The 137,964-nt window shown below is 52.5% G+C and overlaps 7 protein-coding genes and 2 non-coding genes across 17 annotated transcripts; 5 read left to right on the forward strand and 4 right to left on the reverse strand.

Annotated features, from left to right (window-relative positions):
- The first annotated feature begins 5,990 nt into the window (after positions 1-5,990).
- On the forward strand, positions 5,991-10,869 carry SHFL (shiftless antiviral inhibitor of ribosomal frameshifting). Its single transcript, XM_045992103.1, has 8 exons — positions 5,991-6,436; positions 6,907-7,030; positions 7,223-7,272; positions 8,641-8,679; positions 8,856-9,005; positions 9,408-9,511; positions 9,641-9,795; positions 10,355-10,869. Exons 1-8 carry the CDS (start codon positions 6,416-6,418, stop codon positions 10,585-10,587), a joined length of 876 nt encoding a protein of 291 aa, XP_045848059.1. The 5' UTR covers positions 5,991-6,415; the 3' UTR covers positions 10,588-10,869.
- Positions 10,870-17,064, reverse strand: ANGPTL6 (angiopoietin like 6). 4 transcript variants are annotated; one of them, XM_045992102.1, is made up of 6 exons: positions 16,950-17,064; positions 13,586-14,168; positions 12,728-12,905; positions 11,962-12,149; positions 11,610-11,880; positions 10,870-11,065 (listed from the first exon to the last, which is right to left on the reverse strand). In XM_045992102.1, the coding sequence occupies exons 2-6, from the start codon at positions 14,159-14,161 to the stop codon at positions 10,875-10,877; spliced, it is 1,404 nt and encodes a 467-aa protein (XP_045848058.1). In that variant the 5' UTR covers positions 14,162-14,168; positions 16,950-17,064; the 3' UTR covers positions 10,870-10,874. The 4 variants fall into 4 exon arrangements, with proteins under 4 accessions (XP_045848058.1, XP_045848054.1, XP_045848056.1 ...); XM_045992098.1 differs by having other exon boundaries at positions 16,943-16,964; XM_045992100.1 differs by lacking the exon at positions 16,950-17,064 and adding an exon at positions 15,267-15,285.
- A 2,368-nt stretch (positions 17,065-19,432) lies between these two features.
- On the forward strand, positions 19,433-26,694 carry P2RY11 (purinergic receptor P2Y11). The gene is given in 13 exon segments (XM_045991730.1): positions 19,433-19,474; positions 19,563-19,733; positions 20,210-20,311; positions 20,501-20,551; positions 20,658-20,828; positions 21,991-22,067; positions 22,260-22,367; positions 22,469-22,592; positions 22,691-22,769; positions 22,881-23,010; positions 23,085-23,251; positions 23,335-23,415; positions 25,340-26,694. Coding segments are annotated over 13 exon segments (2,388 nt in total). The 5' UTR covers positions 19,433-19,456; the 3' UTR covers positions 26,449-26,694.
- Positions 20,356-20,441, forward strand: LOC123933304. The gene has a single exon (XR_006816552.1). It is a non-coding gene; the product is annotated as a small nucleolar RNA SNORD105 (small nucleolar RNA).
- On the forward strand, positions 22,100-22,179 carry LOC123933306. Its single transcript, XR_006816554.1, has one exon. It is a non-coding gene; the product is annotated as a small nucleolar RNA U105B (small nucleolar RNA).
- A 1-nt stretch (position 26,695) lies between the features above and the next one.
- Positions 26,696-30,982, reverse strand: EIF3G (eukaryotic translation initiation factor 3 subunit G). The gene is made up of 11 exons (XM_045991729.1): positions 30,871-30,982; positions 30,685-30,731; positions 30,107-30,190; positions 29,919-30,007; positions 29,722-29,781; positions 28,759-28,863; positions 28,476-28,665; positions 27,531-27,638; positions 27,301-27,437; positions 27,108-27,214; positions 26,696-26,826 (listed from the first exon to the last, which is right to left on the reverse strand). Exons 1-11 carry the CDS (start codon positions 30,888-30,890, stop codon positions 26,811-26,813), a joined length of 963 nt encoding a protein of 320 aa, XP_045847685.1. The 5' UTR covers positions 30,891-30,982; the 3' UTR covers positions 26,696-26,810.
- A 13,932-nt stretch (positions 30,983-44,914) lies between these two features.
- Positions 44,915-89,595, reverse strand: DNMT1 (DNA methyltransferase 1). 3 transcript variants are annotated; one of them, XM_045990803.1, is made up of 40 exons: positions 89,443-89,595; positions 81,091-81,127; positions 80,296-80,403; positions 79,884-80,103; positions 79,184-79,262; positions 77,608-77,683; positions 75,133-75,167; positions 74,673-74,757; positions 72,377-72,411; positions 71,290-71,374; positions 69,346-69,380; positions 68,556-68,637; positions 66,014-66,048; positions 65,619-65,664; positions 65,442-65,522; positions 65,263-65,372; positions 62,067-62,185; positions 61,701-61,793; positions 60,759-60,910; positions 60,412-60,599; positions 60,124-60,307; positions 58,430-58,527; positions 58,070-58,217; positions 56,934-57,049; positions 56,550-56,754; positions 56,338-56,471; positions 55,210-55,383; positions 53,343-53,564; positions 52,066-52,258; positions 51,031-51,115; positions 50,726-50,854; positions 50,296-50,578; positions 49,934-50,075; positions 48,878-49,044; positions 48,302-48,479; positions 47,485-47,680; positions 47,020-47,186; positions 46,694-46,810; positions 45,551-45,641; positions 44,915-45,264 (listed from the first exon to the last, which is right to left on the reverse strand). In XM_045990803.1, the coding sequence occupies exons 1-40, from the start codon at positions 89,520-89,522 to the stop codon at positions 45,230-45,232; spliced, it is 4,845 nt and encodes a 1,614-aa protein (XP_045846759.1). In that variant the 5' UTR covers positions 89,523-89,595; the 3' UTR covers positions 44,915-45,229. The 3 variants fall into 3 exon arrangements, with proteins under 3 accessions (XP_045846759.1, XP_045846760.1, XP_045846761.1); XM_045990804.1 differs by lacking the exon at positions 89,443-89,595 and adding an exon at positions 88,852-89,241; XM_045990805.1 differs by lacking the exons at positions 74,673-74,757; positions 75,133-75,167; positions 77,608-77,683; ... (3 more) ...; positions 81,091-81,127; positions 89,443-89,595 and adding an exon at positions 73,572-73,976.
- Positions 89,596-106,652: 17,057 nt separating this feature from the next.
- S1PR2 (sphingosine-1-phosphate receptor 2) lies at positions 106,653-114,205 on the reverse strand. Of its 4 annotated transcripts, XM_045989656.1 has the most exons (4): positions 114,017-114,205; positions 111,917-111,994; positions 111,462-111,502; positions 106,653-109,178 (listed from the first exon to the last, which is right to left on the reverse strand). In XM_045989656.1, exon 4 carries the CDS (start codon positions 109,134-109,136, stop codon positions 108,078-108,080), a length of 1,059 nt encoding a protein of 352 aa, XP_045845612.1. In that variant the 5' UTR covers positions 109,137-109,178; positions 111,462-111,502; positions 111,917-111,994; positions 114,017-114,205; the 3' UTR covers positions 106,653-108,077. The 4 variants fall into 4 exon arrangements, with proteins under 4 accessions (XP_045845612.1, XP_045845608.1, XP_045845611.1 ...); XM_045989652.1 differs by lacking the exon at positions 111,462-111,502; XM_045989655.1 differs by lacking the exons at positions 111,462-111,502; positions 111,917-111,994.
- Positions 114,206-126,606: 12,401 nt separating this feature from the next.
- MRPL4 (mitochondrial ribosomal protein L4) lies at positions 126,607-134,354 on the forward strand. The gene is made up of 9 exons (XM_045992178.1): positions 126,607-126,936; positions 127,022-127,088; positions 127,175-127,325; positions 128,966-129,017; positions 130,011-130,128; positions 131,053-131,159; positions 131,281-131,390; positions 131,470-131,546; positions 132,603-134,354. The coding sequence occupies exons 1-9, from the start codon at positions 126,880-126,882 to the stop codon at positions 132,746-132,748; spliced, it is 885 nt and encodes a 294-aa protein (XP_045848134.1). The 5' UTR covers positions 126,607-126,879; the 3' UTR covers positions 132,749-134,354.
- Positions 134,355-137,964: the final 3,610 nt, after the last annotated feature.

Below are 137,964 nucleotides of genomic sequence, written 5' to 3' on the forward strand. Positions count from 1 at the left end.
ACATTTTCAAGTTGTCGCATGAATGAGGCAAAAAAAAAAACAAAAAAAAACTGGTGAGGCGTGCCTGGGTGGCTCAGGGGGTTAAGCGTCTGATTTCCACTCAGGTCAGGATCTCAGGGTCCTGGGATCAAGCCCGGCATCTAGCTCTGCACTCCGTGGGGCGTCTGCTTCCCCCTTTCCCTCGGCCCCTCCCTTCCCCCCTTCCCTCCCTATCCTCTCCCTTTCTCTCTGTGTCTCAAATTAAAAAAAGAAACCAGTGACATTAATTATGATCATTTTATTTAGCCCAGTATATCCAAAATATTATCATCTCGACATGTAATAATATAAAAAAGCCAGTGATGTGTTATTTTACCTACATTTTCAAAATCCGGGAGTGTTTGACACTGACATCACATCTGAATTAGGACCTGTCACATTTCAAGAGCTCTAATGCCTCATGTGGCCAGTGGCTGGCTTCCCCGTCAGCACAGGTCGACATGGCTTATCTTTATTAACTCAGGGAAACTGCACAACTCTATTCCCATTTCAGAGATGGGAAAACTGAGGCCCAGGAAGTTGAAGCAAGAGTTAGCAATTGACTCAAACCCAGACTGGTTCTGAAGCATACCCCCCATGACCTGTACCCTTCCCATCCTCCATTCTAGCTTGACGAGTGGTGTGATCGCAGGCCTGCATTCGAGTCCCAACTACATTGCTTATAAGCGGGGTGCCCTGCGTTCTTCGCTTAATCACTCTGAAACCCAGATTCGTCATCTGAAAAAGGGACAGTGACATGGAAGCCAGAAGGCAGAGGAATGAATGAATGACCCCAAAGCCCCGAGGACACCCCACACAGCGAGTCCTGGATACACTCCAGGTATTGTAGCCACTATAATTTTTCCACTTACTGCATTTATTTAAGCAGAGCCCCAAACATGTTACCCAACCTTTGCACATAATGCATTCCTGGAAATGTGTTTGAAGCTGATTTCGCAAAACTCAAACAATAGATTTCTGTGCTGTGAAGAACATTCCATTTACTAAGGACTACGCCAAGTATGAAACCCCAAGCTACTTTTCATCTCTTAGGTGTCATGCTCCAAGACATATTTCCAGGATTTCATACATATTATTTTTTAAAGTAATTGGGTTTATCTTACTGTGTATTTTTTGGTCCCACTGACATTTTTTGTTGCGACAAAAAAATTCAATAGTTAGGGGCGCCTGGGTGGCTCAGTGGGTTAAAGCCTCTGCCTTCGGCTCAGGTCATGATCCCAGGGTCCTGGGATCAAGCCCCACATCCGGCTCTCTGCTCAGCAGGGAGCCTGTTTCCCTTCCTGTCTCTCTGCCTATCTCTCTGCCTGCCTCTCTGCCTACTTGTGATCTCTGTCTGTCAAATAAATAAATAAAATATATTTTTTAAAAAATTCAATTGTTAGGGCGCCTGGGTGGCTCAGTGGGTTAAGCCGCTGCCTTCGGCTCAGGTCATGATCTCAGGGTCCTGGGATTGAGTCCTGCATCGGGCTCTCTGCTCAGCAGAGAGCCTGCTTCCCTCTCTCTCTCTCTGCCTGCCTCTCTCTCTACTTGTGATCTCTCTCCGTCAAATAAATAAATAAAATCTTAAAAAAAAAATTCAATTGTTAGAGAAATATGCAGTGCAGAAAGTAAAGGTAATATGGAGATCCCAGGCAGAAACACACACAAATGGTTGGTGTGTGTGCCCAAGGAGGGGCCGTCCGGCCAAGATGTCAAAGCATCAGAATCCAGAACATGAAAGAAATGGTTAAAATACCACGCAGATTGCTTTTCTAGGTTTTGCCAGGTTGCCCTCCCCAACCGTTCTACCAAGAGATGCCCTCACTAACTGTTTGGAGATTTCCTGCTTCCCCAAACCTCCAACTCGGGGCATTCCCAAGTTTTCTTCATTTGGTTAAATTGAGGGGAAACTGACGAAATTGTGAGAGGCACACACATGCTCCAATTCTGTCCACTGCCTCTGCAATTAAACCCGTCACCCAGCTTAAGCCTCCAAGGATCCGGCTGAAAGATTGGCTTCTTTCGACCTGAGCTTCCCTTCCCTCCACTTGCCCCCACCCCCAGTGGCCTTTAGCTTCCTGTAATGGACCAAACCGCTTCCCACCTCAAGTGCACAGGCCGCGCCTCTTCAACTGGGAAACCTGAATTCAACTTTCAGAGAGACCTAGAGTAAGTTCCCGAACCTGTTTTCCCATTTGTAATAACCTCACCACCTTTGTGGGGGTGCTATGAGGATCATACAAAATACAGAGCTTCAACCACTTGGCACAGTGTTTCGCAGTGTTAGGATTTCAGCTCGAGGGGCACCTCCTCCAGGAAGCCCTCCTTGGCCACCCTGCCCAGGTCAGGATTCCCACGTGTTATCCTTTCTCATGGATTCCTCAATGACTTTTATTGGGGTATATATCATAAACTCGACGTGAGAAACAGATGCAGAAGGAAAATAATTAAATGTCCTTACTACCTACAAGGCATTGACAAGTCCTTCAAACAGGCAAAGTGACCTTCCTCTCTGGACTTAACTGCCTCGATGTTGAACTTTGCTAAAGGCAAAAGGCAATCTTAGCCCAACCCCCAACCCCCATCCTGTAAGCCTACTTTAATAAAAATTCTTTTGGAAGCTTCTTCCTTTATCTCTAAACCCCCCAAGATAGTACATGTTGGCAATCATCGCCCAAGCATATGGCCCACCGATGGATATCTGAAGAGTCTCGGGACCAAGGTTTTATTACACGGTAATAAATGACCTTCTCCCAGCAACAGCTAGCCCCCTCAAGGTTCCGGAAACCTTGCTCCCAAAATCCTTTAGGGACTTATGCTATCACCAAACCCCTCCCAACTTGAATGTGGATAATGGGCCACTCCTCCTGACCCCAGTACAGCTCTTTCTGCTCACGGGTCCTGTCCTCGTGCTTGAATAAAACCACCTTTTTGCACCAAAGACGTATCAAGAATTCTTTCTTAGTCCTTGGCTTCGAATCCTAGCGTTCTTTCCTACATCGAATATAATAATTACTCGTGATATCATCTGCTTTGTGCTTCTCTTTACCATTAAGACCATGAGCGCGAGAAGGGCAGAAATGGTACCCAGCTCCACACCTGCTACCATAGAATGCACTTGACGCCTGTCCATCAAATTAACGGATGTGATGAGGGAGCAGAAGCCTGGCTGAGGACCAAGCACAAGCGGACACTCGCAATCCCCCCTCCCCCATATGTGTGACCTTCCTCCGGGAAAGTCACAGGTCCTCCAGGACCTTCCGGTTACCGCTCTGCTAGAGGGGAAAACTTACTTAGCTTGATAATAGCAAGGCCTCCAGGAGCCTGAGGATCTTCTTTAGCATATGAAGGACATTTTGGACACCTCCCTTTGTCCTGACCTCCCTCATCAGCAGGGTATATAATCAATACCTCCTCACAACCCCCACGCCACTCTTTCTGCCCACAGGTCCTGTCCCCGTGGTTAATAAAACCACCATTTTCACCAGATGTTTCAAGAATTCTTTCTTGGCCATCGGCTCTGGACTTCACACCCTCCCCCAAACCTCACGTACATTCCAAAACCACATCAAATGGATAGATCAGTAAGGGTTCAGTCTTTGACTCAATGAGCCAACATGTCAGAGGCTATACTTCTTTTAAGACTTATTTTAGTGGGGGAAGGGCAGAGGGAGAAGAAGAGGGAGCATGTCAAGCAGACACCCCGCTGGGCGCACTGCCCACCTTGGGGCTCCATCTTGCAATCCTGAGACCAGGACCTGAGCCGCAGCCAGGACCGGGATGCTTATCCCACTGAGCCACCTGGACACGCAGGGTCGAGTTCTTATCCCTGTTATCAGCACATCTCTTTTCTCCCTAGCCACACCTTTCCATAAAGACAAAAGATTAAATGCCATAAGACTCCCACCGGCGCACCTACAAGCCACACTGGGCCAGGCCAAGATGGCCACAAAGTCAGAAAACTGTTGGTGGGTAGGCAGCGCCCCCATGTGATCGCGGGAAATGTTTGTTTCTCTGTCCATCCAGAGTGGCCAAAATGCAATACTCTGGTTCCATCTTCTGTTTGTCCTTCCGAAGCCACAGGCTGACCGGGGGGCTGGCTCCCTGGCTCTCCCTGCCATCTCGTGCAGCCAGTGAGACGCTCCAGCAGGAGATGGGAAGATGGGAGCCGGCAGAAGGAGGGGTCTTGCTTCTCCTCTCCCTGAACACAACTCGATTTTAACATACAAAAGGTCTTGGCGGAAGTGATGCTGTGTGACTTCCAACACTAGTTATAAAAGATGCAACTCTCACATGGCATTTCTTCTCTTGTTGGATCTCCTGCTCTAGGGAGGCCAACTGCCAAGCTGGGGTGGGGGGGTACACTCAAGCACCCAAGGAGGGAGGAATTGAGCCATCCCACCAACAACAAGCACCTGCCCATCACGTTGAATGAACCATCTTGGAATGGACCCTCCCGCCCCAGTCAAACATTCAGGTGACTGCAGCTCCCCGCTACATCGTGACCAATATTTATGAGAGACCCTGAGCCAGAAAGTCCGGCAAAACCATTCCTGGAGGGGCGCCTGCGTGGCTCAGTGGTTTAAGCCTCTGCCTTCGGCTCAGGTCATGATCTCAGGGTCCTGGGATGGAGCCCCACATCGGGCTCTCTGCTCAGTGGAGAGCCTGTTTCTCCCTCTCTCTCTGCCTGCCTCTCTGCCTACTTGTGACCTCTCTCTGTCAAATAAATAAATAAAATAAAATAAAAAATCATTCCTGGATTCCTGATGCACAAAAATTCTATGAGACTGTTCCATGCTTAGTGCCTGACAGTGCCTGGTGCAGAGTAAGAGCTCGATATGATGGCCGTTATTATGAGAACCTAGCAGATCTGGGGGCGCCTGGGTAGCTCAGTCAGTTAGGCGTCCAACTCTTGGTTTCCTCTTAGGACATGATCTCAGGGTTATGAGATCGAGCCCTGCGTCGGGCTCATATTGGACACAGAATTTGCTTAAGATTCTCTCTTTCCGCCCCTCCCTGTGTCCCACCCTTCCCCCCCCTCCCCCCCACCCAGGCGGCGGTCTCTCTCTCTCTCTTAAAAAAAAAAAAAAAGGAATCTAGCAGACCTGGTTCAAGTTAGAGCTGGATCGGTCTCCCACCTGTTCCCTGCCTGCTTGTCACCCACCCTGGCCGCAGCCTCCTTCTCCACTGGATAGTAGTAATTACATAGTATATATTATATATCCTGTATCTGTATAACAAGAGATTCCCCTCCACACCTCCCCCCTTCCTTCAGGATAAAATCCCAGGTACTCTGTGCAGCCTCCACACTCCCCTCCCTGCTGGAAATTCCACATTCAGCCACAAAGAGCCGTGAACTGTTTTCTGTTCACTAATTGGCTCCAGATGAGGTGCACAGACCCACAAACAAGGCTTTGGAGGTCAAGGAGAAAACATTAGAACACCTATATTTTTTTTAAATCTCCATTTTTGGTGCGTTTGTTAAAGAATATCTTTATGTAATAGAGGCCCTTGGCTGGCTCAGTGGGTGGAGCATGTGACTCCTGCTCTCAGGGTCACGAGTTCAAGCCCCACCTTGGGTGTGGAGCCTACTTGAGGGGGGAAAAAAAGAAGTGCTAGCTGAAAGGAGTCTCCACCTTCCACTTTACGGTGCAGAATCCCAGGAACACCTAGAGTACAGGCTGCTGCTGCCAGACTGTTAGGGACCGGTAACCTGTTTTTAACAAGCATCTTCTCGGTCCACAGTAGGTGGCCCAGTGACGAGTTAGCCTACCCCAGGTGGTACTACGCGCTCCACCCCGGGTCTCGAATCCTGGCAGACACACACAACCAAGATGTAGCCACTGTATCATCCCCATTTTACAGAGGAGTAAACTGAGGTTCGGAAAGAAGACACGGCCGCGTTTAAGGGACTCAGAGCGAGCACGGGGCCCAGGTCCTCATTCCTGAGGGAGGGGAGGAGAGCGAGCGATGAAGTGGGGGAGCGCGGGCAGAGGGGGACACGGAAATTCGCGGCGGCCTTCCGAGGCGGCCCCGCCCCCACGAGGGACGTGAAGACGCGGACCCCGCGCAGCGTGGGGACATGTGACCGATTGCAGAGGCCGCGCCGCCTCCACCGCCCGAGGTCCGCGCGCTCCGCCGCAGGGTGCAGACCCCTGGCGCCCGCCCGGGTCTGGGGCGCAAGAGCAGAGGCGGAGCCGGGGCGGAGCCAGAGCGCCCCGTCTACCCTGTCATCCCCAGTAATCGAAAGCGAAAGAGGGGGCCGGGGAGGAAGGGCGGGGCCGCCCGGAGGCCCCGCCCCCTGCCCTGCGCGGCTGCTGGACCCGCGGGCGCGCCCAGGTAGGGGGGCTCCGAGCGCGCATTACAGACCCTCGCGGGAACCTGCGCCGCCGCCACCATGTCTCAAGAAGGTGTGGAGGTAGGAGATGGCTACGGCTGGGCCGGGGAGCTCGCGAGAGGCGCCGGGGAGGGGCCGGGGGCGCGGAGGAGGCTTCGCAGTTTCTGGGGACTCCATCCGAAGCCCAGACCTACCCCCTGGCTGGCACTCGTCCCCTCTCCCCCGGAAAGGAGAATGACCGCCACATCCCCCGGGTTAGATGAGGCCTCCTCAAGGAAAAGCGGGGGCTGCAGAGTCAAGGGTCAGAGGCCAGGGGTTACCTGGCCAGCCTCCTCCCTTATCTTGGGACGCTGGCCCCGGTCCGCTCCCTCCCCCAGTGCCCTGTGGGGACTTTGGCTTTTTCCAGGAAATGCCGTAGAGGGATGGCGGGGGCGGGGGGGGGAGACCAAAACCAAGGGTCAAGTTCGGGCTGGAAGAAGGATGCCTAGAGATGGAGGAGGGGCAGTCGCTCCTCTCCTTACGCGATCGGAACCCCCCTTTGCCCCCCCAAGCTGGAGAAAAGCGTCCGGCGCCTCCGGGAGAAGTTTCATGGGAAGGTATCCTCCAGGAAGGCGGGGACTCTGATGAGGAGATTTGCCAGCGACCACACGGGAGTGGGGCGCTCCATCGTGTACGGTGAGCCGGTTGGGGTCCGGGACCTGGTAGGGGTTGGGAGCCGGGAGAGCGCAAAGGAGGTGTGATCTGGGTTAAGGGTAGGAAGAGGCGCTGAGATGATCTTCTGAGAAGGGTCTGTACTGGGACCCTGGGGGACCCTGAAACTCCAAGATCCTTCAAGGACCTTTTACTTACACTTACTCTTGCCACCAGGGGTAAAGCAGCAAGATGGACAGGAACTGAGTAATGACCTGGATGCCCAGGTAAACTGCCCCCCCAATCAAAGGATGGGATATCTGAGGAGGGGGAACCAAAGGAACCTGGCGTATCCGTGATGAGCCCCTCTGTGCACCACCAGTCCCCAATTCATGGTCCACATAGACTTACCTTTCCAGCCGCAGGTCCAACCAGGGAGTGTGCATACTAGGCGCTCGTTACACAGTGATGGCATTGAGTGGGAGAGAGAGAACGAAACTAGGCAGTGAGGCAAATCAGGATTAGTGTCATTGTAGAGGACCCTGGAGGTCAGAAAAGGCTTTCTGTAAGGGGTGTAAGGAATAGTGATCCTGGTAAGTGGGGTGGTTGGAAAGGGTCTTCCTGGAAGAGGCAACAGAATGAACAACAGGCGGACAGGCTAGGATAAACAGAAATGGGGGAGGAGAGAGGGGCAGGGGACCCCATGTGATGAATGAATGAATGAATGAAAGGCTTTGAGGCACAGGTGCAGTGTGGCTCCTTTACCCCTTAAATGACTTTGGTGGCCAGAGCACTATGGATCTCACCTGCCTGAAAGCACCCCCCTAGTTGTTAGCGTGTAATAAAGTTTGTATTGTATTCTTTACATTTACTCATGTAAAGGGTATGATAAAAATAATGAGAGGGGCACCTGGCTAACTCAGTGCGGGGGAGGGGAGTATACGGACTCTTTCTCAGGGTCACGAGTTCAAGCCCCACACTGGGCATGAAGCCTACTTCAAATAAAGAAAAAATGATAATAGGAAAGTGAGCGCTCCTTCTGCAGTAGGGTTTCCTTGAATGTCATCCCCATACTGATCCACTGAGACGGTCCCGTTATCACGTCTGTGCTACACACGACAGAACCGAGATGGAGAGTGATGGAGTCCCTTGCCAGGTTCACACAGCAAGCAGGTGGCGGTTGGGATGTTAGCCATGGGGCTTTGAGATGCCCCTCGTTAGTGGTTTGGCTCCACTCCCACAGCTGGAAACGCTGGAGTCAGGATTGGAACCTGCATCTCTCTGAATCCAGAGCTCAAGCACTTAGCCTAGAGCCACATGGACTCAAAAAGGCGATGGGTCACAGCGCCACCAAGTGTGGAGCATGGGGTCCGGGCCTGCTGGGCCCTGCGCACTCAGGGTGAACTCAGGCAGCCCCTCTCCCAGCTCAGAGCCTCTGTTTCTTTATCTCAGCAGTGGGGGTAATAGGTGTGTCCCCAGTCAAGGCGACTATGAGGATAACTGAGGTCATGCACCTGACCTTCTCTTAAGCTCCTCCCGAGTTAGGGACTCCCTACTCATACAGGGCCAGGACCTGGCCACTCCGCCCCAACAAATAATGGTCAAAAGAGGTCCAAGCTACATCCCCATTTTCTGCCCCTGATGTCTCCACCCAGGACCCACCGGAGGACATGAAGCAGGACCAGGACATCCAGGTGAGTCCAGGGTATGGGACAGCAGTAGGTAGAGTGGAGGAGGTCATCCTCCACGGGCGGGGAGAGTGGAGGACATCCGTGGATGAGAGAGGGAGACATGTATGTAGAGGGAAGAAGGCTGATGTGTGTTTAGGTTCACAGGGAGGCGTGACCTCCCTTTTGTCCCCGTCCTGCAGGCTGTGGCAACCTCCCTCCTGCCCCTGACAGAAGCCAACCTCCGCATGTTCCAGCGAGCCCAGGAAGACCTCATTCCCGCCGTGGATCGGCAGTTCGCCTGCTCCTCCTGCGACCACGTTTGGTGGCGGCGCGTACCGCAGCGGAAGGAGGTGATGACCCAATCCCCCTTCTCGGTACCCATACTTCTGGCTTGAGAATATCAACCCCAAGAGCCCAATCCCTCACCCACAATCTCGGAGCTCGGCCTCCATCTCAGACCCCATCGCTCCGGCCCTCCAGCTCAACCCCTACGGCAAAGCCCGACCTCTGGCTCCACAGCTCTGACAGCTGCCACTGAAATCAAACCTGACCCCAAAACCACAATCCCAGGTCTGGGTTTGGAACCCCTGATCAGTTGTGTGCTTCTGGTAAATGCTTAGTAGCCCAGCTAGTGCAGGGAGGTGGGGGGAGAACCCCAGATTTGTAGCATTTGTCAGTTTCCATGGGGTACGTTCCCACTGCGGCCAGTATCAAGCTCTGACGAGAGCCTGCTCCCCACTCTACATGCCCAGGTGTCCCGGTGCAGGAAGTGTCGAAAGCGCTATGAGCCGGTGCCCGGTGACAAGATGTGGGGTGTGGCTGAGTTCCACTGCCCGAGGTGTCGGCACAACTTCCGGTGAGGGTGCTGACCCCCCACCCAACCCCCACCCCCACCCCTCCCTGCCCCCCCCCCCAGCCCTGCCCTGGTCCCACCCTGCCCTCCGGCCTTACCTTTGCCTCACGACCCTGCCCGCCCGCCCCCCAGGGGCTGGGCACAGATGGGGTCCTCATCCCCCTGCTATGGGTGCGGCTTCCCCGTGTATCCAACACGGATCCTCCCTCCACGCTGGGACCGGGACACCGATCGCCGCAGCACCCACACCCACTCCTGCTCGGCGGCCGATTGCTACAACCGGCGAGGTGAGCGCCCGGCATGTCGCCCATGACCTCCCTCCACTCGGGGCAGTCTGCTTGACCTTGACTCCTGGGACATCCACCTCTGGGGCCTTAGTACCAAGGTGCCTGCCTGCTACTTCCACATGCCTCCTAAGGCCTCCGTCCCCAGAGCCACTTAGCTCATCCCGTGGCATCGGCCCCTCCTTTCACATCTCCCAGGGCCACCCCCAGTCTCCGTGGCCTCCCAAAACCAGGCCACCCAAGACCCTGATCCTCTTAATAGCCATCAGCCACATTCTGTGGTCTTGCCCCTGAGGCTTGGTGGTTTCACCCTGTTCATGGCCTCAGCCTCTGCCCCTGTGGTCTGTGTTCTTGGTTCCTGTTTTGTGTCCTGTAGTCTCAGGTGATGCCCATGTCCCTGGGTCTGTTGTGGCTTCAACACCTGTGCCTTTCATTTCTGAGTTTCCTGTGGCTCTGGCCCAGGCCCCTCCCCTGTCCTGAGCGCCCCATGGCTAGAGCCCCTTTTCCCCCAGACTCTTGGGTGGCCTCAGGCTCCATGGCCTCAGAACCTCTCCCTCCCCAGAGCCCCACATGCCTGGGACGTCCTGCGCGCACCCCAAGAGCCGGAAGCAGAACCACCTCCCCAAGGTCCTGCACCCCAGCAACCCCCACATCAGCAGTGGTTCCACTGTGGCCACCTGCCTGAGCCAGGGGGGCCTCCTAGAAGACCTGGACAACCTCATCCTGGAGGACCTAAAGGAGGAGCTGGAAGAAGAGGAGGAGGACGAGGAGGAGGAGGGCGGGCCCAGGGAATGACCCCAGACAAGGGGCAGATGCGAACCAGACACGCTCTATGGAGATTTTGTGTTGTTATAAAATATGAGCTCAAACTGAGATCGAAACGCCCTCGGGGAGCCATTTGGGTCTGAGAGATGGGCAGGGGGATTCCTGGGTCCCGTTTTCAGGGCCCTGGGGAGCAAATCCACACCAGGACGGGCTATGGGATGTGGCCCACGCCAAGTCACAAAGCAAGTGTGGCCAGGACAACGTGGGCTCCTGCTGACAGACGTTCCCTGGGACCCAGGGGACAGATGGACAGATGGTCACAGCCTCAGGGGCCGGATCAGCATGGCAGCCTTCTTGAGAGAGTAAGCCCCACCACGGAACTCAGCCCAGTAGACACCATCTTGGTAGCGGCTGCGGTAATGGCCACCGCGGTGCCACACGCCATTGAGGTTCGAGTGGGCACAGGCGTGGTACCACCAGCCTCCCCGCTGGTACAGGGCACAGTTACCTGAGAAGAGAGAAACCCCATATCCTGTCACCAAAATAAAAGCCTCTTCCACTATCTCACTAGTGCAAGGTTTTCATCAGGCGTCCCCGGCCCTTCTCTCTCTTACTGAATACAACCCTGAAGTCCTCTCCTCCCCCGAGTAAGAGCCCTGGCCCCCATTTTCTTTTTTAGAGCAATAGCTTTAATTCCTTCCCTATCGCCCTACCAAAGTACAAGTTACACCTTTTCCACCCTTTTCTGGAAACCAGGAGCTCTACCTTTATTGGGGGGAAAAAATCACCTACTTCCTTTCTAGAGTAAGATTTCTAGCTCTCACTCCCTGCCTTTCACCAGAACAGGAATCTTGACTCTATTAGCAAAGAATTTGCCTCATCAAAGAAGGAATCTAGGCTTTCCATCCCCTCACCAGAATAAAAGTGCTCTCTATTCTCTTGTTTACACTGATGCTTATCAGAGGGAAGTTTCACCCCACTTTTCATTCATTTCCTACCTAGGAGTACCACCTCCCGTCCCCACTCCCCACCAGAATAAGAGCTCTCCTTACCAGAATAGGAGTCTCGGTCCCTATCCACGGTGCTGAAAGGCTTGTCATTGTGCCAGGAAAGAGAGTCTCCAGCATCCCCATAGTACTGGCCAAGCCGAAGGCGATAGTGGTCACTCTCAGGCTCCAAGGAGAAACCATCATAACGGGCTCGTGCCCCACGCCCTCCCCAGTCCTCCAGAAGCACCAGCAACTCGTGGTCCCCACGGCTGGTCAGCTGATGCACAGGTTCCAGGCCCAGCCAGTACTCCCCATCCGGCTGCCCAAAGCCCACCTGGCAGGACAGGGAAGTCAGAAGGTCAGAAACAGGTCCCCCACCCTCTGCCCAGCCTTCCCCCTAGCTGCCTGCGCCCACCTTGTAGTGCTGCCAGGTGGTGAAGAAATTGACAGAGCCGTCTTGCCGCCTTTGGATCACCGTCCAGCCTCCACCCTCCAGCTGTTGCTCACACCACACTGACACTACATGCCGGCCCAGTCGCAGCTCATACACGCCACTCTGCCTGTGGCCTGCTTGGTGGGCCTCTGCACAATCCTGCCACGGACCTGTGGGTACAGAGATGGGGGAAGGCAGAGCCCGGACCAACCACCCCCTTATTGGGATAATAGCAGAATAGCAGTCCTGCCTCTCCCATTCCGTAACCAAAATAAAAGCCCCAATATCCGTTTCCTTGCCTGAGTTAAAACTCTAATTCATTCTTCTCTCACTACAGCAAATACAGAGCCTGGGGTACTTAAATCCTGCTTCTACAATCTCACCAGAATAGAAATCCTGAACACGACACTCAGAACTAGCTTAAATGCTCACCAACAGGCAGTCCTAAATTCCCTGTCCTCTCATCAAAGGAAGACTACCTCCTTCCCTGTTTTCATACCACAGTAAGAATTTTGGTCTTTATCAGAATGAGAGTCATAGTTCCTTGTTCCATCACCAGAATAAAAGCATCACCGTGCTCGCTTCGGCAGCACATATACTAAAATCAGAATAAAAGCATCATTTCTTCTGGTCTCCTTACCATGAGAGAAATCAGCCATTAAAATTCTGGCTCCTATTTCCCTCTATCCATACTGCACTGGGAATTCCCTACCTCCTCACACCCTCAACAGCCCTGTCCTCATCTTACCTGTTGGCTTGGTGGGAACAGCAGGGTGCCCTGCGGGCATGGGAGAGGCCAAGGGGCCCTGCTGTCTCAGGGTCTGGTCTCTCTGGGGCTCTGGAGCTGGGTCTAGCCTTCTGCTGGTGTCGTTAGTACCACCCACCAGACTGACAGGAACCACAGGCACCAGGGGTGGTGGCAGGACCTGGGATGACCAAGAGACTCAGATGTGACTGCAGTAGCTTCAGTTGAAAAGACCCTGGGCCCCCTAAATCCCCCAACACCCAGATAGGTGGGAGATCAGGCAGGGGCATGTCTCAGCCCTAGAACTGATACTCCCCAAAGCCTAACTCTAGCTGCCAAGAGTAGAGCTGGGCCTAAATTCACAGCTGAACTGATCTGTGCCTCTGATGCTCCTTTTCTGTAGAGATAATGAGTTGAGTACCTCCAATAATGAGTATTAACTCGGAATCCTCCCAACAGCCCTGTAAGGTGTGGGTTGTCACAGAGCAACAATCTTACTCAAAATTGGGACCAGCCATATTCCAGAATTAAGGATAATATGGCAGCATTTAGAAAGAGTAACACAGGACAGACATTTAATCGCATAACACCTCCACAACATGGGTCTTTGGTCTTTACATAATAATATGCTTGATTACAGGCTCTATGAATATTTATATTAAGTGGATAAGTAACGATATTAAGTGGCCACAGTCGCGTTCTGACCCAAATGAGCTGTGGGAGGGGAGGTCGGAATCCGGTCTGGGGAGCTTTTCGGATTTCAAAACTGCGGATCAGAGATCCCGCGTGGGGTCACAAGAGCCCCGTCTTAAATGTTGCACACAGGAAGTGGCTACGACTCCTGGCGAGCTTAGAGGTTACCTGCTGCTGCCCGCCCGTGCCCCCCGGGCACAGGCGCTCGAGGCGGGCGATGAGGCCACTCTGCTGGGTGACCAGCTGCGCCAGCTCCCGGAACTTGACATCCAGCTGATGGAAGCGGGCGGCGGCGCGCTGCGCCTCTGCTGACACATTGAGCACGCGCTCCCCAAGCAGCGCCAGCAGCGCAGCGGGCTCCGCCCCCGGGCCTGGCCCCGCCCCCGGGCCCGCCTCGTGCTGCAGCTGCGCGCGCAACTGGCCCAGGCGCGCGCTCAGGCCGCGGCTTTCTTTGCGGAGCGCGCGCACCTCTCCCACCACGGCGCCATCGGCCGCGGCCAGTCGCTGAAGTTCGCGCAGCAGTTCCTCGTGGCGGCCCACGCGCATGCGCAGCGCCGCCACCTCGCTGGCGTTCACGGCCTCCGCGGCCGGGCGCGCGGCAGACGGCCCACTCCAGCACACGGCGCCCGTGAACTTCTGCTGGGGCAGCACGAAGGTGTAGGTGCAGCGCGGGGCGCCTGCCCGCGCCCACGTCGCACCCAGCAGGAGCAGCAGCTGCAGCGTGCGCAACGGAGGCGTCGACATGGCAGACCTGCAGGCAGAGGACGAACAAGAAGGAGGGCAGCCCTCGGAGCCTAGCTTGGGCCCCCAGCTCTCCGGCTGGGCCGAACCTGCTTTGCTCCAGGTCCACGCAGGCTCGCCTCCCCGCCGAGCCCCTCCGCCCTCCTCCTTACCCCCCCCCCCCCCCCGCCTGGCTGGAAATGCCCAAATGGGGTCCCACCCCGGCCTCTCCATTGAGTTCCAGGCGGCCTGCGGGACAGCATGTCGTGCATTCATTCAACAAGCGTTCACTGAGTGCGTGCTGTGTGCCAGCCTCAGTTCTAAGGAATACGGTAGGGAACAAAACACAAAAATTCTTGCCCTCTTAGGCAAAAAACAAGGTCAGTAAACTGTAGGAATTAATATAGTGTTTTAGGTGCTAAGATAGCAGTAAATAGCGGAGAGATGTGGGGATCCGGCCCGGCACTTTGAAAGGAGGGAAGACCTCCTGGAGGAGGTGACATTTGAACAAACACTGAAGGAAGTGAGGGAGAAAGTGATGAGGATGTCTGAGGATGAAGAGCATCCCTGCCAGGGGGAACAGCAATGCAAAGGCCCTGAGGCTAGACGGTTCCTGGGAGGCTGGAGCAGAAGCAGAGGGAGAATGGGTGGGAAGAGGTGAGGTGAGGTGAGGGGTTAAGTCTCACTACCTCAGACTAGTGGCAGACACCCGTCTCCCACGTCCTCAGACCAAAACCCCAGAATCATCCCTGTCTCCTCTTTCTTCACAGCAGATCCAACCTATCCGCCAGGCCTGTCCGCTCTTCTGTTTAGGCCCTGAATTCCTCCACGTCGCGCACAGTCATCACCCTCCAACATGATCCCAGCTCAAGACTCCATCTGGATTTCCTTAGAGCAGCTGCCCCCCAGGCAGTTGTCTGTCATCAACCTCTGGTCTGTTTCTCCCACAGCTGCCAGAGTCAGGCCATGTGTCTCCCTTTCCTAGAACCCCTCGTGGCCCCCAGCTCACTCAGAGCAAAAGCCCAGGTGTTCCTGTGCCCCACAAGGCCCTGCACCCTCTTCCCATCCGGTCCCCACCCTCTTCTCCCTCCCCCTCACCCCTCACTCACTCTGTTCCAGGCCCACTGACCTTGCTGCTTCTGAAACACACCGAGGATGGTTCTGCCTCAGGGTCTTTGCTATTTCCTCCCTCTAGAACATTCTTCCTAGAATTTTCACATGGCTCCTCCTCTCTCCTTATTTGGGTCTTAGCTCACATGTCCCCTCCTCAGAAGCCCTCCCTGACAACCCCATTTAGCATTGCTCCTCTTGGGTGCTCCCTGTCACACTCCAACTTTTTCATTTCAGCATTTGTCACTCTGAAATTGCCTCATTCGTTTGCCATTGTTTGTGATCTGAATTCCTCCACCAAAACATCAGCTCTCAGAGGCTGAAGTCTGGGTTTTGTCCTGTGCCTTGTGTCACCCACACACGCCTCAGCACCCACAAGCCCCAGGTCAGCTACACCCTCCCACGTGTTACCTGGCTCACATAGGTGAGCTCCTGTAAGTCTTCCCTTGAGGGCATGCACGGAGGCCTCCTAGCTTGGCCCCCATGGCCTTCATTCTTGGGATTCACCTATCTACAGCCTCTCAGACTAAGGACATACGTGCCTCCCGCATGCACTTGCCCACACTCAGAACATGTCACAGGTGTCCACACATCACCCCTGTATTTCCCAAGTCCCACTATGTCCAAAGCCAGACATCCTGGCGGTCACACAGGCTCGTGCCCTGGAGTCTTCATTGTCAGGCACATTACCTTGTTCACACATTGACCAAGCACTCCTTTAATGCCTGCTCTGTGCTGAGAGCTCTTCCAGGCAATGGGGACAGAGCCATGACCAATACAGACACACAAAAAAATCCCTGCCTTCATGGAGCCAACATCGCGGTGGGGAAAGCAGACGGGGGGTAGGGCAGAGGGTGATAAGTGTTTAGGAGAACACTCAAGGAAGGGGGTGGGAGTCCCCGGATAAGGGGCCATTTTAAACGGGGTCAGGACTCACTAAAAATATGCCACTTGAGGGGCGCCTGGGTGGCTCAGTGGTTTAAAGCCTCTGCCTTCGGCTCAGGTCTGATCCCAGGGTCCTGGGATGGAGCCCCACATCGGGCTCTCTGCTTAGCGGGGAGCCTGCTTCCTCTCTCTCTCCTTCCTTCTCTCTCTGCCTGCTGCTCTGCCTACTTGTGATCTCTGTCTGTCAAATAAATAAATAAATGATCTTAAAAAAGAAAAAAGGAAGAAAATGCCACTTGAGCAAAGACCTGTAGAAAGAGAGAAGGGTAAGAGCATTCCTGGCAGAGGGAACAGCAAGTGCAAAGGCCCTGAGCTAGGACCTTGCTTGATGTGCCCAAGGAACATCAGGGAGGCCTGTAAGACTGGAACAGAGTGAGCAAGGGGTAGAACAGGAGAAGGTGAGGGCAGGGAGGGAACGGGGCAAAATGGGCAGGGCTTTGTGGGCCTCAAAGAGGACCTGGGCTTTTACCCTGAATGAGGTGGGAATCCCAGAGGGTTCTGAGCTGGAGAAAGGCTTGCTCACCCTCATAGTCGCACACCAAGCAGGAGCTCTCCTTGCCCCCTCCTTGAAGACACCAGGCCCCCCACAACAGGGATGGACCCCCCCCGCCTTGGAGCCAAATTGTATATGTGCAACATCCCCCCCTTTCCAGGATCTCAACCGGGGTAAGAGGGAGGCCTAGGGAAGCCCAGGTCTCCCAACAGACAAAATCAGCTTCCACCTGCCCTCCTGCCCTCCCGCCCTCTCACCTCTCACCTCTCAGGACCAAGACCCTGCGTCTGGCAAGGCTCGAAGCAGGCACAAGGAGACCCAGGAGCAGCTGAGGGTCCAACAGGAGCGCCTAAGTGAGGATGGGGAGAGGCTGGTGGGAGAGCGGGAGGGAGGAGGCTGGTCCCCCCCCCAGAGCCTGGGATGAGGGCTGTGGTGCTGAGCCCGGGAGTTCCAACTGTAAATATTTAGCATTTCCCGCATGAGAACCGAGGCAGAACTGCCAGATCCCCCTGCCCAGGCCACCAGAGCCTGATAACACAGGTCAGCGTTCCGGACGTTCCCCCACAGCAGAGCACAGAGCGTGGGAGGCCGCAGGCCCCGGGAGGCTAGCGGAATTCCAACCTCCGACAGGCGCACACCACAGAGAAAGACGACAGCAGACATCAGATCAGCAGCACCTGCTGCATCAGACACGACTCTCGACTCCACACCTTTAATCTCAGTCTTCGAAACCAGCGCTGGTCTCTTCTGTAGGCAGCCGCATTTTACAACAGGGAAAACTAAGTGTGCGTGCGAGAGGGTGAGTGACTTGTCTGCAGCCACGGGGCTGGAGAATGGTGGGACTCAGCCCCAGTAACTTGGCTCCAGCATTCACTCACGAATAACCATAACCCTCACACACACCCAGGCGCCTGAAACAGTGCAGACACAAAGACACACGGATATCCAACGAGACATGAGGACCCCTGCACAGAGCCACAAAGATAGATGGAAACTGAGTGTGTGTGTGTGTGTGTGTGTGTGTGTCTGCGGATTTGCCTGGTGTGTGTGTGTGTGTGTGTGTGTGTGTGTGTGTGTGTGTGTGTATCTGTGGATTTGCCTGGCATGGGCACATAGAAAGACACACCTGGAAACACAGCACAGATTCCAGCAGCAACTGTGTGTCCAAAATATAGTCACAAACACACACACACACCACAACTTAAAGGAAAATACCCTGTGGGTGGAGTCCATCTGTTCTGTGTCAGACACATACACACCCAAGCACACAGGGTCTCACGCTGGCAAGCACAGAGGTGCTAACTAGGTGTACAGTGAACCCCTGGCACCCGCCCACCTGCCCGCCACAGTGAACATGTTTCCATTTGTCTCCCACACACAGCATCACATCCTCAGGCCAAATCATGCAGGGACAAAACAGAGGTACAAAGAGACTCACGTGTAGCCCCCCAGAGCCTGGACTAGGGTCTCCCACCTGCACAAAGGCCTCACCGACCTGCAGACACAGTCTCAGGAAGAAGTCCTCTTCGCCCAGTTCCTACCGTCCTGAACTCGTAACCCGAGTGGACTCCCGGGCTGAAAGAGGAAATGGTCGTCCCAGATCTGAGAGAGGCTGCCAGGCTGGGCTCCAGGCCTGGGCTCGCCCCCCCCCCCACTGGGGCCCATGGCCCCCCACCCGCAGTCCCCTCCAGCTTCCTCCATTGGCGGCGGAGAAGAAACCTCATAAGTCATAGAGAGGGACTGACAGAAAGGAGAGAGAGTCCAAGAGACAGAGGAGGGGAGAGTCATGGGGGAGATGCACAGAGATGGGGGGAGTCAGGAAGGGGGATGTGAAGAGAGAAAAGGGGGTAGAGACAGAGACAGGAGAGATCAAAACTTGAAGGCAATGAGAGACAACTGATGCCAGAGACAAAGCTAGGGCAGAGGGGGATGGAGATAGGAAGAAGACAGGGATGGGAAGGGAAAGACAGGAGAGAAGAGGGGAAAGAATTGGGGAGGAGAACCAGGATAGGGGAAGCAAATGGGGGAGGGGAGACAGCCGAGGGAGGGGAAGCTTATGGGGGAAGGAAACCAATGGGACAGGGAAAGAGACGTTGGGGGCGTCCCTTTCCCCCACCCCCAAGGTTCTGGGGTAGAAGCCAGAGGCCTGAGGCCAAGACTGGGGCTTTGAGCGGAAACCAGGAGGAGGTGAGTTATTCACAAAGCTCCCGCCTTGCCCTAAGTTTCCAGAAGGTGATGTGGAGTTTCCATCTCTTAGCCACAGACAGGGCCTCCGGGGAAGACAGCTGGCCCTCAAGAACTGAGGCTCACAGGTCTAACTGCCACGCTCTACCCATTTCTCTGGTTGTTCCCCAAGGGCCTGGTGCTGGCGTGCCAAGCACTGTGCATACATCATCTTTTTAAACGGGTCAGAGGAGAAATGATTACCATCCTCACTTTAGGACACTTGTGGGAGCCTTGGAGTGGATAAATTGGCTCTCAAATTCACCCAGCTGGTGTAAATGGGCCGAGGAAGGATTCGAACCCACGGTTCATTTCTCTGCAGCGCAAGCTGCTTCCCCGAGACGCTAGCCCCGCCCGGTTTCCGTAGAAACAAGCACCAGGTGTCTCCATAGCAACCCCTCCGCGGATTCCTGCCTGCCGCTACCTGGTGCGCATGCCCGTCTTGCACCGCGCGTGCCGCCCCACGTGATCACCACGCCAGCGGCGGAAGTAAGCGGCGCAGCGCCGGAAGCACAAGGCAGAAGGACCCTGCTGGAGGAGTTGGCGGCATGGGACAGTCGGGGCGGGTGAGAAGCTGCGGCCGGGGGAGCGGGTGGGGCTGGGGGGGTCCCCCCGGCGGCCGTGGCGTTGACCGCTCGCCTTTCACCCCCGCAGTCTCGGCACCAGAAGCGTGCGCGCGCCCAGGCGCAGCTCCGCAACCTCGAGGCCTACGCCGCGCAGCCACACTCGTTCGTGTTCGCGCGGGGTCGCGCGGGCCGCGGCGTCCGGCAGCTCAGCCTGGACCTGCGTAGGGTCATGGAGCCCCTGACCGCCACCCGCCTGCAGGTCTGCACCACCCACCCCGCCTACATCAGCCACGGGCCGGGTCTTCGCGGCTGCGGAGGTGGCTTCAACCGCGGAACCCCGCGTGGCTTCAGTCTCGGGTGGAGAAAGGGAGCGCTATGGGGAGCATCGTCTCAGCCACTTAGGGATGTGTGGGGCAGCCGATGAACGTGCTCAGCTGGGGCTTGCCTGAATGCCTAAGGCTGGTGGTTTAGGGACTCGGATGGAAACGGCCTCTCTTAAAGGTCTGAGGAAGTTAACGTCGCACGGCCCAGTTGGATCATCTGCGGACTGGGCGGTGCACAGTCTGTAAGGGACGAGTTCAAGTCTGATTAGTTCTAGAGGTCGAGCGCATTCCACTCCTTTCTTCTCTTCCTCGGAAAAATGAAATGCGAGGAAGGGCATAACAGCTTCAGCTCACAGTCTTTGCTCCAAAAGAGAGATTTATGATGCTTCCATTTTGTTTTTGCAATTCTCAGATACGAAAGAAAAACACTCTGAAGGATTGTGTGGCCGTGGCTGGGCCCCTTGGGGTCACACACTTCCTGATCTTGAGTAAAACGGAGACCAACATCTACTTTGTGAGTTAATACCCACAGCCCTTATCTTCTCCCTGCCCTGTTCCTCCCCAACTCTCATGATGAACCCATACGCCTCTGAGTTGCCATGATTCTGGCTTCAAAGTAAACGCTCTGAAGAGTTAAGCAGAGGTTCCCACTCCCTGCTCCCTAGTTGAACGCCTCGACTCTCACCAACTGTTTTTTCTGTAGAAGCTGATGCGGCTCCCGGGAGGCCCCACCTTGACCTTCCGGATCAACAAGGTAAGGTTTGGAGGTGGTAGGAGGGCCATGTTGGGTAGAGGATGGGTTTGGGGTGGTGCCAGCCACATGTGGTCGGCAGGCACCCACTCCTCGCCCTGTCCTGCAGTACGCGTTAGTGCGAGACGTCGTCTCCTCCTTGCGCCGACACCGCATGCACGAGCAGCAGTTTGCCCACCCGCCCCTCCTGGTCCTCAACAGTTTCGGTCCCCATGGCATGCACGTGAAGCTCATGGCCACCATGTTCCAGAACCTGTTCCCCTCCATCAATGTGCACAAGGTGAGCAGATCCTGGGGTGGTGGCAGGTAACAGTGGATGGGCAGACAGTACAGTAGGTACCACACATAGGCCCTGGGGTTTTTGCTCAGTCTTCACCTCCCAGCATTGAGGCTGAGAGCTCCAGCTCCTGAGGTCCAGTCTCACCCTTGTGTTCTGTGACACCGGGGGAAGAGGCTCCCTCATGAGCTGCCTTACTCTCCGGAAGATGGAAAATGAAGCTGGCCATCTTCATTTCTCGGTTATGTATTGAGTGTTGGGCTGAGCAGTGTGGTAGGTGTTGTGACTCCATCTTAAGATAGAAAAATAGTTTGAGGGGCGCCTGGGTGGCTCAGTGGGTTAAGCCTCTGCCTTCGACTCAGGTCATGATCTCAGGGTCCTGGGATCAAGCCCTGCATCGGGCTCTGCTCAGCAGGGAGCCTGCTTTCCCTTCTTTCTGTCTGCCTCTCTGCCTACTTGTGATGTTTCTCTTTGTTAAATAAATAAATAAAATCTTTTTTTAAAAAAAAAGTGAAATGCCTTATTTTTTAAATAAGATTTTTTTTAAGTATTTATTTATTTGACAGAGATCGCAAATAGAGAGGCAGGCAGAGAGAAGGGGGGATGCAAACTCCCTTCTGAGCAGAGAGCCGGATGCGGGACTCGATCCCAGGACCCTGAGATCATGACCTGAGCCGAAGACAGAGGCTTAACCCACTGAGCCACCCAGGTGCCCCTTAAATAAGATTTTTAAAATTTATTTAACAGAGTAGGAGCCAGGGGAGAGGCAAAAGGGGGAGGGATAAGCAGGCTCCCCACTGAGCGGGGAGCCTGGGATCATGACCTGAGCCAGAGGCAGACGTTTGGACACCCAGGCACCCAGGACTGGATTTTTTTAACTTGTTTTGTTCCGGGGCCCCAGCTCCTAATCTCTGGCACCAGCAGGTTTCAGGCTGGGCTGTTAGCTGCTGATCATCAGGGAGTCTGGTGTGGACAGCTTAAGTGGGCCTCAGAACCAGGATCTCAAGCCGGCAGCCCAGCCAGTCCGTTAGGCCCCCCAGCGCTAGCAGCACCCCACGCACCCTTGCTGGGGATTTCTGGAGTGTGGCCATGGCCTGGGCTTGGTGTGCCATGCAGGGAAGCCTGTGGATGGTTCACGTGGTTTCATGTGCCCCATCCCCCGCAGGTGAACCTAAACACCATCAAGCGCTGCCTTCTCATCAATTACAACTCTGACTCCCAGGAGCTGGATTTCCGTCATTAGTGAGTACCTACCGCGCTGGGTGGGCGGGGCCCCACGTGCGGCTGATGACCACGCTGCGGCTGAGGCGCTGTGACTGCTCAGTCTCAAAGTAAACGCTCTGACGCACTGTGGAAAGGGTAGGCGGGTGGAGCCGACCTCCAGTCTCTTGATCTGACACCCCCCCCCCCCACCTCACACCCTGGCTCCTGCAGTAGCATCAAGGTCGTTCCTGTGGGCGCAAGTCGTGGGATGAAGAAGCTTCTACAGGAGAAGTTCCCCAACATGAGCCGCCTGCAGGACATCAGCGAGCTGTTGGCCACGTGAGGAGGGCGCTGGGTGGGAGATAGTTCAGTCCTGGGGACCCTGGAGCTGTCCCGAGGGCCTGCCGTCCCCTGCTGACCTTGGCGTGTCCTTTGCACAGGGGCGCGGGGCTGTCGGAGAGCGAGGCGGAGCCGGATGGCGAGCACAACATCACAGAGCTGCCCCAGGCCGTGGCGGGCCGCGGCAACATGCGGGCCCAGCAGAGCGCTGTGAGGCTCACCGAGGTGAGGCCCGGCCCCAGGGCAGGCCTAGGGGCAGAGGTAACTTCACTGGCGGCCCCTAGCCCTGGGGGAGAACTGACTCTTCCCCCTTGTCTCTCCAGATCGGGCCTCGGATGACGCTGCAGCTCATCAAAATCCAGGAGGGTGTGGGGGAGGGGAACGTGCTGTTCCACAGTTTCGGTGAGAACGGGGCTGGCCGACCACGGGGCTGGGAGTCTGAGGCCCTCCAAGGTGGGTCACGGGGTGCGCCGGACACACTTGGATCATGGTGACCTGTCTCTTCCTGCGCAGTGCACAAGACCGAGGAGGAGCTACAGGCCATCCTGGCAGCCAAGGAGGAGAAGCTGCGGCTCAAGGCCCAGAGGCAGGACGAGCAGGCCCAGAACGTCCAGCGCAAGCGGGAGCAGCGGGAGGCGCACAGGTGTGTGGCAGTGGGCTGCTGGGGAGGCGGGGTCCCGGGTGCCGATTGCCACCCTCAGTACCACCCCTTTGCAGGAAGAAGAGCCTGGCGGGCATGAAGCGGGCACGAGCAGGGGCCGATGGGGATAGCGATGCTGAGGACCCCGGTGTCCCCCCCGAGACAGAGGGGGCTGGCCAGCCGGAGGAAGAGGAGGACGAAGCCGAGTATTTCCGCCAGGCAGTGGGAGAGGAGCCCGATGAGGGTATGTGGCTGGGGTCGCCACGGCTGGGCACCTTGGGCTTGTCCCTGTGCTGTGGTGGCCTTGACGCTGTTTTCTTCCCACAGACATGTTCCCAAAGGCAGCCAAACGAAGACGGCCTGCTGGGCCCCCAGGCAGGAAGCAGCAAGGGAAGGAGCGGAGGCCTGGTCAAGGCACTGACTCCAGGCCTCCAAAGGCCAAGGGCAGCGGGCCCCAGCGGGGCCAGACCAAGCTGGGACGCAGAGGAGCTGCCTGGGACCGCAGGCGAGGCCAAGCACGGCCACCTAAGAAAGCAGTCTGAGGCCAGACCGGAGCGCAGAATGGAATGCCCCAAATTGGGGCCCACAAGACTCTTGCCTCGGGCTGGTGTAGCCCTGGCTTTCCTTTCATAAAGGAGCCATTTCCCCAACCTCCCGCTGTGGCAGATGACTGATTTCCCATAAGTCTGAGTGTGCATTTGCAATGGGGAAACTTGGGAGTTTTGTGTATAAAGCCAAGAGGCTCACGGCCAGGAGTCTGGGAATTGGACGGGATTCTGCCCCAAACCTGCGTTTTCCCCCATGCTGAGCAGCGGGAGTGCAGGGCGGCTTCTACAGGTGAAGCGGACGGGCCTCTGGCCGCCTCCCCACGCCCCACTCCCCGCAGCACCCCCAGGATTACTTGCAAGCTTGCAAGGGCGCGCTCTGGAGGGCAGGGGGTGAAGAGGAAGGAAACCAGGGGGCGGAGGAAGGGCTGGAACTGGCTGTGGGTGGGGCTGCAGGGAAGGGAGGGGCCGGCCGCGGCGCTGCCAGCTCGGACTGGGGACCAGCATGGCGAGGGCTGCCGGCACGCAGGCCATGGCTGCCGCCACCGCAGGTGAGGAGCAGACACTGCTGGGTTGGTTGAGCCCAGCAGAGGTCCTGGGTCCTGCCCGCTGCGTGTCAGCCCAGGATGGAGGGTGGGGGCAGCTGGCTCTTAGGAGGTGTAGGGCGCTGAGTCAATCACGTCTGGAAAGGGACTTCCTCCTCGAGCAGAGATTGGACCGGGAGGCAGACATGTGGCTGGGCCAGCAGCCGGGCAAGGGAGGGGCGCATGCAGTGGGCAAGGAGCCAGGGGCACGGAGTCGGCTGGAGACACCAGGAACAGGGTGTTTGCCCACCCCAGAGGCGGACTTGGTACGTGGAAGAGAATCCTTCCCTGCACTGCTGAGTCCCACGCCTTGTTCTGGGCACTGGGAAGCCAGGGGCAGGGCACACTCCCTGGCCTCAGGAGATGTTCTCGTGGGAACTTTCTTAACAGTGGTCAGGTGGACGTATGGGCTTTACAGAAACCAGGGGAACAGGATGCCTTTGCAATGTTAAGAGGAGTCAGAACGGGCCTCTCGGGGTTAGAGACCTGGAGACAAGTGGGGGCGGGTGAGTCCGGCAAAAAGACTCCATGCAAGGGCCCCGAGGTGGAATGTGCCTTATGGAAGAGCCTGAAAGGTGGTGTGGGAAGGACTGTCGGGAGTGAGTCACCGAGAGCCTGAGAGGAGAGCAAGCTGGTGAGAGGGAGCCTTTGCTCCTGGGGCCCTTCAGTGGAAGAAGTGAGCACTGCGTTTTCCTGCCAGTGAGAAGGAAGCCACGAGGGTGCTGAGCAGAGGAATGTGACCTGACCCAGGTGTCCACAGGCACCCTCGGGAGGCTGTGGGGAGAACGGGTTGGGATGAGGTCAGGAACTGGGAGGCTGGGCCAGAATCTGAAGATGGCGGCAGTGAGACTTGCTGATGCACCAAGTCTTAGAGGAAGCATTGGGGCACCCCCCTCCCCCAGCCTGGTGGTTCTGAGTTATCACTCCTGGCTTACACGTGTCCTGCGAAGGCAGTGACGCCCCTTCTTGAGAGTTTAGGACCCAGAACAAACTTAATCACCATCACAGGAGAGGACTTCGGCTTTCTGAACTTCCTGGGCGGGTTTCCTCTCTAAACTGGCAGGTGGCTCCTGGGCAGGGAAAGGACTGAGAAAGCGTGTCCCCAGGGGGCTTACATGACCAGGCACAAGGCAGAGGCTCTGGAGGCATCGAGAGCCACACCAGGAGAGACAGTGCTCACGGGGTGACCCCATCCGCCCACAGGTGCGCGGCCCTGCCCAGCCAACTTCTCAGCTGCCATTGACCACGTTCTCAGCGGCTTCCAGGAAGACTTTCTGTGGCCCCTGCTGGTGGGTGAGTTCCTGGTGGCCGTGGCCAGCAACGGCCTGGCCCTCTACCGCTTCAGCACACAGGAGCAGCGCCCCTGGCACCCCGCCGTGGTCTTTTCAGCCCAGCTGGCCATCAGCGACCTGCTCTACGCCCTGACGCTGCTCCCGCTGGCCGCTTACTTCTACCCACCCAAAAACTGGCAATACGGGGAGCTGGCCTGCCGCCTGGAGCGCTTCCTCTTCACCTGCAACCTGCTGGGCAGCGTCCTCTTCCTCGCCTGCATCAGCCTGAACCGCTACCTGGGCATCGTCCACCCCTTCTTCGTCCGCAGCAGCTTGCGGCCCAAGCACGCCTGGGCAGTCAGTGCCGCAGGCTGGGCCCTGGCAGCCTTGCTGGCCGCACCGACGCTCGGCTTCTCCCACCTGAAGCGGCCGCTGGAGGCAGGCAGCTGCACAGCGGCCCAGCCCACGGCCTGCACCAGGTGCATGGGGACAGCAGGTGACCACCACCTGGAGGCCTACGCGGCCTACAGCACGGCCCTGGCGGTGCTGGGCTGCGGCCTGCCCCTGCTGCTCACCCTGGCAGCCTACGGTGCCCTCGGGCGGGCGGTGCTGCGCAGCCACGGCATGACAGCGGCCGAGAAGCTGCGTGTGGTGGTGCTGGTGGCCAGCGGCCTGGCCCTCTATGCCAGCTCCTACGTGCCCTACTACACCACACAGGTGCTCAACGTGCACGCGCGGCAGCGCTGGAGGGCCCGCTGCCCGGCCTTTGCCGACGAGGCTGAGGCCCGGGCAGCACTGGACTGGAGGACCTACGTGAGCCACCAGGTCACGCGGGGCCTTGTGCCCTTGGCCATCTGCCTCCACCCACTGCTCTACATGGCCGTGGCACCCAGCCTGGGCTGCTGCCCCCAGAGCTGCCTCGGCTGCATGGGGAGCCGAACCCCAGAGGAGGATGCTGGGAGCTCTGGCCAAGTCCTGCCCCTCAAGATCACAGCCACTCCCCACACCTTGGGGCCCTAATCCCCTGAGCTTGGCCCATGACCTATTTTGAGCTGCCACCTTCTCGCTACAAGGCACTGAGACTAGCAGCAGAATGGGAGCCGAGAGCCTGGGAGGCCCCCAGCCCCAAGCTGCCCCAAACCACCGCTTCCTCCCCTACAGAAAGACCCGCTGGGGGACCAGCGAGCGCTCAGGCCAGAGTGGGAGATTTCTGCTACAGACTGATCTTAGGGAGGGTTGGCCCTGCTAGCCACAGAGCAGGTGACAGCTGTGAATAAACGAGATAGAATGGGACAACAAGAGCCTTTTTATTGCCAGGAGCCCCGGGCTCTCGCAGGCTACCTTCTAGGGCCATGGGGTCCTGGGGCCGGGGCTGAGAAGCAGCAGCGAAGGTGGCAACTGGCTTAGTTGGTTGATGGCCTAGAGAGAGAGAGAGAGAGAGAGAGACCAGTGGTGAAGACAGCGAGTGGGAGGGCTCCAGGCCCTGAAAGGAATTCCAAGACCCCTTGCCACACACACGTGGAGCCTCCGTGACAGTGTGGTTGGGGGTGGGGGTGGGGACGACACAGTCAGATGAGCAGTGGGCCCCTCAAGAAGGAAAAGACAGTAAACCTGTAGCTCAGAACAGGCTTGGGGACTATGTGGGGCCCACAGTCAACCCGAGTACTGGCTGGGAGGCAGGGGTGTGGCCGAAGTCTTACTTGGCCCACTCAACATTGAGGATGAGGTGGTCGTATCCAAAGCCGGACACCCCAGCAATGGCTCGTGCGGCATCCTCACGGCGGTGGAAGCTGATGAAGGCAAAGCCCTGGGGGAGGGGTACGGAGTCAGGGACGCTCAGGGAACAACCAGGACAGGTGACCCCTTCCCCAGCCCCCGTAGCCACCAGCCCACCTTGGACTGGCCAGTGGTCTTGTCCTTGGCCAAGTAGATGCGAGAGATGGAGCCAAAGGGCCGGAAGAGCTCCTGGAGGTCAGTCTCACGAGTGTCCTCTGACAGGTTGGTGACACGGATAGTGGCATTGTCGTCGGCTAGACAGGCAAGGGGCAGCAACTTGTAAACAACTGACCAGGCCCTGAACGAAGGACGATCACGGGACTAAGAGGGGCCCAACTGCCACTCACCTCTGCGGTTGGGCTGCATGGACTCCCCACGGCGGCTGGCCCCATCCCGCAGGCTCGGCGGCACGTACTTCCCTGTCTTGTTCTGGGCAGCCTGCACGGGCTCCAGCTCTGGAGACCAAAGCAGCTGGGTCAGGCCTCACCCTGGCACAGAGGAGGCACACATCCCCCCCAGGATGCTGGCCGCTCTGACCCTGAGTCAGCCCCGGCACCATCGATCAAGCCACCGACACCTGGTGGTTCCGAGGACCGCTGTCCACAGTGACATGAAGGTCACATCCAGAAAGTCAGGGCAAGAACCCACAGGAGTTGATGCCATCCGAAGCAACACAGGACTGCGGTCTGCTCAGCTTCACGACACACAGGAACACAGCAGGGACAGAAGACAGGTGTGCTGCACACCCAGTCACAGTGTAGAACCGTCCAGACTCAACCCACCACCCGGGTTGACTGTGGGCCCCACATAGTCCCCAAGTCCGCACCAAACGACTTGGACCCCAGTCACGCGTCAGTCTGCACAGGTACACACACATGCCCCCCTCCCTTCGCCTCCCCAACACACACACACATCCACGTAGACGGATGTGTGGGCACATCCGTGGCAGATGGACACGGCACGCTCAAGTCTGGTCACAGTCTCAGCACAGTCACACCTGGCAAGTCTCAAGTGCACGCGGTGTAGGCACAGGCATGCAGGCATGGTCCACCAGACCCCAACAAGGAAGGATGGGCGACACTACCAGCAGTCACAGCACCAGCCCGGCCCGTCTCTCTCTCACACACACACAGGCCACAGCCACAGACCTACACTGCTGGTGCCGACGCGAGAGATGACAACTTCCCAACAGGGACAGCCCCAGTCACAGCACAAGACCAAGGTCTCTCCCAGGGGTGCCCATGACTCTCCCCACCCCACGGCCTGCCAAGCCGCATCCCAGGCCCGGGCACCTCCAGGCAGCTTCTCCTTCTCCCCGGTGGACAGGCCCAGCTGCTCAGCCAACTCCTTCTGCATGGGCCCCAGCGTGTCCTTGTAGGGGCAGCGGGTCGTCCAGTGGTCGCCCTTGCAGATGCGGCAGGACACGATCTTCTGGCCCTTGAGCTTGTTCATCGGGTCCTCCTCTTCCTGGCAGTTCAGATCCTGGCCGGGCAGTCAACGGGGGCTCAGAGCGAGGCTGCCACACCCCGGCCACCACCATCATGGCCACCAGGCCTGCCCTGTTGCCCCACTCACCTCTTTGCTCGTGATGAACGTCATGGATACATCGTCGCTGACCGTAGTGGTGGCCACGTTGGGCCCTGGTGGGTCAAACTCTGAGTTCCCAAACTTCTTCCAGTTCTGGGCTCAGGGCAGGATGGGGGACAGGTAAGGGCAAGTGGGACCCCCTCCACTGGCACCCCAGACCTACAGTAGCCTCCTTCAGGGTGCCTGGCCCTTGAAGCACATTCTTCACCCTCCTGAAAAGCCCCCCATTATGTGACAATGACAGTTCCTGTTTCCTAGTGGGTCCCACTTCTAGCATGTGCCGGCTCCTAGCTTCATACCAGCTCAGGAGGTAGGGACAGCTTTTGGCCCCAAGTTCCAGAAGAGAGAACCAAGGCCCAGGGGGAAACAGCCCCACAGCTAATCATTCCTGGGGGACCCGTGACAGCAGGTGGGCCAGCTCCCACAAGGAAGGCATGTCCAGGGGTGCACAGAGATCACTCAGACTGTGAGGGCCATCAGCTAAACAACCAAAGCCTCAGCTCCCTCCTCTATAAAGTGAGGGCCACAAATGCTCCCCACCTCCCAGGACAGCTAGGGGGATGGATGAGAGAACACCTCCTGCAAAGCACTTGGCACTGCGGGCTGGCACAGAGGAAGTGCACAGAAAATGTATGACTCTCCTTTCTTCCTAAGCACACAGCCCAGTTAAATGGGAGCTGCTACGACCACATGAGGGGAGGACTTGCCTCTGTTCCTCCTGGTCAACGGGCCGAAAGGAGTTAAGAATCTAAGCCCACCCACCTTCTGCACCCTGGACCTCTCAGTACCCCCAAGAGAGCACAAACACCCCTCGACCTCAGCTCTGCTCCAACACAGTACGGACAAAGAACTAAACCCCCCGTCTAAAAATAAAGGTGTCAGAAAAAAGGATTCCTAATTCCTCTGAGTCAGCTCTGGGACAGCCCCAAGACAAGGGGAGAAGGGTCTCACCTTTCTCCTTGCGACAGCCTTTGAGGCCTTCCGCGTCTCAATTCTGAATGTGCGGACAATCTGTGCATGGGAGGGGAGAGGCTGGGACGTTCTCTGTCTCAGGGCTCCTGGGGCCAACCAACCCAACCCACACGCCATCCCCTCCCGGCCCAAATGTCCCCAAGCCCAGAGGCACCCACCTCCTCCCCCAGCCTCACCTTGAACTTCTTGCCATCCTCATCTATCTTGTACTCTGTCACCGTCTTGATGTTTCCATTGATGACCTCCTTGGGAGGGGGCAGTGGCGCTGGGAGAGAGAAGAGGTGAGGAACTGAGCGCTGGGGACCAGGAGGGAATATGCCGCTGAGAAGAGGCAGCCCCGAATGGAGCAGATGTCCTCACTCACCTCCCGGCAGTAACTCAGGTTCTGGGCTGGTGTCGCCAGTGGCCAGAGGGATCCCCTTGAGGAGCTCGCTGGTGACACATTTGTCTAGGAAAGGGAGTGTGGGGAGGAGGGCTGAGCTGGAGGAGTGGGAACTCCCAAGCTACAAATGAAGGGACCTCTGGGATGATGCCCACATCAGAGGCGGAGAGGGCGGGACCAAGGGTTGAGGACTGGCAAAGAAGTGCCCTGGGATAGCCGTGCCACGACGTGGAGCCGTGGTAACCTCGAGCAGTGGCAAGGATGAAAGCGAGGGGCAGCCCATAAAGATACCCGGCGCCAGTATAAAGGCAGGAGGCAGGCTGTTACAACGTCCTCCCCGGAACAGGTCTGAGCACTGGGCGGTGGCATGCGAGGTGGAGGGAATGGCCAGCGACTATCTGGAATCGACGACAGGCCGGCCCGGAGGGAGGAAAGCGCGGGGCAGAGGGTGGCCGTGAAGGGGGATGTGGGATGGGACGGCGGTGCCAGGGCTGGAGCAGGCGGCAGTGACGGGCCTGGGGAACTGGCTGCGGTGACCTGGGACGACCCGGCATACTCACCGTCCTCGCCCTCCTCCTCCACCTGGTCGGCCCAGCTGGGCTTCGAACTGCAAAGACAAGTTTGCGGAGGGGAAGGCTGACTCAGCGAGGCCAGGTCCCCGCCGGCCCGACGCACCATGCCCCACGATACTCCCCCGGGGCCCCCAAGCCACCCCCCCAGGATCCGCTCCGCGACCCCCGACTCACTCAAAATCTCCAGTCGGCATTTCCAAACCTTCCCCACGCAGCACAAGCCCGGGCCAGAGAGCGGAAGTGAGGGGAGGATGAGACTTCCTGTGCCGCCGCCTAGAGCAGCCCGGCACCAGCGCCCACAGCGCCCCCTGCGGACGGAGGTGGAGGTGCCGGCTGGGGGGGCGGCCGCGCGCCGGTACTCACGCTGAACAGAGGCGTAATTCCATTTACCTTTTAGAAAAATTTAAAATGTACTAATAACAATAAAGCTCACGTATTGAGAGCTTGCTGTATGCCAGGCGCTGTGAGGAGGAAATTATCATTTTCGTTTTGCAGCTGAAGAAATCAAGGCAGGTCTTCCTAGTCTGGGAAGAGTTTTCCTTTTTTTTTTTTTTTTTTAAGGTTTTATTTATTTATTTGACAGACAAAGAGAGGGAAAGAGCACAAGCAGGGGGAGAGACAGGCAAAGGGAAAGGGAGGAGCAGGCAGAGGATGAGAGAGGAGCCGGCTGCCCGCTGAGGAGGGAACCCGACATGGGACTCAATCCCAGCCAACTGCGATTAACCGACTGAGCCACTCAGGCACTCCTCTCTGATATAATCTTTTCCACTTACTTGTTTATTGTCCAGCTCTCCCTTAAGAGGATTATTCTCGGGGCGTCTGGGTGGCTCAGTGGGTTAAGCCTCTGCCTTCGGCTCAGGTCAGGATCTCAGGGTCCTGGGATCGAACCCCGCATCGGGCTCTCTGCTTGGCAGGGAGCCTGCTTCCTCCTCTCTCTCTCTGCCTGCCTCTGCCCACTTGTGATCTCTCTCATCCTGTCAAATAAATAAATAAAATCTTAAAAAAAAAAAAAAGTATTATTCTCAGGGAGACACAAGGAGGCCAGAATGAATTCTTGGATAGCAAAACACCTTGGATATTACCATGGCTTGTGACCCTCCAAAATCTTACTCCTACATATTTAATTTATATCGTTAGGGAGAAATTAGAACTAATTAGGTTGAAATTAAATTACATTGAAAGATAATCCCACTTTTTTCCTTTAGAAGGGCGATAACGTAAAAAGGTTGAGAAACCCTGTATAGAAGTTCATCTGCAGAAAGCAGACATTTCCCAGCTTTGTTTGCCTCCTGGGTGCCCAGCACCCACGGGCGGGGCTGGTCTGCCCATACTAAGTGCTCCATTAATGGGCATTTCAGGCAAGGTGGGAACTGGATCATAAAGGGCTTTTTAGGGGCGCCTGGGTGGCTCAGTGGATTAAGCCGCTGCCTTCGGCTCGGGTCATGATCTCAGGGTCCTCGGATGGAGCCCCGCATCAGGCTCTCTGCTCTTCAGGGAGGCTGCTTCCTCCTCTCTCTCTGCCTCTCTCTCTGCCTGCCTCTCTGCCTACTTGTGATCTCTGTCTGTCAAATAAATAAATAAAATCTTTAAAAAAAAAAGGGGGGGGCTTTTTAAACCAGGCTAAGGAGTGTAGCTCTTTATCCTGTAGGCTGTGAGTATGGCTGAGGTCATGGACGTGTTTTGAATGGTGACCCATTGTGACCATATTTTCTTGCGAGAAAGATTGTTCTGGAAGCCTGTAGAGGGTAGAGTGGTAAGAAATGAATTAGCAGATGAGAAAGGAGCCTGGGGAAAATGAGCAAAGAAGGGTGTTTTGGCAGTAAGAACGAAAATACAAAGTTTGTGCAAAGGGCCAATAAACACTTGGGCAAACTTACTCAAATTTACTCCAAGAAATGCAAAATCTTAGCAACATAGCAGATGGGCAAAACTTTAAAATTTGGTATTACCCAACGGTAGCAAAGATGTAGAAAAAGAGGCTCTCATACACGCATTAATGCATGAGATTACGCAGACACTTTGGATGGAAATTTGACATTCAGTAAAACTTAAAATGAACATATGAATTTTGTTTTATGGTGGCACAGGCTTACGATAGATCAGTTTCCGGTGCACAACACAGTGATTCGACCCTTCTGTACATCGTGTGGCATTCAATGTCGTCACCACCTGCCACCATACAAAGTTATTATAATATTTTTAAGATTTTATTTATTTGAGAGGGAACACAAGCAGGGGGAGCGGGAGAGGGAGAAGCAGGCTCCCCGCTGAGCAGGGAGCCCGACGCGGGGCTCGATCCCAGGACCTGGGATCATGACCTGAGCCAAAGGCAGACGCTTAACAGAATGAGCCACCCAGGCGCCCCCCACAATATTATTGACTAGAATCCCTACGTGGTACTCTTGCCCACCATGATTTGTTGTTGTTGTTTTTTTATAACTGGGAGTTTGTACCTCTTAATTCCCTTCATCTGATTCACCCGTATCTGTTTTCCTTTGAGCAAGCCAGTAGTTCCACCTGTGAGAAAAGTGTGTACCTGTATGTGAAGATACAAGAATCATTGTGCAGTATTGTTCATGAGAGCAAACACTGGACAGGCCTAGCTGTCTGTTATAGGTTCAGTAGATTACGGTATGCTACGCCACAATCTATGTGATTAAGGAAATAGATAGATCTCCATTTGTGGTTATGTTAAAAAAAATATCTCCAAGATACTAGGAGGAAGCAAGATGTAAAAATGGCATGGATTATAGGGACCGATCCGTGGAAATATTTAATAGCACACACATGGGGGCACCTGGGTGGCTTGGTTGGTTAAATGGCTGCTTTTGGCTCAGGTCATGATCTTAGGGTCCTGGGATTGAGCCTTACCTCGGGCTCCCTGGTCGGCAGGGAGCCTGCTTCCTCCTCTCTCTCTCTCTCTGCCTGATTCTCTGCCCACTTGTCATCTCTGTCAAATAAATAAATAAAATCTTTTTTTAAAAAGCACATATATGTAGATATATGCAAACTATTATCTGAAAAGAAATATCAAACTGGGGGCACCTAGGTGGCTCAGTCTGTTGAGTGTCTGCCTTCAGCTCTTGTCATGATCCTGGGATTCTGGGATTGAGCCCCACGTCAGGCTCCCTGCTCAGGGAGGAGTCTGTTTCTCCTTCTGCCCCTTCCCCCTGCTCATTCTCTCTCTCAAATAAATAAAATCTTTAAAAAATATATATCAAACTTTCTTTTTTCTTTAAGATTTTTATTTTATTTATTTGACAGACAGAGATCACAAGTAGGCAGAAAGGCAGGCAGAGAGAGAGGAGGAAGCAGGCTCCCTGCTGAGCAGAGAGCCCAATGCGGGGCTCGATCCCAGAACCCTGAGATCATGACCTGAGCCAAAGGCAGAGGCTTTAACCAACTGAGCCACCCAGGCACCCTTATATCAAACTTTCTGAGGGATGTTTCAAGAGGAAGACATCAGGAGAGGAAAACTTGTTTTTGGAGTTTTCTGCTATATTTAAAAATTTTTACTATGTCTATACTATGTCTATACATTATTTTGGTTTAAATATAAGTATACATATACATATAACATTATGCACTTAATTTTTTTTTAAGATTTTATTTACTTGTCAGAGAGAGAGAGACCACAAGCCGGGGGAGCAGCAGGCAGAGGGAGAAGCAGGCTTCCTGCTGAGCATGGAGCCTGATTCGGGGCTCAATCCCACGATGCTGGGATCATGACCCAAGCCGAAGGCAGACACTTAACGACTGAGCCACCCAGGCGTCCCAATTATGCACTTTATATATAAATCTGCAGTGTGTAATTTACGTGAGATGCAACATATAAATGTATTTTCGTGTGTTTTGCACACCCACTACCCTGCATTCCCTCTTCTAGGCTTGGCCTAAGGAAGTTCATGTCCAAGTGTATTAAATTGTCTGTAAAAAGAGTCCAGCACAGTGTGGCTTAAGGGATTGGAAAGCTGAAAACAGCGCAAGCATCCCGAACAATAGATTAGCTACCTGTCTCTCCACCTGTGTGACCACAATCCCTGGAGAGAAACTGCACGTCTGTGGGTGCCTACAGCACGCTAACCACCAAAGATGGATGCTTCTGGGCCTTTCCATCTGGCTTCATCTTTACTTCCTTTCTGGCATTTTTCCCTATGGAATACTTTTTTGTCTTTAAACATCAGGCACATATCATTTTTACAAAAAGTCAGGTATTTCCCAGGGAAAACGAAGAGGTCCCAGGGGAGCACAGGATGTGGGGAGAAGTTGGAGTCCAAGGGTGGATGGAAAAAAAAAAAAAAAAAAGCCCTTGAGTCCCTCTCCTCCAGGTCTTCTTCGTAGCACGAACAGAACATTCTTCCCACATCCGGAATCTCTACAGGACAGCCGCCAGGACAAGAGCCCAACCAGCTGGGCCCAGCACACGAGGAGGGCCTCGGGGACATGTACGGTAGGCCAGTAGGCCGTCCCCTCAGAAACTCTGGCAGCTCTAGGGCCGTTCGCCAGATCTCACGGTGTAGAATTCTACTTCCTGGTATTTTCCGGAAGAAACGAATTTTCCTGTCTACAAAAACCCAGGTGTTAGAATATGGACACAGGGGGTGCCTGGGTGGCTCAGTGGATTAAGCCGCTGCCTTCGGCTCAGGTCATGATCTCAGGGTCCTGGGATCGAGCCCCGCATCGGGCTCTCTGCTCTGCAGGGAGCCTGCTTCCTCCTCTCTCTCTGCCTGACTCTCTGCCTACTTGTGATCTCTCTCTCTGTCAAATAAATAAATAAAAATCTTTAAAAAAATAAAAAAAAAAAGGGGGGCGCCTGGGTGGCTCAGTGGGTTAAGCCTCTGCCTTCGGCTCAGGTCATGGTCTCAGGGTCCTGGGATCGAGTCCCGCATCGGGCTCTCTGCTCAGCAGGGAGCCTGCTTCCCTCTCACTCTTTCTGCCTGCCTCTCTGCCTACTTGTGATCTCTCTCTGTCAAAAAAATAACTAAAATCTTAAAAAAAAAAAAAAAAAAAGAATATGGACACAGATGGGTGGCGGGGGGTGGGGGAGGCGGGGAGAAGGGGGTTCAACCCACAGGAATGTGTTCTCTCCCAGGCCCACAGGCTAGAAGTCTGAGATCAAGGTGCTGAGCGGACAGGGCCCTTCTGAGGCCTTTCTCCTTGGTTTTGTAGGTGGCCATCGTGGCCCTATGTTTTCACGTGGTCCCTACAGAAGGACACCAGTCATCCAGTCATATGGGATTAGGGTCTCCCTGCATGACCTTATTTTTTTTTTAAGATTTTATTTATTTATTTGACAGACAGAGATCACAGTAGGCAGAGAGGCAGGGAGAGAGAGAGGAAGGGAAGCAGGCTCCCCGCCGAACAGAGAGCCCGATGTGGGACTCGATCCCAGGACCCTGAGATCATGACCCGAGCCGAAGGCAGCGACTTAACCCACTGAGCCACCCAGGTGCCCATGACCTTATATTTTTTTAAAAGATTGTATTTATTGGGCGCCTGGGTGGCTCAGTGGGTTAAAGCTTCTGCTTTCGGCTCAGGTCATGACCCCAGAGTCCTGGGATCGAGCCCTGCATCAGGCTCTCTGCTCCGCGGGGAGCCTGCTTCCTCCTCTCTTTCTGCCTGCCTCTCTGCCTAGTTGTGATTTCTCTCTGTCAAATAAATAAAATATTTTTTTAAAAAAAGATTGTATTTATTTATTTGATAGAGATCACAAGCAGGCAGAGAGACAGGCGGGAGAAGGGGGAAGCAGGCTCCCTGCTGAGCAGAAAGCCCAATGTGATGCGGGGCTCGATCCCAGGACTCTGAGATCATGACCTGAGCTGAAAGCAGAGACTTTAACCCACTGAGCCACCCAGGTGCCCCAGCATGACCTTATTTTAACCCAGTTATTTCTGTAAAGGTCCGATCTCCAAATACACTCACATTCTGAAGTCCTTGGTTTCAGGCTTAAACATGAATTTCAGGGCCACACAATTCAGCCCATGACACAACTCAAAAATCTACCCACATATGCATGAATAGCCAAAGATAATCTGTGGTCCATCTCTCCAGTGAGGTACAATATAGCAAAAAAGGAGCAAACTAATACCCACAATCACAGGGGTGCATATCCCAGACACAAAAGAAATGATTCCATAGGGTACCATTTGCGGGAAATTCTCAAACAGGCAAGACCAACCGATACTGAGAGAAATCAAAACCGAAATGATCTTTGAGGGTGGAAGGGTGCCAGGCACCTTCCAGGGTGATGGGAATCTCCTACATGTCCATGAGAGCTGTGGAAGACACCGGCAGGTGTAAAAGGTAATCCAGCCGTGCTCCTAGAAGACTGTACCCTTGAATGAAATCTGGAGAGCAACAAAGCAAGGTTCGTTCACTCCATCTCAATTCTATCCATAGCATTTTTCGCTCTTTAAAAATCACCTTGTGAGGGCGCCTGGGTGGCTCAGTGGGTTAAAGCCTCTGCCTTCGGCTCAGGTCACGATCCCAGGGTCCTGGGATCGAGTCCCGCATCGGGCTCTCTGCTCAGCAGGGAGCCTGCTTTCCCCCCTCTCTCTGCCGGCCTCTCTGCCTGCTTGTGATCTCTGTCTGTCAAATAAATAAAATCTTAAAAAAAAAATCACCCTGTTCGTTGTGGATTTTGTCTGCCTGGTTTGGTCTCAGGGCAGGAAGGGACACGGTTTGTCATCTCGCCGTGTGCCCAGACTAGGCACCGGGTCTGGAATTGAGTCGGTGTGCAGCCAGTGGTCGCAGGACACTCTCTACCTAAGTTTTCTAGTCACAGGTGACCATATGGGAATGTGGACAAAGCCGACAGATAATGGCAGAGTGTGGGGCTTCGTCACGACTTCAAAAGGGAAGCAGGTGCTGACCATCCATTTTGGTGATTCTGGGACGCACTGCATTTTTTCTATTAGCTTGCCTTTCTTCGAAAACTCCAAACATGGGGCGCCTGGGTGGCTCAGTCGGTTGGGCGGCTGCCTTTGGCTTGGGTCCTGGGGTCGAGCCCCACGTCGGGCTCCCTGCTTGGTGGAGAACCTGCTTCTCCCTCTCCCCCTGCCTGCTGCTCTGCCTACTTGTGCTCTCTCTCTGTTAAATAAAGGAATATTTTAAAAAAAATACAACTACAAAAATACAACTATAAAATACAACTATAAAAATACAACTATAAAATAAAAAAATACAACAATAAAAAAAACCCTACAAACACGCTTTAGAGAAAAGCAGCTGCAGGCACCACATATTTTTAAAGACCTGGAGAATATGAGGTTTATGGACTCACAGATGTGGGAGCGGTGGAAAAACTTGGACAGGAAGAAGACACGGCAAGCAATGCTCTCCTAGTGGTTATGTGTGGGGAAGCAGCAGAGGGGGGTCTGGGAGGCACACAAAAGGGTTATAGCGGTGCCTTGCACGTTTATGTCATTGTCATTTGTCATTATGTCATGCTGTGGGAAACAGCAGGGAAGTTGCTCAGGTCACGATCCCAGGGTCCTGGGATCAAGCCCCGCATCGGGCTCCACACAGAATCAGCACGTGATCCAGCGATCCCACTTCTGGGTACACCCTCAAAGGGCTTGAAAGCAGGGACACACAGGGATATTTGTACCCGTGCTCAAAGTAGCGGGGGTCACTTTGGTGAAAAGCAGAAGCAGCCCCACTGTTTTGTCGACCGATGAATGGGTACACAAAACGCGGTCCATCCAGCCGATGGACCGTTATTCAGTCTTTTTTTTTTTTTTAAAGATTTTATTTATTTATTTGACAGAGAGAGACACAAGTAGGCAGAGAGAGAGGGAAGCAGGCTCCCTGCTGAGCAGAGAGCCCGATGCGGGGGCTCGATCCCAGGACCCCGAGATCATGACCTGAGCTGAAGACAGCGGCTTAACGCACTGAGCCACCCAGGCGCCCCCCGTTATTCAGTCTTAAAAAGGAAGGACCTTCGGACACCTGCTACGACCCAGACGAACCTTAAGGCCGCTGTGCTCAGCGAACCAAGCCAATCACAAAAGGACAAATACTGCAGGATTCCACTCATAGGGGCTCCCTAGAGTCAAGATCACGGAGACAGGAAGCAGATGGTGGGAGTCTGGGGTGGGGGAAGGGGGTGGGCAGTTGGGTGTTTCATGGGGCAGAAGTTCCATTTGGGAAGATGAGAGAGTTCTGGAAAGGGATGGTGGGGATGACGGCACGACTGTGGAAATGTGTTTAATGCTACGGAACTGGACACTGAAAAATGGCTAAAATGGTAATTTCTATGTATTTTAGCATGGTTAAGAAATTTAAAACCCCCCTGGGGATAAAAATACATTATATGTTTATTTAAAAATTTTAAAAAATTAAAAAAAAGAAATAAAAAACCCAGGGACATACCCACACTGAACACAATGAGCTACTTCACATCCACTAGGACAGATGTTTAATTAATAAACAGAAAACTAAACGTTGGTAAGGAATGGGAACAAATGGAACCCTGTGCATTGCTGATGGGAACGGAAATGGGTGCGACCACTGTGGAAAAAAGAGTTTGAGACTTTCTCAAACAGTGAAACATGGGCATTGCCTTCTGGTCCAGCAATTCCACTCCTAGGTTTGTACTCAAAATAATTGAGAGAAGAGGGGTGCCTGGGTGGCTCAGTGGGTTAAGCCGCTGCCTTCGGCTCAGGTCATGGTCTCAGGGTCCTGGGATCGAGCCCCGCATCAGGCTCTCTGCTCGGCAGGGAGCCTGCTTCCCCCCTCTCTCTCTGTCTGCTGCTCTACTTGTGATCTCTCTCTCTCTCTGTCAAATAAATAAATAAAATATTTAAAAAAAAAATAATTGAGAAAAGAGGGGCGCCTGGGTGGCTCAATGGGTTAAGCCTCTGCCTTTGGCTCAGGTCATGGTCCCGGGGTCCTGGGATCTAGCCCCGCATCAGGCTCTCTGCTCGGCGGGGGGCCTGCTTCTCCCTCCCCCTCTGCCTGCCTCTCTGCCTCCTTGTGACCTCTCTCTCTGACAAATAAATAAATAAAATCTTTTTAAAAATTTTGAGAGAAGGGACTCAGGTCCCCCTACACCAGTGCTCACGGGACCTTTGCTCACAATAGCCCATGGAAACCACCAAGGGTTCCCCGATGGACACAGGAACATGTGGTGTGTCGGACAACGAGGTGTTATTCAGCCTAAAAGATAATGAAGGTCTGGCACCTGCCACAGCATGGATGAACATCGAAAACATGCTAAGTGAGGGGCGCCTCGGTCGCTCAGTCGGTTAAGTGTCCGGCTCTTGATTTTGGCTCAGGTCATGATCATGATCTCATGATCTCGGGGTCCTGGGATTGATCCCTGCATCGGGCTCCGTGCTCAGCGGGGGGGTCTGCTTGAGATTCTCTCTCTCCCTCTCCCTCTGTCCCTTCCCCTGCTCTAATAAATTTAAGATTTCATTAAATGTAAGATTTAATAAATAGAGCCATAGAAAAAGCAAAATCACGCTCAGTGAAAGAAGCCGGATACAAAAGGACGAATACAAGATTCCAATAGGAGGTGCCCGGAGAGCACAAGCTCGGACAGAAAGGAGAGTAGAGGGGGTTGGCGGCAGGATAAGGAGTTAGTGTTTAATGACTCTGTTTGGGATAAGAATGTTCTGGAAAGTGCAGTGAGGGTTGCACAACAATGTGAACACAGCTGAATGGCACTGAATTATACATTTAAAATGGTTTAAATGCTTTATAAAAAACAAGCAAACAAAAACCACGTTAAGAAAAAAAACACCCCAAACCCAGCCATGATTCTTGACTGAGTAAATTAGATTAGGGGTTACAAAAACGAGCATCTAAACCCATTCTTTCAGCTGATTTACCAACGGCCATCTGTTGGAGACAAGAGCTTTCTCACCAGCGGGCACCACCAGCTTCTGATTAAATATAGTTCTTGCCAGAAAGGCCCGATTTCCTCCCCTTTTAATGATTTCAAAGTACATGATTGTGCTTAACAGTCGTCTCAAACGGTAACGAGACTCTGAGCCACCCGTGGACTTCATTGATTAGAGGCACACTAAAATCTACTACAACCCGTGTTCTTGTCAATTCTCCAAGTCCACGAGGTTTTTCTTCCTGGGAAAAGGCTGAGTTGAACTCTGACGGAAGATTCCCTGCCAGGCAGCCCAAGAGGTAGAAGCTGCTGGAAGCCATGTCCCCTCCCTCAGCGCCAGGATTGCCTCCGTGGTCCACAGCCTGGCTCAGACTGGTGCTCTTGGGGTCCACGGAGGCAGGTGTACCTGACAGGCAGCCACACTCTTGGGCCACCCCGGAGGGACAGGGCACTGCCTGGCTCAGACCCCATGGCCAAGTCACAGCGCAAAACAGATTCTATGCTTCACACTAAAGTGAATCTTCAGGGGCGCCTGAGTGGCTCAGTGGGTTAAAGCCTCTGCCTTCGGCTCAGGTCATGACCTTGGGGTCCTGGGATTGAGCCCTGCAGGGAGCCTGCTTCCCCCTCTCTCTGCCTGCCTCTCTGCCTACTTGTGATCTCTGTCTGTCAAATAAATAAATAAAATCTTTAAAAAAAAAAAAGTGAGGGGCACCTGGGTGGCTCAGTGGGTTAAGCCGCTGCCTTCAGCTCAGGTCATGATCTCAGGGTCCTGGGATCGAGTCCCACATTGGGCTCTCTGCTCAGCGGAGAGCCTGCTTCCCTTCCTCTCTCTCTGCCTGCCTCTCTTGTGATTTCTCTCTGTCAAATAAATAAATAAAATCTTTAAAAAAAAAAAAAAAAAAAAAAAAAAAAAAAAAAAAAGTGAATCTTCAAATTGTTTTTGGTAGCAAGTTGTATACCTGAAGCAAAGACTTCAGCTGGAAAAGTATCACAATAATAAGGGAATTCGGCAGGTTGGCTAGATTAAAAAAAAGTAACAACAAAAAAACCCCACACAGTATACAAGGTCAATAATCAATACAAGGGGCACCTGGGTGGCTCAGTGGGTTAAGCCTCTGCCTTCAGCTCAGGTCATGATCTCGGGGTCCTGGGATTGAGCCCCGTGTCGGGCTCTCTGCACAGCGGGAAGCCTGCTTCTCCCTCTCCCTCTCCCCCTGCTTGTGTTCCCTCTCTTGCTGTATCTCTGTCAAATAAATAAATTTTAAAAAAAAAATCAATACAAGTCAATCTTTCTTTTTTTTTTTTTTTAATTATTTTATTTATTTGACAGAGAGAAATCACAAGTAGGCAGAGAGGCAGGCAGAGAGAGAGAGAGGAGGAAGCAGGCTCCCGCGGAGCGGAGAACCCGATGCGGGGCTCGATCCCAGGACCCTGAGATCATGACCTGAGCCGAAGGCAGAGGCTTAACCCACTGAGCCACCCAGGCGCCCCACAAGTCAATCTTTCTATAGAGGCAAAGGACCACTATTTAGAAAATAACATCCTTCCCCTCCCCACCCCTTCCAGAGATGGAAGGATTAAATACCTAGGAATCAAGTTAAGAAATCTGCAGTATCAGGGTGCCAGGGGCTTGATTTCGGCTCAGGTCATGATCCGGGATCCTGACATCCAACCCCACCTCAGGCTCCGCACTTAGCGCAGAGCTGGCTTGGGATTCTTTCCCGCTTTCCTCCGCCGCCCCTCCCAACACACACACTCTCTCTCTCTCAAATAAATAAAATCTTAAAAAAAACCTTAAAAAAAGATCTGCAGTATCTATATTAAGACTGAAATGTTGAGGGACAAAAATATCTGTAACCAGGGCAGACCCTATTCTTAGAAAGGCAGGCTTGTCTCCCCCAGAAGTCTGTACATTTAATGGGATCACTATAAAAACACCCAAAGGTTTTTAGAAGATATTCCAAATCTAAAGTGGTTGTTTTTTTGTTTTTTTTTTTTTAAGATTTTATTTACTTATTTGACAGAGAGAGACTCAGCGAGAGAGGGAACACAAGCAGGGGGAGTGGGAGAGGGAGAAGCAAGCTTCCTGCTGAGTAGGGAGCCTGATGTGGGGTTCAATCCTGGGACCCGGGGATCATGAGCCGAAGGCAGACACTTAACGACTGAGCCACCCAGGCACCCCAAATAAAATCTTAAAAAAAAAGAAAAGAAAAGTAAAAGGGATGTGGGTTCATTTATCAAAATACAAGCTGTATGTTCAGGACTGGTTTCCTATTCGATCTCGACAGAACCAAGACAGAACCAGACCAGGGGCCCAGCACGACACTCACAGGTTGAACAGCTTTTGAGGCGTAGTTTTAGTCAATGCTACTGTTTGTAGCAGGAAAAAAAAAATACACGCGCTGTATGTGGGCAGAAGAGGACTTCGGGAGGTAAGGGTTCTGTTGTCTTGATCAAGGGGTTTAGGAATGGGGAAAAGGTTTAACATACTTCAGGCTACTCACAATATACTTTTTTTTTTTTTCTTTTTTAAAGAGGGGGACAGAGAGAGAAAAAGAATCCTGAAGCAGACTCCCCGCTCAGTGTGTCCTGACACGGGGCTCAATCCCAGGACCCTGAGATCAGGAGCTCAGCCAAGATCAAGAGGCATATGCTTAACCAACTGAACCATCCAGGCGCCCCTTACAATATGCTTTCTAAATGCATTTTTAGTGGAAAAAAAAAAGAAAAGAAAATTAGGTGGGGAAATGGAAGGTCTAACCAGGAAATAAAATCTGATGGGGGAAATTAACCAAGTTGTTGTGTTCACCATGTACATTTTTTACCTGGTCAGTAAATAAGCTGAGGTGTTTATTTTCATCCTTACAGAAGCAATGTTAAAAACAAGGGGCCAGGGGCACCTGGGTGGCTCAGTGGGTTAAGCCTCTGCCTTCAGCTCAGGTCATGATCCCAGAGTCCTGGGATCGAGCCCCACATCAGGCTCTCTGCTCAGCGGGGAGCCTGCTTCCTCCTCTCTCTCTGCCTGCCTCTCTGCCTACTTGTGATCTCTGTCAAATAAATAAAATTAAAAAAAAGAAAATAAAGCAAATAACGAGGGGCCATAGAAATATGGGAGAAAGCACTAGTTTCTGAGCTGGGGGTAGGGAGGACCTTCCCACTTTGCCTCTGAATAGCAGAAAAGCAGACCCTAAAAATAAGATTCGTACACGGTGAAGGTAGGATGACTCAAGATCCAAGTAACAAGCAAGGGGGAAAATCGAATGTGCAAATGGCAATCAGCAAAGACCAACTCATGCGGCATCGGGGACAGGGAATACCTTCCAGGGGCCACTGGACACCTGAAAATGTTCAATCGCTCTTTAAAATGCTAACAAGGCTCTCTCTAGGCCACTGACGAGGACTCAAGAAGCAAAAGCCAGGGTAGGCTAAAGGGAAGTTCGCACTGTTTGAATGTTCGCACGTTAAAACCTCTAGACGGGTAGGTTGGCCCCATGTTCTGAAGTAGACACAGGAAACATTCACACTCAATGATCAGGCGCCCCCAGGGGTTTCCCTGGAGGAGACGGAAGAGCACGCACAGGGATGTTCAACGCAGCGCTGTTTACAACAGGAGGGAAGCATCTAGGCTCTTAGCAGGAAGGTAGTTTTAAGTTTCACAGTTGAACTAGGTTTGGTCCTTCACTCTTATGACCAGAGACCTGTCACTCACTGAGGGGAAAGCGACAGTTGAAGGGCCACCAGGGGCGCCATTTACCGGTAGTGGTGGTGGGAGGGGGCGTTCCTTATCCGAGCAGTGGTTCCCTGTGTGGTGAGTGCTGGTGACTAACACTTCTTTGTCTGCTTCTGCTTTATTGGGGTTTTAGAGCAAGTCCTTTCCCAAAGACAAACCAAAGGAAAGGTCTGTCTTAGCATTCGGTAGGACTGAATTAGGCTGAACGCCCAGGAAGCCTACCTAAAAAATTTAGTTTGCCTGTGGGCACCAGGCCAGGGCTCTGAGCCACTCTTCTTTCTCCACCATCCACTACACAGGGCTTCTATCCTCATGGTCACAAGATGGCTGCTGTACCACCAGGCATCCCCTTCCATTCCGGAGCAAAGAAAGGCTATGCTGGGGAAGGTCAATGAAGACTGCTCCCTTAAAAGGCTTTCCTGGAAGCCACATTAACAAATTCCACTTGTGTCTCCTTGGCCAGACCTGTCGCAAGTTGACCCCCACCCCAAGCACGGACGCGGCACACCGGGACTGATCTAACTTCCGCCTGACCCCTCTGTGGAGTCACCTTCAGCCCTGAGGAGCCCATGCTCACCCAGATGCAACTGTGAGTCAGCCGGAAGCCCTCGGAAATCACAAGTCACCAGCCAGGGTGCTTTATAGGAGAGATTTATTTGAAGAAATATTACAACATATAAAAACTACATAAAGTCTTAATTTCCACTCATACAGTGGTAGATTTGATACAACGCAGAATAAAAAACTTTTAAAATCCAGAATGCACAAAGTACGGCACAGTTTGATCACTAAGTCATTAGTTGATAAGCAAACCTCACAGAACAGCTTCATGTCAGCCAAGGCCACAAACACCGTGAACGACACATTTGAACCGACAGATTGACATGTTAAAAATACAACATCAGTGCATGTTGGGGATCCCTGGTGCCAGAAACGAGGGCGACGGGAGGGCAAGACTAGTCCTTAGCAGACTCCTCTTCCTTGGTTTTAACTGAAGAGACATAAAAAGGGAAGTCACCGTGGAGCACACGTGTGATGGACACTAAGCAACACGCAAGCACGGCAAACAGGCTGAAACCAAGGGCTACGACAGCAGCCAGGTGTCCCTGCTGACGGCGCACCAGACAGGCAGTGGCAGCAGCTTGGAAGGGACATTCAGCGAGACTGCTCCCGGGGGCTCCCAGGGATTCCCAGGCCGCCCTGGCCAGCGTCTGAGCCAGGCCACGGGGAGGCCCGAGGAAAGGGCCCAGAGCCAACCACACGCCCCCGCACCATACCTGAGGCACTCTCTCGAGCTTTGGCCAACATACAGCGCTTGATCTCCAAGCCAATGGCTTTGGCCAGAGGCGGCGGCACAGCGTTACCCACCTGCAGGAGGGAAGGAGGGGGATGCCTGGCTTGGCATGGCGGGGGTCGGCACCCGCCTCTTGTCAGAACAGTGATGAGGGCACAAAAGCCCAGGTCTCCTACTCACATGGGTCTCCAAAGCCCTTCTACTATGATGGCTCTGGGACCCTCCAACCAGCCCATCTTCACACCCCAAACCCCGTGTCAAGACCCACCCACAGAAAAGGGGACTTTAGGGGCGCCTGGGTGGCTCAGTGGTTTAAGCCGCTGCCTTTGGCTCAGGTCATGATCTCAGGGTCCTGGGATCGAGTCCCGCATCGGGCTCTTTGCTCAGCGGGGAGCCTGCTTCCCTCTCACTCTCTCTGCCTGCCTCTCTGCCTACTTGTGATCTCTCTCTGTCAAATAAATAAATAAAATCTTAAAAAAGAAAAGGGGACTTTAAAGTGCTTCAGAAAAACTCAGCCAGACGCGGATGCACCATGCTCCACTTCCGGCCAAGAGGGGTTGTTTCTAGACAGCAGGACGTGGGGGGTGGGCGAGGCAGGAGGTTTCTGCTAGAAGCGCAGACGCTGCTGGCTTTGTGAGCCATGCGCAGGCGTCTCTTAGACGGAAATCCATTTAAGAAACAGCTAGCTCAACACCCTGAGAATCAGTGAGGGATGGCAGGTTCCTTCCCACCCTTAGCAAGTGTGAATTCCCACCACTGCACGTTTCCTCTGCTCCCTCATTGAAGTTCAGTGCCCTGGAACTTTCGTTTGGGCTAAACCTGCCTCAGAGCTGTAAACAGCAACCAATGTGCTCAACGAACAAGAGCATGGCCTGCGAGCACCCTGGGCCCTAGGGCCGGGGTCCCTCCGTCCTGGCATCCCCTGCCTGGGAATACTAAGGCCAATCCACCGAAGAACTCTGGCTGCTCAGTGTCCCCTCAGAAGGGACCATGTGAGTCCTGCTCTCTACTCACACACCCTGCCCCCTGGTCAGAATGAGGGGCCTGTGCCATCAGGGCCACTTGGTGTCATTCTGCCCCCGTTCAAGATCAGAGGAAAAGCAGGCCCGGCCCCACTCCCACTGACCTGCCGGTGCTTATCGAGGATGTTGCCGAACAGCCGGTAGGTGTCTGGGAAGCCCTGGGAGCGGGCACACTCCCGCACACTCACGACTCGGTGCTGCTCGGGGTGGAGAACGCGGCCCTGGGGGCGAGAGGTGAGGTGGGGAAGGGGAACAAACCTGGGCCCACCCGCCCCATGGGAAACTCCAGCCTTAGGCTAGATGGCCGAGCCGGTCTCCGTCAGCACAGAGGCAGGAGACGGAAAGGAGCGCCAGCCTCCCGTGGGCCGCCCCCGCCCGCTGAGCCCATGCCTCTGTCCCCTCCCGGCGCGACCCCAGCCCGCAGCCCTACCTGCTTGCCCATGGGCTCAGGGTTGGTGACGGTCGTGCTGAAAAAGCCATCCCACTCCAGCCGTCCGTAGAGGCCGGCCCAGTGGTTGTGCCTGTTCCCGGTGTGGGGCAAGCACCAGGGGATGAGGGTGTTGAACTGTCTAGCCGCAGAGTCACAGGCTTTGCCCGCTGCAAGAGAGGGCTGCGATGAGACTGCGGTTATGGAACGGGAGGGACAGAGCAGCGACAGTCCCCAGCCGCACACACAGCTTTTAGGACTCCGTGCTCTCAGCACCTATTTACAGCAGGGATGTCCAGGGTTGGGCTGTCTGTGCCTTGCCCAGGTCCGTGAGCGGCAGTCCACGGCATCTCCGGCCGGGAGCCCCCGCACTGCTGCAGGCGATCAGAAGCTAAGGGGGCTGGGGAGGTTGAGGTTCAAGGTAAACCCAAGGGAAGTCCCACCCCGGGGCACCGGCAGGATCCCCACCTTCCACGCAGGAGCAGACCCCGCGGAGGGCTCCGGTGCTGCTGCAGCCATTCTTCTTGTCGTGGTACGTGTAGCGCAGCTTCCTGGCCATGGTGCCGTCGGAGAGCCGCACCTCGATATTCGGCAGGTCGCGCCAGTCGGAGCCGGGCGCCAGAGGGATGTGCCGCATGCGGGCCGCCACCAGCGCACTCATATCCTGAAAAAGCGCAGCAGGCCCAGCTGACGCTTCAGTCAGGGAGCACGAAGCACCCGTGGGAGGCTGGGCGCCACCATTCTCGGCACCGGAAACACCATGGTGCCCGGGAACACCCAAGGGGTCTGTAACCCATCGTGGGAGACAAACGGTGACCCAAATCAACAGCCTGGGGACTGCTCGTGCCATGGAGGAAGCAAAACAGGGACGCGGAACAGCATGGCGGAGAACAGGTGAAGGGACAGCTTAGGGCAAGCCGAGAGGGCTTCTCTGAGGGGGTGACAGGGGAGCAGGCCCCCCACATGATCAGAGAACCATCTAGAGGAAGAGCTGGGTTTGGTGTATCTGGGAGAACACACAGAACATGGGCAGAAGAGACAAGGTCAGTCCGAGGGGGCATGGCCGAGCCCTGCTGCAGCGGGCCTGGACAGCAGGGGCAGGAAGAAAAGCAGGAGGCAGGAGAGGAGGCTGGGAACCAGCTGAGAGGACTCTGATCTAGGCTGGACTCGAAGGGGCCAGGCTCAGATCCTGCCTCCCACCCCAAGCCCTGGCTGGGCTCCAACCACACGTTCCATTCTCATGAGGCCACTGCTCCGAACAGGCTGGCCCTGCTCTGGCTGTTACCTTACAGATGTGGTCCCTGAGGATGGGCTGGTACTGTGAGCCCCTGAGCTGCCTCTGGAACCAGGACTGAGGCTCTCCGTTGTACAAGATCTCAAGGGACGAAGCTCCATTCCGGACCTCAGGGAGGTCGGACATGGTGTCCCGCACGGTGATGGTCCGGAACGGGCCCGAGCTTAACCTGCAACAGCACAGCAGACCACTGACAACCTGGGAACCCAGGTCACGACTGTCCCTCACATTACAGGTGTCATACCCTGGCAGCTGGCACTGCCCCTCCAGGGAGGACAACCTAGCTCGGAAGTCAAAGGGCTGCCCAAGGCCGCGAGCATACGAAGAGGATAAGCTGTACTACGGGTTCTGCTCCCGATGATGGCCAGGTCCGGCGGCTGCCCCACGTGCAGCCCTCACCCCGAGGTCAGAGCAAGACCAGAGGAGCTGAAGCGCTTGTGCGGGAGGCCGGCACCTTGCTGCCTGCGCTAACACGTTCTCCTCAGCTCAGGCCTCTCCAGAGACCCGCCAACAGCCCACCTGCCAGGGAACAAGCACCACGACATAGCGGGGCACACGGACTCCCACCTGGTGATGTTGCTGACGAACTTCTTGTCGTCCACCACGACGCTCAGCTGGCAGGCCCGCGGCGCGAACACGTGCAGCGGCTCTGGGAACAGGGGAAGCTGCTCTCCGGGGGCCGCAGCCAGGATGATGGCCCGCCTCCGCGTCTGGGCCACGCCGTACTGACCAGCCTGCGGAGCACGCCGGACACACACACTCAGGCGGGCGCCTCCGACCAGCCCCTACTTAACTCAGCAGGTTTGCTCCCAACAAGAGTAAGTGGGACCGGATGAAAGACAGGGCCCATGCCAAGGCCACCAGTCCCCGAAGACGGGAGTAAACCGCGCTGGCAATCGCAGCCAGCTCTTCGAGAGCTCTACACGGGGTCCCGTGATCTCAGCACTCTCGGTTTGGTGGGTGAGCCCAGGACCCACGGACGCGGGACACGGGGGGTGGGGGCCGGGGGACAGCCCAGAGCCTCGCTCACGCAGGGACTACCTCACTGCCTCCCAGCCAGACTTTCTCCCCATTTTGAGCATTGCTTCGGCTGTCGTTATGCCGTTAGTTGCTGAACAGGTACATACAGACTAGCCGCTTTTCAGATCAAGCATAGTTCCCTCTGATCACCCACAGCCTCTGTCCGCGCAGACAAAGCTGCCCGTCGCTCCCTGGAGTATGACCTTCCCCCTTCTCCTGCGGTTTGTACGCGCGCTCGTTCACCCGAGAGAGACCGCTGCGAGCGCTGGTGGTTTAGCTCTGCATTTCCGGCTTCCCCGCACCCCCCCACCAGGGATCTAACTGCTCCCCAGAGCTCCGGGCTGGACACTACCCTTCCCTCTCAAGGGAAAGGGGCTGGAGACACTCGGCCCCCCCGGGGGTCCCAGAGGACGCGACACTCGAGGCCATAAGAGGGAAGTAGACTTCCTGGGGTGCCGGATCCGTGTCCCAGCCGCCACCTCCCCCGCGCTCACTGGCACGGGTCACCGTGTTACAGGCCTGTCCTGATCAACTCTGCTTTCGTTAGAAACCATCTGCCGCCGCCCAGGACCCCCGAGCCCCGCCCCGCCCCCGGCCGCCCACCTGCAGCACGCCGAAGGTGCACTGATAGCCCATGCGGACCAGGCAGCGGAGAGTGAGCTTCAGGACCATGGAGCGCTTGAAGGAGACGAAGTTCCGCACGTTCTCCAGCAGGAAGTAGCGGGGCCGGTAGTAGTCGCAGTAGCTGTGGGAGGGGGCAGCAGAGACCACGAGGGTCATCCGCATGCACCAAGCGAAGACCTACTCTACCAGAAGCTACACCCGCCGACTCTCAAGTCTCCCTGCCGAAAAGCCAGCTAACCAGCTCCCTGGAGGCAGAGGCTGGGCGCCTCGCCCGCGCGGCCTGCAGCAGGCACGCTAGCCACGCTCAGGCAGCCCTGACCACAGGGGCTTCTACTGTTTACCTGAGAAAGGAAACCACCAGGGAGTTCTTGAACTTGGAGTAGGTCCGAGAGTTGAAGCGGTTCATGCCACTAAAGCCTTGGCAAGGCGGCCCCCCGCACAGCATCTCCACGTCTCCCTTCTGAGGCAGCTTCTGACCCCGGGAGTTGGTCGCCTCCCCGGCCATGACCAGCTTCAGCAGTACATTGCAGTCCTCCGTGAACACCGTGGACCCGGGATTGTTGAGCCGAAATGCCTGGGCCGCAGGGTCCCACATCTCGATGGCCCACAGTGTTTCCGAGATGCCTGGGACATACAAGGACAAATGTGTGCGAAGCATCCCCTTGAATCACACTTGAGGCAGAACTGTGACCGGAGCCAGAAACGTCTTCCGGGTAGGACCTGCCTCATCCAGTGTGACTAGTTGCGCAAACAGACTCTCACGGTGCGTACCTGCTTGGTGGAAGCCTTCTGACAAGCCCCCACAGCCGGAAAACACATCCAAGGTCCGAAGCTTAGGCAGTTTAATTTCGGTCTCTGGCTCACTCGGCTCACATGTCTGAGACTTTGCCTTGCCCTTCCCTGGAAGAGACAGGCCATAAGTTAGGTCAGAGCCCTAACCTGCTCTCCTTAAACCCTCATTTTGAATTCACAGCAAAGAACAAGCTAACAACAGAAGCGTGTTTTCATACCAAAGGACTCATGAGTTCCCGAATTACGTAAGACAGACTCAAGATCCGTGTGGATTAATGACATACCTTTACCCTTCCCTTTCCCTTTATTTCCTGGGCTGCGGGCATGGTTTGGAGGATCTTCAAAGCTTTTGTTCTTCGCATTATAGGCCTAAGAAGGAAAAAACCACAACAGTCTGGCAGAGAAATACACTGGTCCCTTTTCCAACAAAGGGAATTTAAGTTAATCTGATAAGGATCCACTTAATTTCTCCCTAATTACGACCACAAGCAATTAGCCATCAATAAGAATACTTCGATTTTTTGGGGGCGCCTGGGTGACTCAGTGGGTTAAGCCGCTGCCTTCGGCTCAGGTCATGATCTCAGGGTCCTGGGATCAAGTCCCACATTGGGCTCTCTGCTCAGCAGCGAGCCTGTTTCCCTCTCTCTCTCTCTCTGCCTGCCTCTCTACTTGTGATCTCTCTCTGTCAAATAAATAAATAAAATCTTTAAAAAAAAAAAAAAAGAATACTTCGATTTTTTTATGCTGGAAGCAGGGGCGAGGGGAAGTGAGTTCTATGATACAAACATTTTACGGGGCCAACACTGGAACTCCTGCTATTCTAAGTACCTGGCCTACTCATTCTAAAAATATGCAAAGTGACAACTGGGCCACCCACAGGGCCACCTGAGGGAGACAGGCGTGGACCAACTTCAGATGACCTAAGGCAGGAAAAGGCATGCTCAAACAGCTCAAAAGTGATTAGGTTCATTGACTGACTCCCAAATCCCTTCTCGGTCACCAGTGCTGAGCCGTACACACCTCACCCGGCCACAGACGCCTGAATGAAGGGACTGAGGGGCAGGACCGAGTCCACCAGGCAAAGGGGCACCTTTCCCTAGCTCACATTAAGGCCCTGGTAGGGCTAGCACAGGCCACCTACTAGTCTCCAAATGTACTGTAGGCACATAAGGACGCTCAAACATTACTTCTGGCTGAAAGAAGTGGAAGTTCCAGAAGAACTTGAATACCGCAGATTCATACTCTGAGCAATTCCACGACTTTCTTGGGGGCTGGGACTTTGACCTGAAGCCCCTCCCTCCAGCCGTGCAGGGTACCACCTCAAGGAAGTAGAAGCGGTCCGGCCCCCCTGCGGAGAAGTCCTGGAGGCCCCCAGGAAGGTCCTCCCCGTACTCCACGGTACAGCGGCCCTGCACGGCCTTGAAGTCCACGACCACCTCCTCATCGCTCCAGTAAAGCAGGTTGATGTCTGCATGGTAGCTTGCTGGGGTAGACTTGTGGGTGTTCTCTGGCCTGAAAATGGAAGCGTCTTGGTTAGCAATTCTCTCTTGCTGTTAACTGACAAAGAATTAAACGACACCACATTTCTGGGGGTGCTCAGGAAACCAACAGGTAAAGACCACAACCTCATTAGTTTAGCTTGAGTTCTATCCCCCTTCATCGGCACGACCAACGGAGTATGATTTCTTGCCATGAACTCAGGGAATGATTTGCTGGCTCCTTTACCATGAACAATAGCTGCCCGCTGCCCATTAAGCATCTAGAGCTTTCTTCTCTTGCTTATCCTAGCCAGACTTCTCGTTTCTTTTCCACTAATACAAATGATCATTACAAAGACTTTTAAAAAGTCTTTGATATACATTAGTTAAGTGAAACAACCTTATACCCATCTCTGATTATTTTCAGGTTAGCTCCTAACCACTACGAGTTACTAGGATCCTAGAAGCAGACTGAGTGAAGCCAAGAACTTGGGAAAAGGACAGAGGGACCCCAGAAACAGGAAGGGGCACCTGGGAAGAACAGGAGGACAGAATGGGGAGAGGAGATGGGAGGGGGCAGAATTCAGACAATCCTAAATAGATGGCAGAGTCCAGGACATTCCATCCCTGACTTTGTCACACACTTGACTTCTGCGTAAGGATTTGGGGCAGAGGGGCGCCTGGGTGGCTCAGTGGGTTAAAGCCTCTGCCTTCGGCTCAGGTCATGCATGATCTCAGGGCCCCGGGATCTAGCCCCGCATCGGGCTCCCTGCTCTGCGGGGAGCCTGCTTCCCCCTCTCTCTCTGCCTGCTGCTCTGTCTACTTGTGACCTCTGTCTGTCAATTAAATAAAAAATCTAAAATAAATAAACAAATAAATAATCTAAAAAAAAAAAAAGGAAAGAAAGGGATTTGGGGCAGAGAACTTTGTCACTTTAAAACAAAGGTCTAAAGCAAAGCTGTGAAATAGAATTAAGTCCCTGTCATCACCCACCAGATAATCAGAAACACTTAGAGAACCGGCGACCTCTACCAAGGTCTTAAAATACCACTGTTGACAACCCCATTCCCGACTTAGAAAGAGTGCTGCCTCCCGAAAGAGCAGAGGCCTTCACCGACCTATAAAATTTGTTGATTCTTATCTTGATATCAGTCTCGTTGGGCCTGCCATTGCTCTTCTTGGTACAGAAGATTTCTTTTATTCGGCCAATTCGATACGGCTCAGGGGCATCCAGGTTACTGCCTTTGATATAATCCGAGTACTTCCGGTAGTGTTCGGGATACAGATCTTCGTCCACAGGCTCCTTCCGTGGGCGTTTCACGGGACTGGACAGCTTGATGCTGCGGAGAAGCAAGGATTACAGGTAACTGGATGTGAGACCACAAAAAGCAATGACCTCGGCCTTCCTCACCAGCGAGTAACAACTACTACTTAGCTCCAACACCTTAAAAACTAGTGTAGCTAAGTGCCCTGAGACCTAGAGAACGATTCAATCTCACCCATATAATTTAAAATGAGCATTCTCAGGGCACCTGAGTGGCTCAGGTCATGATCCCAGGGTCCTAGGATTGAGCCCCACATCAGGCTCCGTGCTCAGTGGGGAGCCTGCTTCTCCCCACCACCTGCCCCACCTCACCTGCTCGTGTGGCTCTCAAATAAATGAAATCTTTAAAAAATAAAATAACCGAGCCTTCTCCATCTGTGCACTGCCGGCTACAGTAGCCGCTGACGCTGTCGCAGTCTGCCCAGCTCCCAGCCACACGGCCGGACCGCACTTCCTGGCATGTGACTCATCCTGGTCAAGAGTATGAGAATGGACACACGGGCACTTCCGGGCGGGAACATTTAATTGCCGGGAGAGCCTCTGGGGCGCTTTCCCTTGGCTCAGACTGGCAACTCTGAGAAGGCAGTGGTTCCACCAGCTCAGCTCCGAATGATCCAACCGGCCAAGTGCCCTGCTGAACTACGATGGGCACAGTGCAGGCAGGAAGAAAACCTCCCGTCTATGAGCTTGTTCCCAAGGCATAACCTGCGCTCTGCCGACTGAGGTGCTGACCGAGCAGTGAGGCTGCAAAAGGCACGGGGCGGAGACTCGCACTCTGGGCAAGCCGGATGCGGCCCGGCTGCCGAGGCACTGGCCATCTGATCTGGCTGCACACTGTCAAGGCTGCCATTCAGGAAGGCCGCTGCCGTGCTTTCCCACCAGGCCCCCTTAGTTGGACAGGCTCCAGGGGGGCCCCCAAGCACCTGTGTGGACACCCGTGCTGTGCAGCAGGCACCGGGACACACAGCACCTCGGGCACCCTCCCCTCCGCACCATGGACAGCGGAGCTGAAGGGGGCTCCAGGCGCCAACTGCACAAGGCCGGAAGGCCCCTGCCCTGTGCTCCGTAATTCAGAGTAACTGAATGGAGGGTGGGGACTGGGTTCCAACTGGGACTTTAGGGAAATGCCACTGCAAGTCTGGAAAGAGAAGCTCGGAAAGCGCTGGTCGTCAACGCCACCATGTGCTAATTCTTAGAACAAAGACTGGATCGAGTGTGGAAATTCCTTGGCTATATTTGTCCCCGAAGAGCCCCAACCCCCGATCCAGAAAGAGGTCTCGCTCCTTCCTGGTCAATGGGCTTGCAACTCTGTTTGTTCAGCCTTACTCTAGGCCAGGCACTGGGTTAAGTGCTTTCCATTCAACTCACTTCATCCTAAGAGCCCGGCAGGCGAGACCGTCCTCCCACGGGACCGAGAGGGCCTGAGAAGAGATGGTCTCATCTCCCAGGCAGGGCCCCAACATGCGCACCAGCGCCCCCTTAGCCGGTGCATCCTCGGCCTTCCATCAAGCTTACAGCTTCACTCTGCCCTGAAGGGCTGGCCGTGGCTGGTCACCACGGATACTACAGTGACAGTTTAGGCAGCAGCTAGTCCTCGGGGTTCGCGAACCCTGTACTGGTCCAGAGCTCACGGCCTTGCCCTGGGCAAAGCGGGCACTCACTTGAACGTGAAGGCCTCGGGGAGGAGGTACACGCCATCGCCCACTCGATACTGGATGCCGTTCTTGGTGGCTGAGCTGTAGAGGACCCGGGTGTCCAGGTCCTCAAGCTGATCCAGGACCCTGGGAATTTCTTTCTGCCTCATTTCAGCCAGACGGGCACAGCTTACGCAGAACCTGAAGCAGCGAAGGACAGAAACAAAGGCCCTGAGCTGCTTGGCAGCGGCTGCACGAGCAGCCAGAGGCCCAGAGACTGTGAAGACCAACAGAAAATATTGCAAATATTTGCAGGAAGTAGCTTTCCTGTAGTTTATGTTCACGTTTTGAGAACACTTACTTGGGACCCAAGATATAACACAAGAAAGTGACAAGTCAATTCCACTTTTGAGTAGTTGATATAAAAAAGGCAAAAGCAAACCAAACCAAACCCCTAAGACAAACAGAAAGTAGAGCACAGGAGAGAGTACACCACAAGCAAGAACGCAGAGTGGTTCAGTCAGAGCTCATGTCAAAGGAGTCTCAGACTGTTCTCTATCAGCTGAAAAGCTAGCTGGTGAAACTCAACATTATTTCTCATCCATAAGCCCATAAAGGAGAGCTAGAAATGGCCCTCATTGGAGATCAAGTCACAAGGGAGCAGCAGGCTGACAGGAGAAACACCAGATGCGTGCGAGGCAGCCCTCCCGGCCTCTGAGAGGCGCCAGAGCCATGCTGCATCCCAGCAAGTGAGGCACGGAGGCCACAAAGGAAGGTGTGGAGCACTGAGCATCTGGAGAAAATCTTGAAAAGCAAGTCTCCCTAAGAGCAGCGAGTCACCAGGTAGACTAAAGCAGCATCAAAGGGAGCACTCAGGGAAGAAAACCTCTAAGAAACACAAGGAAACGTGCAAGGTCTGTAGCACAGACGCCGAGAAGCGCACAGAAGCACACATTCTGCTCCTGGACGGGAGAGCCTCTCAGGAAGGGAACCCCGCGCCCAGGCTGTCCACACACTTAAAGCAACTGTGACCAAGTCAGGCCGCCTTCGGTTGGTGGGGGAAAAGGAAGCCCGGCAGATAGCAGCACGCGAGAGTCGGAGGGTCTCACAGAGCTGTGCAGGCCCTGGAGCACTGCCGGCCGGGCCGGCACTCACTTGTACTTGTTCTCCTCCGTCGGCTGGGTTTTCGGAGGGGACTCAAATCTGGCGTAGTCTTGATCATACCACAGCTGGTAGAAGTAGGTCTTTCCGTCATCCTCCGCTATCATAGCCTCGGGATCCATGCCTCCCTTTGAGCACAAGGACCTGGTGTCAGCCACGACCCCACGCAGAGAGAGAAGGGCACGCGAGGGGCGCTAGGCACTCACCTCCAAGGCCCAGTTCTCTGACGGAGCTTTATAGACGACCTTCACCTTGCTGTGGATGTACGAAAGCTGCATGTCCTCACATTCGTCCACCAGGAACAGCTCCAAGGGGTCCGATGTGGCTCCGAGGACCGTGTCTGTCCCGGCACAGAACCAGTGGGCATGGAACATCTGCCCGTTGCTGCTGTCCTCCCACAGCGCAGTGACCCTGGAGCCCGAAGAAAGGCACGCACTTGACCGGCAAATCCGGACAGAATCCACTTAGGGCAACTTGTGTTTTGTTTCTGCAGTCAGCCTGGCAGAGAGCCGCCGCCGCTCTCCGACTGTGACCATCGGCTAGTGGTCTAAGAACGAGCGCTGAAGTCGAGCAAAGGAAAAGACACCAACCTTGCCAAATACAGCGGTTTTGAGGAGTCATCTGGAATGACAGAGACACAGTCCCCCACTTCCAGGGTTTCTGAGTCGATGCACACCTTCTTAAAGTAACTCTTCTTCCCATCAGTCTGAAAACGAGAGCTTCATTTCAGGTGAGGATGGGTCTGAAGGTCCAGTCTCAGCTTGGCCTACCAGTTCCTACTGCTTTGCATAAAAGCCTAATTCCTAACAATTTTGTTAAGTCATGAGGCTCTACCGACCCAGTTACTACAGAAAACATCTGCCTCCCTTCGCTGGAAGTCTGCACGAAGAGCACTCGTTCCCTCATCAGCCCTGCCCTTCGGTGCCGGCAGCAAAGCAGATACCAGCATTTGACTTGAAACGGCACCCGTCCCAGCTCCTTGTGCCAAGGTCCTAAGGCCACACCCTGTCCCCAACTCCTGCCAGCCACAAGGACCTACTTCTCCCACCAGGAAAGCTAGTTTCCAACTCAAGGCCCCTGCCCTGCCTCTCCCCCACATCTTCGTGAGGCTGGTTCCTTGCCAACCCTCAGGGTCTCCGCTCAGATGCTGCCTCCTCAGGAAGCCTCCAAGGCCCCAACCTCCCTCCAGCTCTCTGCCCACTGGACAGTACGTGCCCCTTTCCTATCCTGGAGGGAGGATCAGCACACAGGACAGAGGCTTAGCTGCACCCACGCTTACAGCAGCGTCTGGCAGGGGAAGGCCTCACGCCACGTCCCAGATCTTTGGCTTACAGACATCAAGGAAGCAAAGCTAAAGGAAAGGGAACTCTCCAGCTTTGGTAAAAGTTGTGCCTTAGACAATCACAGAACGACAGGGAGGCAATCTGCTAGTGTCGCCAAAACACCCACACCCAGGCCAGAGGGGACAGCGCTGCTCTCTTTGAAACAAGCTTTGATGGAGAACCAGCCTGACACCCCAGGACAGTGTCAAATGCCCACTTTGAAATGTTAGGAAAATGGAGTTTGGGGCACACAAGCAAGCAAAAACGAAAAAACCCCAAAAGACCATTTCTGGTGCATGGCCAAGGGCCCTGGCCTCTCCCACTGGCCCCGCTCGTCTCGGGGGCAAAGGAGCAGTTTCTCTGCTCCAGGGCTGCGACAACCAGACCCTCGCCTCCACGATTACCTTGACAGCGTCTCCAACCCAAGAGATCCGGTTCTTGTTTTGTTTCTTTTTCTTCCCCTGATGCATTTTTTTGGGTGATGGCATCTCTGGAATATTGTCATCGACCTCTTCATCATCATCTGCCTCCTTCATGGCCATGTTGGGGCACCTGTAAAGTCACTCGTCATAAGCAAATCTCCTTTATAAGTGCAACCTACTGGGGCTTTTGTAGTCAGATAAAGGGGACAGGCCTGGTGACAACGCGAGGTACGGGAAAGCTGCCTCTGCTCCGGATACCCTGGCCCACCTGTTCTGGGCCAAGCTCACTCGCCGTCGACTGGCATTCTCCTCTGCCACAAGAGCAGCGTCGGCCAAACCTACCTCCTCTCTTGGCAAGCCTGTTTGCTCCGTCCGCTACCACCAAACTTAACCATATCTTTACAGGCTTTACACTGTCCACATTCGGGCTGCTGACAAACCTAAAAAGTTTTAAGAAGTGAATGAAATGGCCATTAGTAGCTATTGGCAACCTTTTTTTTTTTTTTTTTTTTTTTTTTTGGTGAATTACAATTTTAAGAAATTGTATTTAGCCTCATTAGGTTAAGTATGAGAAGGAAGTCCAGAGCAAGACCCCGTTCATACCCTCCAGGCGAGCAAAGTTAAAAGCAGGACATGTGTTGGGACAAGTGCGGAGAAAGCAATGCTCAAAGGGTAAGCCGGCACCACCACTCTGGAGTTTCCCAGACCGAAGCGAAACATAACCCACCCCCCAGCAATTCTGCTTCTACAGAGACGGTCACAAGAAACCTCACTCGAGGACACCGCCACAGCGTTGTAACAGGGATGATGCTGGGATATTCATGTAACGAAATGCCATTTAATAATCCAAGTGAGTCAACTAGATTGAACCGCATCAACGCGGAACAGGTGCAAACACCAGCTGTGTGTATTTAAGACGCTTTGAACACTGCGCATACGCGTGCTAGATGAAAAAGTAAACTGAAAGAAAGGTAAGAACGTGTGAAATCCTGTGAAACCAAAAGGAAAACGCAGTCCAGCAGACAGCGTGAACACAGGTTCTAAAGGCAGCTGTGGCGTTTCGCATTTGAGTTTTTGTCCAAAATAAGTCAAATACAGGTGGACCTCAACGCCAGGCTACCACGGTAACACGAGCCAAATGAAGTTTCTGGTTTCCCAGTGCAGACGGGAGTTATGTTTATGCTATGGTGTAGTCTTGTAAATGTGTTATTAACTAGCTTTAGGTCTTAAAAAATATATATATAAAAACAAAGTATATTTTAAAAAAATTCTTTACTGCTAAATATATGCTAACTATCGTCTGAGCTTTCAGCAAATTACAATCACTGGTCACAGGTCACCACACATATGATGAGTGAGTGTGAGACACTGCGGGAGTTACCAAACTGTGACAAACCCAGGGAGCAAACGCTATCCAGAGAATGGCACCAACAGACCTGCTCAATGCAGGGTTGTCACAGAACTTCGATTGGTAAGAAGAGAACAACCCCCTCAAATCAAAAATACACACAACCCTCTCCCCAAATGCAGCATCTGCGGACAGGAACACAAGGGATGCCCGCAGTGGACACCAAAACACCGCCTCTCCGAGCGACCCGAGAGATTAACCCTCCACTCCTGAGTGAAGCAGATGTGAGAATTCGCACAAGAGAGGGCTCTTAAAAGGCCTCAAGTCTACTTTGGATGGAGTCCCCACTTCCCTGGGAAAGTTACACTAGGAGACAAGGAAGGCTCCCGGGGTGGGGGTGGGGGTCCTCCCCGTCAGAATCGGCAGCGCCTCAGTGCGGGGTAATCCCTTCCTCTGCACTCAGTGCGACCCAGATAGGACAATGCCACCGGGAGGCCAGCCTCTTCGGTGACAGTGGCGTTAACAGCAAAGTGCCCAAGCACCCCTCTTTCCACAGCTGTGGAAATGTGTTTGTCCCGTGGGGCATGGAATCCCCCCCAGATAACTGACTCTGGCTTAGGGGTGACGTCCGAGCAGGGAGAGTCTCAAGCTCCCCATTACTCAGGCAGCCCAGCCCACGTGAGATTACCTCACAGACGCCACACCGCCGGCGCTTGAAGGCATTCTCCTTGTCCTCTTTGTCATCCTTTTCGATCTGCTCTGCGAAGAAAGTGTCGAAGATCTGGTAGACCAGCTTGGTCGTGGTGGCTTTAGTGGGACCTTTGTCCTTCTCTTTGGCAGAATGCCCAATGGTCCGACGTCTTTCAGCTCGCCTGGGACAGAGGTTTCCATCGTGTTAGGGGCTGGGGAGAAGTGCCCAGGACACTGTACCTTCGCTGGTCTCGTGTCTTCCGTTTTATTCCTGCGGCTTCCTTACCTTTTCCCAAGGGTGACCCCAGCCAACTTGATCAGGTCTCTCATGCAAGGGGTCAGAAAGATAGGCTGCTCGTCACTGTCCCCGGCCTCATCGTAACTCTCTACTTGTTCTACCACAAACTGGGCGTGTCGCAGGAGCGAGTCCTCTGTGAATCGATTCAGGTTGAGCACAGAAGGAGGAACCGTGGTCTTTAAGAAAAACATCAGAAGTTTCTCTTAGGCTTAAGCGAAACTGTTCTAATGAAACCGAAAGACAGTTTCTCATCTTAGATGTGAGTTTTCGAGCAAACGCCACGTGGCCTGTAAACAGGCACATGGCCCAGCTCACGAAGACCCTGCGCCTCTCACCTCAATCTTGTTGATCAAGTCTTCATAGGTGGAGTCCGGGTTGCCCTGCAAGAATTCGACCACAATCTTACTTATGTAGATCTTCTCCTGCATCACGCTGAACAGCGGCGCGTACTCGGGGTTCGGGTCCATCAGAATGTACTCGGCAAAAGCTGCAGTAAGCAGAAATTTTAAAAAGTGGTTGAGGGGCGCCTGTGTGGCTCAGTGGGTTAAAGCCTCTGTCTTCGGCTCAGGTCATGATCTCAGGGTCCTGGGATCAAGCCCCGCATTGGGCTCTCTGCTCAGCAGGGAGCCTGCTTCCCTTCCTCTCTCTCTCTCTGCCTACTTGTGATCTCTGTCAAATAAATAAAATCTTAAAAAAAAAAAAAAAAAAGTGGTTTGAACCTAATGGCGACTATGACAGCCAAAGAGCAGGGGTAAGTCTGTGAAGACTCTGGAGCAGTCTAAGTCGTTCCCTATGCAAAAGTCAACAAAATGCGAAGTACATTCAGAGTCAACTCATTCAGAAGTGGTCTGAGACAGCCAGGGAATGGGGGCGCCCGGCTGGCTCACTCGGGAGAGCACACAACTCCATCTCAGGGCTATGAATTCAAACCCCACCTTCGGGGTAGAGATTCCTTAAAGAAAATCTTAAAGACATCTAGAGAATAGGAGACTGGCCAAGTGGCCTTATTTCGGCTCATCTTTGGTTTTGGAATTCAGTCTGGCTTTGAGCTAAAGGGATAGGACCTGTTCTTTCAGCTAACTGGAGGGTCAGTTCCAGAGCCAGCTGGAAAAGTCATTCTGTTGGAACCCGACCTTGTTCCCACATAGTCACAAGTCAGTCAGCTGCCGTTCCCGTGAGCCTGAGGCATCCCACTAGGGCCCAAGCGAGCCCCAGGGAGGGCAGGAACGAAGGCCCTTTCAGATCCCGTTACAGTCCCCAAGCAGCCACATACTTACAAGTGCTGAAGCCGATGAGCGCCTTTTCGCCACCGTCAAAGCCAGTGATCCACCATTCGTTTATGGGGCCAAGATTTTTGCCATTAACACCACCTAAGAGAAAAAAAAGTTTCCTGAAAATGAACTAAAAGCCAGGACTCCCATCAAACCCCAGGAGAGCCAGTGGCACCGAGCGCCCCTGAGCTGACTGCTCTTGACAGCCGAAGCAGGGAGTTGGCAGGGCCAGCGGGCTGTGCTGACAGCGGTCCGCAGCACGGTCCCAGGTCCCAGCTTGAAGAGGGCAGAGCGCCAGCTGAGTACTGCTTTGGAGGCGAGCTTTGTTTTTCAGATCGCAGTCCCACACAGAACCCGGAGCGTTCCACTTACCTTCCAGAGATGGGTCATCATCATATATTGGCTTCGCATAACCGGAGAAAAAGAGTTCAATGTTCTTCTCGATGAGGCCGGTGTCGATCGGGCACAGGTGACCGCGCTTGCAGTACACGCTAGACAGGCAACAGAGAGCCGTTACCAGGTGAAGGCAGGTGGCCGTACAGAGATCCGTGCAGACCCGAGGTGATGGGGCCAGGCACGAGTCCTAGGCTCCTACCTTTCCGGTTGCCAGAACACTAGATCGCCAAGTGTCTTCACCCCAACTGTTCTACCTGCCTCTCCCACTGTGCATCAAGAGGACCTTGGTGCCTGCAGGCCTCGGTATCTACAGCGGTGACACCAGATCGGGGGGTCTCACAGCGGGAGGACAGGACACCTCGTAGGGGAAGGGTAACTCCGTCTTTCCTCGGCATATTGCTACGGAGAAACACTGGCTTCTCGGACCTGTTCCACTCAGGGTCGTGCAACCCTTGCCTCCATCTAGCTCCAAAACGTCTTCACCGCCCCAGAGAGAGGCTCATCTCCGGTAAGCAGACACTACGTCCTATTCCCTCCCTGCCCTGGCAACTCCCCCCGTTTGTCTGCATTTACCTATGCACGGTATTTATACATGGTCAGTGCTACAGGAGTTTCACCTCCAAAAAGAAGGGCAAAATACAGCATACTACATAACAGCATAAAAGTCGTATGAAGATATGGAAAGGACAGACTTCGGCTCACTCAGGGGGTTAAATCTCGAGCTTGAAAGCACACACAGTCCTGTCACCCAAATGTCAAACTTCAGAAGAACATGAAATCAGGGTGTGTGGGGGTGGGGGAGGTCTTTCTGCTCATGCCGGCCTCAGAGACTACTTTCTGCCCCAGAGGTACCATCTTGGTCCTCAAAGGCCCAGGCAGCCACACGCCATCTGCAGCTCTGGGGAGCACCACCCTCCACCACGATCCCGGAGCCTAGGCCCTTGGAGCCCAGAAACCCTCATTGTGAAATCTCACAGAACTTAAGAAATGAAAACATGAACGCTTTGAGCTGAACTCCCTTACTACATGGCAGGCATGACAGACAGACAGACAGACATGAGTCATAGCTCTGCCCTCTGGACTTAAAGCCCAGTGGGATGCTTGGACACATATCAAGGGAGCGCAGGACACCATGGACCTACAGAAGGAGAAAATAGTGCCCAGGCAAACAAGCTTTCCATGAGTCTTCTTCTTCTTTTTTTTTTAAATAAAAAATCTTATTTGAGATAGAGTGAGAGTGAGAGAGACAGAGCAAAAGCGGGGGGAGCGGCAGGCAGAGAAGCAGGCTCTCCATCAAATCAGGAGCGCGATGTGGGGCTCGATCCCAGGACTTTGGGATCACGACCTGAACTGAAGGCAGCCACTTAACCGACTGAGCCATTCCGGCAGCCCCATGGATTCTCTTGATAGAGGTGATATCAGGGAGAAGTTCTCGGTTCCAGGCAGGGACAGGACCCACTAATTCATAGTATGGACCCTGCCCTGGACTTGCTTCCGCTTGCTACTTTCAGCCCAAGTAGCAAACGTCACCAGAGTCCCTAAAGACCCCAGGCAGTCTGGCTGCAATGGCCCGAGGCTAAAGAGCACATCACCCCTGGGAAGTATGTCTTTAGTGCCTCCTCCCCGCCCTGCAGGACGGAGTCTGCAGCAGACCTCTCCAGGGGGCAGCCAAAAGCCCCCAAGCTCTGACACTCCTGACTACAGCAGCCCTGGCTCCCTGAGCCCCGGTCCGGGGAGACGCAACAGGGACACACAAGGGCACGAACGTCGGCGGTATCAACACAGCACGCTTCACTGGCGGAGGCGAGGGCCAGGCCTTGAGACCACAGGTAGACGGACAGTATCCTGACACAGATCAGGATCCTGATCGTGTTGGAGAGCAAGCTACAGCCGACCACCAACCACAGGAAGCAAGGAATGTGCTGCAGAAGAAACATACTGGGGATCCTGTCTGAGGGCAAGAGAACCCCTAACTGGCTCGGGCTCACAGGCGTCATGGAAGTGATGCCCACCTGAGGCTCGCAACAGGTGTGATGGAGGCCATCCCCCACCCCGCAGGAAGGGGAAAAGCACCTGCCACGGCCGGAAAGAAATTCTGGGCTAGTCCTGGAGTCTAGCCATTTCCCTCAAACAAAGGACAGCCTCAGAGTAGCCGCAGCAAGAAGGGGCCGAATGGAACACAGGCCGCTGAACACGGAGACTCCGCGTCCTCAGAGGTTTGTCTGAACCTTGCCAAAGGCGCAGTCCAGATGCCAACACCCTCACGCAGAAAACTTGGGGGTCACTGCCACAACCTGCAAAGCCCTGCAGGATCTAGCCCCCTCCCTGACCCCCGGCTCCCTCAACCCCCCCCACAGCAGCCTCAGCCACCGCTAACAGGAGTCCACCTCCGAGTCACGCCCGCTGTGCCCTCCGTGTGCAGGGGCGGGGGGGGGGGGGGGGTCTTTCCCGGTCATCCCCTCGGCTCGTTCTCCAGCTCACTAAGGGCGCTGCTCAAGTCACGCACCCGCCATTCCAGACACGTTCTTTTCTCCCACCCCCTCTGCTCGCGGTGCCTTTCCCATCTGCCGTAGCTGCCACTGCCTGACAGGGAGGACGTTGTTTCTGCCCCCACGAAAGCAGGGAGCTGCGCAGCTCCATCCCCAACACCGAGATCAGTAGCCAGCACAGGGCTGGCCCACATCTGAATGAGCTTCAGGACAGGTACAGCCCGAAGCTTAAACACGTATAGTCTTGACCAGCCACACAGCAGCCCTACACTCTCCTGCCATCTTTGTGGCTCTTACCCACGAAGTGTTAGCAACTTCGGAAATGTTACCGGTTAGGTGTTGAAGAACTTCACTAGGATGGGGGAAGAGGGGAAAAACACAAAATCAGACAACTTCACTGGGGCCTTAAGAAGTTCGGCATCGGGGGCACCTGGGTGGCTCAGTGGGTTAAGCCGCTGCCTTCAGCTCAGGTCATGATCTCAGGGTCCTGGGATCAAGTCCCACATCGGGCTCTCTGCTCAGTGGGGAGCCTGTTTCCCTCTCTCTCTGCCTGCCTCTCTGCTACTTGTGATCTCTCTCTGTCAAATAAACAAATAAAACCTTAAAAAAAAAAAAAAAGATTTAAAGAAGTTCGGCATCCAGGGAAGCGCTGTTTTACTACGCAGCGGAAGCGGGTCGGTTACCTGAAGCAGGTCAGTTTGTGCTGCGGTAGAGCCTCGTAGCTCTCAAAGCCAGACTCGTTGGCATCGAAGATGGAGAGCTTCTCACTGGTCAGCAGCTGTGGCTCGTCCACCTGCAAGACAGCCGGCCGTTAGGCAGTGGCGGAGGCCGGCCAGGACGGCGGGGCGGAGGCGGAACTTACCGCGTCGGGAGGGTGCTGTTCGTACTTCAGATCGGCGTCGTCCAGGTACTGTCCGCACTGCACACACCGCAGAGGGCTGGTCTGGGGGCCGGGACACAAACAGCGCTCAGAGGGCGGGCGCCGGGCAACCCCCTGCCGCCGCCGGAGCACCGGTGTGACTCCTGGCTGCAGGCCTACCTTGGAGGACACTACTGTTTTGGCTCGGGCCATTTTCTTCTCAATTCTGAGAATAAAGCACAAGATGGTTGGGTTTTTAAAATCCTTTCAGAACGTGTGAGAATCTACCAAAGCTACGCCTTATCCACCAAGGCAGGAGCAACGCTGCTGCCCCGGGGCAAGGTGCTGGGTCCCCTCCCCACCCTTCCCACCCAGAGGGCTGCTGCCTCGGCAGACTGGCAGGGTTCGGGGTCCTGAGCTCACAGAGCCAATCAGACACAAAGCTAAGCTAAGGCTGCTCTCGCAATTCACTAAAAGCCTCTTTATCTTTCCTTCTAGAACAAGAATTTTAATACGACCTGCTTTTACTAAGACAAAAAATAAGTTCTTATACCAAGACAAAAATAAGTTCTTACGGTTCTTTGGATGTAGTTTTGCGTCTCTTCTCTTCCTAAACGGAGAGAACAAAAGAGAAGTGAAGGATACAAAAAAGTATTTTCCATCTGAATAATGCTTCAGAATTTTACATGTTTATCACAAAACCTGGTCAGAGGCAGAGAGGAAGGCAGTCAAAGGACCAGTGAGGCCCCAGCCATCTGCCGTGTATAAAGTCTTATATTCAAAATTTCCATAATGAAAGCCTTTTTTTTTTAGAAGAATTTATTTGAGGGGTGCCTGGGTGGCTCAGTCGTTGAGTGTCTGCCTTCAGCTCAGATGGTACTCGGGGCTCAAAGATCCCGGGGTACTCAGATTGAGCCCCGCATTGGGCTCCCTGCTCCTTCCTCTCCCACTCCCCCTGCTTATGGTCCCTCTCTTGCTGTGTCTCCCTCTGTCAAATCTTACATCTCTAAAATCTTAAAAAAAAAAATTTGTTTGACACAGAGAGAGCGTGCACACGTGCAAGCAACTGCACACAAGCACAGGGAGCAGGGGAGGAGGAAGCAGGCTGCCCACCGAGCAGGGAGCCCGATGCGGGGCTCGATCCCAGGACCCTGGGATCATGACCTGAGCCGAAGGCAGACGCTTAACCCACTGAGCCACCCAGGCGCCTAACAAGAGACCACTTAAGTTTAGGGGCGCCTGGGTGGTTCAGTTAGTTAAGTGTCTGCCTTTGGCTCGGGCTGTGATCTCAGGTCCTGGGATTGAGCCCTGCCCCTTCCCCCACCTCCCGGCTCCCCACCTTGTGCTGTCCCAAAATCTTTAAAAAATAAAAATTTAAAAATTCTTTAAATGTTTAGCTTTCTTATACAAGCAGTACCTCATAAGTCAACAACTGATAAGGGATGCTATGGAATGAATTAAGTCCCCCTCAAATTTCACGTTGAAGCCCTAACCCAGAATGTGGCCGTATTTGGGAGGAGGCTTTTAAGGAGGTGTGAGGTGACCGAGGTTGTAAGGGTGGTCACAAGGGTGGGTCCTAATCCAACAGGACTGTGTCCTCGTTAAGAGACAGCAGGTTCCCACTCTCCTTCCACATTTGCACAGGGAAAAGCCTGTGAGGGCACAGTGAGAAGGCAGCCGTGGGCAAGCCAGGAAGAAAGACCTCACCAGAAACTAACCCCGTTGGCATTTGACCTTGGACTTTGGTTCTCCAGAACTTTGAAAATAAACATCTGCTGTTTAAACCACCCAGACTATGATATTATAGGAGTCTGCTCGGGCCACCACAGAGAAAGAGAAAACCTACTTCTAGAATGATTCGGGGTAAATGAAGGAATGAGAAAACTGGACTATCACCACTCTGCAACTCCCAGTGATAAAACAGACTTAAGCAGTAACTGCTAAAAACCTCCGTGAAACGCTGAGAGGGACTTTATGAAGGATGGATCGGGCGACAACCCTTCGGCCCAGTGATCACTCTTAAAACCATAAACAGACATCTGTGCCTTCTGGTGTGATGCAACAGGAAGCGCCTGGCACCACCTCGGCTGTCCACTGGAAACAAAAGGCCTGCTTCTGGGTTAAGTCCCCAGACCTACTCCTCAGCCTGTAGGAGACAGGGCTGGAGAGAGATTCTTATTAACACACGTGGGGGGTGCAAACGACAAAAACCCAAACCCAGAAACCCTACAGGCAAGCCAGTTCTCTCCATAAACTGCAGGAGGAAGGGGCACAACTCTGGATGAGACAGGACAAATGTCAACCAAATTCACCAGACAGACCTTGTTTGGGTCCTGATTCAGTCTCCAGTGTTTGTTTGTTTATTTGTTTTTAAAGATTTTATTTATTTATTTGACAGAGAGAGAGAGAGATCACAAGTAGGCAGAGAGAGGAGGAAGCAGGCTCCCTGCTGAGCAGAGAGCCCAATGTGGGGCTCAATCCCAGGACCCTGGGATCATGACTTGAGCTGAAGGCAGAGGCTTTAACCACTGAGCCACCCAGGCACCCAAGTCTCCACTGTTTTTATAGGCAGGGAAATTTGAACAGACTAGACCTGGACATTGTGCTAATGGTGGCCTTGTGGTGATATTTAAGGAGAGTCCTTTCCTCTTACAGGCAGTTCTTCTGTAAGTATTTTAGTAACACATCTGGGATTTGTTCAGCATCACCCAGGGGCGAGGGTGGCTGGGAGAATGGGGAGGGATGGACAGAAACACAAGACCCGAGCTGAGAGCTGATGCAGATGGATGAGAAGGCAAGGGGTCGCTACTCTACTCTATTCTGCGTGCTTTGGGGGTATGCACGAACACCTTCATAATACAAAGTTATCTTAAAAAAAAACAAAAAAAATCTGGGGCGCCTGGGTGGCTCAGTGGGTTAAAGTCTCTGCCTTCAGCTCAGGTCATGATCCCAGGGTGCTGGGATCGAGCCCCACATTGGGCTCTCTGCTCAGCGGGGAGCCTGCTTCCTCCCCGCCTATTTGTGATCTCTGTCTGTGAAATAAATAAATAAAATCTTAAAAAAAAAAATCACTTTGGGATGTAGGAAACACAGCAGGATTGAAAAACAAGAGCTTACCTTTTCATCCTCATCTTTTTCCTCAGAAACTTGGGGTTTTACTCTTTCAGGTTCTTTCTCTTCAGGTCTCCGTTTGGCAGCTCTATTAGGTAAAGAAATATATGCCAAATATTTGCTCAGAATAACCATATTGCCAACTCATATTGAAAGTAACAAATTTGGGGCTCCTGGGTGGTTCAGTCAGTTAAGTGTCTGCCTTTGGCTCAGGTCATAATCCCAGGGTCTTGGGATCCAGCTCTGTATCTGGCTCTCTGCTCAGCGGGGAGCCTGCTTCTCCCTCTGCCCTCCCTCCGACTTGTGTTCTCTCTCCCTCTCAAATAAAATCTTAAAATAAAAAAAGAAAAAATTAATGCCTCCCTATTGAGAAGCAAAATATTTAGAATATATCTGGGCAACAGATTCTTTCTTCCAATCCAATGAAGAAAGCCCCTTGTGATGGTTGATGGTGGCTATAAAAGGAGCATTGATAAGTTGTAGTAAACCTAAGAGAAGGCCCCCAGAAGTCCCCTGTGACCCCGATTTGGGCCGATTTTTTTGAGAAGTGCTGGGAGCTAAGAGACACATGAGATTGTGCAGGGCTGGGACGGCTACCCAAGTGGCAGAGGGTAAGGGGTAAGGAAGAGGCCCAGTGTAATTTCTTATCCAACCCTGCCTGAGAGGATCCAATATTCCAAGAGTATCATCAGCTCCCTGTAAACCTCTACATCGTCACAGATCTCTAGAACAATAATTTCAGTAACGAAAATTTCACAAAGCACAGCAGAAAGGCACAAGCATTTCAACCACTTACAGATCTTTGGGTTGACTTCTGGGTCTCTTTTCATCCTAAGAGGGTGAAGCAGGGAGGAGAGAGAAAGAGGGGAAAAGTTAGTTTCTGAGAAAAGAGCAAGACCAAACTGAAAGTATCAGTTAACAACCGCAGCACTGTGGAACTGGAGAACAGGAAAGTCTGGAAGAATCTACAGGGTAGAGTCGAAACTTCCAACTTTTAACTCCATTCCCTACCCCCTCCAAACAAGAGTGGACCAGGAGTTGGCAAACGGTTTCTATCAAGAGCCAGAGAACAAACATTTTCGGATTTTGTAAGCCACACGGTGTGTGTTGCAACTACTCAGCCCCGTCATTACAGCATAAAAGCAACCAGACACAATACAGAAGTGAAAAGGCACGGCTCTGTTCCAACAGAACTTTATAAAAAGGAACATAGGCCAGATTTGGGCCATCATTAGCCAACCCAGTCCCAGGAAAGCTCATCGTAAAAGGGAATATTATAGCCATTTAGAATATGTTGTAAAAAAATGCCTGTAGTTCGATCGCTCATCTGGTCAGAAGTGAAGAAGTCATACGGACAGCAGTGGAACAGCAGGAAAAAAACCAGGACAAAACTTAGCAATCCAGTATGGAAAATCAATAAAAGAATTCCCAGCAGTCACCAACTCCTTGTTATATACAACCTAGCACCTTCTGAGCTTACGTACAAAAAATACCTCTGATAAATTTATTGAGCTCATTTTCACAGAGTAACAACTCTATTAATGGGTTCATTAAAATAGAAAAGCTAACGATATTAGAGTCACATGTGTGATCTCTCCATCTCTTTCTACCATGAGGCAAAAGCTCCTGTCAGTTTCTGTCTGCAGGGACTGGGTGTTCCGACACCATCCCAAAGGTCTCTCCAGAGGGCCTGCAAGGGGATTCCGGGCAAGCAGCTTCAATAAGATAACCGGTATCTGGGCAGAAAAGGTGAGAGACAAGAAGATGGCAGAGCAAGCTGGAGGTGGCACCAAAAGGGTCAAAGGCCACAGAATGAGAACGGATGCCGAGCGCCAGCCAGGTCGGAAGGAAGTTCATGACCCAGCAAGTCTGGGACCTGTCTCCACTGTCTAGATCTCAACAGACAAACAAACTCACAAAACACCATGACAGAGACAATCCTGGGATTGTCCTAGTTCATCTTCTCTGAGAAGCGAGCACACTGCCTGCGGGCTGGAGAGCCCGGTGCTGCAGCTCCCGGGGCATGAGTACCCCTCCCCTGGAGCTCGGGTAGCGGGACCGCCCTGCAGCTGACCTCGCCAGCCTGTATTTTCATGAAGGCCCAGCCCTGCTCCACACATTATGTTTTAGAGTTTAAATGTGTCCACTTAGCTGAAATGGGGGTGCTGGCAGGATGGGGAGACCTAGACTGAGAACTCAGGAGGCCAGTAAAGCAGCACAGCTGTGGCCGATGTGTCTGAGGGGACACAGGTCAAGCCTTCCCACGGAGGAGCTGGAGAAGCCGATGCACACCCCTTCAGGGAGGCGCACACAGGCCCCATCCACTGTGCCGGGTAAACAGACAACTACGTGTTCACTGATGCACCGTGATAACCACCAACCCCCACCAGGGGGATAAGGTAACCTTCCCAGAGTCGTCCCATGGGTGGGTAGGGCAGGAGTTGAACCCAGAACCCTGTCTCACCCCATGTGTCCCAACCACATGGGAAGAGATAAAAAGTGACATTTAGGGGCGTCTGGGTGGCTCAGTGGGTTAAAGCCTCTGCCTTCAGCTCAGGTCATGATCCCAGGGTCCTGGGACTGAGCTCCGCATCAGGCTCTTTGCTCAGCAGGGAGCCTGCTTCTCCACTCTCTCTCTGCCTGCCTCTCTGCCTACTTGTGATCTCTCTCTCTGTCAAATAAATAAAATCTTAAAAAAAAAAAAAAAAAGTGACATTTAAGAAACCAAGATTGTCTTTACCTTTTCGTCTCCTTCGTTCATTTCGGCCTGCGCCCCCGCTCTCCCTTCTCTGTCTGGCTCCTCCTTAGGCTTCGGTTTAGGTGTTCTGTCATACAAACGGAATACATACACGCCGGTCAGCTCAGGGAGCCTGACGCCATCGCAAGCAGCCCCCATGACAACTAGACAGTCTTCCCCCCACGACTGAAGGGCAAGCCTTCCCTGCAGGAAACCCGAAGGAATTTATTACTTCAGGACTTGGGATCTTTACAAATGCCATCAGCATTTCATACAGATGTCGCTGACATACAGCAGTAGCTTGAAACAAAAACAAACCCCCCACCCCACCCCAAAAGGACTCCAGTGACTTCCTGCAACCTGATGGGAACTGTGCCCGCAGTGGAAGACGGCAAGTGTCTGGGCCTGAGGTCACCCCGGAGGGGTTCACAAGGGCCGGTCTGGTGTGCAACCCGCCCCACAACCACGGGAAGCCGGCTCTCTGCATAGTACCTTGGCTGCAGGGCCCTGCTGCCCCGTTTGGCTATTCCGCCCACCCCGAGAAAAAGGCCTAGTCTCGACATTTACTTCAGCCAACTCGATGTCAACAGAGGCTTGAGGGGCTTTTCACCTCTGCCCTCACGCTCTGGCACTGCCACGAAAGCACATCCCAGCTGGCCAGGTCCTGGAGCAGAGGCAGATCATCCCCATCACCCCAACCACCTCTGGCCAAGAGCAGCTGACTGTCACCAAGATGCAGACTCGTAAGCCAAATAATGCTGTGGGAAGCCACTGGGCTTTAGCAAGAGTCTGCTACAGCGTCTTCAGCAGCTGCCCTGAGGAACACAGCTGCTCGTCCAGTGCCCTTTACTGCCCCCTGACAAGCTGCTTGTTGTAGGACCGCCAGGAGGAAGGGCCTGGGGTGACGATCAGCTGAGAGCAACTGAGCCCTGCGTTCACTCTGGTGGTCTGACCTCCCACAAGCACAACCAGCCACACACACGTATAACTTACACACCTAATGCCCTGTCCAGCCGGCTCTCTACCAGAGTGCTTATTTCAGCAACTACGTTCCCAGTAGAAAGTGCAAAGACATGTTAGGCATACTTACGGTTCTTTGGCTTGACTTCTGAGCCTCTTCTCTTCCTGGAGAAGAGGGGAGAGAAAAAAACTAGTTGATTTTTCCTTCACTTAGACCTGATCTTTCTCAAGATTTTATTTGGGAGCGCACATGCAGAAGCAAGCAAGCAGAGGAGGAGCAGAGGGAAACGGAGATAATCCCCAGCAGACCCTGGGCTGAGCGCAGAGCCCGACACGGGGGCTCGATCCCAGCACCCTAAGATCACGACCTGAGCTCAGTCCAAGAGTCGGATGCTTAACTGACTGAGCCACCCAGACGCCCCGTCCTGATCTTTCTGTAAGTGTTCTGTGGAAATAAACCTAAACCGATCCTATAGTCTAGCTGGTGGGAGTAGACTGTCTTCAAGACAGCACGTTTGTGGTGTGGTAAGCGGACAGAAGTGGTAGGATCTAAGAGTTCTATAATCCAAGTGTTTGACTCCCAAACCCCTCTATCACCCGTCATTTGGAAGCGGACAACCTCACAGACAGCTAGCTATCAGAACAGGAACCATAATAGCGGCAGGAAGCAGGATCGCCTACTCGGCAAGTGTTCTACCTCAAACCCTGAGAGCACGTCGGTTTGCACCCGACTTTAAAGAGCTCAACACATCTCTCTGGAAAACATTGAGGTGTGCTCGGCCTCAAACTCCACAAACTTCACAAACTTCACATTTTGTGAAGAGACCACAGGGGCTGGTGATGTTGAGAAGAAACATATCGCAGACGCTCTACTACAAGAAGACATCCTGGGAGCCCGACCACAGCTAAGAATTTCGATCCTGCCCAAAGCTCCTTCGGAGGGTGGTCAAGAAAGCCCCCTGGAACGGCCTGTGCTCAGATGAGCTTGGGGTGTCCTAACCGTAACTGCTCTCTAGTTTTCACCAGTTATCAGGGCAGGAAAGGTGATCAATTAAAGGCGAGCGTTAAGGACCAAGTGGCTCAAGAATTATCATACATCTCAGCTGATCCCCCACTAGAGCAATAAAGCACGCCCATCCTTTAAGAGGTTCCCAGTAACACTAGTAACCCTCCCAGTTTGTAAGAAACTTTTTAAAAAAATGTATTTATTTGACAGAGAGAGAGATCACAAGGAGGCAGAGAGGCAGGCAGGGATGCGGAAGCAGGCTCCCTGCTGAGCAGAGAACGCGATATGAGGCTCAATCCCAGGACCCTGAGATCATGACCTGAGCTGAAGGCAGAGGCTTGACCCACTGAGCCATCCAGGCGCCCCTTGTAAGGAACTTCTAGCCGGTATCTTCACAGGACACAAATCAGGACCTGAAGTCGCTCCACCACCTGTGACCGCTCAGTGTTAGCAGTATGTCACACAAGAAGTCCTGTCCAATGGTAAGGCTTGTTATCAAACCCCTAGTCCCTTTCCTATCCCCTCCCCGAGGGGGTTCAGGCGGCACATCTCTACTTCACAGAACCTTAAGCTCTGATTTTACAAAGGAACTGGAGGTCTGAGGAAGACCTGGGGGGGAGCTGGCCTTATCTCAGTTAAGAATACAACTTAGGGGCGCCTGATAGCTCAGTTGTTTCGGTGTCTGCCTTCGGCTCGGGTCATGATCCTCGGGTCCTGGTATCAAGCCCCACATCAGACTCCCTGTTCGGCTCAGCCGGGAGACTGCTTCTCCCTCTCCTACTGTCACTCCCCCTGCTTATGCTCTCTCGCACCTTCTCTCTCTCAAATAGTTAAATAAGTAAGTATACGACTTAAAGGGGGGCCCAGTCAGTTAAACGTCCAACTCAGTTTGGGTTCAGGTCATGAGCTCAGGGTCCTGGGTTCAAGCCCCACATCAGGCTCAGCGCAGAATCTGCTTGAGAGTCTCTCCCTCCCTCTCCTTCTGCCCTTCCCCCAACTCACCTCTCTAAAATAAATAAAATCTTGGGGTGCAACATTATATCTGGATGCTGCCACAGAATTCTAGCACCACAGGTGTTTGAGAATGAGATTTCCACAGAGACTTGGTGAGTGAGGGAGGCAGATGGACAAGGGCAGGGACCAAAGTTCTGCAACTGAGGCGCGAGCACAAGGTCTAGCTGAGCCCCAAGCCTAACACTGGTGTGCTTATCCCCACAGCCACATACCCCCCCGTCCAGGTAGAGAACCACAGAAAAAGGGAGTTTGAAACACATTTTGGCTAAAGTCAAGGTCATTTTGATAAGAGAAAGTCATTTTGTTCCTACAGGCTCCCCACTCCCCCGACCCCCTTCCTAAAACCAAATGGGGACTCAAAGATTAACAAGTACAATCGACAAACTTGGATGGGACCAGGCTTTACTTTTTCATCTCTTTCTTCCTCTTCTTCCATGTGCGTTCCAGGTTTTCCTCTTTCCGGTTCTTCTGCAGGGAGCGGTCTAGCAACTCTGTCAAGCAAAGTAGCACACACCCCAAGGGTGACTGTCCCAAACTCCTCCCCTGCAAGCAGCTGTCATCCGGTCCTTCTCTTCCTACCCACGGAAGCAATCTTCATCCCAGAACCTCCAAAGGCACATACTACTTTAATATTTAATAGGACCTTTAAATCTGGCTCTGACAATGCCAGTTGCCCTCAATTCATTTTTTGCAATGAGAATTCTACATGAATTGAAGGTTAATAATCTGATCCCAAATTCAGCATTCTTAAGCCATCTATAGTCGCCATGGCAACTCACAATAAAGCCCCTTAAAGCTCCTCAGAAAAGTCATTTCAGTAATGAAGATTGCACATTGTACAGAAAAGATGTGTTAATTATTCTTACTGTTCTCTGGATGTAACTCTCCGTCTCTTTTCCTCCTGTGTGGAGAGAAGGGAAGAGGACACGAATATTCATTTCAAAGAAGATCAAAATGAAAAGCATGGGTGAGAAAGTATTCGATACATTTGATACACTTAAACAGGGCAGAGGATCTGGGTTGGGGGGAAGATCTGGGCAACCATCAGTCTGGCAGTGATGTCCGCACTCCCTCAAAGCAAAGAAGAGGGCCAGGAGTTGGCCCAGCACATGTCTGTGTACCAGCTGTCTAGTGAGGGTATGTAAAAGAATCAAAGATCCTTCACCTCCCGTCAGGAATCCTTTAGCATTAGAAAAAAAACAAATAGTAATCTGAGATTCACATCAATAAGTAAGAATGACAACCTCAACCAGACACCAGCCCTTCTTGGATAATAACCCGGTGCCCCATTTCCCTAAGTTCACACTATTTGCCATCTCCAGGAGATCTATATGTATTTAGAAGGGATGAAATCACTGTGATAAAATAGATCCGTACCTTGTTTGAGGTGGAGGTTACAACAATAATCGACACAGGTGAGTATATACACATAAGCGAGAACTGGTAAATTCTAATTGTACCAATGTCAGTTCCTGGTTTTGCTGCTGTATTAGTTATAGGACAGGTTACCATCGGAGAAAGTTGGGTAAGTTACCCAGAGCCTCACTGTAATCCATTATTTGAAACACATATGAAAGAAATCTGTATCTGTATCTGTGGAAAATCCTGCCTCCAGGCTACCTTCAGACTTGAGCTACACCCGCTCCTCCCGGAGTCTCCAGCCTGTTGGCCTGTCCTGCGTGTTTCACAATTGCCAGCCTTAAACCCATGAGCCAATTACTTAAGATTAATCTTCTACATATACAGACTGTTGGTTGTTTCTCCAGCAAACCCTGACACAGACGGTACACTAGTATACTAATACATTCTCTCTCTCGGTCAACATAGAAGAAACTGATAAATCCTACCCCCCAGCCCCCAAAGTTCAAGGAGAAGGGAGATCTATGCACCAAAACATCCTTTTGTACTACTTAATTTTACTAAATGCATGTAAAGCATCGGTTTTAAAACACAGTAAATTTTCAAAACTTTAAACTGACTAAAGTAAGATTATCTCTGTATGATGACTTACGTGACCAATGCCATCTGATACCACTGTTTGGTACATGAAGTCTTCCTCTAGACTAGTGGAACAGACGGTACTTTTACAAGTGTCTCACCCACAAGGCCTCCAGGCCTTACACAAACTCAGAAACTGGAATACCCGTTTCAGAGGCCAGACGAGAAGGCTATGCAAGCCTTCCAGAAGTTAGGGTGCAAGAAACCACTCTAAAACGGATGCATGTGGGAGCGAGCTATTGATATGACAAGAGCCAGCCTGCTTCTGCCTGTATGCTTTTTCCTAGGAGACAAGAGGCTTGTCCACTGACTAATGGTTCCCTCTGTGCCTCAGTTTCCCCGTGGAGTGGGTAACCCAAGTAAACTGTAACTATCTAAACAAAGGTTATGAAGATTAACATCAAGTTCCTAAAAAAAAACAACAGTGTCTTACAACAGGATGTCAAACCTACCTCAATGCTAGGGATAGCCCCGTGACACCTGAGTGACCCCTCAGTCCGGTGCTTCTCACCCAGAGCAACTTTACCCCTCACCCCAAACTGGCAGTAACTGATGATGCTTGGGGTGGTCACAACTGAGAGGGGAGGAGGGGATTACTACTGGTATCCAGTGAGTAGAGGTCAGGATGCTGCTGTGTCCCACAACCCACAGGGACACCCTCCTCACCCCATCCCCCAGCAAAAGAGCAACCGGCCCCGCAAGTCAATAACAGCATGGCTGGAAAACCTAGGCTTTACGAGGAGTGTCTATAGTTTGCTCAGTCAGCAGCAATAAGGTATTTATTACCTACACCCAAACCTATGGACTTCCCTTCAACTTACATAGCTAATCCCAAATCAAAATCAAAATGAAAACCAATGTGTGACCGCCTGGGATTATCTGGCTATGGCCCTCAAGTCACAAGGGAAAGTACCATCAGAGATTAGCATTTTCTGTATCAAAGACCCTCAGTAAGCCACGGGCTTTCTAATCTAAAAGGTCCAAGCAGCGCTGTTCTACACAGAAGCTGTTTAGTGCTCTGCTGTTAGACAAGCTAGATGTGGAAAGGGAACTTAGGAGAGCAGCGAAGGCTGTAAACTGTCGCACTGGATTGCCAGTCTTGCCTGCTAGAGAAGTAGGAAGGCAGAGGGAACAGACTCTGAAGGTACATGGCTGCCTTGTGAGTAGCAGGGGTCCGTGGAGCCCCCAGGCCTAACGATGACATACTTCATACTGCCCGGGTGCAGCGACATGTCCTAACACCATCTCGGTCGCTTCAAGTCCATTTAGGTAGTCCTGCCTTTACACTTGGCCTATCAGCAAATGTACCAAGAGAAGGCAAGGGAAGAAAATGCCAGCCCTACCTGGTCTTTTTCTTCCTCAGGAGACTCATCCGATTTCGCTTTTTCCTGCTCTTCCTCGGGCTTCCGTTTGGCAGGGCTGTCAGCAACGGGAAAGCCAACTGTTAGCTCGGCCGGACGCTAGCGCTCTAACAGGCCGGAGAGGACTTGTAGCCCTCCCCACCAAAGGCAGCCTCTTTAGGACACATTCAGGTCATGGGTGTCTTAGTCCCTCCAAGGAAATGCCCTCACTGCCGGGATATTAAAAGAGGCTTCAAGTTTAATGTCTGAGTGACAGGTTAGAATGTTGGCCATTTTGCAAACCTAAGAAATCATGGATCTCGATGTCGATCAGCAGCTGCTGGCATCACAGAAGAGACCTCACGTGCCTCTAAGAACACACGGCACCATCTACTGAAGGGTCTCAAAAATAATAAAGCTGGAAGCTGATCAAGCTTCTAGAGCTAGCTAACCAGTTTATAAGAAACACAAAACAAGGAAGACATTAACAAGGATGCAGTCAGCTGCACCTAGAAACTCTATCGGACAAATGAACTAATTTCTTCAAATAAATGGCAAGAAAAGAAAGGAATCTAATTAGAAAGGCTTAAAACAAATCAAGCAAACAAAATTTACCACACATGAGGAAATACAGACACTGGCTATATGTTTCATAGTAAGAATTATTATGCTTTATAAAGTACAAAAATATTAGACTTATATTTTGTCTTTTTAAAGAGACTGCTAGGGGCGCCTGGGTGGCTCAGTGGGTTAATCCTCTGCCTTCGGCTTGGGTCATGATCTCAGGGTCCTGGGATCAAGCCCCGCATTAGGCTCTCTGCCCGGAAGGGAGCCTGCTTCCCCCTCTCTCTCTGCCTGCCTCTCTGCCTCCTTGTGATCTTTCTCTCTCTGTGTCAAATTAAAGGAAAAAAAAAAAAAAAAAAAGACTGCTAAATGTTAACATTTTTATTCACATTTTGCTGGAATTGCTAAACAAAAAAAAAAAAGAGAGAGAGAAAGAGAGAGATCAATTTTATTATCTAGAAATATACTGAAGACAGTTAAACGTCTGCCTTCATGATCCCAGGGTCTGGGATGGAGCCCCACGTCGGGCTCTCTGTTCAGCAAGAGTCTGCTTTTCCTTCTCCCTGCCACTCCCCCTGCTTTTACTCTCTCTCTGTCAAACGAATAAATAAAATCTTGGGAAGCGGGGGAAACTTTAAAAAAAGATAGAAATATATTGAAATGACATGTCTGGGAGGGTCTCAAAATAATCCAGTTGGGAGAGAATTTATGGGGTTACAGACGAAAAGATGGCCAGCTGGGAACTACTGACACTGGGTGACAGGTGTCTGGGGCGGGGGGGAGTTCATTTTACTGCCATGGCTAGTTTTGTATATATTTGAATGTTCCCAGAACAGTAAGAACACAGGTGTTGAGAAATGCTTTTCATCAGTGTTTAACGAAGAAAACTGTAAGACGAAAACCTATGCAATGTGGAACTCAAAACTGCTAAATTATACCCTACTAATTTCCATTCCTGTTTACCAAGAACGGTTTGCCCTGAGAAAAGATGGCTGTTAATTCATTATATACTGACCCCCTTGAGAAATGAGCTAGGATGGTGGTCTGCCTGGTAGTTTGCCTTGTAATCCTGGGGCTAGAAGAAGCAGCTTCAGCTGTTTGAAGAAAAAAGAAAAAAAAAAAGCCGCTATGAATAAAAAAAGTTCACAAAGTGTAGTTCTTAAGCATTAGCAAGCTAGTGCTGAGAATCAGGTTCTGAATATTAAGCACCCTTCTTTTTTTTTCCTCCAACCAACAACAGTCTCGATAAAAGGTAGCAATTAGCACCTGCCAATTTGCTGAGCCATGGTACCGGAGCTCTTCATTGACGGGCCATAGCCTGAACCAGAGAAGGAGACAACCTCCTCTATGTCGTCAAAAGATGAAGTGGCCAAGAACCTGACCTGCGCTCAGCTCCCACACTCCCGTGTGTTTCCACAAATTCCAGAAGAGTTACTTTGACTACAAAGGAGACTACACATTTAGCTTAAATAGGCGTTTAACTTAGAAATAGTATTATTGCCTCCTGTTACCTTATACGTCACCAACTTAAGCTACGTTTTGGGACCTCCTGCTCCGTATTTGGTCAAAGAACAAATCTGAAGATGTATGTACATCCAAGCCAGTTAGGAAGTACGCGCAAGAAACAAACCAGGAGGTACTATCCCGGGGGGACCGAGGCTGGTACCATGTAAGGGGACAGCTAATCGCCACCAAGATTAAATAAGTAGTCTTACACTTGGTCTCTCCATCGGCCTTGCTTCGTCTGGGTGTGGGAAGTTTGGAAACGGGTTTGGGAGATTTCTTTTCCTCTGCCATTCCCACTCTGCGATCCTCGCCGCTTGTCTGGCTCCCGTTTTCTAGACGTCCATTCACTTCCCGGCTGAAAGCATGAGCTCCGTTCTCCAAGGATAAATCTTTATTTAAAAGGGATTTGACTTTAGCCAGGTAGCCCTCCTACAGCAGGAAAGGATAATTTAAGTAGCAGTGAATGTAAACAAGTGGCAACAAGAGAATAAGGAAACACGCATTTCCTTTATAACTACTGGGTAACAAGGAGAGCTGGGGATGATTCTGCCTTCCTGGTCACACGGGAGTTACAGGGGAAGAGACACTTTCGAGACACCAGGATGCTGAGAACTGACTTACCTCTGATAATTCTTCTTTATGTAATTTGGTTTCCAAGTCACATAACTGATTTTTTATTTCTGTTTGCAGAAATTCATGCAAGAGATTCAGTTTCTCCTTCACACATTCCTAAGGGAAGGATATAGGTTTAGATGTCCCCAAACTCCCAAGTCACTAATGGGCTACTACACAGATAATTAGGCTGCCTGGTCATGAAATACCAACTGAATGGCAGGCAATGTTGACTCAGCCCGGAAAACTGAATATTCACAAGACACGTTTATGATGTTTCCCTTAAGATCACATCATACCATCTCCGAGTGGTGAAAAATGGGAAGATTAGGAGGTGGGACAGAAATAACAGTGTATTAGGAAAAAACTGTGCTTTTGAGAACTGTGACCAGGATAAGTTACAATTCAGAACCGATGGTGTGAACCCAGATTGGGAGACTTATCAGTGAGTTACCAAGAGATTAGCAGCACGTTAACACAGAACATTAAGAATAATATCTAAGCTATCCTCAAAACTATAGAAAAGAGCCCGGGAGCCTGAATGGCTCAGTCGGTTGAACATCTGACTCTTGGTTTCAGCACCGGTCATGATCTCATGGGTCGTGGGAATCAAGGCCCACGTCGGGGCATCTGCTTGAAGATTCTTTTCCTCTGCCTCTCCCCCCACCACTCGCACACATGCACACTCTAAAACATTTTTCAAAAATACTATGAAAAAAAGCTGACTTCACTTAAACTTTTTATGAGTCACAAACTATCTGGAAAACAACAACGTCTGGTAATAAAATTTAAGGTGGAGGTTACCTTTTCTGTTAGGCTATCTCTTTCCAAATCTTTGAGCCTGTGGGAAGAAAACGGAGAAAGGAAGGCAATTATGCAACTCTGTTTACTCTAAGACTAAAACCACAGTTGCGTGTGTATGTGTGTGTGTGTGGGGGGGGGTTTCTTTTATTTTTAAAGATTTTATTTGTCAGAGAGAACGAGCCAGCGAGCACACAAGCAGGGGGAGCAGCAGGCAGGGGGAGAAGGAGGTTCCTCACTGAGCAAGGAGCCTGATGCGGAACTCGGTAACAGGACCCTGGGATCAATACCCAAGCCAAAGGCAGCACTGAACTGACTGAGCCACCCAGGCGTCCCTAAATCCAAATTTGAAGAACTTTGGAAATAAATTTGACATGTAGCAGTGTTAGGGAAAAAACAAACAAACAAAACACCACAGTGGTTTTCGCCCACCCACGCTAGAAATCCTACTACAATGCCTGTAGTGGTCTTTAAGAAGTCACTTGCGATCTGAATGAGGTCTCCCCTCCCACCCCCACCCCCCTTTAGGGTGCAGTTTTTCTGGTAGTGAGAGAATAGAGGAGCTCCATAACGGTGTCATTTCCAAAGGAACTACGGAATAGAGGCAGGCCATATAGTTGGGGTGCACCTGTCAAATGACCTACAGGAGGTCTTCCTCCAGTTGGTCTGGCAAGACCCCATGAAAGGGCATACCACAGGGTGGTCAGTGTTAGAAGGAATAGGCCAGGGTTGTAAGGTGCTGTGAGGGAACAGCCAGCGGACATTCCCAAAGGCCAGGGTGGGGGTGGCAGCATTCAAATGGGGAACGTAAGAGAGGGAAGCAGGGGCACCAGAGTGGCTCCGTCGGTTAAGCATGCTACTCTCAATCTCAGCCCGGATCTTGATCTCAGGGTTGGGTGTTCAAGTCCAGCACTGGGCATGGAGCCTACTTAAAAACAAAACAAAACAAAACAAAAAAACCCAAAAACACATACAACAACAACAACAACAAGGAAGTAAAGGCATCTGGTGCAGCAGGGAGTGCCCACACTCAGGGGTGACAGATGGAGTGAGAAAAATTGTTGGCCGGCGCCTCACCAGAGAGCTCCTCCTCTGGAAGGTTTACACCTACTCCTTCAGGAGTGCAGAACTGTCATGAGTTTGGCGAGAAAAGCAGAGCCTGATTTGAGCACTGAAGATTAGCGTCTTGCCTCTTTTTTCCGGGGGGAGAGGGAGGGGGCAGAAGACACCGAGGAAAGGGAGGTGAGCGGACAAGCTTTGGTTCCTAGGCTGGGTGCCGCCTGCGGACAGTGCGGGAAGAACAGGTCTAACCAGCTGGCTTAGCATCGGGGTCACTGGAGAAGTGCCCTGGGCAGGGACCAGGCCTCTACCATCTCTGGACCCTCCTACCCAGCACCCATACAGACAACGTACTCTTAGCATTAGCCGAAAGGGCAAGAACAGAGCTCTCCCAGCCTGGTTTTTCCAAAAAGCCACGTGTGAGCACAACACCGGGAATGCAAGCAACAGGCTTTGCGGGACTCCTGTCACACAGACGCTGCTCTGAGCGCACGTGGGCCCCCCCCCCAGCTTTGACCCCCACCACATCTGCAGGCACCTATTGCATGCCAGGCCCTGTTTCAGGCAACGAGCTGGGTAATGGGATGCCGGGACTGCCAGGAAGGGACCTTCAGACCTGGGTGGTCAGGAAAGGTCTTTCTGTAGAAGCCTCTGACTGGGGGCGCCTGGGTGGCTCAGTCGTTAAGCGTCTGCCTTCGGCTCAGGTCATGATCCCAGGGTCTTGGGATCGAGCCCCACATCGGGCTCCCTGCTGCACAGAAAGCCTGCTTCTCCTTATGCCACTCCCCTCGGCTTGTGTTCCCTCTCTCGCTGTGGCTCTCTCTGTCACATAAATAAAATCTTAAAAAAAAAAAAAACAAAAAAAACTCTGACTGCAGACACAGTGGTAGCATATACTATATCACACACACACACACACACACACACACACACAGAGTACATGTAACCCCTTCAAAGTCCTTCCACCCTGACGTAGCTCAGGTCCAGGAGAGCCGGAGGAGAGCTGCAGAACTCTGTTCGCGCGGCCAGAGGGGCACACCTGGCTGCAGGGGCCTCACGCCGGGCTTCTCGTCCTTCTACTCACAGAACCCTGGCGACAACACGGCCCCCTGACCCTGAGGCTACCTCAGGTGTTAAGGACGACGCTCAGCTGGCTATGAAGCCCACCCGAGCACCCTTTCCACAACGCCGACGACTACCTCGGGGCACAAATTCTGCCGACCTCTCCCACGACCTGGGATTGTTTAGCCTGGCAGAGAGGAACCAAATGAACTCTTCAGGGGACCTCAAATGCCTTGCCCTGTGAAGACGGACTGTCACCTGCCTGGCCCCAGAGAGGAAAGGCAGAGCCCGGGACAGGTCCTGAGGAGCCAGAAGTGTGACAGGGACGAGGCTGGGCAGTGCACCTCCCGACACCCAGGCTTTCACGGAAGAGTCCATCCCTTCCCCGGGAAAACGGAGGGCGACACCATCTCACATCTGCTTCGCATTCAGAGCAGGGAGGATCAGAACAGACGTGGAGGACCAGGCAGGAGACTCAGACAGCAGCCATGTTATGAGATAACACCTCAGCTCCCTAGCAGCCCAAGATCCCATGATTCATTCCTCGCTGCTTCCCTCACACAGTCCTATAAGGGAAATAAACTGTAACTGAAGGAACCAAGCAAATATAGTTCAGACCTGAGGGCTTCTGAAGAGCAAGGGTATAGAAAAGCATCAGGAAGGACTAGGCCGGGGAACAGCTCAGCGGGAACGGAGCAGGGGAGCTGCCCAAACAGGAGCCGTACAGTGGAGGAGCTGGCTCAGGACACCCAAGAAACCCACACAAGTCAGGCTGGGTGCCAGTCTGAGGGAGGTCAATAACATCAGGCTAAAAAATTGATTTTGTTCCACAGTTAAACCACTGAAGGAATCGTGGGGGGAGGGGAGGGCAGGGAGGAAGAAACCAAGACCTGAGAGCGAGAGCGTGTTTTAGGAAAATTAATCTGGCAAAATTACATAATGTAGATTAGGCAGGAAGAGATTACAAAACATTAAATCACTCTTTAACACACTAGAAATGCTGATCTGTAATGTGATTTACCAGGAATGGAGACCACTGCTAGAGAAGTTACAAAAACTTCATGAACTCTGCCTCTTGGAACTGGCCGCGTGGCAGATGGTCTGAGATGGTATCTCCCATGGCCTGAGATGAGATCCTGCCTGTGGGAGGCAGGATAATGAGCCCTTCCCAAAAAGAGATGTCCATGCTCTAATCCCCCAGAACCTGGGAGTACTGGTGTCTCACCGGTAAAAGGGACTCTGCAGATGTGATTAAGGTTATAGCCCTTGAGATGGGCAGATTATCCTGGATTAGCCAGGTGGGCCCAATCTAATCACCTAAATCCTTAAAAGCAGAAAAACCTCCCGGCTGCATTTCAAGAGATGTGACTAAAGAAGGGTGAGAGAGAGATGTGGCCCGAGGACTAGCTTTACTGACTTGAAACATGGAGGCAGTGGGCCACGAGCCAAAGGGTACATCACCTCCAGAAGCTGGGCATGGTTAGAGCCAGCAAGAGAAGAGGGACCTCAATCTGACAACCACAAGGAACTGAATTCTGCCAACAGTTTGAAAGAGTGAAGAAACATTCTCCCCAAGAGCCTCCAGGAAGGAATGCAGCCTGCTAACACTATTTCATCCAGCAAGACCCATACTAGATTTCTGACCTACAGCATTGTTAGAACAAACTTAGGTTCTATTTAAACCACTAAGATAATTTGTTATGGAGCCAATTAAAAACTAATGCACGGGATGCATGCGTGGCTCAGTTGGTTAAGCCACTGCCTTCGGCTCAGGTCATGATCCTGGAGCTCCGGGATCGAGTCCCACATCAGGCTCTCAGCTCCTTGGGAAGTCTGGTTCTCCCTTCTCATGCTCTCTCTTCCTCTCTCAAACAAATAAAATCTTTAAAAACAAAAACAAAAAAACTAATGCAGTATCAGACATTCAGAACATTTTGGTAGAGAAAAACTAAACAGGCCAAGAGTGTGAAGACTGACATTTCAGGGAACAGCGGCTCAGCAGCACTGGCTGGCTACCCGGCAGCTAGAAATTAAAACCGGCTTTCCTGAGAGGCCTCAAAACTGGAGTTAGTCCTGTCCAGCTGATAGGCCCAACCGCTGCAAGTCCTAGGACTGGGAGAGATAAGGGTCTAGGAACGAAAGAAAATGATTGGCGGGGGCAAAATATCAGGGGGGGAGAGAGGCTCCCTGGTAGTAAACCGCACCACAAAAGCCAAGGATAGAAAGGATTAAAAAGCAAGAGAGACTGAGAGATGAAAGAGGACAGAACACCACCTCAATCCTTGAGAAGAAAGCCTGAGCAAGAGTCGGACTAGATACTGGCACAAAAGCAAAGGCGGATGCGGAAGGAACAAGCCCAGACCGTTCTACAAGAAGCGAGAGGTGAAGGCTGGAATGATAAGCAGGAATATACATCATGTGTACATGGCTTACACTGAAATACTGACATCTGCCTCGGTAGCAGATCTGCGTGTTGCTACTCTAAATCGTGCTCCCCTAATGGAAGTGAAATACACAGCTGACCGCGTGGTAAGTAGCACAGAAGGTTTTCCGGCAGGGGCTGCTTAACCACACATTTATACCTATCGGCTTCGTTGGTCTGCATAATGCCCAGGTAGAATGGGTAACATGTTCCATTTTACAGATAAAACACCAAGAGGTGGAGTGCCTGGGTGGCTCAATCAGTTAAGCGTCTGCCTTCAGGTCAGGACATGATCCCAAGGTCCTGGGATCGACCTTGTTCAGAAGGGAGTCTGCTTTTCCCTCTGCCCCTCCCCCTTCTTGTGCGGGCTCTCTCTCGCAAAAACAAATTAAAAAAAAAAAAAAGAAAAAAAAAAAGAAAAGAAAGACAGACAGACCGACCACCAAGAGGTTAAAAAAATTAGCCCTTTAGCTATGGTAGGAAGGAATCTGAATCCCGGTGGTCTGTACCTCTAGAATATTCCTGCCAGGGAGAAATAGGAGAGTCAGTTTTGCTCTCTTCAATACCCAATCAGTTGGAGTCATGGAACTAGAGCTAAGAACTTGAAACCCGACTTAATCTAATCACAGAAGGACTAGCAGTTTAAAAAGCCCACACAATTACTTAGGCTAATCAGAGTGGTACAAAGGAGGTTTGCTCCAATCTGTGCTTGAATCCAGGATTCCTTAGAGGGGAAAGTCTTGCATGCACGCTGTTCAGAGTCTACTCTACACCAAGCTACAGACAGAGTAAATAAAGCAAACAAATCACCATCCACACCAGGGTTGCAAAGGCAACAGGCAGGGTGCTTGGGCAGAATTCAACACCCTTCCTGTTATGGGGAAGAGGGATGGTCTTTCGGAGCACAGGCTGAAGGATGAAAGAACGGTAGCCAATTTAGGGAAGGCGTAGATAGGGAGCAGCTCAGCCTCCCACTGGCAGCTCTGCATGGTCTCAGGCCCTGAGAACCCGAGGTCTGTATGGCTTGTGAAAAGAGCACACAATGAATCAGACAAGTGGACAGGGACTCTGGATTTCAGGACCAGTGCACCCGGCAGAGTGTGTGGGGCAAGGAAACCATCAGATCCAACTTTTTAAGAGGATTCACAGTTTCCACTTGGAGAAAAGACCCGAGTAGCAACAGGAAGACCAGTGAGAGACTTAATCACTTTGTACAAAAAAGCTTGGACAAAATAAGAAATATAAGTGGGGCGGGGCACCTGGGTGGCTCAGTGGATTGAGCCGCTGCCTTTGGCTCAGGTCATGATCCCAGGGTCCTGGGATCGAGCCCCGCATCGGGCTCTCTGCTCCGCAGGGAGCCTGCTTCCTCCTCTCTCCCTGCCCGCCTCTCTGCCTACTTGTGATCTCTCTCTGTGTCAAATAAATAAATAAAAATCTTTAAAAAAAAAAAAAAAAAGAAATATAAGTGGGAAAAGGCAGCTTGTCCTGAAAGGCAAAATTTTTAGATGTTGGGTGCTTTACTCTATACAGTTTTTCGATTTGGGTGCTATACTTTAAAAATGAAGTTAAAGACTTAAAAACCCAAACATGGAAAATACTTTCTGGTATTACTACATTATCTAATGGAACTACGCATTTAAAAAAAGAAGCGGACGTATATAGGTAAGTTAGCAAAAGTGACGGAAACGCATGAGGACCTGGCCTAGTCTTGCTCCTAGACTGTTCTACTGGACTTAAGTACCTCTTGTGTTATAAGTCATACCCCGTTAATTTTCGTAGATCGAGAAGTTATACCCCCCTTTACAAATCTAAGGGAGTGTCGAATACCATGTTTATGTATTTTGTACCCTGAAATTCAAAATGTAAGACAAGAGGTTGTTGAAGGTCCCATAAGCAGACAATTTCAATGTCCATCCCATGGCCTAAAGCAGAACCCCCAAATTCTGCACCTACAGTAGGCAATTCTGGTTCAAAGTAATATGAAACCTAAGGTAACGGAGGATGGTAAAACTCATTGAAGAGCATTCAAATTCAGCCAAAGACTTACACTGGCCCAAGAAAACCCCTAAGCTAAGCCAGTGGCCTATTCAAAAACCCTAGTTGAAAGGAAACGTTTTGGTAAGAAGCAGACATCAGCAGGAATCCTTGCTTCCTCACAGCAAACTCCTTACAGCATCCATTCTTAAGAACTTTTGAGGATTAAATGAGGAACTGTCCAGAGCTGTATATGATTAGGGACTGACTGGCAGGACGGACAAAAAGCTAGATTAGCCAATAAGAATGCTAACCTGTGGGGCTTTGTGTGCTGGGCGTAGTCTCATGTCATCCAGTCTCAGTTTAAAGCCCATGTTAAGGAGTCCATGGCCTCAGCCTGTTTATGACGCTTGCCCAAGGTCAAACAAGCCAGAGGAGATGAGCGTTCTCCCCAGCAGAGTAAAGAAGACTGGGCCCAAACATCTGCTGGGTCTGTTACCACCAAGCCAGGGACTTCCATAATTCCATTTCAAGTTCTATCTTGGGAGGATACAGATAGGGATTCTTCAGCAAGACACACCCCCTCTGTGATTAAGAAGCAGACTGGACTTTAAAACCTGTGGTGGGGAGCCCCAAATACAGCTGCCCACCCCCATACACAAACACACACTCCAACTCCAAAAGCCCAAAAGACTGGCCTGGCACAACCATAGGAAACGCACAGGGAAACAGGGAAATGGCAAAACCAGCTCACAAATCCGGGAGGGGGGGGGGGGGCGGCGTTCCCGCCTGGTCAAGGTTCCAAGGACTAGTGTTCCAAGGAGTGCCGGTTTTCGGGAGTGAAACTGGTGCCCGTCCCAAACAGGAGCCCAGCATTCTTGCCCGGGACCCACCTGCACAGAACTGCTACAGCCAGTCCGGACACTAACTGCTGTGCAACACATGCGCACACACACGAAACTGCGGCCACTTGTGTGAAGCGCGCACGCACGCACACACACACCCATGGCCACTGTGTCACGCGCGCATACGCGCGCACACACACGAAACTGCAGCCAGTTGTCCCTAGCGAGGCTTCCTTGACGCCCATGGCTCACAGGCATAGATTTACTGGGAAAGACCATCCAGCCTTCATGCTGCCCGAGCCCCTGGTCCTGCGCTGCACGGTACGAGCTCCTTCCAGATGCGACTTCCCCGCAGCAGTCCTAGATGAAGGAAGCCCCCCAAGGAAGACGGGGGTCGCAAACCTGAGCCGGCAGCGCCCGGGCCCCGAGCGGCGACGTCTGTCTCTGGAGGCCGCCATCGGGATGCGCTGCGCGGGGTGCCAAGGGGGGGGGGTCCTCAAAATGCCCCCAGGGACCGGACCAGCTCGACCCCCCCCCCCAAGCGGGCCGGGCACCGGAAGTAGAGGCCGAAGTGCCCGGGGCCGAGGGGTGTCCTGAGGCCGCGGGCTGCCCGCTTCCTGCGCGACCAAACTGGCGGCAGGAGCCAGGCCCGTGGCTCCTCCAGGAAGGGGATCCCCGAGGAGAACTCAAAGCTCGCTCTACTTTGAGATCAGAAGTGACCCCAAGTTTCTAGTCACCAGGGAACTGTGAGGGGCCTCGGCCCATTTTGGCGCCAAACGGCCAGGGGTGCGCGCGACCGGAAGTGCCACCCTGCCCGCGCCAACCGCCGCCGCGCCGTCCCGCGCATGCGCGCCCGTCTGTCAGCGGCAGCCACGGGCTACCAAGAGGGGAAGCAACTCCCCCACCCCCAACGCCGAGCCACTTCCCAACCCCCCCAACCCCACCTCATCGCCCCCGGCCCGAGTTCACAACCACCCCCCCTGCGGCACCTACCGCCTACGGACATCATCGGGCAGGGAGATGGCTCGGGAGGCCAGCGTGGGCACCCGGGCCGGGGCGGTGCGAGCAGGCATCTTGGAAACTGCAGCAGAGACAGCGGCGCCGGCGGCAGAGGCAGCCCTGGCTTTTCGCGCGGAAACCGATGGGGAGGGGCGGTGAGCTAAGGCGGCATGTACCATCTCGGGCCCGACGTGGGGGAAGGTGGGACGTACCATAGGGAGAGAGGCCATACCATGTGCGGGCAGATAGAGTGGAGCAGGTCGTGCACAGGGGCCGCGCAGGCGCGAGAAGGGAGCACACCCCCGCGTGGAGCTGTGGGCTCGTCCAAGCAGGGAGCCGCCTGAGAGGTTCATTCATTCATTCTTCCTAGCATGCTGGGGATAAAACAGGGAGCATTCCTACAGGGCTCCAGCATGTGGGCTCTTGGGATTGTAACTGAGGACTCGAACTCCACTCCATCTATTTGCTCATTATAATGACCCTGGATGGGTCATTTGGACCCAGGCCCCGTTTCATCTTTAAAAAGGTGCTAATCACGGATAATCTTGAGGACGCACAAACTATGCAGCCAGCATCACGGATCTCCCAGTGTGGTGAGGCCCAGGCCACTTCCACAGCCTGTGTGATTAAAAAAGCACCAGAACTTGGGGAAAGGATAGTCTCTTCAAATGGCGTTGGGAAAATTGGGGAAATGTTTACGTGCCTACAAGTAAAGTTGGATCCTTACCTACGGCATGTAAAAATCAACTCAAAATGGATTAAAGATATAAACGTAGACTTGAAACTATGCAACACTTTGAAGAAAAAAAGGGGGGTTCACAACATTGAATTTGGCAATGATTTACTGACTAGGGCATGACAGCACAGGCTATAGAAGCTAAAAGACAGATGGGACTACAGCAAACGATTTATGCACAGCAAAGGAGTCAACAAAGTGAAAAGGCAACATATAGAATGGGAAAAAAGGTTGCAGACCATATATCTGATAAAATGTTAACATCCAGAATAAAGAGCTACAACTCAACAAAGACGACAACCTGATTTTAAAGATTTTATTTATTTGACAGAGAGAGATCACAAGTAGACAGAGAGGCAGGCAGAGAGAGAGGGAGGGAAGCAGGCTCGCCGCCGAGCAGAGAGCCCGATGCGGGACTCGATCCCAGGACCCTGAGATCATGACCTGAGCCGAAGGCAGCGGCTTAACCCACTGAGCCACCCAGGCGCCCGACAACCTGATTTTAAAGATGGGCCAAGATTTGAATAAACCATTCCCTAAAAATACACAAATAGCCAACAGGCATATGAAAAGACACCCAACATCACTAATCAGAGAAATGCAAATCAAAACTACAATGATAGTGGCCACTCTAATGGGCATGAGGTGAACTATCAAAAAATTATTATATATATGTGTGTATATATGTAGTATACACACACGTGCACACAAAATAATCAAAAACAGGTGCTGGCAGAAATGTGGAAATTAGGATCCATGTGTACTATCAGTGGGGATGTAAAATAGTGCAGCCAGCACGGAAAAGAATGGAGACATCCCCCCACGGAGGGACGTCTGCGTGGCTCAGTGGTTAAGGGGCTGCCTTTGGTATAGGTCAAGATCCCAGGGTCCTGGGATGGAGTCCTGCATTGGGCTCCCTGCTCAGCAAGGAGTCTTCTTCTCCCTCTCACCCCTGCTCTGTTTTCTTTCTCTCTCTCCCAGATAAAATATTTACAAATAAATAAATATGGCATAACCGTATCATCCAGCAATCCTACTTCTTGTTATATATTCAAAAGAATTAAAAGAGGGGCGCCTGGGTAGCTCAGTGGGTTAAAGCCTCTGCCTTCGGCTCAGGTCATGATCTCAGGGTCCTGGGATCGAGCCCTGCATCGGGCTCTCTGCTCAGCTGGGAGCCTACTTCCCCCTCTCTCTCTCTCTGCCTGCCTCTCTGCCTACTTGTGATCTCTGTCTGTCAAATAAATAAATAAAAATCTTAAAAAAAAAAAGAGAGATGGAAACAACCCAAATGTCCTTGGAAAGATGAAGGGTTTCCAGAAACTGTGGTATATACAATGGGTTATTCAGCCTTAAAAAGGGAAATCCTGCCCTTTGTGGCAACCTGCAAGAATCTTGAGGTCATTATGGTAAATAAAGTAAGCCAGTCACTGGGGCGCCTGGGTGGCTCAGTTGTTAAGCATCTGCCTTTGGCTCAGGTCATGATCTCAAGGTCTTGGGATTGAGCCCCACATCGGGCTCCCTGCTCAGCGGGAAGACTGCTTCTCCCTCTCGCACTCCCCCTACTTGTGTTCCTGCTCTCGCTCTCTGTCTGTCAAATAAAAAAAAATAAAATCTTAAAAAACAAAACAAAAAACAAATACTGCATAATTCCACTTATTCAGTATCTAAAGTAGTCAAAGTCTCAAGGAAAAAGAGCAAGCCAGGCCTGGCTGGCTTCGTCAGTAGAACAGATGGCCCTTGATCTTGGGTGAGTTCAAGCCCCACATTGGATGGAGAGATTACTTAAAAAAAAAAAAAAAAGATAAAAATAAACATTACAACTGCAGAAAAGAAGAACCATGGTGGGGACCAGGGGCTGGTGAGAGGAGGGAGAAGGAAAGTAGTTCAGTGGAAACAAATTCAGTTTTATAAGATGAAAAAGTTTCAGAGATCTGCTGCGCAACCGCAGGCATGCAGTTAACACTACTGTTTACTCGAAAATAGTTGAAATGGTAAGTGTTATATCTTTTACCACAATAAAAAGTAAACCATTCATAGAGGGAGGAGTTTTTAAAAAACGTACCTGCTGAAACAACAATAAAAAAAAGCATCAGGGTGTCTGGGTGGCTCAGTGGGTTAAAGCCTCTGCCTTCAGCTCCGGTCATGATCCTGGGGTCTTGGGATCGAGCCCCGCACCGGGCTCCCTGCTCAGCGGGGAGTCTTCTTCCCCCTCTCTCTCTGCCTGCCTCTCTGCCTACTTGTGATCTCTATCTGTCAAATAAATAAATAAAATCTTAAAAAAAAACACATCAGAGCTGAGTTACAAATTATGGTACATTTTTACATTTTTATATTACAGATTTTATAAGTCACTTGATTTGTAAACACACATGTATACTAGGTTTCCCCAGCAGCTGGTGGGGGAAGGTCAACCTGGCCAGGAGTGGACCTCAGACTGTTTACAATGGGTTACCCATATATGGCAGGATCCAGGAAGACTGAAATATTAATAAGACTAAAATTAATAGTAATATTTTTAGCAACACTTACATACTATACTATTCTCTTTAGAGGAATTCTTTTAATCCTGGAATATTTGTCACAAAGGAGTCTGGCTCAGACGCTGCTTTCCCAAGATCATGGACTAAGTAAGCAGCAGGGCCATGAATCCAGGGGTCCTTAGCTAGGAGCCCGAATGCAAAACAGTGATACCCAGCTGGCTGGTTAGTTGTCAGGCCTCCTGGAGGCCCAGAGGCAGGGCTGGGGGAAAGTAGATTAAAAAGTAAGAGCAGAAAAGGGGTGGTAGATAGAAGACTGTCACCAAAGGGAGGCTCAGGCCCCTGTAGACGGGCCAGAAGCCAGTATTTGGGCCCCGAACACACCTTAAGGCACAGGGTGCTCACGGGACAGGGGAGAGAGGGGCGATAGACTATAATTCTTTGTCAGGGGACTCAGCTCACAGCTGAGCAACCGCATTTAGCCGAGGCTCCCTCTCAGGCGATCCCTTTACTGAGGGATGATTCAAATGGTTCTACACATGGGGCAAGGCCTCAGGGACATAAAGACTGGCCCCAGGAATATGGGTGACTCCTGAGCACATCCAGAGTGACGGGTTAAACCACTGGAGACCCATCCCCCACCTAAAAATGGGCTCAGCCCTTGAGAGAAATGAATGGAACTTCCAGAAGAAACCGGGTTCAGCTCTTGCTGGCATTAACCCCATCTCCACCTCTCAGTCTCTGAAGCAGTGCTCATAAACACCTCAGGAGAAAGACTTATCAGGCCTGAGCTCCTTGCTTTGGAGGCCACATTCCAGCCTTCAGCTGAAGGGCCACCCTCCAGGAACCAGGAGAGGCTACGTGTCAGCCCAGCCAAGGTCAGGGCAGCCCAAAGCGCCAGGGAAGGTGGGGAGATAGCCACATGCCTTGAGCCACTCAGTCAGAAGGCCAGAGCTGAGTCACCCGACAGGCTGGGGAACTAGTCATGGCCACTGAGCTCTCTCTTGGTGCCAGGCCCAGCAAAAGCTTTGGGCAGTGGCAGCGACACTCCAGGCTTCAAAAGGGACACTTTTCCACTCACCCCAGACAAGGGCCAGGCAGGCAGACCAACAGGGCGAGCCTCTCAAGCTTGCACATGCTCACACGCTCTCTCTCGCTGTCTCGGCTCACGTGGCCAGGAATCAGATCTGGGAAAAACAACTCTGGAGTGTGCTGGGCGGACCCACTTGCTTTTTGCAGGGCCCTTGAACAGGCAGATGGCTTACTGTTTGGGATCACAGGAGGCTTGCTACCAAGCCCAGCAGCCTTCAAATCAGTGTACTGATATGCCCCAACCTAGATCATCCTCAGCGCTCTCCCAGATGACCTGCCCCACGTCCTTCCTGGGCTGCCATTCAAGCCTCTCACCACATATTCAGCTACTGAAGCCCCTGGCAGTGGGAGGGATCTTCTCAGAATCCATCTGATCAGGTCCCCTCCTCCCTAACCCACTGAATGGGCCAGAATGCCTTCTCAGGGCTCTTAGAGTAAACCCAGCGCTTATGCATTTAGCCCCAACCCCATCAGCTGTTGCCATCACTCCTTCGCTTCCCCCAGTTGAGCCACACCCTGGTCATTCTGGGCCCCTTCCTGCGTAAGGCCGGTGGTAGCCAGCCTCCAAGAGGGCCCCCAACATTCTTTGCCTTTCGGTATTCATCCCCTTGTGGGGTCCTCTTGGAACCAGGGCCAAAGGAAGATGGTAGAAGTGAAAGCGCGGGACTTCGGAAGCTAGGTCATAAAAGACATCGCGGTGCCACCTTGTTTGGGTGGCGGAAGTCAGCAGCTGTATTGTGAGGATGCTCAAGCAGCCCTGCGGTGAGCCAGGGCAAGAGGCACTAAGCTGCCCGCCATGGGCGTGAGCCACTTTGGAAATGGCCCTTCCAGCCCCAGTCAAACTTTCTGACCACTGTAGCCCTCGCCAATACCCAGCTGAAAGGTATGAGAGATCCTCAAGCTGGAATTGCCCCAGGCTCGCTTTGCTGCTCAATTCCCAACTCACAGCAACCATGAGGGATAATACAAGTGAGCTGTTCTAAGCCACCAGACTTTGGGGCTTTTTGTTATATAACCATAGTTTTCCACATTTGCTGTTGCCTTAGTCTGGGAAGCCCTACTGTTTCACTCACCCATTTCTCCTGCTTGGAAAATCTTTAATTCTTTCTTTCTACTTTGACTCAACCATCACCTCCTTCAAGGAGACTTTCCTGATCTCCCCCAGCCCAAAAGGCGTCTAGTAGGCTCTTAAAACCATATCTCTTTCTCTTAGAGCCCTTTTTAAAAAAGATTTTATTTATTCATTTGACAGAGATCACAAGTAGACAGAGAGGCAGACAGAGAGAGCGGAGGAAGCAGACTCCTTGCTGAGCAGAGAGCCCGATGCTGGGTTTGATCCCAAGACCCCGGGATCATGACCCAAGCCAAAGGCAGAGAGAGGCTTTAACCTACTGAGCCACCCAGGTGCCCCTCTTTCAGTGCCCTTATTACAGGTGGTGATCACATAGTGTGGGGTGACAGTTTAGGTCAGTCATACCTCCCTATGCCCAACACCTAGCAAAGTGCCCAGGATATAGTTGGCACACAATAAAGACTCACGGAGAAGCACCTGGCTGGCTCAATCAGTAGAGCAGGCGACTTGATCTTGGGGTAAGTTCAAACCCCATGTTGGGCATAGTGATTACTTTTAAAAAGGGGGGGGGGGCGTGCCTGGGTGGCTCAGTCAGTTGAGTATCTAACTTCAGCTCAGGTCATGGTCTTGGGGTCCTGGGATTGAGCCCTGTGTCTGGAACCCACTCAGCAGAGAGTCTGCTTGTCCCTCTCCCCTTTCCCCTCCCACTATCTCCACTCATGATCATTCTCAAATAATAAAAATAAAATCTTGGGGCACCTGGATGGCTCAGTGGGTTAAGCCTCTGCCTTTGGTTCAGATCATGAGCTCAGGGTCCTGGGATCAAGCCCCTCATCAGGCTCTCTGCTCAGCGGGGAGCCTGTTTCCCCTCTCTCTCTCTGCCTGCCTCTCTGCCTATTTGTGATCTCTCTTTGTTAAGTAAATAAAATCTTTAAAAAAGAAAAATAGGGGCGCCTGGGTGGCTCAGTGGATTAAGCCGCTGCCTTCGGCTCAGGTCATGATCTCAGGGTCCTGGGATCGAGCCCCGCATCGGGCTCTCTGCTCTGCAGGGAGACTGCTTCCTCCTCTCTCTCTGCCTGCCTCTCTGCCTACTTGTGATCTCTCTCTCTGTCAAATAAATAAATAAAATCTTTAAAAAAAAATAAAAATAAAAAAATAAAAAAGAAAAATAAAATAAAATCTTAAAAAAGGAGATAATAATGATGATGAAAACCACCTCATGGAACCCTGCATATGAGGGTGTGATGCTTGTTCCTCCCCAACATTAAATGTTCAGTCTACAAACATTCATCAAAATAACAAGCCCACACACTTTTTTAAAAATAAAAGATGTTATTTATTTATTTGACAGAGAGACATAGCGAGAGAGAGAGAACACAAGCAGGGGCAGAGAGAGAGGGAGAAGCAGGGCTCAATCCCAGGACTCTGGGATCATGACCTGAGCTGAAGGCAGATGCTTAGCAGCTGAGCCCTCCAGGTATCCCTGCACATGCTCTTATTCAGCTATTCTACTTCCAGAAATTTCTCATGAGATTCAGTCATGCATATGTGCAAAAGGAGAAGTGGACACAGCTATTCACTAGCTTTGTCTGTAGCAAAAGACTGGAAATAACCTAGCTCTGCATCAGTGAGATTTAGTTAGAGAAAGGGTATTCCATTCACACAGTGACAGATCTCACAGTAAAGAAAAACAAAAGGATATTTTTCCATATAGTACCTTAGAGGTTTATTTTTAATTGCTAATACACAACAAAGCAAGATGTAGAACAGAATGCAGAGTACGATACAGATTATATGGGAAAAAAAGAGAATTCTGGGTATTTACTTGTTTATACATAAAGCCTTGGGAAAGAAACAAATGGTTAACTTCCTGGAGATAAGGAATGTTAACTAGCAGGGTAGAAGCTTTGGGCAGGAAGGAGTTTTTCTGAAGGTTTTTTTGGTGGGTTGTTTTTTTTTTTCCCTTTTTGGAATGCTGGAGCATGTGGTTATTTATATCAAACAAAAACAACTGGCAGAGCAGCAAGGAAAGCCTGTTTTTTCAATAAATGATGCTGGGCTCATTGTATGGCTGGCTATATGGAAGAAGGTAAACCTTGATCCCTACCTCACACCGTACACAAAACTGAATTCCAGGTGTTTTCCACATTTAAATGTGCAAGCAAATTCAAGGAAGCTTTTAAAATAAAATATGCAACATCTTTGTGACTCTAGGATAAGCAACCGTTTCTTTAACAGGACCTAAAGCACATTAATCACAAAGGAAGATGTCAGGCTGTATTAAGAGGATTTTTTTGTTCATCAAAAGATGCCACTAGGGGCGCCTGGTGGCTCAGTGAGTTAAGCCTCTGCCTTCAGCTCAGGTCATGATCTCAGGGTCTTGAGATAGAGCCCCCGCATCTGGCTCTCTGCTCAGCGGGGAGCCTGCTTCCTCCTCTCTCTCTGCCTGCCTCTCTGCATACTTGTGATCTCTGTCTGTCAAATAAATAAGATTTTTTTTTTAAAAAGATGCCACTAAAAGACAAGACACAGATGTATGTCCACTGACCAAGGACTCATATCTACAATACACATTGAATGCCTTTGAATTAATAGAGAATTATCTGTCTCTTTAAGTGGACTAGAGTTGAACAGTTACTTCACAAAAGTGGATATCCAAATGCCCAAGACTCATATGAAAAGCTGCTCAACATTAGTCATCAGGGAAATGCAAAATGAAACCACAGTGCAATATCAGCTTATACACACACACACACACACACACACACACACACACACACACACGAATGGCAAAAATGGAGAAAAAAAAAATTGCAAGTGTTAGGAAAACCAGAACGCTCCTAGAGAAGTCCAAAATGGTATGGCCACTTTGGAAAATGATTTGACGATGTCTACTAACATTAAATGTACCTCTGCCCTATGACCCAGTAATTCTACTCCTGGAATGAGTGCCTCTACACCGAAGGATGTGTACAAAAATATTCATAGCAGCTTTGCTCACGATAGCCAAAAACTGAAGACCACACAACATCTAACAACAATAAAACTAACAATTATGTATTCAAACAATGGAATATTAAACCTAGGGGTCACAACCTTTTTCTGGGAAGGGTCAGATAATAAATATCTCAGGACATGTGGGCCATATTCTCTGTCACAACAATTCTACGGAGCAGCTGCGTGGTGAGAAGAGCAATAGATGATTATGTAACCGTGCAGGCACAACAATGTTCTAATAAAACTTTATTAGTGGACACTGAAATTGGAATCATCTCATACTATTTTCACAGGTCCCAAAATGTTGTTGTTCTTCCCACACCACCAAAATTAATAATTGTAAAACCCGGGGTGCCTGGGTGGCTCAGTCATTAAGCATCTGCCTTTGGCTCAGACCATGATCTCAAAGTCCTAGGATTGAGCCCCATATCTGACTCCCCCCTCAGCGGGAAGCCAGGTTCTCCCTCCCTCACTTACCCTGCTGGTGTACCCCCCTTCGCTGTGTCTCTCTCTGTCAGAAAAATAAATAAAATCTTAAAAAAAAAAGAATTATAAAAACCCTTCTTAGCTTATAGTTCCTACAAAAGCAGGCTGTCAGGTGAATTTAGCCTGCAAACCATACTTTACAGAACCCTGATATTCAGTATTGAGAACAAGCACTCTATGTTGGCTAATTGAATTTAAATGAAAAAAAAAAAAAAAAAGCACTCTATAAATCCATGCAAAATCACAGACAAATCTCAAAACCATTATGCCATGTGAAAGAGTCCGGGCATAGAGGAGGACCAACCACATGATTCCGTTTATGTAAATCACCAGAGTACGTCTCCGCACTTCTATAACCCACTTCAAGCTTGGGCCTCCTTCCTTCCTTCCTTTTAAGACACTTAAGTCCTGCCTTTCCTCCCTCAGCCCACCCCAGGCTTCTTCAGCCTGCCTGAGTCCTGTGGCCACCACCCATTGTTAGCCACCAGGCCCTAAAGGAAAACAGTGGACAGACTCTGAGGAATCACCCACCTCCTGGCACTTGAAGGGAAAACACACAGAATCCGCTGGAACTGCAAAGAAAATCTTCCTCACCACACTGAGCAGGAATGAGAAGTGGGCCTGCCTTGCGCCATTAAATCAGAGGGACTTCACATGAAGCCTCTCCTTTCCGGAAATGACCACTAATTAACCACAAGTGCCTCTCCAAAGGCAATCACTAAGTGATTAAAACTACCTGGGAAAGAGACATGAACTGACGGTCTCCAATGGGGGACCGTCTAGAAGTTTCTTCTAGAAGTTTCCTCACACTCCCAACTGTGGCCTTGGAGTCCTGAAACAACGGACTACGTGGAAGGATACAGAAGGGCACGTACTGTGTCCCCACCTGGGCGCTGCTGACATTTGGGGCCAAGTAATCCTTTGTCATGGGAGACTGTCCTCTGCCTGCAGGATGATCAGCGACCTCCCACTTCTACCCTCAAGTGGGGCAACCAAAAATGTCTCCAGACTTTGGCAAACATCCCCTGAGGGTGTGGATCACCCAGGATGAGAATGATTTCCACATGGAAATGATAAAACAACAGCCTTGTCCAAGCCATATTTCCTCTGGGTGATATCTTACAGACTAAAGTCAGCCTCACACCAGCATTCTGAAAATTGTAAGTCATAGACGGGTCGTATCAGGAGCAGCGCAGAGGGAAAATGCAGGGTCCTGGGCCCCGGCATCAGATTCTACCAGCCCTGGTAGCACCCAGGAAGCTGTATTTTTTTACAAGCTCCTCGCTTGTGAAATTTCAGAAGCATTTTCCCCAGCTTTATTTGAGGTATAATCACCAATTAAAACCTGCACGTCTTTGAAGTGTACAACAGGAGGATTTGTATAGGTATACATTGTGAAACAATTACCACAACCCAGCTAATTAACACTCCGAGCACCTCACTTAGTTATCATTTTTTGTGTGTAGTAAGAACACTACTATCTTAGGGGCGCCTGGGTGGCTCAGTGGGTTAAAGCCTCTGCCTTCGGCTCAGGTCATGATCCCAGGGTCCTGGGATCGGGTCCCACATCGGGCTCTCTGCTCAGCAGGGAGCCTGCTTCCCCCTCTCTCTCTGCCTCCCTCTCTGCCTACATGTGATCTCTCTCTCTGTGTCAAATAAATAAATGAAATCTTAAAAAAATACTACTATCTTAGCAAATTCCAACTATACAATACAGTATTTTTTTTAAGATTTTATTTATCTATTTGACAGAGAGAGAGATCACAAGTAGGCAGAAAGGCAGGCAGAGAGAGAGGAGGAAGTAGGCTCCCGCGGAGCAGAGAGCCTGATGTGGGGCTCGATCCCAGGACCCTGAGATCATGACCTGAGCCGAAAGCAGCAGCTTAATCCACTGAGCCACCCAGGCGCCCTATACAATACAGTATTAACTACAATTGCCATTCTGTACGTTAGATCTCAGAACTTATTCATCTTACTTTTTAAAAGATTTATCTATTTTTATCTATTTATTCATTTGAGAGAGAGAGAGAGAGAGTAAGTGGTGGGGAGGGGAAGACAGAGATAGAAAATCTGAAGCAGGTTCCGAGCTTTGTGTGGAGCCCAACATGGGGCTTCATCTCAAGATCCTGAGATCACGACCTAAGCTGAAACCAAGAGTCTGATGCTTAACAAACTGCACCACCCAGGCACCCCAGAACTCACTGATCTTATAACTCAAAGTTATGTACCCTTTGACCAATGGGGAATCTCCCCATTCCCCCCTCTTTCCAGCCCCTGGCAACCACTATTCCACTCTCTGCTTCTGTGAGTTCCATTTTCCTAGATTCCATGTATAAGCAAAATTGTTCACCATTAGTCTGTGTCTGGTTTATTTCACCTAGCATTATGTCCTCCAGGTTCATTCACAATGCTGCAAATGGCAGGATTCCCTTCCTTATGGCTGAATAATATTCCATTGTGATTATGTATGTGCACATCTTTCTCACACTTTTTTTTCACTTTTATTTTATTTTAAAGATTTTATTTATTATTTATTTGACAGGCAGAGATCACAAGTAGGCAGAGAGGCAGGCAGAGAGAGAGAGAGAGAGGTGGAAGCAGGTTCCCTGCTGAGCGGAGAGCCCAATTCGGGGCTCGATCCCAGGACCCTGGGATCATGACCTGAGCCAAAGGCAGTGGCTTAAACCACTGAGCCACCCAGGCGCCCCTGTTTTGTTTTTTTTTTTTTTTTTTTAAGCAAACTTTACCCCCAACATGGGGTACATTTGAGGCTGGAATTCTTAGCATATCCATTTTACAGAGGAAGGAGCCCGCTGAGGTTTGTCAGGTGACTTGCTCAAAGTTGGCTTGGGCTGTCGACTATTGGATTTGAGACTCTGGTCAGGTTTTTCAAACTTTCTAGTTTGTACCTGTTTTTTTTTTTTAAGTAAATAGAGTTCTTTTTTTTTTTAAGATTTTATTTATTTATTTGAGAGAGACCGTGAGAGAGAGCATGAGAGGAGAGAAGTCAGAGGGAGAAGCAGACTCCCCTCAGAGCTGGGAGCCTGACGAGGGACTTGATACCGGGACTCCAGGATCATGACCTGAGCTGAAGGCAGTTGCCTAGCCAACTGAGCCACCCAGGCACCCTCTAGTTTGTACCTTTAAAGATTTTTATTTTTTATTTATTTGACAGACAGAGATCACAAGTAGGCAGAGAGGCAGGCAGAGAGAAGGGGAAGCAGGCTCCCTGCTGAGCAGAGAGCCCGATGCGGGGCTCGATCCCAGGACCCTGGGATCATGACCTGAGTCAAAGGCAGAGGCTTTAACCCACTGAGCCATCCAGGCACACTCTAATTTGTACCTTTAACACCTACACCATAGTCACCACTAAAAATGAATCATCCACTCTCAACTTCATTTCCTTTTTTTTTTTTTTTTTTTTGACTGATTTAACTTTTCCAGACAAGACATTCAGGGAAAGACGATGAACATCAGATGTCTGAATTTGGGGAGAATACACTTGTTTTGTAGACAAATGAGAAAAAAGAGCCAGGAGGTAGAGATCGGAAGGTAGACCAGAAATCCTCTGGAAACAATGGATCCAGTCAATGGTTGTCCATGGATGACCAAGCCATTAGGAGTACTTGGATGGGAGAATTTATAAAGGTGAGATCAGGCTGACGGCATCTGAACGTCCTGATCAGTCTTAGTTACCAGCAAGAGAGAGAGAGACAGCCAGACTTCATGCCCTCCTGATGCAAGTTTCCAGCACTACCTATCAAGAATTGAAGCCAAAAATACCAATCTTGAATCTGACAGGAGACCTGTTAAATGACCCCTTGGGGCTGCTGTCGACTAATATCAAATTATGGGAAACTCTCCAGGACAAACAACCTGGTTTCTTCAACAGATGAGTTAGGACAGAAGGAAGGGATAGAGAAAGGAAGGAAGGAAGAAAGGGAGTGTCCTTCCCCCTACCTCCTCTCATGCTTTCTTTCTCTCTCTCAAGTAAGTAAATAAATAATATTTATTATATTATTTATATATGTTTATATAATATACTATTTATTTATTCATGTGAGACAGAGAAACAGAGAGGCAGAGGCAGAGGGAGAAGCAGGCTCCCCATTGAGCAAGGAGCCCCATGCGGGGCTCGATCCCAGGACCCTAGGATGACAACTGGAGCAGAAGGCAGGCGGTTAACAGACTGAGTCACCCAGGTGCCCCATAAGTAAACTCTTTAATAAAACAAAAATTTAAATACCTCAGAGATTCATTAACTAAATGCCACAAGAGGGCCTTGTTTGAATTCTGGATCAAACAAGTCAAATGTTAAGAAAGAAAACAGAGACAGATGGGGAAATTTTTAACACTGATTGATACGTTTGATAAGCCTGATTATGGTATTGTGGTTAAGTTTAAAAAAAGTGTCACTTTCTTCTAAAAATAAAAAGTGGAAGAAAATGATGTGATAGCCTCTGATTTTCTTAAAAAAAAAAATCTGTGAGTAATAATTGGTTCAGACAAGAATAGATACTAAATGCCAGAAAATTTGGCAAGTAACAGGATATTTACAGAGTCTCAGGGTACCTCCCCACAAGATACTTAATAATTACGAAGGAGGAAATGGTAAGTTTCAAGTGGGGAAATTTGGCAAACGCAACCAAGTGATCAAAGTTAACATTGCCAGTGATGGGACTAACTGAGAAAAACACCTTACTTCTGCGGTATTTCTGCCAAAAATGCATAACCTGAATCTAATCATGAGGAAACATGAGACAAACCCAACTTGAAGGACATTCTGCCAAATTACTGACCTATATTTTTCAAAAATGTCAAGGTCATGGAAGACAAAGAAAGGGTCAGAAACTGTTCTGATTGAAGGAAACTAAAAGGACAACTGCCTGCCACGAGTGATCTGGGATTTTCTTCCGCTCTAAAGGTCAGTAGTAGGACAATTGGTGAAATCTGAAGAAAGTTCATAGATTCCTGATTTTGATCATTTTACTAAGGTTATATTATATAAGAGAGTCTTATTCTTAGGAAACACAGTGAAGTATTTAGGTAGGTAGGTAGACGGATGGTGGATGGATGGATGGGTGGATAGAGAGGGGGATGGAGAGGGAGGAAGGCAGTGGGAGGAGGAGGGAAGGGGGAAGGAGGAGGAGAGGAAGGGGGGGGAAGGAGAGGGAGGGGAGAGAAAGGAAGAGAATAGGAGTCTGGACCGCTGGTAACGAGGCATCTGTCCTTATCCAGGACCAATTTCCTCTGAAACCCTTTTATATGAGAGAAATCAATTTCTGTCTCTTAATTTAAGTTACTAATATTTGTTTTCTGTCATCTGCAAATGACTAATCTTGATGTCATAATTAAAAGAAATATTCCAAAAATCATGAAATAATAAGTGGAGGGGCACCTGGGTGGGTTAAGCCTCTGCCTTTGGCTCAGATCATGATCTCAGCGTCCTGGGATTGAGTCCCACCTCGGGCCCTCAGCGGAGAGCCTGATCCCCCCACCCGCCCACCTGCCTCTCTGCCCGCTTGCGATCTCTGTCTGTCAAATAAATAAATAGAATCTTTTTTTTTAAACTACTATTTAGATTCTTTTTTTTTAAAGATTTTATTTATTTGATAGAGATCACAAGTAGGCAGAGAGGCAAGCAGAAAGAGGAGGAAGCAGGCTCCCCATGGAGGAGAGAGCCCAATGTGGGGCTCGATCCCAGGACCCTGGGATCATGACCTGAGCCAAAGGCAGAGGCTTTAACCCACTGAGCCACCCAGGCACCCCAATAAATCGAATCTTTAAAAAATAATAAGTGGAAGCTACAATGTCATTCAAAATAATAATAAAGGTGGTAAGACTTACGAATTTTTTTTTGAAATGATGGCATAATGCCGAGAGGGTTCAGCTGCTCAAAGGCTGTGGGGACCAGATCTGCAATCTAGAATTGTGCTGTTAGTACTCTAGCCAATGGCCACTTGTGGCTCTTCACTTTTAAATTAATTAAGATTAAAATTCAGCTCCTGCATCGCTCTAGCCACATCTCACATGCTAGACCCTTAAGGACCAGCATTTTACCAGGTTATTGTAGGAGATTCTGATGCTCCCTCATGGCCAACAGCCTCCGTAGGGAAAATCATCTTACATCCCTGTGGGTTGGTCTGCTCCATTCTAGGCTCCAAGATTTGAGAGATGTCAGCAAATTAGATCTTCAGGCCAGAATACTGAGAAGGATCAGATGTGACTGCAGTTTTCAGCCAAGGACTGCCGGGGTTCAAATCCCTGCCCCTCCACTCATGTGGATGACCTTGGTCAGATTCCCTGACCTCTCTGCTGCTTCCATTTTTTTGTTTGTTTGTTTTAACCTGTCAGAGTGCCAATAATAGAGTCTACAGAGTACCCCAAACCATTGCTTTCTCTATTTTATTTTCTTCATAGGAAATAAAGGTCTCGCTGAAAAGACCAGTGTGTGCTTTTGTTTTAATTCATTTGGCAAACATTTATTGAGCACCTGCTGTATCCTCACCACTGTTCTGAACACCACGGCCAAGCAGTGAGCAGGACAGACACAAACCCCGCTGTCACAGAAGTGGCATTCCAAAGGGGGAGGTAGAAAATAATTAGGATGAGAGCACCTGGGTGGCTCAGTGGGTTGGGCCTCTGCCTTTGGCTCGGGTCGTGATCCCAGGGTCCTGGGATCGAGTCCCACATCGGGCTCTCTGCTTTGCCACCCCCCACCCCCCGTCTGTCTCTCTGCCTACTTGTGATCTCTCTGTCAAATAAATAAATAAAATCTTTAAAAAAAAAAAAGTCAGGATGAAAAGGAAAAATGTTTTGCATGTAAGAGAGTAACAAGGTAAGTAGATAGGACCGGAAATGTAAGCATGGCCAGAGGCCTCACCCAGGGGGATATTTTATTGTAGGGCAGAAGGACCAGAGAGGCAACACAGGCATATGTGGGGGAAGGTCATTCCAGGCAGAAGGAACATCAGGTGCAAAGGTTCTGCGGTAGGAACATAGCAAGTACCATTCAAGACGCCACAGACGGTGGTAAGACAGTTGCCGTCCTATCTTCAAGGTGCTCGCATTTTAATGGAGGAGAGGAGATGGATAAAGTGATCTATAACATCCTCCCAAGTGATGAGCAGGAGAGGGATTCGATAGAGTAGAAATAGAGTAGAAGATAGGGCAGGCCTCTCTGAGGAGAGGGTGTTTGAGCAGAGACCGGGAAGGAGGCAATAGAGAAAGCAGGTGTGTATCTGGAGGAAATCTTTTGACTCTGGCCTGGCCCCGTACCTCTTCTGTCCCTTCCTCTCAGCTGGGGCTCGGGTTTCCAAGCAGAGGTTGTCTGTGAGCTGCTGAAGGAGGGATTCGATGGAGAGTGCAGACCTTGCAGCGTGTGGTGGCTGTCTGCCCCACTCCTTCTCTCATTGGCCACTCTAGTGTTTGCGTCGTCGTTGTGCTGGGTGGGGCTCTAACTTAGGGGACTGGGTTCCCCATCAGAGCTCCAAATCTATCTTCAAAGGAGCTGCTGGGCCCTGTGCCTTTGCACAGAAGGGAGTGTCAGCCTGGAGTCGAGAGCTAGGAACCCACCCCCCAGCTGTGTCCCATCTGGGTTTCTCCGGGTTCTGGGTGGGGTCTGGCAGCTCACACTCCCCCAACTCCTTCCACTGCAAAGAGTGGGTGGAGGATACTTTCTCTGGCCCAGTGGTGGGACTGGCGGGATCCAGAGTAAGCCCAGGGAAATGTTGAAATCCCTTGTACTGGGTTGCAAATTGATCCTGCCTGAGTTCCTATCCAGACAGGCCCTTGCCCCAGCTAGCTGTGTGACCCCGAGCGGCTCACTTACTTTCTCTGAACCCACATCTCCATGATAGTTCATAGTAACTCCCACCTTCTGGGGATTCATGTCATGGGAAGTGCTTGATGAAAAGTTACCCATTCCTTTGGGGAAGACTGAGCCCTGGAGGGTCATCAGGGCTCACGTCCCCTAAGACCATCTCCTAGGGAGGGAACAGGTAGGTAAGATGAGGTGAAGTAGGGGACCTCCCCACACCTGCCAGGCTATCTCTGAAGGGAAACAGGGAGGTCGGGAGTCTAATTAATCACTGGGAAGGGCCAGACAGATGCCCTAAGGGAAAGGTCAGCATTCACCCTGTTTTCTCAGAAGTCACTGTAATCCTGGCTTGGGTGGGGCTCGGGGTTGGGGCACAGAATAGGAAGGCTGACAAAGTATGAGCGGCCTGGGCGGCAGCCACCCTCCCCATCCCGTCCACCCTCCCTATCCCATGCACCCTCCAGCCACCGGGTGCCAGTTAGGGCAATGGCCACCTTAAGCCTCAAAAGACAACAACCACCCAAATGAGGAGTTGAACCGTTTATTGGCCTGGGTCCGGGTCTCAGGCACGAGGGGCATCTGGGGAGCTGTATGGGGGGAGACAGGCCCCCGACTGGCTCCTTGCCCCCCCAACACCCTCTTCCCCAGCCTTTGCATTCACAAGAAATTGCTTTGAGGCATGAGGTTTCCTTCCCCGAGGAGAGCTGTACCCCAGCTCTCAAGCGGGGAGATGAGCCAGCAATCACAAAGGGGTCTGTGTGGGGGCCGGACCCCTCTTTGGCAGCTTCAACACAGACATGAGACAACAACAGCATCCATTCTGGGGGAGCACGGTGGGGAGAGGAGGTCACACGAATCACGCACACGCGCACACAGACACACATAAATATAAATTTGTACCGCAACATCCTTTCCATTTATCCATGGAATTTAGCAAAGTCCTTCTGGGGCAGGCGAGGAGGGAGCACCCCACAAGCATCATCCTCGGGCCCCCCCACCCCCAGGCCTCTCCATACAATGCAACTTGAAAGGAGGCACAGCGGGCTCAAGGCTGCCCTGCCTCAGGAGATCTGGTTACCCTGCCTGCGCTGGAGGTGGGACTACCTTGGGCAGGGGGGTGGTTTTTAGGAATGGGGGTCCTCTGCCAATAACTCCCCTAGAACCTACTCAAGTTTCACCCTTTCCCACCAGGAGGCCCAGAGCCCTCCTCAGCCCCCCAGACCAGTTTTTCCAGCCCTTGGTGACTCCTTTGTGCCCCCAAATAGTGCAATTGGCCAATGAGGTCTGAGAATAGCATCCAGCTCCTACCCCAACCCTGTGGCTTGCCCGCATCTCGTGGAGAGACAGAGGAAAGGGAGGAAGCCGCCGAACCGGGCAGCTGGTGAAATTTGGGGAAGCTGTGGATTGGGGCCTTGCAACTGTCAGCTGGGGCCGCCCAGGACAGTCAGGGAGGAGGCCTCCAGCCCTTTGGGAACAGTGGTTGTGGGGAAGTGGCCTAAGGTTGTCAGGAAAAGGTGACGGCGGGGCTGGATTCAGAGAGGGAAGTTCCGTGCCGGGCAGAGGGTCAGAGAGTCGTGAAATGTTGAAATCCCTTGTACCGGGTTGTGATTTGTTCCTGCCCTGAGCTCCCCCCGCTGGAGTGCTTGCCTGCCGTGTCACCTGAGTGCTTGCCTGCTGGGTCACCCAGGCCCCTTCCAGGTCCCCCGGGGCCTCCCCGCGATCCAGTTCTGAAGGCGGTCACATCAGTTACTGCACTAGCCTCGGACCCCGTTGGAACTCTGCCATCTGCCGGCTGGGGGGTCTCAGCGGGCCGAGCCCAGGGTGAAATATTTTCAAGGTCACCCAGGTCTGTGGTGTACGGGCATCTTGCTTCGCAGCCCCCTCTCTGTCCAGGGAGGCAGCTCTCTGTCCACGGAGCCCTGTGTCATGGCCTGGTAGCCCACTTGCCCCTCAGACCACCGTGTTGCCCTCCAGAAACGTGGGCGACGTAGGCATGTGCATGCCCCTCTCCAGGGAGCTGGAGCTGCGGAGAGGCAGGAGCCGATGGCCCGGGGTCCCACCCCGCCGTCCTTGAACCCCCGCCGCCCGCCGGCAGCACCGCAGCGGCCGCAGCACCTCCCGCCGCAGGTCCCGGCTGCGCCACGTGTAGATGACGGGGTTGAGCAATGAGTTCAGAGTGGCGAAGGCAAAGAAGTAGTGGGCCTTGTAGAGGACAGGGCAGGACCGGACGGGGCAGGCGTAGTCCAGGAGCAGGATGCTAAAGGCCGGCAGCCAGCAGACGATGAAGACACCCAGCACGATGGTGACCGTCTTGAGCAGGGCCAGCGTCTGGGGGCCGGCCACGTCGGCATGGCTGGAGCGGACCACGCAGTAGATGCGGACATACAGAGCGACGATGGCCAGTAAGATGACGGAGAAGATGGTGACCACACAGAGCACGTAGTGCTTGGTGTACAGCGGCAGAACAGTGGAGCAGGCCTCGAGATGGCCCAGGCAGTTCCACCCAAGGATGGGCAGGCCGCCGAGAGCCAGCGAGATGAGCCACGAGGCCGCGATCAGCAGCAGCATGCGGCAGCTCTTGTCGCTGCCGTAGAGCTTGACCTTGGCAATGGCCACATGCCGCTCAATGGCGATGGCCAGGAGGCTGAAGACAGAAGCGGAGAGTGTGATGAAGGCGGAGCCCTCTCGGGCAAACCACTGCACCGGGGTCAGCCCCAGCGTGACCGGGCCCGACAGCAAGGTATTGGCGACGAAGGCCACTCCTGCCAGCAGGTCCGAGGCGGCCAGGTTGCCCAGGAACAGGTACATGGCTGAGTGGAACTTGCTGTTGCGAGCGACCGCGATGAGCACCAGCAAGTTCTCCGCCACGATGGCGGAGCAGAGGATGATGATGACGGCCAAGGCCACCTGGCGGGAGGGCGTCTCCTGAGTGTCCAGAGTCTCCTTGGTGTAATTGTAGTGTTCCCGGACCTTGCTGGGGCTTAGGTACTCTGAATACAGGCTGCCCATGGTGGGGCTCAGCGGCCCGCCAGGGCCATGAGGCTGTCAGAGCTGCAGAGAGAGAAGACAGACAGACAGACAGATCGGTCAGTGCTGTGGCTGCTTCCTGGGTTCTGACTTTGGGTGGCTGTGGTTTGAATCCCAGCTCCCTCCCTTCTCACTGAGCGGCCACACGAAGTCAGAAGCATCGTCTTCCCTGCTTTACCAACCGGAAACCCAGAGAGGTTAACTCACTTGCTGTAAGTCTCAAAGCCGGTAAGTGGTAAAGCCAGAAAACCTCCCCAAAGCCTCTATAACCTCGAGGTTGTGAGGTCTCAGAAGAACAGAAGCTCCCCCAAAGAGCATGAGGGACACAAAGTAAACTTTCAGAACTCTTGCTCACCTCCCCAGACAGCAAGCCTTGGGCAGGGCCTGGAGGGTTCGTCTCCCTTTTGGAATACACTGGAGCCCGGGGCCTCATGCCGCCTGCCAACCTGGGTCAGCAAGATGCTGGCTGCTGATTGCACCATCCCCCGCTCATTACCACCCACTGCCCTGGATTTCAGGCTGGGTCTAAGCCTTGCGGCCATGGGTGCTCCCGAGATAAGGTCTTGGGGAGACACCAGGGTGGCCCTGAGGTTTAAGCATCTCAGAGGTCATGGCATCTTCAAGGACGAAGACCTTGGAGGCAATCCAGGGTTCAACTCCACTCCAGCTGACATGCAGTGAGACCTTGGGCAAGTCACTCAACACTCGGCCTCTCACCGCAATGTCCTCATCTGGGCAACGCGGAGAAGAAAGCCCACTCTATAGGGGAAATGGGAAAATCCTCTTGAATAGCACAAGAGGCACCCTTAGCACATAGCAAGCACTGAATAAATAAATATATTAGCCCCCCTCTTCCTGCCGCACACGCAGCTGGGGACTAGGTGCCCTCCAGCCAATCTTTGGGGAGGGAATGTAGACTGAGTTAGCCAGGCAAGATTCCCAACATCCTGTTCTCATCGGCACCATCTAGCCTTGCCCTGGGCCAGAGGGTCCCAGAGGGGTGGGCAGGGCGCTGGCATTCCACCCCACCCCCCAGCCAGGATGAAATCCAGATGTGAGGCCCCAGGAAGAAGCAGGGTGGAGTCCTCACTTCCCAGTCACATCCGGTGTGGGAAAGGCTGGGAGGGGGTGATGGGATGGGGGGAGCCACAGGAGACCAGTCTGGGAGGTCCTGGCTGGGAAGATGGGGCAGGGCTGCAGCGCTGAAGTCATGTGAGCCGAAGAGGGGGCGAGAGGCACCGGGAGAGGGGGTTGAGAGGAGAGGGGGGACGGGCATTTGTTTCCATGAAAGCCTGAGTCACCCCCCCTCTCAAGGAAAACTGAGCTGTGGGGGGAGGGGGCGGGAAGAAGCGTGGGCAGAGAGACCAAGATCATGGCCTCCTCCCAGTTCGTGGCGGTGGGGGGTAGGCTCAGAGGGGCTGCTGCAGTGTCTGCCCTTCGCTGAGGGGAGCCAGGAGGAAGCTCCAGCCTTTAGCTAATTGGGGAGGGAGCGGGAAGAGCCCTCTCTAGGTGCCTGGAAACAGGCCCGGCAAGGAACACGTGCGCTCCTGGAGTACGGTTCCAGAAAAGGCTTGTTAGGCTGGTTCCTAGTGAGCCTGGGAATTATGGGGGGCTTCCGGGGTTACCCAAGCCATCTCAGTCCCTGGACGCCCCCTCAGAGGAGGCCCTGGCCGGGGGCCTGACAGAGGCAGCTGCTCCCCCTGGGTGAAGTGGCATCCGTCCTAGTTTGGAAACAGAGAAAGGCTTGTGCGCATCCCCGGAGACTGCCGCCCCGCCCAGATCGCCAAACAGAGGCCCCTTGTTCCGCCGCCGGACCGGGCCCTGGGCGCCCCGATGCCCTCTGGCCGTTGCAGGCTGCAGCCGGCCGGGAGCTAGCCTGGCCCTGGCCTCCGCCCCACTAGACCGGCCTTCGGGGCAGAAACAGCCCGCGCCCTGATTGGCTGATTTTCAATCCCAGGGCCTTGAGCGATTCGCCCATTGGCCTGAGCTTTCCGTCCTCGGCATTTGATTGGCCCAGTCGGGGGCGCTCTAAGGAAGGCGCTCGCGATTGGTCCTTTGCAGGCCGACCACATCTTTCAGAGAACAGAGTTAGGGCTGTGTGGATGTCCCTGGGGAGAGTGTGAACCGGCGGCCTGACCGCCGGGTCACGCCGACCAGACGCCCCCCAGGCTGCCCTGGCCTCCTGGGCCCCTCCTGGGGTTCATGACTGAGAATCAAGAGCCCATTGCAGGCCTGGGAAGCACCCGTGCTGGTGGGCGAAAAGCCTAGGCCACCCCCTTCACCCCTCCCTCACACGGGGCCACCAACCTTCTGGTCTGGCAGCCAAGAGGAAGATTTATGGAGGCTTCCTGGAGAAATAAGAATTGGGCTCAGTCCTCACACCCCAGAGGTCCACCGAAAGTCTGTCTTCTTCCCGGGGCGGGCGGGGGCCGGGGGGGGGGGGTGGAGACCGGGGGCTGCACACTCACTTTCTGCAGCCCTTGGAGGCTGTCAAGGCTTCCTCAGAAGGAGGGGTGGCTCGCCTAGTTAGAGCAGGGGAAACCGAGGCCCACACCGCTTCCCTCTTCTCATCTTCCCCACCAGGACTTTGCTGAAGACAGAGCTTAAGGCAGGCTCATGCTTCCCAGAAAGAGGAAGCGGGGCCTGAAGATTGGGGCTGGCCGAAGGGGCACCCCCACCAGGGCAGATAGAGGCCTTGGCTGCTTCCCTCCCTGTGTCAGGCTCCCAGACCTGGCTAAACGCAGGGCCTGTCTCCCGCTCACCTTCACCAAGGCCGTCCTAACTTCTTCCCAGAGGCTCAGTAAGAGGTCACTGGGCTCAGAGCCGGGGAATGGCCAGGCCTGAAATGGAATGAGAGGGACAATTGACAGGGTAGGGTTTGGAGGGAGGGGAAGATAGACCAAGACTGTTCCGTGGGAGATTAGAAGAGAGGAAGGACAGGGAAAGCCTCAGCGGCTTCCAGGAGCCCCTCCTCCAAGTCCCACTGAGGCAGGCCCCGTGCTAACAGTCCCACTGTCACTCACTGATCCATGCCATTGGCCCTAGGGCAGTGCGCCCACTCCTACTTTTGGTTTCCCTTAAGCGGTCAGGCCCGCCCTACACTGCGGTTCTCCATGCAGCAACCAGGGGGAGCTGTTTAGTTCACAAAGCCAATACACTGTGTCACTCCCTCACCTCCTAATTCTTCCATGGCTCCCCACTGCCCAAAATGGCCTGGCCCTTGCCCATCTAGCCTCCTCCCACGCTCCCCTCCTAGGTGCCCCCATCCCTGCCTCAGAGACTTTGCTCTGCTTCCACCTGGCGTGCCCTTCCCTCAAATTCTGGAATGACTGTCTTCCCCTCTTTCTGGTTTCGGTTTTAAGGTCACCGGCTCGGAGGGGTCTCCTCTGACCGTCGGTCTGCCATGGCCACCTTCTCCGGGGCCTCTCTATGACAGCACCTTGCTTCATTATCTTCACACAACTTGCCATCCTCAGAGATTGTTATTGTATTTTTATTGTGTTCTGTCTGGCTTCCGTGGTAAAAGATGAGTATTGGAGGCCAGCGACCAAGTCTGTTTTTGGCCCCTTTGGCGTGATGCCTGGCCACAGAAGGCGCTCTGAAAACGTGTGTGATGGATGGATGGATGGATGGATGGATGGATGGATGGATGATGGATGGACGGACGGACGAGTGAACAAAGCCCCGAGGGTCCCCGAGGTAGAGGCACCTAAATTCAGCCTAGCCCCCAAACCACAGCAAAGGCTGGAGACGCCTCCGGTCGCCGGCAGCCCCCTGATCGTGCAAAGCCCAGCGCGTCTCGGTGGAGACAGCGGCAGGACCCGCCCCCGCCCTCCGGCTGCAGTCTAGGCCTCCTTATCTGGCGGTGGAATGCGCGGTATCCACACTCGCTCCCGCTGGGGCCTCTCTCGCGACAGCCACACGCGAGGAACCCCTACATCTCTCGTGGCGGGGGGGCGGGGACAACTCTGCGTCCCGCCGGGAGCTTCGCCCCAATATTCCCGGAGGGCTTAGAGGCGGGAGTTGGGGGTGTGTGTGATCCCAGTTGCAGCCGCTCGGTAAATACCAAACCACCATCGCGCCACGCGGGGATCCGTGGGCTCAGCGCGTGGCTCCAGGAGCATCTGACTGGCGCAGAGTCGGGGGAGGGCATGGAAATCCCCGGGTGAGTCAACTCGTGCCGGAGGAGGGGGCGAGGTTCCGACGCTCGACTGGGTCCCCGAACACACGAGGTCCGCGCCACGGGTGACTGCACCTCCGCCCCGTCCCTGGGCCCCAGGTGAAAGGAGAGGCGCGGGAGTCACACACTTACGTTCCCTTTCCTTCCAGAACAAAGCCACACCCCCGAGGGGGCGACTGAAGAAGACGAACTACTCGGGGAAACTGAGGCACAGAGGCAGACCTGCAGGCGGTGGGGCAGACGGCCCTCCCCAGGGACCCCGTCCCTTGACTTAGAGGCTCCGCGGCTCCCTGCACCTTTCGCTCTGGCCCAGCCGGAGTCGGCCTGCGGGAGGGCTCCTCCCCTTCACACACACTCCCCAAACCCTCGGTCCCGGACCACAACGCTCTGCCTCCCAGTCTCTGGCCGAAAGAGCTCGGATCCGCCTTCTCTTCCGCGCCAACTTCCTGCCGCCCGGGAAGGCGGGGAGCTCAGTCTGGGGGTTCGCAGCCGAGGCTGTAGGGGACGCCCGGAGTCGTGGAGAGGGCGCACAGTGACCACTCCCTCCGTGCAGCAGAAGCACGGGCGGCGCCTGCGCGCCCCGGTGCGCCCCCGACCCCTGGCCTGGCTACCCAGCTCCGATCCTGCGACTCAGGGATCCTGGGCCCGTCCTTTCTGCTTCCCACTCGTCCCGCACACTCACCTGGCTGGGCCGGCCCGGGTCCCTGCCCTGGCCGGAGGGGCTCGCTCTGGCGTCTGCGTCCCCGGGACGGCATCGGCAGGGGCTGGGGCTGCCCGCCGTACTGGGACTGCGTCCCGGGGCTCCCGACCGGGGACACAGGGGGGCGGGGAGAGACACCGCCTAGCCCCCCCACTCGCCCCGCCCTCCTCCCCTCCCCTTTCCGGCGGCGGCGGCTGCAACGAATTCCAGATGTGGCGGGTCTGCCCTGCCGCGCGCGCTGGGGACCGCGGGGGAGGCGCACGGGGTCCCTTTGTCCGCACCTCCCCCACCCCCACCCCCGCCCTGCCCCTCCCAGGACCCAGTCGTGAGAACTTGCGGGAGCATGACGTCACGCGGCTCCGTGAAACCACTGTCTTCACCCTGAAACAACTGTCTTCAATTGTAGATGTACTCTTGGGTCATCCCTGGGACCCCGGAGTTGGAGAACCTGGGACCCCATTTATATACTCAACAAGGAGACACCAAAGCCCCTATGTGTCAACGCAACCAAAGGGCACGAAGCCCCTGCTCCGAGTTCCTCCAGCAAATCAAGTCCCCACTATGTGCCAGGCCTTGGCCCAAAGACAGGAGTAGCTCTTGCCTTGATAAGACCTCAAAATTCAGAAAAGAGCCCTGGAAAAGTGGGAGCACCCAACAGTCTCCCTTGCCTCTGCTGATGATCTCCGAGCCACCCTTGCTGGAGTCAACCAGACAAGAAGGCCCAGGTTCAGCCCACCTTCCAGCTTGGGGCCCAATCTTCCATAGGGTTCTTTGGTTTCCCTCTCTTTTCCTCATTCAGCTTTTCCCGGGCGACTCTGTGTGCCTAGCTGCTGAGAGGGAAGGACACCCTCACTCACATTCATGCACACACACGTGTGTGTGAGAGATCAGCAGCTAGGCAGCGTAATAGGAGAGCCCTTGGTTCCTTCAACAAACATTTTTGGTACACCTCTTGGGCAACAGCAGTGAACGAAACCAGAAAAAAGGGTCTTACCATTTTGGAGCTTATGTTCAGGTACAAGAGACAGCCTTTTAGGGGTGCCTGGGTGGCTCAGTTGGTTAAGCGACTGCCTTCCACTCAGGGCATGATCCCGGAGTCCTGGGATTGAGCCCTGCATCAGGATCCCAGCTCCACCGGGAGTCTGCTTCTCCCTCTGACCTTCTCCCCTTTCATGCTCTCTCTCACTGTCTCTCTCTCAAATAAATAAATAAAATCTTTAAAAAAAAAGAGCCTTTTAGGAGGACACTATTTGTGAAAATGCATACATAACTTTCATATACTCTATTTGCCAGATACATTAAGCACTTGCTGTGTACCAGACAGTATCCTAAAAGGCTGGAGATATATCAAGATCAAATCAGACAAAACTCTGGGTCCCTGTGGAGCTGATGTTCCACCACATATCCTCAGAATATGCAGAATATTGGAGAAAGAAGAAACCAGTGAATTCCCTGGGAGTGGAAGGGGGAGATAGGGACAGGGCTTGGAAGGGAGGCTGCTTTCATTCTATGAACCCTCTCCTAACTTGATTTTTGTAACATGTGCACGTGTATCCTATGCCAGTAATAAGTTAAATTCAAAGTGGACTGCTAGAGACCTAGATGATGCAATGACAAGGAGAGGTTCGGTGCACTTTTCTGTATGTGTATCATACTTCAGTCAAGAACGTTGAAATAAACAAGGATAAAAAGGGTTATCTGCACTCCCATGTTCATCGCAGCATTATACACAATAGCCAAGATATGTAAATAACCTCAGCATTCGTCAGTGAAGGAATGGATAAAGAAAATGTGGTATAGGGGCACCTGGATGGCTTAGTCAGTTAAGCATCTGTCTTTGGCTCAAGTCACAATCCCAGGGTCTTGGGATCGAGTCCTGGGATGGGCTCCCTGCTCAGCAGGCAGTCTGCTTCTTCCTCCCCTTCCGCACCTCCCCCGCCCCAGCTGTGCTCTCTCTCTATCTCTCTCAAATGAATAAATAAAATCTTTTAAAAATCATTTAAAAAGAAAACACGATGTGCACACACGGTGGAATAGTATTCAGCCATGAGAAGGAAGAAAATCCTGCCATTTTCAACAGCATGGATGAACCCGGAGAGATTATACAAAGTGAAATAAGCCAAGCAGAGAAAGACAAATAGTGTTTGGTTATCGCTTATATGTGGAATCTAAACAAGACAAAACAAGGTCAAACTCAGAGAAACAGAGAGGAGGAAAGTGGTGATTGCCAGCTGCTGCGGTGAGGAGGGCAAAGGGAGAGCTGGGTAAAAGGGTACAAACTTGCAGCTGTAAGGTGAATAATGTCTGAGGCTCTAACGTAAAAGGGGTGGCTGTCCTAGCTGACGCCATATTGTATCATTGAAATTCGCCAAGAGAGGGGAACTTAAATGCTCTGATACACACACAACGTAAATATGGGAGATGACAAATGTGTTCGTCAACTAGCTGTACTCTTTCACAGCGTCTACATGTTTCAGATCAACATGATATACACTTTAAATATCTCACAGTTTCATATGTCAATGATGCCTCAAGAGAGCTGAAATTTAAAAAAAAAAAAATTAAGGTGGCTTGTTACCTAGACAATGCAACCAGTAGAAAGAGAGGTTGGGTGCAGTCTTCTGTATGTATATACTTCATAAAGAGTGTTGAAAAGCAGGGCACCTGGGTGGCTCCGTCGTTACGCGTCTGCCTTCAGCTCAGGTTATGATCCCAGGGTCCTGGGATCGAGCCCTGCATCAGGCTGCCTGCTCAGCGGGGAGACTGCTTCTCCCTCTCCCACTCCCCCTGCTTGTGTTCCCTCCCTCTCTCGCTGTGTCTTTCTCTGTCAAGTAAATAAGACCTTAAAAAAAAAAAGAGTGTTGAAAAGCAAAAGGATACAAAAAGAAATTAAAATTGATCCATTTAGGCCTATTAAAAAGTGAAAATGGATTAGTCTTGGTGTGAAACTGTCTTCAACATGTTAAGTTGAAAATAAGCACAATGCACATTGGTTTGCATTGCTTGCCCGCGTTTCTGGGTGTAAGGGTTGTATAAATACACACACATTTGCCTGTCTGCTCACCGGCCACCTCTGGGAGAAGGCACAAGACACCAGTCACGGTGGTTACCCTCTGGCAGAGGAACTGGGGGCAGGGGAACAGGTGAGAGGAGGCCAGATCTTTACGGTGTACCCTGGGGGAACCGTTGGAAATTTTTAGCTCACATTATCAATTTTAAAAATTGACAAAGACATGAAAGATCAAATAATGGGTCACAAATCACCAGACTTCTTAGTCATAAATCATTCTTATCATAAAAATAATGACTATTGTCAATAACATAAACAATAACATGGCTAATAAAAATACCGATATAGTATGCAACATATTGCTATTAAATAAATTTATATTAATAATTAACATATGTCCCCCATTTTTTAAATAATTAACATATTTTTAAAAGAAGAACGATACTTAAAAAGAAGAAACATGTCGAAAAAGAATAAATTTATATTAATAATAAACACACTCTTAAAAAAGAATAAACTTTTTAAAAAGATTTTATTTATTTATTTGACAGAGCGATAGAGAGAGCACAAGTAGGCAGAGCGGCAGGCAGAGGGAGAGGGAGAAGCAGGATCTCCACCCAGCAGAGAGCCCGATGCGGGGCTCAATCCCAGGACCCCAGGATCTTGACCTGAGCCGAAGGCAGCTGCTTAACCAAGGGAGCCACCCAGGCGCCCCAAAAGAATAAACATTTAAACAAAAAAGAATAAAAAGAAACAAGGAGCGCCTGGGTGGCTCCGTGGGTTAAGCATCTGCCTTCGGCTTGGGTCATGATCCCAGGGTTCTGGGGTCGAGCCCCGCATGAAGTCGGAGACAGAGAAGAAACGAGATCGTCCTAACACAGGTAGTAGGACCTTGATGGGGAGATAAAGAAAAGTCAGACAATGACTTTGTTCCTTTTCCTGAGCCAGATTTCCATTCAGTTCCAGGCCAGACCTTAGGGTCCGATCAGACCTCAGCAAAAACTCACTGAAACCTCTGCCAAGTGAAGTGTGTTGCCTGGACAACCTCTAGAAACCAGGTGTTCAACCCACGGGGCACAAAGCACAAAGCAAACTGGGTCCTCCCCTCACCAGGGAGCTATCGGAGCGGAAATCTCAGCTCTCTGTGGGGACCCAAAGGCTGGGGAGGAAGTGCCCCCCCCCACTCAGCCCCGGCTGGCTCAGCAGTTTGCCACCCCCCAAGGGACCTGGGGGTGGGGTGATATCAAGGCCACAGACATATCCGGGCTCTCTGTCAGGGGACCATGGCTCCTAGACAAAGGTGATGTCCCCAGAGACACACAGATATACCAACAGACGACTTCCGCCTCCTCCCTCTCCTCCACCTCCTACTTCTGGGTCAACCCCAGGTCTTGGCGGTCTGCTGAGGGAATGGGCTGGAAAAAAGAGCTGGAAAACACTGCAATCCTAGACTTCCTGATGGTCTGGGAGGTGAAGGGGAAAGCTGAGCCCTGATTGGGGGGGAGGGCCTTGAATCAGAGACTTTGGAAGAGGAAGGAAACGAGGCCCTTTTCTTGGGGAGCTCCCAGGCAGGGGAAAAGAAGAGAAGGAAGAGGCTTGGAGCAGCCTCCATTAATTACAGGGCCGCCGACAATAATGGCTAACGCTCCCACAACGCAGACAGACGGGGCTGGGCGCGGCTCTACAAGTCCTCACAGCTAGGGGGGGGGGCATTATTCTTGTCATCATCCCATTATTTTTAATAGACCTCAGTGTTTAGAACAGTTTTAGGTTCACAGCAAACCTGAGCGGAAAGTACAGAGATTTCCCATATACCTTCTGCCCCCACACAGGCACAGCCTCCCACTACCAAATTTCCACCCCGGGGGCGGGGGGGTGCATTTGTTACAGTGCTTCAGTGTGGAGACACCCAGAGCCCGTAGTTTGTGTTGGAGTTCACTCCTGGCATACGTTCTATGGGTTTGGACGAATGTATGGCCAATGACCCACCATTATCGTTTCACACGGAGTAGTTTCACTGCCTGGAAGGTCCTCTGTGCTCCACCAGATCATCCCTCCCGCCCCGCCCCCTGCACCAGCCCCTGGCACCAGTCATCTTTTTACTGTCTCCAAAGTTTTGCTTTTTCCTCATCGCCCCATTTTAAAGATGTGGAAACCAAAGCACACAGCAGTGGTGGGACTTGAACTGTAAGGGCCTATTCAGCCGGAGCAGCCCCACCCCGTCGAACTGCCATTTTGTTGTAAAACTTAAATTGACTCTGTCCCCCCCCTCCCCGGGGAACTTACTTAAAAACAAGTCCCAGAAACCAGTCCCAGGTAACAAAGTCCAGGTACAAGGCTGGGTCAGGCCAGGTGGAGGTATTCAATCAGTGGGGGCGCACACTGTCTCCCTAGTTACCAAGGAGTATGGGTCTCGCCCTTTGGACACCTTTTGGGCACCAGTTCTGACCAAGGCGATAGGCTGGTTCAAATGTCTACTCGGGTCAATTGTAATTCAGTTGGTCACCTAGCATGGCTGCGCAGCTTTCTCTGTGTGTTACAACTTCATTGGCCACCTGTGTATGGCCAGGCCCAACCACATGGCCTTTGCTCTATAAAAGCCAGTCTCTGGGGCACCTGGGTGGCTCAGTGGTTTAAGCCGCTGCCTTCGGCTCAGGTCATGATCTCGGGGTCCTGGGATCGAGTCCCGCATCGGGCTCTCTGCTTGGCAGGGAGCCTGCTTCCCTCTCACTCTCTCTGCCTGCCTCTCTGCCTACTTGTGATCTCTCTCTGTCGAATAAATAAATAAAATCTTTAAAAAATAAATAAATAAAATCTTTAAAAAGCCAGTCTCTGAAACAGAGAGAGGTCTCCCTCTCTGGAAGAGGCGCTCACCAGACATTCGGTTTGATTCTTGATGCTTGGCGTGAAATAAAGCTTTGCTTGACCTTTGCTTTGTACCAGTCTCGCTCCTTTAATCACGGACCCATTATTGGGGGACCCAACAGAACTAGAACTCTCTGCTCTGCTGCTCATCCCGAGCCCTTGTCCTAGTCCTAAGACGGTGATCCACCCCCCCCCATCCCTGTCCCAGTGGGTCAGAACAGAAGGGCGGTGCTTACCAGTCGGGACGCATCCATCGCTGGTAAGATGGGGAACATTCTTCTCCTTAATCCTTCCGTCCTCCCTGGGCCTCCCCTCTCCTCCCCAGCCCCCAGCTCTTGGTTTTTGGCAGGAGGAACTGCATGAAGTGTCAGAGACAGGTCCCAAGTTTCTCGTCATCATCACAGCCCTGGGGGAAGGAGCCCCAACTGTAGAGAAGCTTTCCAGATGCTGATTTTGGCAGGCGGTGAGGCTGCGGCCGCCTGGCCTCCTCCTCGGGCTCGGGGCCCACTCTCCGCTTCGGGGATGGGGCGGGAAGCCTGCCCGTGGAGGCCAGTCCCTGTACATCTGCAGCAGATACAGTCTTGGGCCTTCCAGAGCTTTCTCTGGATGAGGGAGGCAGCAGTTAGGGGAGCTGGGCACGTCAGAGGCCAACTTTGCAGCAAGCCAGCACTTACATATAGTGCTCCGGTTCCTGTCGAAAGTTCGCAGCAGCTCCCTCAGCTAGAGAATGGCTAGACAAACCGCAGGGCGCCCTTACGAAGAAGACCACTCAAGGACGGAGTATCGGTGACCTCGAGTTCCAAAAGTAAGGAGCTAGTGACGTAGAACAAAATGGGTGACTCTCCGGTGTATTCTTTTTTTTTTTTTAAAGACTTTATTTGACAGAGAGAGACAGCCATAGAGGGAACACAAGCAGTGCCTGTGGGAGAGGGAGAAGCAGACTCCCCACTAAGCAGGGTGGAGGCAGGGCTCGATCCCGGGACCCAGAGATCAGGACCTGAGCCGAAGGTAGACGCTTAACCACCAAGCCACCCAGGCACTCCCTCCAATGCCTTCTAAGGAGGGAAAGTAGCCAGACACAAAAGGCTATGTACTGGATGATTCCATTTCTATGACATTCTAGAAAAGGCCAAACTAGAGGGACGGGGAACAGACCGGTGGTTTGCAGGGAGCTGAGGACAGTGGAAGGAACTGCTTAGGAAGGGCTAAGCGGGGAGTAGATTTTCGGTGATGAAATAATTCCCTCTCTTGCTTGTGGTGGTGGTTCCGTGACTCTATGTCTTTGTGAGCGCTTGCAGAACTGCACCCCCAAAATGGAAGACTTGATGTTACTTCAACAGTATCTTAAAAAAAAACAAACAAACCAAAAACTGTATCTGAAAACAAACTAAACCAAATGCCTCCCAGCTGCCTTACATCTGTCAAGGTCTACACGGGGACCTCGATGGACAGAGGGGATTTAGCGCAGGGGCTGGCTGTATAGATAGGAAACCCAAGTTGGGGAAGGGGTTGCGTAGACTATTTAGAAAGAAGCAAATAGGGAGGCTGTGCCCGGTGGGAGCCAGGTGGAGAGAAATACCCTGACTCTCCCTAGTCTTCTGCCCTCCAGTCGTCCTCCAGGATCTGCCATTGGCTAAACGTGGGCAGGAGCCCATGGGCAAGGGGATGGCCTATGCCAGGGCCAGCCCCTCGCCATGGGGCAGGGCGGAGCAGGGAATGGATGGGCCGAAGGTACCTAGGCCCTGGGCGAACACAAAACATGGGGGGGGGTAATTATACTCCCATTTTACAGAGGAGGAAACTGAGGCCTGGGGAGCCCACGTACCCTGCCCCAAGGGGTTCAAGGCCTTTTTTTTCTGCACTACTTCCCATCTGGCCTGAACTGAAGGGAACTGAAGGGAATGGAAATGTCTATGCAAATCAGGCCCACCCCCGGGGCCTCTGGGGGCTGCTGCAATGGGAGACTCCTGGTCTTCATGCTTGGTGGTCACCCACAAACAGAGTCGCAAACAAACACACAGATGTTTTGTCAGTGATGAGGGAGCGGCTCTCCCCAGTAGGTCAGGGTCCCTGGTCAAGCCTGCACCCATGCTCTGTACCTCCTCTCCGAGGGCTGCCCCCCATACTCTATCCTTGACCTCTGGCCTTTGTGAAAACCATTGCACCATGATGGGGGACTAGAAGAGACCAGATGTTGGGGGGGGTCCTCCAGTTTCCGATGTCTGCTCTCTAAATTGCTATCATGCCCGCGGTCAGCAGGGATCTTCTCTGAGGTGCAAGGCTGACATTGGCCACACACCACTGGGGACAGAGGTCACCTGCCATTGAGCCTTTGATCCACAGGAGAGGGCCAGACACGTCAACCTTTGACCTCCATCCTGGCTTGGGCCAAAATGGCCAAACTTTGAGCTTTTCAGTATGCAGGTCTCGAGGTCATTAACTCCCTTTCATTAAGGCTCGCTCACAATCAATATGCTGGTAGAGGAGTCCTATGCAAACTTCTTTCTCTACATCCCATTGTTTAGTTACTAGGTACGGAGAAGGTTCTCAATACCTAGATGAGGTACTCTGGATGCCTGGCACTCTTCTTAGCAAGGAGACCCAGCAAGAAACAAAGACCCTATCCTCCAGGAGCTGGTGGTCTCATGGAAGAGGCAGTCAAGAATCAAGGTAAAAAAAATGACATCGTCTGTTAGAACGGGGTAAGCGTGCTGGTGTGTGAAGAATGTGGGGTAGGAAGGGAACAGTGGCTTTAGACCCAGAGTCACCCGAGGTAATTATTTGAGTAAAGACCTGAAGGAGGTAACGGAGTGAGTCATGCAGATATTTAAGGATGAGAGGTCCAGGCAGGGAGAAGCACCCGTGCAAAGGCCCTGAGGTTGACATGCGATTGACCAGTTCTGGAGAGAAGACCAGTGTGGCCTCAACCACAGAGTAATAAAGGGGGAAGGTGGGAGGAGATGAGGACAGGTCCTGCAAGGCCTTGAGGGCTGCAGCGAGGACTTTGGCTTTTGCTCAGAGTAAAACGAGAGGCACGAGGGTTCTGAGCAGAGGAGGGATGTGATCTAACTCTTGAACATAGGCTCCTTCTGAGGAGGGAAGAACACTGTGGGGAGTGGACGTGGAAGGAAAAGAGAATTCTGATCGTTCACTCAGCTCAAGAGGGGAGGGTTTCCGTGTGTCCCACTTACACGGCTAAGCAGACCAGACTCCGAAAGAGCTAACAAGTTGTCTAGGGGTACTCAGCCACTTAGTGGCACCCTCTAGATGTGAACGTGTGTCTCTGTGACTACAGCGTCATTGGGTAAATAATCTTTTTTTTTCTTTTTCTTTCTTTTTTTTTTTAAAGATTTTATTTATTTATTTGACAGACAGGGATCACAAGTAGGCCGAGGCAGGCAGAGAGAGAGGAGGAAGCAGGCTCCCCGTTGAGCAGAGAGCCTGATGTGGGGCTCGATCCCAGGACCCTGAGATCATGACCTGAGCCGAAGGCAGAGGCTTTAACCCACTGAGCCACCCAGGCACCCCTTTTTCTTTTTTTTTTTTTTTGTATCTTATGTTCCTGTGACATCGGCGGGGCGGGGGGGAAGGGGGGCGGTAGAGATCTTGAGACCCAGGAGACAAAGGGAGGACTTTCTCTGTTTCTGGTAATACCCCTGCAACAGGATTTTGAGCAAAGGAATTCACTCAAGAAACATGTATTGAAACATGGAGGACATGGGGAGATGGAGAGGAGAGGGAGTTGAGGGAAACTGGAAGGGGAGATGAACCATGAGAGACTATGGACTCTGAAAAACAACCAGAGGGTTATGAAGGGGCGGCGGGAGGGGGTGGGGTGGGGTGGGAGGTTGAGGAACCAGGTGGTGGGTAATAGGGAGGGCACGTACTGCATGGAGCACTGGGTGTGATGCCAAAACAATGAACACTGTTATGCTGTAAATAAGCAAATAAAAATAAATAAATTAAAAAAAAAAAAAAAAAGGGGCGCCTGGGTGGCTCAGTGGGTTAAAGCCTCTGCCTTCGGCTCAGGTCATGATCCCAGTGTCCTGGGATCGAGCCCCGCATCGGGCTCTCTGCTCAGCAGGGAGCCTGCTTCCCCTCCTTTCTCTGCTTGCCTCTCTGCCTGCTTGTGATCTCTGTCAGGTAAATAAATAAAATCTTAAAAAAAAAAAAAAAAAAAAAAAAAAAAAAAAAAAGAAACATGTATTGAGCCCCTACTGTGTTACAGCTACTGTCCTGGGTGTTGGAGCTACAGCAGGGAAGGACACTGAGCAAAACTTCTGTCCTGGGGGAGTTTACGTTCTAATGGGGGAGACAGACAAAAAGTATCAAAAACCAGGAAATTACATAGGATGTCAGAAGAGAAATACTGATGGGGGGCAGGATAAGGGGGTTTGAAGGGCCAGGAGTGGGGATTACAATTTTGAATGGGGTGGTCAGGACAGGCTTCTTGGAGGAGGTGACATTTGAGTGAATAATTGAAGGAGGTGAGAGACAAATCCATGTGGAACTCTGGGAGAAGTATGTTCCAGGCAGAAGAAACAACAGTGCAAAGGCCCTGCGGTGGGTTCAACTTAAATGATTGAGTTACCATCAGGAAGGTCCAGTCATCCCTGGCTCCTGCTGCTCTCTCCCCACTTCTGGTCTTTGCAACTTTGTTCTTTCAAAACACGTTTTCTGGGACGCCTGGGTGGCTCAGTTGGTTAAGCGGCTGCCTTGGGCTCAGGTCATGATCCCAGCGTCCTGGGATCGAGTCCCATATCGGGCTCCTTGCTCGGCAAGGAGCCTGATTCTCCCTCTGCCTCTGCCTGCCACTCTGTCTGCCTGTGCTTTCGCTCTCTCTCTCTGACAAATAAATAAATAAAATCTTAAAAAAAAACACGTTTTCTCCTCTGGACAAACTCCTGATGAACCCTCAAACCTTAGCTCTCAAGTTACAGCTTCAGAGAAGTCACCTCTAAGACCCCTGCCCCCAGGGTTTAAGAGTTCTTCCCCCTGGGCTTCTGCATACACTATAGGCTTCCCTTCCCCATTCTTTTTTTTCTCCCCAAGATTTTATTTGGCTATTTGTCCGAGAGAGAGTGCACGCTAGCAAGCACAAGCAGGGGGAGCAGCAGGCAGAGGGAGAAACTGGGGACCAGCAGGTAGAGAGAGAAGCAGACTTCCAGCTGAGCAAATAGTCCAAAGCGGGACTCCATCCCAGGGCACTGGAAAGGCAGATGCTTAAGAGTGAGCCACCCAGGCATTCCCTTTCCCCTATTCTGATTTTTCAACCTTCTGCACTGCGCTGTGAGTATCTCAATGTTGTCTACAGGATTTACCTATGAAGTACCAGTAGGTGCCTAATAAATCATTAAGCAAGTGCTGTTCCATCATTTGCTACATGGTATCCAAACTTCCTCCCACAGGACAGACTAGTAAATCTGCTTATAAAATCCTAAACTGGTTCTGGGAGGAGACACACAGCTGGTTGTGGTGGTGGTTTTTGGGAGGGGAACAGGGAGGGGCAGGATCATAGATCACGGGAGACACTTCACTCTAGTTTGTACTCCTGTAGTTGTTGAAATTGTCTTTACCCGGTGCGTGAATTACCTACGCAAACATAAAATGAATAAATAAAATTCTGCAACATAAAGGATTGAAAGAGCTTTCTAAATTGCAGAGTGGGTGGAGTTTTAAATATGCATTCACCATTATTCTAGCAGGGATAGAACACACAATGAAATACATTGTAAATTTTTATTACTACTACACAAAAATACCCATGTTATATATCAGACGCAAACAAAACAAAACAAAACAAAAAACCCACCTATGTCTTTAGTAGGTATTCGAGTCCGCTAGGTCCACCCCATCCCTGCCTTGGCTCTTGACTTGTTTTAATAACGAAATTCACCTTCAGTAATAGTGGTAGTAATACCATTAAGTGTTCGCTTTGTGGTAGGCATGACTTCATTGAATGAAATCTCACGACCTCTCCATTTTCCAGATGAGGAAACTGAGGTCTGTATTTCCCAGACCTCGTTCTAGGTCACTGAGCTCAGGGTCCAGGGCGAGCCAGGTAACCAGGCTCCGCGAGGCAGCTAAGGCTGCTATGGGTTCATGACGCCCCCTGGAGGTCGCCGGGGAACGTGGCAAAGAACCTAAAAATGAATATTTGGATTTCAGTTGTAAGGGTGCGCAACGAGGGAGGCCATCCAGGGTCTGCGGGCTCCCCACCTTGCTCTGTTTGCGGAGAGAGGTCTGAGAGGGGACAGGACCCTGTCTAGGAGGTGAAGACACAGACCTAATCTGTGTTTTGAGGGGAAAGATACCTCTCTACCTTGGGGGATCTGAGAGGCACGGGCCCACAGCCTCAATACTTAGGGTTTTCAGCAACAGACGAGGTCCTACACGTAAACAAACACACAAAACCACTTTATCGAAAACCGAAAAACCACCGAGGAGGGTCCGGGAAGCTAGATGGAGCGGGAGCGAGGCATGGAGGGCTTGACCGACACAAAAAGCGTAACAGGTATTGGTCATATTCTCTTAGTGCCCGCCCCAGGACCGCCCAGCCATAGGCGGGCCATTTTTCCAGACTTAACGCTCATTGGCTAAACGAGGAGAGTACGTTTTCTGGGAGGGAGTTCTCATTGGCTGGATTCCTGCACAGGCCCTTTGGGGGCGGGACCCAGAAAAAAAAGGCGCGTAGGGCCTACGGAAGGGGCGCGGCTTCTCGATGTAAGGTCACGTATTTCCAGGTGTTGCAGAGGGTCCTTTAGGCCTGGCGTGAAAATTGGAGCCTGGCGGTTAGTTTTGGGGCGAAGATGGAGGCACGCTGGGCCAGGCTCCGCCGACGTCGCTCTTGCATACTCAGCTTTCCAGCGCCGATCCGAGCGGGGTGCGCGGTGTCGCAGGCGTGATGTCATCGCTAGGCGCCGGGCGCAGCCCGAAGGAGCCTTGACCTCGCGTTGGGTGCTGCACGACAATGCTGCAGCTACTACGGGCTGCGGCGCGCGCCTGGGCTCGGCCCGCGGGCTGCCGGGTGAGGCAGGGGACTGGAGACGGGACCGGAGGACAAAGGTTGGAGGTTCCGGGGGTCGTTTCTCACACTCGTCCCCCGTTTACAGGGCTTGAACGCGCTGGCGGAAGAGGCAGCACCCCAGGCGGCGAAGCCGGAGTCGGTATCTAGCGCGGGTGAGGTTGCCAGGGTCGCTCTAGGAGGGGCGGCAACCGAGAGTCCCGACGCTCGGCCCTGACCCGTGACCTCCCCATCGCTTCAGGTCCCCAGGCGCCCGTGCTGCGCAGGTGCGAGCTCCCGGTACCCGCGTCCCGGCGTCCGGTGCAGGCCTGGGTGGAGTCCCTGCGGGGCTACGAGCAGGAGCGCGTGGGTCTGGCCGAGCTGCACCCCGAAGTTTTCTCCACAGCGCCCAGGTGGGTGAGAGTGAAATGGTGAACTGAGTTCCAGAGGGAGAAGGAGCGGGGCTTGAGCCTCAGCGTCTTCACGTGCCAAAAGGGGACGACGGTTTTCCCTGCCAAAGAGTTATGTGAGGTTGAGGTCTAAGAGTTAACGTCCTGGAAGTTAAGGTCGCAGAATTCTGGAGCCGGAGTGACTGAGTTCGAATCTTGCCTTCCCTCTTGTGTTTCGGTGTCCCCATTCTGTCAGACCTCAAGAGGTTTCTGTGATGATGAAATGAGTTCATTCTGACACCTAATAAGTCATGTAGATGTGTTGACTATGGTTGCTGTTGCTGAATTTTGCAAAAATAAGCACTAACAATGGTTATGCCCTGGCATAGCCTATTTGCATTTTGGTTAAGTAGGTCCTTAGAGCGACCCGAGGATAGGGTTCAGTTACCCTTGCTTTGTGGACAAAGAAACTGAGCACAGACAGGGTAAGAAATTTGGCCAAGCTCACACAGCTTGGAAGCTTTAGAACTGGGATCTCAGCCTTATGTGGGCCAACTCCTTGGGCGGGTTTATCGCTTGCCAAGGTGTATGTTGCCCCTCAGTTGCTGCGTATCGGGCCCATAATAAGTGCTGTTAGTTTATTACTGTTACTGATATTGGCATGGTTTGCCCCTTGCTTTTAGAGTCCCAATCTAGTAGGGAGTGACAAAAGACATGAAAAACAACATATCTCGTGTATTCTGTAAATACTTACAAGGCATCTGCTACGTGCCACGTTCCATTCTGGGTGTTGGGAATTCAGCAGGGAGTGAGCACCAAGGTTGCGGATGTTGCGTACAGTGCAGAGCAGGGCTCTGCAAATCTCTTCTCGAAAGGGCCAGATAGTAAACCTTTTAAGCCTTGCAGGCTCTCCTGTTGCCATGACAACGACTCCTCTCTGCCGATGTAGTACAAAGTGGCAATAGGCAGTTTGTAAGCAAAAGCACATATTTACAGAAACAGGCAGCAGGCCAGATTTGGCCTACTAGCCATAGTAGCTTGCCAAGCCCTGGCAAGCTTCCCCAGCGGTCATGTCCAATGTAGCCCCATAATGTGAGTCGTGTGTGTAATTTACGTTTTGCTGGTAGCCACATTTAAAAAAAAAAAATAGGAAGAAACAATCTACTTAATTTAACCTGATCTATCTAAAACAGTGTATTTCAACATGGGGCCCTGGCCACATTTCAGGGGGTTGGTAGCCACAGTGGCCAGTGTGCAGGGCTGGAGAGGCAAATCAGTCCCTAAAAAAGGTCGCAAGGAGTAAGTTGTAACAATAGGAAAAGAGTAAGGTACTGTGAGAAGGAGGAAGAGGTGGCTCTCTTCTTAGCAAGGAGGCTCCTCTCGGCGATGTCCGGGCTGAGACTTTCTGGCTAAGGAGGAACCAGCCAGAGGAAGAGCGTTTCAGGCAGAGGGAACAGTGAGCACAAAGGCATGGAGGCTGGACCCCATTTCACAGAATGGAAATGGAGTGGGCCTGGAGGTGGTGTGAGGTGGGGCAGAGAGGGGCAGGGGCAGATCGCACAGGGCCCTGGAGCTGGATGGTAGGAGCCCCTGTTTCCGTCTGGTGAGGTGGGGGAGGGCTCTGACCGGAGGCGGGCCTTTCACGGGCTCTTCTTTCTCCGTAGGTTGGATATCTTGCACCAGGTTGCCGTCTGGCAGAGGAACTTTAAGAGAATTGTGAGTGGCCGAGTGGGGTGAGGTTGGCAGAAGGATGCAGAGGAAGCTCCTCGGTTTGGCTTCTCTGGACTGCTAGGCTGCTCTGAGCCATTCACTGATAGGTGACTTGCCAGGTGTTTTCTGAACACCCACCGTGCGTTAGGCATTGTGCTAGCGGGCAAGACAGACAAGATCCCTGCCCTGATGAAGCTCATAGTCTCGTCAGAGAGGTGAACGTGAATCAAGCAGGCAGGCTTGTAAATGTATGGCAAGGGAGGTTGTCCCGGAGAAAAAGAGACATTTAACCTCAGGTGTGTAGTAGGTGCTAACTAGGTAAAGGGGGCAGTGGCGCTAGGGTAGAGGTAGTGGGAACAGTATGTGCAAAGGTCCTGCGGCAGGGACAACAGGGAGCCTGGGGTGGCCACAGAGGTCAGCAGGAGCAGTGGTGAGTCGTTTGGATTAGTTTTTTTTTGCCAAGTACATTGAAGAAGCCGTTATCAATCAGGGTCTCTCTGCTTTCCATCTGCTTATCTCAGAAGTCCAGTGAGTCGTCTCCCTACTCACACACTCCCTGGCTCCCCATAGTCCTAAGAATGAAGTCTTTAGCTTAGCATGGAAATCTCTCATCATCTCCCCACCCCATACCTCTCCCTGATTTTTCTCTAGCCTCTACCCACATTTCCCCACACCACACCTTCCTTTAGTGGCCACCACATTAAAATCATTCAAAAAATACAGAGTGACTACCATGTGCCAGGCAGCAGAGCCCCTGCCTTTCTGAGGCTGACATTCTGGAGCAGATGAGGGAACTGTTGATTTCTTTATCCTCTCTCCCCAAGTGCTGTGTGCTTGTCCCAAAAGAGCCCTAATCTCTGTCCCTCCTATTGTGGGGCTCCCCAGTGGCGAGTCCCCACTGCCCAGCTCACTGCTGTCTTCCCAGGCCTGGGCCCTTTCAGCAGTGACAGTGTCTGCCTCGGGAACCTGACCATCCACCTCCTCCCTTTGCACCCGCAGAGCTATGCCAAGACCAAGACTAGGGCCGAGGTGCGGGGCGGAGGCCGGAAGCCTTGGCCGCAGAAAGGCAGTGGGCGTGCTAGGCATGGCAGCATCCGCTCCCCGATCTGGCGAGGAGGTGAGCGGGGGCAGGGAGGGAGGGACCCTGGGGGTGTCTTCACACCCATCTGGTGCGATAGCTTGTCGGTCCCATTCCTTCCACCTGGGCAGAGGCAGTAGGACTCTGGCCCTCAGACCTCACTGCCCATGTGCGGGTCAGAGATCAGAGAGTCGTCCACTTTCCCAGCCCCCACCAGCTCTGGCCTTGGCCTCTCACCAGACTATGGCCACAGCCTCCTGTGGCCCTGACTGCTGTCTTACCTCTCCTGGGCCACCCTTCACACAGCACCCAGAGTGCTTTCCCTAAGCCTCCCGGTGGCTCTTGGAGCCGTTTTGGGAAGTCCAAGCTCCTTTCCTTGGCATTCCAGGCAGCGGTGCCTGCAGACCACCCCACCCCCACCCCCCACCGCCCTTGTTCCTCCACATCCTCTCCGGCCAGACAGCTGACGTGTGTCACCGCCCCTGCCTGGCCAACTCTTCTCGTGTGTTCGGGCTAGGCCTCTTCCAGAAAGCCCTTCCTGGCCTCCTTTGGGTCCCCCACCCCCCACGACTCCTGGTACCACCCCAAAAAGAGCCCTGATTTCCTCTACAGTTGAACCTCTGTCTGAAGGTGAATGACACGAGGCCGGGGATCCTGCCCATCTTCTTCCCTGATGCATCCCCCCCGCCCCCGCTCAGGGCCCAGCGGAGGGAGGACGCACAGGTAGATGGGCCTCGCTTAAGGTCTGACAGCTGAGGACATCGAGGCCCACTGTGGAAAATGTCACCTGTCCCAGGCGACGCTGGGCCCAGTGTCTCCTCTCTGTCCCTCCCCAAGGCCCTGTCCCCTTTGCTGATTCGGTTTGCCTGCCGGCAGCCTCCCTACACCAGCCACTGTTAAGAAATTTCTGTACTCTACACCCAGCTGGGGTCCTCAGCTGTCCACACGTCTCTGTCCCTGCAGGAGGCATCGCCCACGGCCCCCGGGGCCCCACGAGCTACTACTACATGCTGCCCATGAAGATGCGGGTGCAGGGCCTCAAGGTGGCGCTCACCGTCAAGCTGGCCCAGGTACGGGCCTGATCCCACCAGGAGCTGCTCGGCTGCTCAGGGGGGAGGCTGTGGGGGCTGGAGAGCTCAGGCAGCTTCTGGGGGGCTGTCAGGGGCTCAGCCCGTCCATTCTTCCTCCTAGGATGACCTGCACGTCGTAGACTCCCTGGAGCTGCCGACCTCCGACCCCCAGTACCTGACCGAGCTGGCCCGATACCGTCGCTGGGGGGACTCTGTGCTTCTTGTGGACTTGTGAGGGCGCAGGACAGGGCAGGGGTGGGGGCTCTGGGTGCCATCCTCTGCGGGGTTCACCTCCTGACCTCTGTTTCAGAGCCTATGAGGACATGCCCCAGAACGTCGTGGCAGCCACCTCCGGCCTCAAGACCTTCAACCTGATCCCAGCTGTCGGTGAGCAGAGGGCAGTTCTCCCCGCCTCCAGGTCCCCAGCAGTGCATGGGCCAGTTCAGATTCTGCACCTGCCACCTCCTCAGCCCAGCCCTTAACCTTCCCCAGACAGAGCATTGGGAAAATGCCATCCTTGAAAAAGGCTCTATCGAGGCTCGGGTCGTAGTGCTGGGCATGGAGTGAGTGGACCGGCTGCTGGCTGCCCTCATCCGGCTCCTCCCTCCGAGAGGCTGGGAGGTGGGATCCAGTCTGGCTTGGGCTTGTCACACCCATCACCACACTGAGTAGTCCCGAGAGCTCTTTTTCCGTCTCCTGATTGCATGACTGACTTCCTCCCGGACAGCTGCCCCTGAGGGTCTCACCTTGGCTCCTTGAACTCCTTGCTTCCTGTGGCTCAGGCCCCAGACCATGCTCTCCCTCCACTCATCTCTTAGCTCACCCTGTCGGGTCTGACTTTAAACATATCGGGAATTCCACTTACCCCCAGCATTTGCGTCTCCCTCCTGGCCCTGGCTCCTGCTCTCCTCTGCAGCCTGGTCTTCCCACCACAGCCAGCAGAGAGCGCCCGTGAGCACCCGGGCCCCGCCCCTCCCTCCCTCTGCCACAGCGCTCTGCGGTTCCCCCACTCCCTTCTGGGTCAAGGCCCAAGTTCATCCTGAGGCCCACAGGATCCTCCACAACCTGCCCCATTCTCTCCCTGCGCTCCTCGCCACCCCCACTTGTCCCGCTCGCTCACTCACTGCAGCCACAGGCCTCCCGCGTACATTCGCGCCTCTGCTCCCGCTGGAGAGGGTGGCGAGGATCACAGCCCCAGCGCAGGGCTGAGCCAGGCACGCAGGAGGCTCTCGATCAGAAGCTGAGCTAAGGACCGTCCCTTGCCCAGGGTCTTGCGGTCAGTGAGCAGCTGAGCCAGGGCCCGAGCGTAGCCTGCAAGATCTGCGAGCCCGTGTCGGACCACAAGGGGCGGTGCTGGGAGGGCTTGCTGCCTCGGGGAGGACACGGCCCCCCAGAGGTGGTAGGCAGCCCGGCCTGGACCGCATCTCCGCCCCCCACCCCCAGGCCTGAACGTGTACAGCATGCTCAAGCACCAGACCCTGGTCCTGACCCTGCAGACCATCGCCTTCCTGGAGGAGAAGCTGCTCTGGCACGACTCGCGCTACACGCCTCTCTACCCCTTCCGCCTGCCCTACCGCGACTTCCCCTAAGCCCCGGTCCTCTGCCCTTGGGGGCCCCTCAGCCTCCCTCTTCCTGGACCCCTCCGTGCCGGGTGCTTGCCCTGAGCCAGGCCGAACCCCCAGCAGGCCTGGGAGCCTCGTACCCACCCTGTGAGAGCAGGGCCGCACCGCCCGAAGCCCCTCATCCCCGTGCAGCCGTGCGCAGAGTGGCCGAGCAGGCGTCACCACCAGATGGGGCAGCTCGGCACATGGGCCCCACCGGCCTCTGGCCCCAATTTTCTCTTTCATTTTTAACATTGAGACTTTTTTTTTTTTTTTTTTAATCAGAAACAGAACGGCTCATTGCCATTTTGTAAATACTTCCACTTGGCAAGTCTGGCTCTTTCCTCAGTGCTAGGTGCTGCTAGGTACCTCTCTTCAAGGGGCAACCACAGGGCCGTTTATAGCGATGACCCACAGTCCGCTTCCCTAGGATGAGTGAGGCTCCAGGAGCGTGCAGGGGAGTCGTGGCACCGCTGTGCCTAGGAACCCGCTCCCGCTGCCTCCCCACTGCCCAGGGCTGCCCCCGAGAATTCACATCCCCAATGGGGCTCGTGCTACCTTTGGTCATGTTCCTGCAGGCCAAGCAGGGGGGTTGATTATACAAAAAGGAAGTGTAAACCAGAAGCTTTTATCATAATGATTTCCCCCAAGCTGAGTCTGAATCCCTGTGCTCAGTAAATGAGCAAATAAAAAACACTGAACCGGCATCCTAATTGTGGAGTCTGCTGATATCTGCTCCCCAAGCTAATTTTCTTGTAATAGTCCTAACAGACTACCACGTGGTCAGTTTCCTTAAAGTCAGCCAGAACGGACATCTGCGCGTGTCGGTCTAGCCAAGGGGGGGCGGTGACCACCCATGGGCTAGGCAGCCCTTTGCCAAAAACATCTCTGGAATGCGTCTCTGGGGAGTGCCTTCAGAGCTCACAGCACATTCTTTGAAAATCCTCATGGATAAAAACTTTGATCCTTAAAGCACTAGACTTGACCAAGTAAAAAAAAGCCATTTGGAGCCTGTGTAAGGATGGGTGCAGAGGGCGGGTGGGAAATGCCCCTTGGGCTGAAGTCAAACTGTTCCCTACCTCTCCCTGTGCCTCTCACCTGCCACGTGGGGACGCGAGGCTTGGAGTAAGACCCAGCTGTTCTGAGAGCGCCCAGACAAGTCTCGATCATCGTAGCTAGAAGGCAGGCTGCTTAGTTGTCCACCTCACAGCGGTCAGGAAACAGCAAGGCCAACTCCCCCACCCCCCACCCCCGCCTCCTGCTGCGGACTTTCCAGAGATGTGTTGGAACCTGTTCAACCATACCGGAAACCTGCAGCCAGGCCAAGGATGAGAAAAGGCATCAGAGAAAAATGATCTGAGTGGCGCCTGGGTGGCTCAGTCGGTTAAGCATCCGACTCTCGGTGTCGGCTCAGGGCAGGATCTCGGAGCCATGGGATTGAGTCCTGTGTCAGCTCCGCGCCGGGAGTCGGAGATTTGTCCCTCCCCCACTCAGGAGCATGTGTGGCCTTTCTCTCTCTCAAATAAATCGGGGCGGGGGGCGGGGAGCAGATGCCTGGGACTCCAATTGTTGGCGTCTGCCTTTGGCTCAGGTCTTGATCCCAGGGTCCTAGGATGGAGCCTCCTAACAGTCTCCCTGTTCTGCGGGAAGCCTGCTTCTCCCTCTTCCTCTCCCTGCTTGTGTTTCTCTTGCTGTGTTTCTCTCTGGCAAATAAATAACTTAAAAAAAAAAGAAAGGAAAGATGATCTGATACTAGAATGTGTTTTCAAATAATTGGGAGGCAGCGTGTGTATTGGTCTCCTAGGGCTTGCCTGAACCAAGTACCACAGCCTTCGGGACTGAAGTAACAGAAACATACTGTCTCGTGGTCCAAGAAGCTGGAAATCGAAGATCATGCTGTTGGCCAGGGGGTTCCTTCTGAAGCTGTGAGTGAGACTCTCTGTCCCATCCCTCTTCCCCGGCTTCTGGTGGTTTGCTGGTGATCCTTGCTGTTACTGGGCTCATGGTCCCCCCAAGGTCTGTCCTCGTCTTTAAATGGCAATGTCTCTGTGGATGTGCCTGTGTCCAGAGTTCCCCTTTTTATAAGGACCCTGGTCATGGGTTAGTGTCCCGCTTTCCCTGCCGTCACCCGACCTCAATAACCAACCTCATCTTACTCATTTGCAGGTCCTGGGGGTTAGCACTTTTATTTTTTCCTTGCAGGGTAGGTGGGGGGGGGGAATTGATCCCATGAAGGGGGCTAAGGGGAGAAATGGAACCAGATCAGCCGTGAGAACCATGGAAGCTGACACACGCGGTTTCACCGCGTATCCCCTGCTGTTGTCTGCGTTGGAAATGCTCTATAATGAGCCTTTTAAAAAAGAAATGAGTGAAGACATTTCGTCGGGGGAGACGTTGCTACCCTTAAGTCCTTCTCCCACCCTCTGGGGACATGGACTGACCCAGACAGAGCCCAGAGAGGGAGGGCACTTCGCAGTTAGCCATTCCAAGACAACACCCAGGACTCAGGCTGAATTCTGGCTTAAGAAAGTGAAAGCAAAAGCTAGAGCTGGGATCCCACTTGGAGGGCAAAGGGCGAGAGGCAGGCAGCTCTGAAGGTGGGGCCAGGGGTCTGCTTACTGCTTATTTACCCAAACCAAAGGTGCTCCCATCCTAACCAAGGGATCTCTAGGAAAGAAGGCCTCAGAGCCCCTCAGAACACATACCCACCAAATCACCCAAGGGTGCCGCATTTATGTGCTGCTGGGCCATCCAGAGCTCTCAGCCCCAGAGGAACTGCCCTGTCCCCTGTCTCCTCCTTCCTGCACCTGGACAAGGAGGGACCCCCCCACTTAGGCTAGTGAGAGGGGGTGAGGCAGACAGAAAGAAGGTCACCAGCAGGGAGACCAGGCCCTTCTTCCTCACTGAAGCCTCCAGCCTGGCGAGGCCTGACCCGGGCGTCTCTTCCAACATGGAGTCAAGTTCAGAGACTTGAATACGATACTGAGTTTGGCCTGAGTCCTGGGCAGACTTCTCAGCCAGGAGTGGGGCGAGAGTCCAGCACAGAGCCAAGGGGTGCACGGAGAAGCAAAGTTCTGTTTTGACTGACTCGTAAACAACGTGAACTTCTGCTTTACGCCCTAGGGTGGCTAGGATGAACTGTGATACCGGCATGAACCAGATCTGTGGGAACGCAGAGGAAGCCCGCGTTTCCACCGAGAAAGTTTAAGGTGGGAGTTTCTCCACACTGGTTCCTCGTGAAACAGACAAATTGTGACGACCGCGAACCGCCCTTGCTCTGTGCTTGCCAATCATCGCATCCAAACTAGGTCAGTGACACCTCACATCAGCCTTCAAGGTCTGTGTTACCATCGCATTCTTCAGCTGAGGCCAGCAAGATACCCCCTGCAGTGGGGGGAAGTGGTTTGCTCAAGGTCACTGTTCACAGCAGGGGCTCTCAGCATGCTTGACACCTGCTGTCCCCCATGCCGGCCTCCCTCCACCCCCCCAGCCCTCTGCTGGGCTTGTCTGCTGGGCAGGTCAAAAGGACAGTGGGATGGGAGCTGGAGGGGAGAGGGACTAGGACAGCATACCACCCTCTAGGATGGCAATTCTAGTAGTAATCATCAAGCAGAAAATTGGTATTGACGAGGATGTGGAGAAATTGGAAGTCTTGCGTGCTTGTACATTGCTGGTGGGAATGTAAATGGTATACAGCTGCTGTGGAAAACAGTCTCGGGGTGCCTGGGTGGCTCAGTTGGTTAAGCACCTGCCTTCAGCTCAGGTCGTGATCCCAGGGTCCTGGGATCGAGTCCCACATTGGGCTCCTTGCTTGGCAGAGAGCCTGCTTCTCCCTCTCCCTCTGCCTGCTGCTCCCCCTGCTTGTGTGCTCTCTCTCTCTCTCTGTCAAATAAATAAAATCTTAAAAAAAAAAAAAAGAAAAGAAAAAACAGTCTAGCAGTTTCTCCAAAACTCCACTTGGAATTACCATATATGACCAGCAATTCTAAGCATATTCCCAAAGGAATTGAAAAAATGGGGCACCTGGGTGGCTCAGTGGGTTAAGCCGCTGCCTTCGGCTCAGGTCATGATCTCAGGGTCCTGAGATCGAGCCCCGCATCGGGCTCTCTGCTCAGCAGGGAGCCTGCTTACCTCTCTCTGCCTGCCTCTCTGCCTACTTGTGATCTCTCTCTGTTAAATAAATAAAATCTTAAAAAAAAAAAAAGAAAAAATGTTCATACCGACGCCTGCACATGAATGTACAAAGCAGCACGGTTCCCCAGGGCCAAAAGGGAGAAACGACCTAGACGTCCGTCGATTGATGGGCGGATCAACAAAGTGTCATGTCTGCATACGAGGCAATATTCTCCAGCTATAACAAGACATGCGGTACGCCCAGAACTGCAAGCAGGGACTGCAGCAGACACTTGTAAGCCAGCGTCCGTGTTGGCCTGATTCACAGCAGCCAACGGTGGAAAGGACCTGTGTGACCCACCTGTTGACGAATGGATAAACGAAATGTGACATATCGTTGCGGTGGACCGTTGTTCGGCCAGAGAGAGGAAAAAGAGCCGCGGGATGCTACAACAGGGATGAAGCTTTACACAAGACATCCTGAACATGATGCAGGGGGAAAGACGCCGGACACAAAAGGCCACAGAGTGTGTGATTCCGTTTTCGGGCAATGTCCAGAATAGCCAGACCCACAGAGACAGACAGTGGAGTAGGGGTTTCCGGGGGCTGAGGGAAGAGGGAATCGGGAGACACCAGGTTTTTGGGGAGGGTGAGGAAATAGTCCAGAATCAAATTGTGGTGATGGTGGTACAAGATTGTGAATATTCTAGAAAGTTGTTAAAGGGCAAAAATGTAAACTTTATAGGGGCATCTGGGTGGCTCAGTGAGTTAAGCCGCTGCCTTCAGCTCAGTTCATGATCTCAGGGTCCTGGGATCGAGCCCTGCGTTGGGCTCTCTGCTCAGCGGGGAGCCTGCTTCCCACCCCCCTGCCTGCTGCCCCTGCTTGTGCTCTCACTCTCTCTCTGACAAATAAATACATAAAATCTTTTAAAAATGTAAACTTTATATTATGTGAACTCGTCTCAATTAGACACATATATGTGAATGTAAACTGGCACAGTCACTTTGAAAACCAGGATTGTGGCTCCCCCCAAAATAAAATCAGTTACTACCGTATGGCCCAGCAATTTTGCTTCTGCATCAGTTGGAGA

Source organism: Meles meles, chromosome 20 (assembly GCF_922984935.1).
Source record: "Meles meles chromosome 20, mMelMel3.1 paternal haplotype, whole genome shotgun sequence".
Classification (NCBI taxonomy): domain Eukaryota; kingdom Metazoa; phylum Chordata; class Mammalia; order Carnivora; family Mustelidae; genus Meles; species Meles meles.

Excerpts from the sequence above, each read along its gene's own strand:
- EIF3G (XM_045991729.1), bottom strand. The coding sequence starts at position 30,890 with ATGCCGACTGGAGATTTTGA. Across the intron at positions 30,191-30,684 it reads GGAGGAGGAGGGCGAGGACG|ACAAATGTGTCACCAGCGAG; the intron begins GTGAGTATGCCG and ends TCCCTTTCCTAG. Across the intron at positions 27,215-27,300 it reads AGACCACTGGCCAGTCCAAG|GGCTTTGCCTTCATCAGCTT; the intron begins GTGGGCTGGTGG and ends CCCCTCCCCCAG.
- DNMT1 (XM_045990803.1), bottom strand. The coding sequence starts at position 89,522 with ATGCCTGCTCGCACCGCCCCGGCCCGGGTGCCCACGCTGGCCTCCCGA. Across the intron at positions 65,373-65,441 it reads AACAGCACCCTCCCGACGCG|GTGGACGAGCCACAGCTGCT; the intron begins GTAAGTTCCGCC and ends GCTGTCTTGCAG. Across the intron at positions 45,265-45,550 it reads AGCTCGAGAGAGTGCCTCAG|TTAAAACCAAGGAAGAGGAG; the intron begins GTATGGTGCGGG and ends ATGTCTCTTCAG.
- SHFL (XM_045992103.1), top strand. The coding sequence starts at position 6,416 with ATGTCTCAAGAAGGTGTGGAG. Across the intron at positions 8,680-8,855 it reads AGCAGGACCAGGACATCCAG|GCTGTGGCAACCTCCCTCCT; the intron begins GTGAGTCCAGGG and ends CCCGTCCTGCAG. Across the intron at positions 9,512-9,640 it reads AGGTGTCGGCACAACTTCCG|GGGCTGGGCACAGATGGGGT; the intron begins GTGAGGGTGCTG and ends CCCGCCCCCCAG.
- MRPL4 (XM_045992178.1), top strand. The coding sequence starts at position 126,880 with ATGCTGCAGCTACTACGGGCTGCGGCGCGCGCCTGGGCTCGGCCCGCG. Across the intron at positions 127,089-127,174 it reads GGAGTCGGTATCTAGCGCGG|GTCCCCAGGCGCCCGTGCTG; the intron begins GTGAGGTTGCCA and ends CCATCGCTTCAG. Across the intron at positions 130,129-131,052 it reads CTCCCCGATCTGGCGAGGAG|GAGGCATCGCCCACGGCCCC; the intron begins GTGAGCGGGGGC and ends CTGTCCCTGCAG.
- S1PR2 (XM_045989655.1), bottom strand. The coding sequence starts at position 109,136 with ATGGGCAGCCTGTATTCAGAGTACCTAAGCCCCAGCAAGGTCCGGGAA.
- ANGPTL6 (XM_045992102.1), bottom strand. The coding sequence starts at position 14,161 with ATGTCGACGCCTCCGTTGCGCACGCTGCAGCTGCTGCTCCTGCTGGGT. Across the intron at positions 12,906-13,585 it reads GCACGGGCGGGCAGCAGCAG|GTCCTGCCACCACCCCTGGT; the intron begins GTAACCTCTAAG and ends TGGTCATCCCAG. Across the intron at positions 12,150-12,727 it reads TGTTCCCACCAAGCCAACAG|GTCCGTGGCAGGATTGTGCA; the intron begins GTAAGATGAGGA and ends CTGTACCCACAG.